At 37.1% G+C, this 144,179-nt stretch overlaps 1 protein-coding gene and 1 pseudogene across 2 annotated transcripts in view; both read right to left on the reverse strand.

Moving 5' to 3' along the window:
- Positions 1–25,520: 25,520 nt before the first annotated feature.
- Positions 25,521–91,907, reverse strand: NME8 (NME/NM23 family member 8; the record flags this gene model as incomplete). Its single annotated transcript, XM_081146827.1, has 15 exons — positions 91,813–91,907; positions 91,078–91,117; positions 90,942–90,999; positions 90,648–90,754; positions 87,339–87,410; positions 75,867–75,983; positions 60,247–60,313; positions 59,323–59,396; positions 52,071–52,255; positions 36,249–36,424; positions 31,062–31,206; positions 30,215–30,322; positions 27,199–27,350; positions 26,480–26,624; positions 25,521–25,758 (listed from the first exon to the last, which is right to left on the reverse strand). Exons 2-15 carry the CDS (start codon positions 91,108–91,110, stop codon positions 25,521–25,523), a joined length of 1,677 nt encoding a protein of 558 aa, XP_081002953.1. The 5' UTR covers positions 91,111–91,117; positions 91,813–91,907.
- Positions 91,908–140,870: 48,963 nt separating this feature from the next.
- Positions 140,871–144,179, reverse strand: part of LOC308561666 (putative G-protein coupled receptor 141 pseudogene) — a 3,748-nt pseudogene continuing 439 nt past the window's right edge. The window contains exon 2 of the transcript in view: positions 140,871–141,789. The product of the transcript in view is annotated as a putative G-protein coupled receptor 141 pseudogene (transcript). The remainder of the gene's footprint in view (positions 141,790–144,179) is intronic.

The raw sequence follows: 144,179 nt of genomic DNA on the forward strand, positions 1-144,179 counted from the left end.
GAGAGAGAAAAAGAGCATACTTTATTAATAATTAAACTTAGCTGACAACAGACTCAAAGCGAGAGGGCTGAACCCAAATCTCACAAAATTGTAATAACATGAATAATATAATAAGGTGTAAAGAACTGACATTATGCAAAAAATGGGATTATGAATAAAATTTCATGATGGCACTGAGAAACATCAAATACTGTTGTTGAATCAAATTGATGGATTTTTAAAATTCATTAACATTTTTTGTCCTCTAAAAACTTCAAATATTTATTGTTATTGAAATATTTTATCAGCTGAATAACATGTGGGAAATGGTCTACTAACTTTATTTCTTTATTAAAAGCACTTAAACAACTGGCTAGGAAGGTCATCCAAAGTAGCGTCCAAGGGTGAGCAAGTTTAGACAATTCAGGCAAGCATCAGTACCAGTGGATCATTCCAGTGAAAAGAGAGGGCACCAAAAGAGTTCAAGAAGAGGATCATAAAATAGAGCACAGCCTATTTTCCATTTTCTACAGAGCATCTGCTTACAGGGAACAGGATCCAAGGAGGGGATGTTGAAAAGTATTATGCTCAAATCAAGAATGCTTCAGGTCCTGTGTCTTGGAAAGATGCTAGAGAAGCTAAATAAGGCAATCAAAGAAGCTCTGATTTCAGAGTCAAGGTACATAACTGAGCCTGCACTAAATAATGAGGACTGTTCTGTATGGTGAAATTCATGAAGGCACAGGCCTCATCCCCAGCTCTGGCTGTTGAGATAGATACGCTTCCCTTACAGGCATACCATTGCCTACCTTCTGAACCAGTCTTTGTATTTAGACCCATATTTTCACTATCATGCTTACAAAACTCAGCTCAGAGCTCTAATGTGTGCCCACCAATATTGCAATCTTCAATTGCCTCAGCAACAATGGCCCAAAACATGTGGGGGTTTTCTGCTTAAAGCCCAGCTGAGACTCAAAACCAACCCCTTTAGCTGGAGTTTTAACAATGCCTTTTCTAACCTTTCTTCCAGGACCAAGAAGATATTCCCAGGTACTATTAATTCCAGTTCCCATATACCTGCTTTATGCAGTGGTGTCCCACCCACTAAATTCAATACCCTTAAGACCAACATCAACAAAAGCTGAAGTTTAATTGACTATATCTCTTTGGTCATTAATTATTAGATTTCTGACTAGTTACCTCAAGATTAATTCTATAATCTAAAAGAAATAGCCTTTCTCAATATCTTGCTTATAAAATGTTTGTACAGATATGCACAAACATATAGACAACTGAGTAAAGTTTGCCATCTGCTGGTGAAGTACATTATTAAATTTTAGAGAATTTGTTGTTTTAATGCTTTTGGAGTTCTGAATCATTTAATAACAATGCACCAATTAACACAATTATATTATGGATTCTCAAATACTCTCAGGCATGTGAAGCAGCATATAAGAGTATTTTATTTGAAGGAGTAAAGAATGCGAAGGAAGTGAGAAAGGTGAAGATTTTCACTATGTGTATGCCTCTGCACAATCCAAAGAAAGCTAATAATTAATTTACCCTAGTTTTTAAAAAAAAAATGCATTTTGAAGAAAAATTGAGAAACATTCTTACTGATAATTTACATGTGACTAGATTTTGTACATTTTTCAATACAGATGAATATCCACAGGTGAGTTTCTTATAGGATCAGAATACTACAGTTTTGAAGTGAGTAATGTGTTACTAACACTAAATAATTAAGAGATGACATCAGCAAAATGGCAGAGTAGAAAGCTTTGGACCATCATTCCCCTACAAACTCATCAACTCAGCAACAATTCACAGACAAATTACTTATGTGAAAAATTCAGAAACTAAGTAAAAAGCTTCTATACTCTAGGTGACCATGAAACCAGGCTCACTAAATTTCTTGTAGAGATTTGGCACACCCTCTGGCTGGAGTCCCTGTCCCCAGTGCAGAACCGTACGATCAGAAAGAGACCTCCTAACACTTGGCTTCTCCTAGGGGATTGAAAGGGTTCATTCACATGTCAAGTGCCCTAACTGTTCTGAAAGGGATCTCAGAGGACTAAACTCTGTTTGTCAATCTCAGAGCTGGATGGGCCCACCACAGTCTAAAAGCCTGGGGGGAGAACAGTGATGGCATCTTGGGATGGAAAACATAAATTCCCCTTTTTCCCAGTGCATAGAAAGCAGATGAAAAAGCAGAGATACCCAGAGAGCCCCCATATCTCATACAGGCAGCAGAGAATATACCATGTTCATGGATTGCTGGAATTACATCACTAAAATGTCCATACTACCCAAAGCAATCTATAAATTCAATGCAATTCCTATTAAAATACCAATGTCATATTTCAAATACTCCAAAAATTCATATGGAACCAAAAAAAAAAAAAAATCCAAATAGCACCATCGATCTTGAGAAAGAACAAAGTTGAAGGGATCACAATACCAAATATCAAGTTATACTACAAAGCCACTGTAATCAAAACAGCCTGGTACTGTTACAAGAACAGGGATATAGATCAATGGCACAGAACAGAGAACACAGAAATTGACCCAATCCATTATGCTCAATTAATATTTGACAAAGGAGTCAAGAGCATACAATGAGTGAAGACAGCTCTTCAACAAATGGTATTGGTTAAAATTGGTCAGGTACCTGCAAAAAAATGAAACTTACACCACACAAGGGAATAAACTCAAAATGAATAAAAGGCTTAAATGTAAGCTGCAAAACTATAAAATCCTAGAAGAACCATAGGCAACAAAACCTCAGACATCTCTTTTAGCAATATGCTTGCTCATACATCTCTTAGGGCAAAAGAAACAAAGGAGAAAAACAAATAGAACTACATCAAAACAAAAAGCTGCACAGCAAAAAAAAACCATCAACAAAATGAAAAAGGAGTCCAGTGTATGTGAGAACATATTTGCCAATGATACTTGTGGTAAAGGGTTAATATCCAAAGTATATAAAGAACTCATACAACTTAACAAAAGGAAGACAAACAATCCAATTAAACAATGGGCAAAAAACTTAAATAGACACTTCTCCAAAGTGGACATACAGATGGCCAAGAGATATGTGAAAAAATCTTCAAAGTCACTAACCATCAGAGAGATGCAAATCATACCAGTCAGAATGGCTACCACCAACAAATCAACAAATGACAAGTGCTGTTCAGGATGTGGAGAAAAGAGAACTCTAGTACATTCCTGGTGAGAATGGAGACTGGTGCAGCCACTATGGAAAACAGTATGGAGTTTTCTCAAAAAATTAAATATAAAACTGTCATTTGACCCAGTGATCCAACCTTTAAGAATATAGCCTAAGAATTCTGAAACACGAATCAGAAAGAATATATGCACGCCTATGTTCATAGCAGCACAATTTACAATAGCTAAGATCTGGAAACAGCCCAAGTGCCCATCAGTAGATGAGTGGATAAAAAAGCTGTGGTACATTTACACATGAAATGCTATGCAGCTGCAAAAATGAAGGCTCTCTTACCTTTTGAGACAGCATGAAGGGACCTGGAGAGTATTATGCTAAGTGAAATAAGCCAGTCAGAGAAAGACAAGTATCATATGGTCTCACTCATATGTGGAATATAAAGAACAAAATAAACTGGTGAACAAAATAGATCCAGAAGCATAGAAGCATGGAACAGACTGACAAATCTCAGAGGAAAAGCAGGGGTGGGTGGGTGGGAAGAGATTAACCAAAGAACATATGCATATATGCATAACCTAAGGACACAGATAATAGCGTAGTGAAGGCTTGGGATGTGGGGTGGGGCGTGGGGGTGAGGTAGAAGGGGTCAATGGAGGAAAAAAAGAGGACATTTGTAATACTTTCAAAGAAAACAAACTTTAAAAAAAAGAATATTACTCCTTTCATTTGCATTACAATATAGTTTCCTGAGTGAAATTAAAAGGGATGATGTCATAGCCAACATGCAGAAAATTCTATATAATCCTAGCTAAAAGTTTAAGGGTATATTATCATACTAAACATCACCCAAATTGCATCCTGAGAAAGAAAAACTTAAAAAAAAAAAAGTGAAAACTTTGGTTTATAACCATCTCCCATCCCCAGAGAAATTTGCGAGGTACACAGCCTGCTCTGTTCTGTAGTTGGATTGCAAGTTATATAAATTGATATGTCATTTTTTCTGGAATGCTTAGAGTCAAATTTTTGGCCAATTTCTAAATATATATTAGGGCCTTGCAGTATGCATTTTGTATATCACTTCACTCTGACATTATCGTATATATATTTTATACTCTTCTTCCCTGTATTCCATGTTCCTCTACAATTATTTTGTTTAATCTTATGTATATTTATATAAGCCATCTTCAACACTTTCTGAAATATGGGGTGAAAATTAAAGTTAAGATTTCTTGAGGGGTTTCACTTTTATTGCATAGCCACATGTTTTTATTTTGAGGTGAATTTTTTACTTGAAGTATCATTGAGTTTCCTTTCAAATAATAGCTTTATAATTATTTCTCCCAGGAAGTTGTGCCACATGGTTATATCTTGATATGAACTTATATGCATTACCTTCTCAAAGTTCTAAGAAAAGAGAGGCAGTCCAATATCGTGATGGAGTAGGTGGATATTATGCTCACCACCTCCCAGGTACAAAATGGAATCACAGCTAAAATATAGAATAATAAACCTGAATAACCAATTGAAGACTAAATAGAAGTCTTATAACCAAGGATTTATAGAATAAGCCACATTGAAACTTGTACAAATGATGGAGATGTGTAAAGGGCTGGCCCCTGCTCCCACAGGCAGTGGCTGAGACTCTGGAAGGACATTTCAGCTACAAAGGTTTCCCCTGAGGAGCATGGTGTCTCAACTGTAAGAGAGGGACCCCAGCCTAGAAAACCAGAGCCAGGAAGAGGTGCCCACATAACATCTGATTGTGAAAAATCAATGAAGATTCTGTCCACCACAGAGATGGAATCTGCTAGAGACATAGGTACCCTTTTAAAGGGCCAACACACAAAATCTTATTCATAACCACTCACCCTGAGCTCCTGTGGAGGGAGGACAGTGTAGAATAAAGTCATGTGAGGAGAAACATGGTAATGTGGCTCTGGGGAGAGAGCAGAAGAATAGCTACCAGGATACCTGTGCTGAGCCACACTCCCACACTGCAGATGCCATCTTTCTTGGGTAAAACACTCCCCTCCTTACCACATCAGCCTGGGGAAATGCAATAGCCCCACCCTCCAGATTCCCTGTATTGTAGCCTGTAAAGATTATGCCTTGCTGAGGAGTCAACAGTCTGGGCCAGGGTGTAGAGGTCTGGGCAGACTCAGGGGGTGTCAGTGGCTGAATTGTGTAGTTTTGGGATGGGAGCCATGCCCCTCACTTTCCCAAGAACCTGATTAGCACCTCCCCGTCACAAGAGACCCACTAGCATTGGGAAAACATCTGCATCACAGAATGCCAGAAGGAGAACAGAGAGAGTAAGAGATTGAAAAACTATTTGAAGAAATAATGACTGAAAGCTTCCTTAACCTAGTGAAGGAAAATGACACACAAGTCCAGAAAGCTCAGAGAGTCCTCAACAAGAGGGATCCAAAGAGGTTCACATCGAGACACATCATTATTAAAATGGCAAAGGTTAAAGACAAAGGAAAGATCTATAAAGTAACAAGTGAAAGAATCAGTTACCTATAAGGGAATTCCCCTAAGACAGTAGATTGATTTCTCAAGAGAAACATTCCAGGACAGAAGGGATTAGCATGAAATATTGAAAGTGATGAAAAGTAAAAACCTATAACCAAAACTAATTTATCCAGCAAGGTTATGTTAAAATTGAAGGAGAAATAAAGAGCTTCCCAGAAAAGAAAAAGCTAAAGAAGTTTGCTACCACCAAACGGTATTACAAGAAATGCTAAACTGTCTCTTTAAAAAGAAAAAAAAAAAGAGGAATATAGTTATAAAAAATATAATGGCAATAAATATGTACCTATCAGTAAGCTGAAAATCACACAAATATATAGAGGCTAAATACTATCTTAATCACTTTCAATGTAAGTGGCTTAAATCTTAAATCAAAAGATGTGTGGTAGCAGAACTGATAAAAAAACAATATACCCATCTATTTGCTATCTACAAGAGATCCACCTCAGAACAAAAGATAAACACAGACTGAAAGTAAAGAAATGGAAAAAAATATTACATGCAAATGGGGGGAAAAATTGAGGTAGCAATCCTTACATCTGGCAAAATAGACTTTTAAAAGGCTATATAAGAGACAAAGAAGGACACTACGTAGTGATAAAGGAAAGGATCCAAGAAGAGGACATAATCCTTGTAAACATGTATGCACCCAACATAGGAGCACCTAAATATATAAGGCAAATCTTGATAGACATAAAGGGAGAGATCAACAATAATACAGTCACAGTAGAAGATTTAAACACCTCAGTGACATTAATGGATAGATCTTCCAGACAGAAAATCAATATGGAGATGGTGGCCTTAAATGACAAACTAGATCAGATGTATTTAAGTGATATTTTCAGAAAATTTTACCCCAAAGAAGCAAAATATACATTTCTTTCAAGTGCACATAGAGCATTTTTTAGGGTAGACTTCATGTGAAGACACAAAACAAGTCTCAATAAATTTAAGAAGATTGAAATCATATCAAGCATCTTCTTTGATGATAATGGTATGAAACTACAAATAAATCCCAAGAAAAAACTGAAAAACACACAAATATATAGAGGCTAAATACTATCTTAATAAACAATAAATGGGTCAACAATAAGATCAAGGAAAAAATCAAAAGATACCTTGAAACAAATGAAAATGAGAACACAACCACCCAAAATCTATGGGATGCAGGGAAAGCAACCCTAAGAGAGGAATTCATAGCATTACAAGCCTATCTCAAGAAACAAAGAAATTCTCAAGTAAACAATTTAACTTTACACTTAAAGGAAATTAAAAATAAAAAAAAAGCCCAAAATGAGTAGAAAGAAAGAAATAATAAAGATCAAAGCAGAAATAAATGAAATAAAGTCTAAAACACAATGCAAAGGGTCGATGAAACCAAGAGCTGGTTCTTTGAAAAGATAAACTAGATTGACAAACCTTTAACCACACTCGTCAGGTCAAATAAGAGAAGACCCAAAGAAATAAAATCAGAAATAAAAGAGAAGTAACAACTGACACCAAAGAAATACAAAGGATTGTAAGAAAACATTACAAACAACTGTATGCCGACACATTGAGCAATCTGGACAAAATGAATATATTTCTAGAAATATACAATCTTCCAAAAATGACTCAAGAAGAATAAAAAAACCTAAATAGAATGATTACAACTAATGAAATTGAAGCAGTAATTAAAAACAGAAACACAACTCTAAGCAAACAAAAGTCCTGGACCAAATGTCTTCACATGTGAATTTTACCAAACATTCAAAGGACTAACAGCTTTCTTTCTCAAACTAATTCAAAAAATTCAAGAAAAAGGAAGACTCCCAATCTCTTTTTATAAGACCAGCATTATCCTAATTTTAAAACCAGATAAAGATACTACAAAGAGAATTATAGATTAATATTCCTGATGAACATAGATGCTAAAATTCTCAACAAATTTTAGCAAACTGGGTCAAGGAATACATTTAAAAGATCATACACCATGATCAAGTGGGATTTATTCCTTGGATGTAAGTCTGGACCAATATCTGCAAATCAATAAATGTGATACACCACATAAACAAAATGAAGAATAAAAATTACATGATCAAAAGAAGATAGTAGTGGAATAGGTGAAAGCAATACATCTGCTCCCGGCGCCAAACTGGAGATACAGCTAAAACTTAGAACAATTAACCTGAGTTAACAACAGAAGTACACCTGTACAGGTGTATTATATCCAAGGAGTGAAAACAAGAAGCTACACAGAGACTGGTAAGAGGGGTGGAGATGTGGAAAGGGCTGGTCCCTGCACCCAGTGGCAGCAGCTGTGAGGCCAGAGAAATATTGTGTCTGCAAAAGCCCCCAGAGGGGAAATAAGTGTCTCAATCCCATGCCAGGACCCCCAACCTAGAACACCAGGGCCTGAAAGAAGAACCTGCATAACATTTGGCAGCAAAAATAAGCAGGGAATTGGACCACTGGAAAAGGGAAGGAGTCTGCTTGAATCACAGGCATTCTCCATAAAGGCCACCACACAGGAACTCAGTCTCAGGCACTCAGTCAGGGTGCTGGTGTAGGAAAGGGACTCAGGGCATGCAGAAGCCATAAGAAGAAGATTGGAGTGGCATAGTGCTGGAGATTGGGAAGGCAGGCTTCTGAGGCCCCAGTCCTGAGCCAATAACCCACACTGTCCCCAGACTCCATCTCCCAGAGTCCAGCACTCCTATTCTTAAAACACCAGCTGGAGAAAATGCACTGTACCATCACCCAAATACTTGCAATACCACCCTGCCAAGCTTGAGTCAAGCATAAAGAACTTTAGGCTGTACCCAAAAAAGGACCTGAACAGTGCTTTTTTTCTTTTGGAAAAAAGACAGATGACATTGAACTGAATGGCTGGGAAAAAGAGCCAATCTTCATCCCCCACCCATGGGTTAGGCAGGAACACTCCCCAACAGAAGGCATCCTGGGCAGAGTCTCAGGCTGCAGGAAGCTGCAGAGTAAGGGGAAGGCCTACACTACACTTGCAAGCTTCCCTTCAGGATCTTTGGTCAGGTGCCACCAAGCTAGAAAGCCAACAGCTAACTAACCTGCTGAGGTCCTGTGCTACCCCCAATAAAGTCCACCTGAATTTGCATTCCCAAAGCCTAGATTTGTACTCCAAAACCTGCCTGCACTGCAATCCAAGCACAGATCGACAGCAGGAACAAAGTGCAAGCCAGAACTGGGACTTTGGAGCCCCCCTCAGAGGCCTTCACCATGGCCTCTGGCAGTGAACTGCAGTGATAGAGGGGGATGACAAGTTCTCTACTCCACCCACAAGAGCCAGTCCAACCCCAAGCAGAGGGGGCAGCCTTGATTTATCACTCCAAAAACCACTTGCACCATCCTGCAGGAGCAGACTCGCTGGGAAAAAGGGTCATAAATCAAAATTGTGAAAGCTGGTGTGACCCCCTAGGAGTCTCCCTTCAAGAGCTCTGATGGGGTGACCCTGAACTATATGGCAAGCTCCTAGCTACCTTCTTGAGGGCTGAGGACCTGCATTACCCACAAGGGGCCACTGGGATTTGCATTCCCATAACCAGTTGGCACCATCAGCCAAATGCAAACTAAAAGGGGGGAGGAATTGCAGGTCAGAACAGGCATCTGGAGCTACCCCCTTGGTGGTCAACATCAGAGCCTCTGACAGTGAGCTGCAAGGAGAGAGGAGTTGACAAGCTCTCCCACCCCCTACAAAAGCCAGTACTACCACAAGTGGAGGGGACAGCTTTGATCTATTACTCCAAGTCCCACCTGAACTGTCCTGCAGGTGCAGTCTCACAGGGAATAGGGGTCACAAATCAGAACTTTGAAATCTGGTGCATCTCCTAGGAGCCTCCCTTCCAGAGCTCTGGCATGGAGCTTAAAGGAGAGCACTTACCTCCCTTCTTGAAGGCTAAGGACCTCCACCACCTAAATAAAAGAGTGGATTAGAACAGCATTTCCAGTTTCTGCTGGCCACACCATGCTAATCTCATATCTACTTGGGGAAGAGGGCACAGCAGAGCTTAGACATTGGACCTGACTCACTCAGGTCATTCCAACAGGACTTCTGGCAGATCACTACAGAGAAAGAAGGAAGCAAGCAGCTCACTTTCTCCTCCCAAGGGCTGGTGACACCCCAAGTGGAGGGGGAAGTCTTGTTCTCTTCCTCCAAGCCCAGCTGGAACATCCCTGTTGGTGCAGCCTCACAGGAGGAAGAGGATATATCCCAGAGCAGGGTCATCTGGTGCAACCCCCTCTAAGCCTCTCCTCAAGGTTTCTTACAAGGCTCTGCTGAGCTAAAAGGCAAGCAGCTAGCTCGCCACAGGAGGTCTGAGGTTTTGTGTCACCCCAATCTAAAGGAGGAAGAACTCCCATCTCCAGCTGGCCCCATCCTGCTAAGTTCAATTCTGTGAAGTGAAAGTCGATCCCATCCATGAACAGGCCAACAACAATCAGCTCCCAGTTACAATAGGAGAGTCCACATAACTCACACAAGGGACATTACTGGAGCATTCAGCTCAGGAGTTCAAGGAGACTTTATACCACCATGTCCTATAGGATACATACTACATAAGGCCACACCATAAAAACAGGGAGTCATAGTAGTTCTAGCTTACACATAGAAACAAAAGCAAAGAGACAGCTAAAATGAGGCAACAAAGAAACAACCCCCAAATGAAAGAAAAGAAAATATCACCAAAAAAGAACTAGATGAAATGCAAACATGCAATTTCTTAGAGTTTAAAATAGTGGTTATAAGAATACTCAAACAACTTAATGAGAACTACAAAGAAATCAATGACAACTACATCAACATGCAGAAAGAGATAGAAACTCTAAATAAAAGCCAGTTGGAAATAAAGAATACCATATCTGACATCAGAAACACATTGAAAGGAATTAAATTAGTCTGGATGAAGTGGAGGATAGAATCAGTGATTTGAAAGACAAGGTAGACAAAAACACCCAAACAGAGCAACAAAAAGAAAAAAAGAATTAAAAAGAACGAGGATAGTTTAAGGGAACTCTGGGACAACATGAAACATAACAACATCCACATCATAGGGATATCAAAAGGAGAAGAAAGTAAGCAAGAGGTAGAGAAGCTGTTTGAGGAAATAATCACAGAATACTTCCCTCAACTGGTGAAAAAAAAAAAAGCTACACAAGTTCAGGAAGCACAGAGAATCCAGATCAAGATGAACCCAAAGAGACCCTAAACCAGGACACATCATAATTAAAATGGCAAATGTTAAGGACAAAGAGAGAATCCTAAGAGCCAAAGAAAGAGATAATCACTGCCCTACAAGAGAGCTGCCATAAGGCTGTCAGCAAATTTCTAAACAGAAACATTTCAGGCAACAAGGGATTGTCATGAGGTTCTCAAAGTAATAAAAAGCAAGAACCTGTAACCAAAACTGCTCTACCCAGCAAGGTTATCATTCAAAATTGAAGGTTAAATAAAGAGCATCCCAGGCACACAAAGAAAAGGCTAAAGGAATTCAGTACCACCAAACCAACATTGCAAGAAATGCTAAAAGGACTGCTTTAAGAAGAACAACTATAGAGAGTAAGGTACATAGGCATAAAGGGGGAAGAAAAAAAAAGGAGTTAAATAAGTACATATTAACAACAACCTTAAAGATAAACAGATTAAATGCTCCAATCAAAAGGGTAGCTGAATGGATAAAAAAATATCACCCATATATATGCTGTCTACAAGAGACCCACCTGAGAGCATAAGATTCACAAAGGCTGAAAGTGAAAAGATGAAGAAAAAAAAAAATCCCATACAAATGGAAATGAAAAAAAAGCTGAGGTAGCAATACTTATTCCAGAAAAAATAGACTTCAAAATAAAGACAATAACACGAGGCAAAGAAGGCCACTACATAATATTAAATAAATCAATCCAACAAGAGGATATAACCATAATAAATATATATGCACCCAATACAGGAGCACCTTAATATATAAAAAATTCTTGGTGGACTTTAAGGGTGAGATAGACAGCCACACGATCATAGTACAGGACTTTAACACCACACTGTCGTCGTTGGATAGATCATCCAGAAAAAAATCAACAAGAAAACAGAGATCTTAAATGACACACTAGATTAAGTGGATTTAATTGACATTTAAAGAACATTTTATCAGAATATACATTCTTCTCAAGTGCACATGGAACATTCTCAAAGATAGACCACCTGTTAGGGCACAAAGAAGCCTCTACAAGTTCAAGAAGATTGAAATCATATCAAGCATCTTCTTGGAACACATGCCATGAAACTAAAGGGAAAAATATATATTAAAAAAATCAAAAACATTCAAACACAAGGAGGCTAAATGGCATATTATTAAACAATGAATGGGTTACCAATGAGATCAAGGAAGAACTAAAAAACTTCCTGGAAAAAAATGAAACTGAACACAAAACAACCCCAAATCTATAGGACATGGCAAAAGCAGTCCTGAGAGGAAAGTTCATAGCATTATAGGCATACTTCAAAACAAGTAAAAGGCCTAATAAACTATCTAACACTACAACTAAAAGAATTATAAAGAGAATAACAATAAAAGCCCAGAGGAAGGAAAACAAAGAAAATAATAAAGATCAGAGCAGTAATTAATGACACAGAAACTAAAAAAAAAAAAAAAAATACAAAAGATCAATGAAACCAAGGGCTGGTTCTTTCTAAAGGTAAATAAGATTGATTGATGAACCTTTAGCCAGATGCATTAAGAAACAAAGGGAGAGAACCTGAATAAATAAAATCAGAAATAAAAGAGGCAATAAAACAACTGACACCACTGAAATGCAAAGGATTGTAAGAAAATACTAAGAGCAACTATATGTCAACAAACTGGACAACATGGGTAAAATGGATAATGCCTAGAAACATACAAACTTCCAAAATTGAATCAGAAAAATTCAAAAAACCTGAATAGGCTGATAACAGCTGATGAAATTGAAGCAGTAATAAAAATAAAAAAATTCCCAGCAAACAAAAGTCTGAGATCAGACAGATTTACAGATGAGTTTTACCAAATATTCAAAGAAGAATTAACACCTATTCTACTCAAACTATTCCAGAAAATTCAAGTGAAGGAAAAACTCCCAAACTCCTTTTATGAGGCCAGCATTATCCTAATCCCAAAACCAGTTAAAGACACTACAAAGAAAGAAAATCACAGGCCAATATCCCTGATGAACATAGATGCTAAAATCCTCAACAAAATTTTAGCAATTCAAATCCAACAATACATTGAAAAGGTTATAAACCATGATCAAGTGGAATTTATTCTGGGGATGCAAGGCTGGTATAATATTCACAAATTAATAAATATGCTACATCATATAAACAAAACGAAGGACAAAAATCATATGATCATGTCAATAGATGCAAAAAAAAGCATTCGACAAAATCTAGCACCTATTTTTGATAAAAACTCTCAGCAAAGTGGGAATAGAGGAAACATACCTCAATATAATAAAGGCCATATATGACAAACATACAGCCAGCATCATACTCAATGGGCAAAAACTAAGGTCATTTCCCTTAAACACAGGAACAAGACAGGAATGTCCACTTTCACCACTCTTATTCAACATAGTACTGGAAATCCTAGCCATAGTAATCAGACTACAAGAAAACATAAAAGGCATCCAAATTGGAAAGGAGGAAGTAGAACTGTCCTTAAGGCAGATGACACGATACTGTACATAGAAAGCCTTAAATACTCCACCAAGGTACTACTAGACTTGCTAAATGAGTTTGGCAATGTAGCAGGATACAAAATTAACATCCAGAAATCAATGGCATTTTTATATATCAATGATAAACACTCAGAAAGAGAAACTAAAAAAAAAAAAATCATTTACCATTGCAACAAAAAAAATAAGATATCTAGCAATAAACTTAACCAAGGACATAAAAGGCCTGTACTCAGAAAACTACAGAACACTGAGAAAAAAAAAAAAAATAGAGGAAGATACAAAGAAGTGGAAGACTACACCATGTTCATAAATTGGAAGAATTAATATCATTAAAATGGCCATACTACACAAAGCAATCTATAGATTCAACTCAATTCCTATTAAAATACCAACAGCATATTTCACAGATCTAGAAAAAATATTCCAAAAATCTATATGAAACAAAAAAAGACCCAAATAGCCACAGAAATCTTGAGAAAATGAACAGAGTTGGAGGGATCACTATACTAGATATCAAGCTATACTACAAAACCATTGTAATAAAAACAGACAGGTACTGGCACAAGAATCAGCATATAGGTCAATGAAACAAAACAGAAATCCACCCAAGCCATTATAGTCAATTAATATTTGACAAATAAGGCAAGAACATACAATGGAGTAAAGACAGTCTCTTCAATTAATGGTGTTGTTTAAATTGGTCAGGTATATGCAAAAAAATGAACCAACTTACACATTACAGGAGAATAAAGTAAAAACAGATAAAAGACTTATATGTAAGTTGGGAAACCATAAAAATCCTAGAAGAAAACATAGGCAGTAAAATCTCAGACATATAGGAATATGTTTGCTGGTACATCACCTAGAGCAAGAGAAACAAAGAAAAAATTTAAAAAATGGGACTACATCAAAATAAAAAGCTTCAGCACAGCAAAAGAAACCATCAAATAATGCAAAGGGAACCCACAGTTTAGGAGAACATATTTGCCAACGATACACCTGATAAGGGGTTAATTTCCAAAATATACCAACAACACATACAACTCAGTGAGAGGTAGACAAATAATCCAATTTTAAAATGGGCAAAAGACCTAAGGAGACACTTCTCCAAAGAAGACATACAGATGGCCAGTAAACATCTGAAGTGATATTCAATGTCACTAATCATCAGAAAGATGCAAATTAAAACCACAATGAGGTATCACTTCACACCTGTCAGAATGGCTACCATCAACAAATCATCAAATGACAAGTGCTGGCGAGGATGTGGAGAAAAGGGAACCCTAGTACACTGCTGGTGGGAATGCAGACTTGAGCAGCCACTATGGAAAACAGTATTGAAGTTCCATAAAAAATTAAAAATGGAACTTCCATTTGACACAGTAATTCCACTTCTAGGAATATACCCTAAGAATTCCAAAACACCAATCAGAAAAAATATATGCACCCCTATATTCATAGCAGCACTATTTATAATAGCTAAGATCTGGAAAAAGCCCAGGTGCCCATCAGTTGATGAGTGGATCAAGAATCTGTGGCACATTTACACCATAGAATACTATGCAGTTTTAAAAATGAAGGACCTCTTACAATTTGGGCCAGCATGGATGGACCTGGATTATATTATGCTAAGCAAAATAAGCCAGACAGAGAAAGATAAATATTATTTGATCTCACTTATATAGAGAATCTAAGGAACAAAATAAACTGATGAAGAAGATAGGACTTCAAACAAGAAAGCATGAAACAGATTTACAGATCTCAGAGGGAAGGTGGGAAGGAGAGTAGGAAGAGATTGACCAAAGAATTTATAAGCATATATGCACAGGCCATGGACACAGACAACAGACAATAGACAGGAGAAAAACTGGAGAGGGGTAGGAGATGGGGTTAAGGAGGTAAAGGGGAGAAAATCGAGGACACCTGTAATACTTTCAACAATGAAATAAATTTTTCAAAAATCACATGATCATATTAATAAATGCAGCAAAAGCATTTGATAAAATCCAGCGCACATTTATGAAAAAACTTACCATAAAGAGGGAATAGAGGGATCATAACTCAACATAATAAGAGTCATATATAACAAACATCATACACAATGGGAAAAAATACCAGCATTCCAATTAAGATCAGGAACAAGAGAGGCATGTCTGCTTTCACTACTCTCTCTATATATTTTAGCAACTTTTAAGGCTGCAATATTATTAAAACACATTATGTATATTTTTCCAAACTTCAGCAGAACCTTCATCAGTGATCTCAATTTTTAAAAATTTGATACAACATCAATATTGCTTATTTCATATTATTCAATATTTGCCACTCTAATGGGGATAAAATTACATCAGATTAAACCCCTAAATTGCCTGTTAATGGTACCCAATACAGGAGGTGAATCTTTTAAAATGTTTATTTACCATATGTGTTCTTCACTGGGAAATATCTATATCTTTTGCCCATTTTCTTTTTTAAAAAATTTATCTTTATGTCAAAAGTATTACAGATATCACCCCTTGTTTCCCCACTGATCCCCTCCACCCTGCATTCATCCTTCCCCAAGGCCTTCACCACACTATTGTCTGTATCCATGGGTTATGCTTATATGCATATAAGTTCTTTGATTAATGTCCCCCCACCCATTCCCAAACCCCCCACCTTCCCACTGAGATTCATCAGTCTGCTTCATTCTTTTATGTCTCTGGATCTATTTTGTTCCTCAGTCTGTTTTGTTTATTACATTCCATATATGAATGAAGTCATGTAAAACTGAATCAGGACGAATGAGAAAACTGAATAGGCTAATAACAACTGATGAAATTGTAGCAGCAGTAAAAAACTCCCAGCAAACAAAAGCACTGGTTCAGGCTGCTTCACAGGAGAGCTTTCTAACTCTTTAAGTTGCAGGGTTAGATAGTTTACTAAAAAATTTTCTTGCTTTTGAAGTAGAACGGTAGTGCTATGAACTTCCCTCTTAGTCCTGCTTTTGCTGTGTCCCATAGATTTGGGGTTGTTGTGTGTTCATTTTCATTTGTTTCCAGGAAGTTTTTGATTTCTTTCTTGATCTTATTGGTAACCCATTCATTGCTTAATAACATGCTATTTAGCCTCCATGTGTTTGAATGTTTTTGAGTGTTTTTACTGTAGATGATTTTTAATTTCATGCCATTGTGATCTGATACGCTTGATCTTATTTCAATCTTCTTGAACTTGTAGAGATTTATTTTGTGTCCTAACATATGGTCTATCTTTGAGTATGAGCCATGTGCACTTGAGAGGAATGTATATTCTGCAGCTTTGGGATGAAATGTTCTATAAATATCAATTAAATCCATATGATCTAGTGTTTCATTTACTCATTGTTTCTGTGTTGCCTTTTTGTCTGGAAGATCTATCCAGTGAAGTCAGTGAGGTGTTAAAGTCCATGACTATGACTGTATTACTGTTGATCTCTTCCTTAAAGTCCTTAAGGTTATTATTGATAGGTCCTTATTTATTGCCATTTTAATCCTTTTATATATATATATATATCTTTATTGATTTCAAAGAGAGGAAAGGAGAGAGATAGAGAGAGAGAGATAGAAACATCAATGATGAGAGAGTCATTGATTGGCTTCCTCCTGCACGTCCCCAACTAGGGATTGAGCCCTCAACCTGGGCATGTGCCCTGACTGGGAATCAAACCCCATTTGCCTGGATCCTAGGTCAATGCTCAACCACTGAGCCATGTCCAGCCGGACACCATTTTAATTCTTTATGCCTATGCTTCTCTGTCTATTTCCCATTATTACAGCAGTCTCTTTAACATTTCTTGCAGTGCTGCTATTTCTATTTCTAATGACAGCAGTCACTATAACATTTTCTTCAATGCTGGTTTGGTGGTGGTAAGTTCCCTCTCTCCCCCTTTTTTAAAGGAAGTTCTATTTTGAATGACAGCCTTGCTGGATAGATTAATCTTGGTTTCAGATCCTTGTTTTGCATTACCTTGAATACTTCATGCTATTCCCTTCTGGCATACAGAGTTTCTGATGAGAAGTCGGCTTACAGCCTGATGGGAGCTCCTTTGTAGGTAACACATTGCTTTTCTCTTGCTGCCTTTAATATTCTCTGTCTTGAGTTTTTTGCATTTTAATTATGATGTGTCTGGGCATGGGCCTCTTAGGATTCTTTTTCTTGCTTGGGACTCTCTGTGCCTCTTGAACTTATGTGACTTTTTCCTTGACCAGGTTCAGGAAGTTTTCTGCCATTATTTCTTCAAACAGGTTCTCTAACCCTTGCTTATTTTTGACCTCCTCTGGCATTCCTGTGATGTGAGTATAGTTACATTTCATGTTGTCCCACAGTCACTTAGACTGTCCTCCTGCTTTTTAATCGTTTTTTCTTTTTGGATCTCTGATTGAGTGATTTTTTTCTATCCTGTATTCTAATTTGCTGATCTAATCTTCAGCTTCCCCTAATCTGCTATTTATTCCCTCCAAAGTATTCTTTATTTCTGCTATGTCATTCTTCATATCTGACTGGTCATTTTTTCAGAGTTTCCATATTTTTTCATGCTGTTGAGCATCCTCACAATCAGTATTCTGAACTCTATATCGGATAGATTGTTTATCTCCATTTCATTTAGCACTTTTTCTAGAGACTTCTCTCGTTCTTTGATTTTGGTTGTTTTTTGTGTGTCCCTATTTTGGCTGCCTATTTGGATTTTTTTCTATGTATTAGGTAGGTCTGCTAGGACTCTGAGTCTTTTTGGAGGGCCTCTGATGCAGGCCAATGTCAGACACTATTTGTGACTGGCCTTGAGTACCTTATTTGGAGCTATCAACAACCCACAGCTTGAGGTTCCCTGTGTTTGGACTGGGTGATGTTAGACAAGTCCAAAGTCTGTTTTTCCAAGGCTGGGGTCCAGAAGCAGATCAGGCCAAGACTCAAAGCACTCTGAAGTCTGCCTCTGCCTACTGGTTGATTAATCTGCTTCTCTTAATGAGCCTCAGGCTGTAGAAACTCCACTGGGTGAGGTGGCTGATTGTTATCAGTCTCTTAATGAGCCTCAGGCTATAGAAACTCCATGGGGTAGGGCAGGGTAGGGTGAGAGGTTTTCCAGCAGGATGGGGCAATTGCTTTCCCCTCATGCAAAAGCTGCTTGGAAGGTAAATTTCTGCCTCTGCAGTATGGGGGAATGACTCAGCACTGGAATTTAGAAGGATGTCCTGAGCTCTATCTCTGGAGCCCACAACCCTAGATTTTCCTCACACAGCTCCACTCCACTGCCCTCCCTCTGCTGGGGCCCAAGGTGAGTGGCTGCACACAAAACTTAGTGTGTTGGCTCTTTGAGAGTGTCCCTGCATTTCCAGCCATTTCATCCTGGCAAACAGAAACCCCACTGCTTTTCACAAGCAGATGTTATGTGTTCACCTTTCTCAGTTCTGGTTCTCTTTGCTGGGAAGCCCAGTCTGAGGTTTAAGCCCCAGAATCCTTATCGGGAACCCCCCACTGCTGAGACATCCCTCTGGACACTCAGCTGCTGCCTGTAGGAACCCAGCCAGCCCTCTTGCTCCTCTGCACTTCCTACCAGTCTCTATGTGGTCTCCACTTTTCTTCCTTGGTTATGAAGGTGCTCTCCAGCTCATTTTCAGCTGCACTTGATTATTCAGGTTTTTTAAAAATATTTTTGTTGTAATTCCAGTTTGGTCCTAGGAGAGTGTCAGTGTAGCTTGCACTCAGCCTGCCACCATCTTTAATCTCCTCTCTTATATATATATTTTTATATATTTATTTTTTTATTTTAGAGATAGAGAGAAAGGGACCTGGAGAGAGAGAATCATCAATGTGAAAGGGAAACATTGATTGGTTGAATCCAGTATGCACCCCAAACCAGCAACCCTGGTATATGCCCTGACTGGGAATTGTACTGGTGACTTTTCTGGGCATAAGACTATGCTCAACAACTGAGCCACACCAGCCAGTGCTGATTTCACTAATGTTATTATGCATAGTACTGGAAGTCCTAGCCAGAGTAATCAAACAAGAAGAAGGAATAAAAGGCATACAAATAGGAAAGAAAGAAGTAAAATGTCATTATTTGCAGTTGACATGATGCTGTATATAGAGAATCCTAATAATTCTACATAAAAAACTACTAGAACTGATAAATGAATTCAGTAAAGTATCAGGATATAATATAAATATCCAGAAATCAGTTGCATTTCTATACCTCTTTAATGAACTATCAGAAAGGAAAACTTAGTAAACAATCCTATTTACAATTGCATCTAAAAAATACCTAGGAATAATTTTAACCAAAGATATAAATCACCTGTACTGAGGAAATTATAAGATGCTGGAGAAAGAAATTTAAGAAGATACAAATAAGTGGAAACATGTACTGTGTTCATGGATTGGAAGAATTAACATCATTAAAATGTCCATCCTACCAAAAGCAATATATCGATTCAGCACAATTTCTAACAAGATGCCAATGACATACTTCACAGAACTAGAAAAAATATTCCAAAAATAAATATAAAACCACAAACGATCCCAAATAACCATAGCAATCTTGAGAAGGAAGAGCAAAGTTGGAGGAATCACACTATACTGCAAGGCCATAGTAATAAAAACATCATGGTACTGGCATAACAGAGACATAGATAGGTGGAACAGAATAGAAAGCCTATAAATAAACCCCCATACCATTGTGACCAATTAATATTTGACAAAGAAAGCAAGAACATACAATGGGGTAAAGATAGTCTACTCAATAAATGTTGTTGGTGAAGGGGACAGATATGTGCAAAATTAATAATAGAAATAGACCACCTTCATTTACCCTACAAAGAATAAACAAAATGGATTAAAGACTTAATTAAATGTTAGACTCTAAACTATAAAACTCTTAGAAGAATACATAGGCAGTAAAATCTCAGACACCTCTCATAGCAATATTTTTTCTGATATATCTCTTCAGGCAATGGAAAAGAAAAAATAAACAAATAGGACTATATCAAATATTTTCTTTTTGTACAACAACAAAAAACCATCAACAAATGAAAAGACAACCCACTGAATGGAAGAACATATTCAGCAATGATACACCTATTAAGGGGTTAATATCCAAAATTTATAAAGAACTTATAAAATTCAACATCAAAACAACACACAATCCAATTAAAAAGTGGGCAAAAGCCTGGCTGGGCGTGGCTCAGCGGTTGAGCATCGACCTAGGATCCAGGTGATCGGGGTTCAATTCCCGGCCAGGGCACACGCCCCAGTTGTGGGCTTGATAAATGACTCTCTCATCATTGATGTTTCTATCTCTCTCTCCCTCACCTTTCCTCTCTCTGAAATCAATAAAGATATATTTAAAAAAAAAAAAAAAAGTGGGCAAAGGACCTGAATAGACACCTCTCCAAAGAAGACATACATATGGCCAATAGACATATGAAAAGATCCTCAATGTCCCTAATCATCAGAGAAATGCAAACTAAAACCATAAGGACAAAGCTGGAGGAATCACGTTTCCTGATATCAAACTATACTACAAGGCCATATTAATCAAAACAGCATGGTACTGGCATAACAGAGATATAGATCAGTGGAACAGAATACAAGATAACACCTCATACCTGTCAAAATGGCTATCATCAATACATCAACAAACAAGTGTTGATGAGGATGTGGCAAAGAGGGAAACTTTGTGCACTGTTGGTGGGAATGCATACTGGTGCAACCACTGTGGAAAGCAGTATGATGTTTCCTTGAAAAATTAAAAATGAATCTGCCTTATGACCCAGTGATTCCACTTCTAGGAATATATTCTAAGAAACCCAAAATGCTAATTAGAAAGAATATATTCACCCCTATGTTCATTGCAGTGTTATTTCCAAAAGCCTAGATTTATAAGCAGCTCAAGTGCCCATCAGTAGATGAGTGGATAAAAAAGCAGTGGTACATTTGAGCAGTGGATACTATTTGGCTATAAAAAATCTTACCTTTCATGACAGTATGAATGGACCCATAAATTATTATTTATGCTCAGTGAAATAAGCCAGTCAGAGAAAGACTAGTACCATATGATTTCACTTATATGTGGAATCTAATGAAAAGAGTAAACTGACAAAATAGTAACTGACTCATAGATACAGATAACAGACTGACAGCTGACAGAGAGGAAGCATTGGGCATGGTGTTGAATGAAAAAGGAGAAGGGATTAATCAAAAAACAACAACTCATAGATACAGACAACAGTATGTTATTATCAGAGGGAAGGGGGGGTGGGACAAGGTAGGAGAGAGTAAAGGGGGTATAAATGGTGGTAGGAGACTTGAGTTGAACACATAATACAATGAACAGATGATATATTGTAGAATTGCATACCTGAAATCTATATAATTTTATTAACCCATATCACCTTATTAAAAAATTCAATAAAAATAAAAACTTTCTAGGAAAATAAAGAATACACTTAAGATACATTACAAAGCTACATGCTAATTTTAAAGCAGTTATGAGTTTCCTTTTTTCATACAAATTCCTCACATGCAATATAATCATAGAACTTGGGAGGCTGTCTCTTTTCTTTACCTATATGTACTGCCTGATTGAGCAAACAAGCAATTAACAAGAATTTTACAACACAATAAGTTAATGAACAAACTCTTCTGATAGGGTTAAAACTATTTACTTGTAGCCACAACTTTTCATCAGATCCTTTCAAAGATTCAGAATTGCTGAAAGGAGCTGAGAAAGACAATAGGACTGACTGCGCAAATAATTACTGAAAGATAGAGAGTGGGAAGGGAGTAGGCAATGGCGTGGGGAAGGAGCTGCAGGGTCCAAGGGGACTCTGGGGACAGAGATGCCCAATGAGGAGTTTTAGGAATTTGTTGTTATTGTTGTTTTGTTTTGGAAAAATTTTCTTTATTTGGTATCTGTTCAAGAAACTATTAAAAGCTTACTTTTATTTAAGGATTTTGATGTCAGGATCATATTTTCTTTATGTCTCATAAGACTAGCTTAATTCTGTGTCATTTTAGGAGGAGTTTTGGAGAACTCTGTTGTGAAGGATTTTTATGTTTCCCTGAGGAACTGTTTTTCCTTATATGATTTTTAACCATTTTTAGTAGAAAAATATATATGGTAATAATAATAACATATAGTAAAACACATAAAAATATACAATTTATCATTTTAACCATTTAAAGTGTATAAATCAATGGTATTAATTACATTCACATTGTTTGCAACCATCAACACAATGTATTTCCAAAATGCTTCATCACCCTAAACAGAAACTCTTTACCCATTAAGCAATAACTCCCAATTTCTCCCTCCCTCCAGCCCCTAGTACCCTCTAGCCTACTTTCTGTCCCTATGAATTTGCCTATTCTAGGTACCTCTTATAAAGAGAATCATACAATATTTGTCTTTTTGTGTCTAGATTATTTCATTTAGCATGTTTTCAAGATTCATTTATTTTGTAGCTATACTTTATTACTTTTTATGGCTAAATAATAGTCCATTGTATTTATACACCGTATTTGTTCATTCTTCTGTTGATGAACACTTGAGTGTTCTATCTTTTAACTATTATGAATAATGTTGCTGTAAACATTGGTGTACAAGTATATGTTTTCATCCTTGTTTTCAATGTGCTTTGTGTCAACCTTCAGGTAGCCTCCAGACAGGTTAGAGCAGAAAAACACAATAACTATTTAGTAATATCTGCTCTGTTCTCTTTGGAACCAGACACCAGAGTCCTATGCTGAGAACACAGACTGCAGTCTTCAAGACTGTGACCAATTTGGGGAAGTGGTAGGACAAGGGCAAGTAAAAATGTCACAAAGCTTTCATATCATTTTTAAGTTGTCCTTTTATTGATTCGGAATTCATTTGGTTACTGTAAACCTTTGATTGTTTTCCAGAGCTCTGACACAGTTTGTTCTGACAGTTTCTGCTTATGTTTTCAATGTCCATTAGGAAGGATGGGAGCTTATAGCCACCTGCTCTACCATTTTGCTGATGACATTCAAATGAAGCCTTCTTAACTCTGCTACACTGAGGGCCTAACTTACTCTCAACTCAGATGTCTTCTTCCCAACATGAGAAACAGAACTCATTGTATTTCCTTCTGACCTCCTTCTCTCTTCTGAGTTCCCTGTCTGGGGATGATTAGATCATTTCTTCAGTTACTCAAGCCAGGAAGCATTATCTTTTCCCACTTATTTGGTAGAGTGGCAGTGAATCATCAGATTCTGTGGATGCAGTGCAGCCTCTTAAGGATTCTCTGATATTCTCCTTATCGCTAACTCACCATTTCTACAGAGTGCTGTCATCTTCCCACTTTGATTATTGTAGTGCCTCCAGCCTGGGTAGTTTGCATCTCATGCCCCCTCTCAATCTGCTACATGCATCTGCTCAAAGCACTCTGTGGTGACCCCTAATTCTTTATCTCCAGATTTTAGAATCCTAAGCTTCTTTAGGAAAAGAACTGTGTGTATTCAGCCCTGCAACAGTGTCCAGCATAAAGCATGAGCTGAACAAATGATTCTTGAATGTCTAAAACAGATCCACAATACTATCCCTCAAAATGATATGATATAGTATAGTAGGCACAGTAAAAAGCAACCAGCAAAATGTCCTTATATATGTATAAACATCAAGATATACCTATTTAGAAACTTTTAAAACTAAATTCACTTTCTTGTTTCCTTACTTCTGATTTTGAAAATCCTACCCTTTATTCAAGATTATTTCATTTCTTACCTTCTCAAGCTCCTACCCATTGAATACATGTCTGTTAATTCAGCACTGAGTTATACACTAATTTGAAGTCCTTGATACTATTCATAATGCTCCCCTCATTAAAAAGGGAGGGATATACAAATGTTAGCAAAGATCTACATCATGTTGCTATTAAATGCTATAAACAGAATGTAGTTGCACTAACCTCCCCAGCCCAAGTTAGTCATCACTGTTAAGCTTAATAACATACTGTCTTACAGTAGTTATGATTAGATACTGTTTTTGTGAGTTTTGTTTCCCCATTAGATTGCATCTCCCCGAAGGTAACAAATTCCATTCAACTAGTTTTCTATTAACCAAAAACCCACACTTCAATACATATTTTCCCAATGTAAATGTTTATAGGTTGTACAATCATGCTTTATCAATAATTGAATAAGACTTATAGGATGAACAGTACTATGCCAGAATTTAATTTTATTTTTGCATTTAATGTTTTGCTACAATGTTCTTATACCTGGAGAAATCATAGCCTAAATGACAATATTAAGGGAACAATGTACTGTTCTCTCCTGGGGGAACCTAGATGGGTGTGAAGGGATTTCACATTGTTTTCTCATTATGCTCAGGGGATGGATTCTCAATTTGGCTCATCAAGCTGGTGACAACACTCCACATGTGAGCATTTTGTATGATCATATTCAAGTCAGCATCCAGAGCCATACATGTGTACATTTGTGAGACTGCCCTTTGAAAATAAAGAAGAAAATTAGGTTTGATGGGAAGTCACCTATCTTACACTCCATTTCCCATGTTACCCAGGATAGAAAAGTTCTCAAGTTTTCCATCAACAACTAAGCAGACTCAATCCACGTATATATTATGTAGCTATCTCTCCCCAAATAAGGACCTCTTTGCCAAGGAATAGAAATGACTGACTTTTGCTTCATGATTTCTAGTATTCTGTTATATTATCATATATCACACACAGATAGTTTTTAGTTTCCAAGTTTCCATACACTTAGTGAATAGAATTGAGGCTGCTGAATGAGACCTTGGCAATTCAAATAGGAGAAATGGAGGGGAGTCAAGGAGAGGGACTTCATAAGAGATGGCAGAAACAGCTTGAGACCAAGGCTTGCAAACACAAGGGTATCTTGCTTGCCTCACTATCTCCCAGGTCCCTGGCATCTACAAGGCTTGGTTTTGACGCTTCAGGGCTGCTATGGAACAATGTAATACTTCTGGCAAGAAATAGTTTAATTTAGGAACATGGGGAATGTTCTGATCAGAACAACCTTGTCCTAGACCCAGTCACTGTAACAGCCAAAGAAAAAGAAATAACAGTTATGAAAGAGGTATTGTACTTTAGTTTTCCTCAGGATTCCCGGGAACAAAGTCTTCAAATATTCTATTAATTGTCTCCATTGCCTCAGAGGCATTAGATGATCCATGGACAATATTTCTCAAAACATTTATTCCAAACTTGGCTCTAATACAGTCTGGGGACAATAGCTTTGCTTCATTTGGGTCTGTGGGACCCATCAATCTTCTCCAGTCTGAAACAGCATTCCACTTGTTCAGAATCATGACCAAAGATGGACCCCTGCAAATAACAGTGCTTTCAGAAAACTTGGGCCATTTACAACTGTGAGGATTGCATACATGGTTAAAGACAGAATGCCACAGCTTCATTCAGAGAGCTTTTCTTTATTCTTTGTACTTATTAATGTGATTTAATGTTTTCTTTTTTGTTTATTTGTTTCATTTAACCCTCTCCCAAAAGGATGTTTTTGGTGCTAGAAAAATGCTGTAGTTTAATTTTAGGAATATATTCCTAGCACTGTTCCAAGTACTTCCAATGTATCAATTATTTAGCCCTCACCACAAACCTATGAGATAGGTACTATTCTTACCCCCATTTTACATATAAGAAAACATAGATAAAGGACATTGGTAAACAGGGATTTAAACCCAGACAACCTCTATATCTAATGTGAAGACCTACATTTTTAAAAAGGAAGGAAGGAAGGAAGGAAGAAGGAAGGAAGGAAGGAAGGAAGGAAGGAAGGAAGGAAGGAAGGAAGGAAGGAAGGAAGGAAGGGAGGAAGGAAGGAAGGAAACAAAGAATAAGGAGAAGAAGGGAGGAAGGAGAGAAAGACAGGAAGGAAAAGAAGGAAAAAAGAAAAAATGAACCCAAAACATTAATAAGGTGTCTTTTCATCAATGAGATTAGATGGAATGTTTCATTTAATTTTTACATTTTTTCTTTCTACAATGAACATGTACTACTTTATAATGCAAAGAACTATATATCAGAAACTTACTCAGACAACACTTCCAGTAGATCTTTATAAAAGTCTTTATGTGTTATTTTAAAATAAATTTTGTCAGCTTGTTCTTTGTTTAGCAGTATTTCCTTCATGTGTGTTATGTCAAATCCAGCCTCTTTAATAAGGTTGAAGATCTCCTCTAGAGAAAACAGATATTTGCTAATCATGCAGGTTGCCTCTACTTTTGCTCAATGTTCAAGTAGACTGAACTAAGGAAAGTAATAGTTTTACTTGCATGGTCTGATTTTAAAAACCAAAACTATGCTAAACTAAAATGAACTTAAAAAGCACCAGATTGGCATTCAGAAGAACTTTAATATGTATTGTAGGGGTTCAGTCTCTGAGATCCATTTTCCAGGAACCTCCTGAGACATCATATGGACTATAAAAGTGGGAGAGGAGGGGATCTGCTCCTGTGCTAAAAGTGAAGAGACGTTTTCATCTCCATGCTACAAATGCCAAGACATTTTTTGCTAGATATGAGTTGAAGGTGAGAGCCAATCTGAACTCTTCTTCCTTAAGTAGAAGGGAACCACTGAGGGAATTAAATAAAGTAAATCTTGTCAAAATCTCACCCATAGCCTAAACTTTGTTGGTTACATTCTGGGGATGAAGGTGTTCATTGCATTATTCTTTCAACTTTTCTGTAGTTTGAAAATTTTCACTAAATTTGGAGAAAATATATACATTGGCTTTTATTTTTAAATATTTACCTCTTTGTTCTTGTGTTGCATGAGGTTTAATCAGTGCTAAAGTGTTTTGAGGAGGAAAGAAATACTGTATTTCCCTTTCAGCAGCTTCTAACGAATCACTTCCATACAACTGGTTGACAGGCAAACTTCCCGTTGCAAATTGTATGCATAAACTTTGGAAAAGAAATCAAGTTAAAAACTGTTATAGCATAGCATAACATAACACAATGTAACACTATTTATAAACTGTTCAAATTATCAAGCATGCCTGGCTGGCACTCAGCGGTTGAGCGTCAACCCATGAACCAGGAATTCGCAGCTCGATTCCTGGTCAGGGCACATGGCCAGATCGCACGCTCGATCCCCAGTAGAGGGTGTGCAGAAGGCAGCCGATCAGTGATTTTCTTATCATTGATGTTTCTATCTCTGTTTCCCTCTCCCTTCCTCTCTCTGAAATCAATAAAAACAAACAAACATATTTTTTTTAAATGATCAAGCAATAGCAACTCATCCCTAATCTAAGCATTGTGGAAAAGGAATTAAATACAGAGTTGTCTAGGGCATGCTACTTCATTCTAAGGATGTAATAGTCTTTAGAAAGAAAGGACATGGGCATTTAAATAGCCCTGATAATGGAGATTGACAGATAACAGTGAATGGAGAAATGGCTGCCCTAGTGCAGTGACAAAAGCACAAACTATAGACTCCTGATAGCACTGCTTGCTAGCTATGAGATATTATTTAACTTCTCTGTGCTTTAGTTGTCTCAAATACAAATATGATAATAAAGCCTATTTTGAAAGGTAATTTTGAGGATGTAATCTGATGATGTGTTTGAAATATATGGTGCATATTAAGTTCTCAGTAAATATTCCTTTCCCTTCTTTCATCACTCAATAGTATATCAAGCACTAGAGATGGCATTTGACTCTATACCAAAGATACCAAATTATGAACTTTAAATCTAGGAGAAACTGCAATGGAACTTTCCTGGTAAGCAAGAGCAGCAACAAAAGAGGAGCCTACAGGACAGCTTCATGTATAAAGAAGCAGTAGTGATGTTGATGGTCTTGGAAAATTCACGTTGGGTTAAATAATTTATTGTGCTTCTGTACAATAGATAAATATATATATATCTTAAGTCAATTGTTGTTCCTTGATGTTGTTTTCCCTTTTTCTGTCTCTATTTATCCGTCTATCTATCTGTCTGTCTACATATATTTTAAGAGAGGAGATGCTCACTGGTCATTGTACTTTCTGCCTTTTACACACAGTCTTGAGCAGCCAACCCCGGAAATCCAGCAATGGTCAATAACGTCCCTTCCTGTTAATAGAGTGACATCACTGGAAACTTGGCTCTCTATCCTCAGCTTTAAGACTCTCTTCTTGCCTCTCTGGTTTCAGTGACCCATTTTTGCCTTATCCAACTTGACCTTCCCACTCAGGCCTTGACTATTCTCACACCTCTGATTTGTAGATACTTGCAGCCTAAGTCTCTAAGAGCCTGTGATTGCCAGGGATGGGAAATTTGCACAATGGCTGATAAAAACAGCTTAAACTATCACCAGCATTTATTTCATTCAGGGCAGAGGGCTACAACAAGCCACTCTGTTATGCTGTTAGACATGATTATTGAAAAAAGTATGTGTGTGTGTAAGAATAGCAAAGAGGGGTTACTATATTTATCTTTTATACAAGTGACCATATTTCAGACTGAGCAATGAAGAGTGCCAAATCTGATACCTGAGTACAGGAAAGGGTCAGAGCTCTGTTGAAAGTTATTTCCAAAACAACCTGAAAGATCTGAGCAGAGCCAAGAAAACTGGAAAAGGGGAACCAATCAAATATAATGGTCAGGATTAGTTGTGAGCTTGAGGCAACATAGGGGTCACAAGGGCTCTGGATGGGAATCTTCACAATAATAATGGGGTGGAAGAGTCAGTCAATCAGTGCTTTCACCTGGAAAAAATGTCTCCATGCTGTTGTACTACCTCCACACCTGGAACCACAATTGCTAAAAGAGTGTGCCTACAGGCATAGGCTTTGTTTCTAAAGTAGTTCCTCTCTCTAATGTTATGCATTGAGTTCTACGCTACATTTCATTAAGAGGATCTACAAGACTCTGCTCACACTGTTTACAGTGTTCAACCCACATTATCCTTGACATCTATTTTCTGGTACAGGAGCAAAGACATAAGTGATTAGGGCTAAATAAAGGGGTAAAATGTGCCCATTCAGGACAAGTCAGAGTGAAGATATCCTGCCCAAAAGAAAATATTTCAACTTTTATATAAGTGGTGTTTCATCGGTACTGTTATTTATTGTGTAAACATGTGTCTAGTTTGCTGTGCCCAACAGAGTATCTCTATTCTTGCTCACTTGAAGGGAGAGCCTTTCTTTCCCTGAATTGAATCCTACCCTGCAACTGGCACAAAGAATTCAAGTGAATTGCAAATCAGCTCATGTCCATCCCAAGAATGGAGATGCATGAGATACTATCCCCATCACCCAGGTATAGCAAACCTAATAATTAAGATAAAAAAATATTTACAGAGTGCATCCTGTGTGCCAAGTAATATATCATGTGTTAAATTGCTTACAAAGTTTAGTTGATATCTAAGATTCATCAGTACACTTAGTAATGGTTCCTGACAAATTACAGACTACATATTAAGTCATTATTGTCTTGAAATGTTATGATCAACTAAAGAACCTACAGCTGCCATCACACCCTTCTCAAAAGAATTTCTCCTAAGATAGGAATTTCTGCCAATAGTTGGCTTTTGCCTGGGTATCCACCACTTAATTCCAAGCTCCAAACCAAACACCCCACAGCCTTCTCTTGCAAAACCTTGGTAGTATTCAGGATGACACAGGGCTGGGCCTCCAGTTAATAGCAGTCCACTCCTGACCCAGGAAAAACAGCTATCCTGAGAACCTCCCTTGAACTAGAGCTGTGGTTCCTGTACCCTATGTCCAAAAGGAAATTATAATGGTTCCCTTGAAAGTAGTTTGGGGCTCATGATATGAATCCAACCTCTCAGGAAGACATTCTTTGGCTTCTTCAACAGTGCCTGGTCCAATTAACCCTTTCCAGTATTGTAAACAATTTTCTCTTAATAAAACAAGAGCTAGAGATGGACCACTGTTAGAAAAGGAAAAATAATGTTAATAAAAATATGACTCAGTAGCTAATTACACATAGGTAATACAGGTGTATTTGTTAAATAGACTACAAAAAGTAAAGACAATCTTTTTATCGAGTCTAAAATTAATGTTTATTGGTGTATTCTTTTTTTTTTTTTTTTTGGAGTGTGGTAAAGAAGAAAACTTTATTCTTAAAAGCACATTTATAAAAGGATGGATGAAAGCAGAGACATGAAAGGAAGGGCCTTGGTTCTAATATAGTCGTTCCTATATTGTTCCCATACTCCTTCTGATTTATATACCCTTGCTGGATTTCTACCTCAGCTGCTATTTCACTTACTCTTCTAGAAACCTGACAGATTTGTAGCATTTCATACCTATCCTAGAACTAGTGGTCTTTAGGATTACCAAAGCCCTTGAGAGTCAATCAGTTCTCTGCTTGGAATTGATGATGTTGCACACCCTGGATTTCTGACATTCAGCTCAACTGAACTCCAGCAACTTCACCTGGGATATTTCTATCACTCCAATAACATACCATGTTATTGGTATGGACTAAAGAAGACAGACAGTTGAACAGAGAATTGATGGGAGGGAGATTGGCAAAAAAGCAAACTCAGCGCTTGTTTATAGAATTGAGAGGTTTGGCAACTTGAGAAGAAAGAAAGATTAAAAAAAGATTTAAATATTTCAGAACTAAATCAGACTATGCTTTCTACATCTGAAATCTACTTTACCTTGTCATCTTTTCTATAAGATTTTGAAAATAATCTTCAGTTTCATATTCTTTGCACAGTGTTTGTGCCTCTTCTTCTGATAATACTATTTGTCTTTGCATTAGTATTTTAAATCCTTCATCTTGAATAATATTCAAAACATCCTCTAAATAAAAAGTCACATAATAAGTTTTAAATTGCTAGGTTATTGGTTATAGACACAATATAAAATATATTATCATGATGGCATATAATGCATTTTATTCTGTAATGAAATTTTTTTAATTGCAAAAATAGCTCATTAGATTTTAATTTAAGGTGAACAATATTCTCAACATATCAAATTATAATGCTACTTCCAATTTTTCATGACATAAGAATCATACAGATACACACACACACACACACACACACACTGAAGTATCTCATTAGCAAATATTTTCTATACTATATGCTTTCTCTCTAAGACCGGGTCCCCTCTAACCACTCCTATTTGGCCTAGCCAGTGAAATAATACAAGAAAAGGAAATAAAGGGTATAGAGATTGGGAAGGAGAAAATAAAACTGTCTTTGTTTATAGATGACATGATTTTCTATGTAGAAAATCCCAAAGAAACAACAACAAAATTCCTAGAAGTAATAAGAGACTGTTATAGCAAAGTTGCAGGTTACAATTAATATACAAAAGTTAATGACTTTCCTATATACTAACAATGAACATTGAAGTTTGAAATTTAAAACAATACCATTTACATTAGTACACAAAAAATGAAATACAGAAGAAAAAATCTAACAAAATATGTAGAAAACCTAAATGAGAAATACTACAAAACTGTGGTGAAAAGCATCAAAGATCTTAGGAAATGGGGACATATTCCTTGTTCATGAATAGGAAGACTCAATAATGTTAAGATGTCAATTCTTCCCTACTTGTTCTCTATGTTCTACACAATCCCAATCAAAAGCCTAGCAAGTTAATTTGTGGATATGGATATTGACAAACTGATTCTAAAATTTATGTGGAAAGGCAGAACCCCAGAATAGCCAACTCAGTATTGAAAGAGAAAAACAATTTTTGAGGACTGATATCACCCACTTCAGGAATGACTATAAAATGAACATAATCAGCACTTCCAGAGTGTCTCAGTTGGTTGATGGTCATTCTATGAACAAAAATGTCACCAGTTCAATTCCTGGTCAGGGTACATGCCTGGGTTGCAGGCTTAATCCCCAGCAGGGGGTGTGCAGGAAGCAGCAGATTTGGTGTTTCTCTCAAGAATTAATGTTTCTCTCTCTCTCCCTCTTCCTTCCTCTCTTTCTAAAAAAATAAATAGAAAAACATATTTAAAAAATACTACCATAATCAAGACAGTGAGGGAAAAGAATAGACACATAGATCAACAGAATGGAACAGAGAACCTAAAAATATATCCACATGAATAGAATATGTCAAATCTGTGGCAAATAAGTGAAGGTAATACAGTGGAGCAATGATAGCCTTTTCTACAAATGATGCTGGAACAATTGGGAATACACATACAAAAAAAATCTAGACATAGACCTTATACTTTTCACAAAAATTAACTCAAATGGATTATACTCCTAAATGTAAAGATGCCAAACTATAAACTTTCTGGAAGAAAACAAAGAAGAAAATTCTGGTAACCTTGGGTTTGGCAATGATTTTTTAATTTAAACACTAAAAGAACAATTTTTAAAAGCCTGATAAGTTGGACTATATTAAAAATAGAAACTTTTCAGTGAAAGACACTGTTAAAAACTACAGAGCCCAAAACCTAGAAAAATATTTGCAAATCACATATATATAAAAAACTTGTATTCACAATATGCAAAGAACTCATAATTCAACAATAAGTAAACAACTCAATTATGAAATGGGCAAAAAAATCTGGAGACATCTCACCATAGAAGATATACAAATAGAAGTTAACATATGAAAAGATGCCCAGTGTCATATGTTATTAGAGAATTATAAATTAAGACAACAATGAGATACCATTACATACTTATTAGAATAGAAAAAATTCTAAACCACCACCTATAGAGCAACAGGAACTCTCATTAATTACTGTTTAGAACTTAAAATGGCACAGCCACTTTGAAAGGCATTTGACAGTTTCTTACAAAGTTAAACATAATTTAACCATGTGATCCAGTATTCATGCTTCTAGGTATTTGCCCAACTGAGGTGAAAATTTATGTCTACATATGCAAAAATCATATATTAATGCCTATAGCAGCTTTATTCATAATTGCCAAAAACAGAAAGCAACAAAGATGTCCTTTGGTAGGTAACTTGGTAACATTGCTACCTCCATAAAATGGAATATTATTCAGCAATAAAAATAAATGAGCTATCAGGGTCACAGAAAGACAGAGGAATCTGAAATGCACATTAAGTAAAAGAAAATAGTCTGAAAAGGCTACATACTGTATGATTCCAACTATTTGGCTTTCTGGAAAAAGCAAAACTATAGAGACAGCAAAAAGATCAGTGGTTGCCTGGGGTTAGGAGGGAGGAAGGGAGGAATAAATAGGTGATTCCATTCTGTATGATACTGTAGAGAGGATACATGATATCATGCATTTGTCAAAACCCATAGAGTACACAAAATAAAGAACTTTAATGTAAACTATGGACTTTAGTCAATAACAATGTATCAATATTGGTTTATTAATTATAAAAATATATCACAATAATATGTTAAAAGGAGAAACTGTTAAGTAGACATAAGGGAATTCTGTACTATCTTAATTTTTCTATAAATCTACAACTGTTCTAATTTATAAAATCTATTGATTTAACTAGTCTGTAAATATTAAGAAAGATTTTAAAGGACAAACAAAACATTCCAAAGAAGAAAACTCTAGGCCCAGATAGTTCCGCCAGTAAATTCTGGTACATATTTAAGAAAGATGTAATACCAATTATATGCTGTCTCCTCCAGAAAATAAAGAGAAGTGACAATTTATCTCATTTTATGAGGCCTGAATTATGCTGACACCACCAGATAAAGACATTAGAACAAAACAACAAATAATCCTCATGAAAATAAGCATGAAAGTCCTCAACAAAATACAGTGGTACCTTGGTTTTCTAATGTAATTCCTTCCGGAAGACCGTTCGGGTTCTGAAATGTTTGAAAACTGAAGGATCAATAGCCGGCAGCTAGGCCTCAGGATCTTGCACTCAGCTGAAGCTGTTTGACTTCCGAAGTGTGTTCCAAAACAAGCATGTACAACCGGGTTTACGGTATTTGTAAACCAATGTTCATCAATGGAGATGTTGGAAAATCGAGGTACCACTGTATTTAAAAATCAGCCTGGCCAGCATGGCTCAGTGGTTGAGCACTGACCCATGAACCAGGAGATCACAGTTTGATTCCCGGTCAGGGCACATGCCCCAGTTGTGGGCTGGATCCCAAGTGGGTGGTGTGCAGGAGGCAGCCAATCAATGAAGTTTCTCTCTCATCACTGATGTTTCTGTCTCTCTCTCCCTCTCTTTTCCTCTCTGAAACCCATAAAAAACAATAAAAAATGACATCATGCAAAGATTTTTTTTTAAAAACTTAAAAATCAAATCCAGAAATATGTAAAAAAGACAATATACAACAGCCAAGTGTGGTTTATCTGGAGAATGAAAAGCTGCTTCAACATTCAAAAATCACAGTAATTGCCATAGTATCAAACTCAAGGAAAAAAATAATCATATTAATAGATACAGAAAAAAATTTTTGAGAAAATACATCCACTCATATTTTTTTTAAAATCCCCAAATTAGGAATAAGTGGGAATTTCATTAATTTGATAAAGGATATATAGCACTAACATTAAACTTAATGGTAAAAAACTGAATGCTTTCACTATAAGGTCAGGAACAAGGCAAACCTGTCTACTCTCACCTCTCCCAGTCGACATTGTACAGGAAGTTATAGCCAGTCAGTCCAATGAGGCAAGCAAAAGAAATAAAGGTATACAGATTGAAAAGGAAGAGGTATAATTGTCTTGATTTGCAATGACATTATTGTCTACATCAGTAGTTCTTGGCCAGAAATTTTGCTCACCAAAACTGCACTTGATAATGTCCGGAGAGATTTTTTTGTTGTCACAACAAGGCTTGACAGGGGCTTGGGGATACTACTGGCAATTAATGAATAGAGGCCAAGGGTGTTGTAAACATTTTACAATGCACACGATACAGCCTCCCTCAACCAAAAATAATCTAGCCCCAAGTGTAAGTAGGTCTGAGGTGGAAAAATCCTGGTCTACATAGAAATTCCCAAGGAGACTACATCACAGCTTCTAAAACTAAGTTCAGCAAGTCAGAGAATGCAAGGTCAATATACAAGCATAGTATTTTCATACACCAGGTATGAAAAAGAATTAATAGTGTGAATTTATGTTTATGTTCTTACTCTGCCATATTCACTCTGCTATGTGAATATGGGATTAGGTTAAAAATAACTATCACTTTTTGAGTGTAGGCACTGTATTTATATTTTCTCATTTTCATCTGATTTGTTCTTTTTTTTAAATTTAGCTTCCTACTTTTCAATTAGAGTTTGCATTCAATATTATTCTGTATTAGAAGAAAGAGACTTGATAAAGCATCTTTTTCAAATCACACTATTAATGAGGGTTTGACTCAAACTTTGAATTAAGGCATTTCAGAAATGGAAGCTTCCAATCTTTGTTATGTAATAATTCCTACCATGTTAAAATCACCTCTAACAAATTCATAAGCTAAAAATTACTTTGTAAACTCTTTGACTACAAAATATTTTATTATTATTGAAAAATTAGTAAATTAACATTAACTAAGTTTCTTACTTTAGGTGCTTTTTCTTCAAAGTTAAATCCTAAAATAATATATTTTAATGTAATTACACTAGGATTTATTCAAATCCATTTTTAAAATTAATTTTATTTTTTTTAAATATATCTTTATTGATTTCAGAGAGAAGAAAGGAGAGGGAGAGAGAGATAGAAACACTAATGATTAGAGTCATTGATCCGGTGCCTCCTGCACGCCCCCTGCTGGGGATCCAGCCCACAACCCAGGCATGTGCCTGGACCTGGAATCGAACCCTGGTTGCCTGGATCCTAGGTTGATGCTCAACCACTGAGCCAAGCCAGGCCAGGCCAAATCCATTTTTTTAAATAAACAATTTACGCCTTATTTCTTACCTTTCTTTTCTTGAAAGAGGTCTGGTCTGAGTAATGCCAGTATCCTTTCTAATTTTTTGAATGTCATACTTTTGAAATCAGGGAAGAATATATCAATAAACTTATTAACATTATCTATATTCTCTTCAACATCACAAAACTGAGATATATTTTGTCTTTCCAGATATTCTTGTAAACTGTTGAAATCCAAAATATAATTTAAGATTATAAACTGAATGAAGTTTAATAGCCATGACAGAAAATTAAAACTGATAATATGTTCACAAATAATTTGGGGTTTAGTAAGACAAATAAAAATTTAATTTCACATAAAGATAAGTTGTAAACAACTCTCTAACACATCAAAACATATTTGTTTATTGAAACAATCCAAAGATCAATTAAATGAAAACATGGATGTTTGACTTCATGAGAGAATAAAAAAGACCAAAATAAAATGTTTAAAATTTTTTTCTTTCCTTTGTGTAAAGATTTTTAGATAGTTTCTATTTTTTTCTTTTAATTTTGCCTTTGAATCAAAAGTTACTTAGAAGCATATTTCATATTTCCAAATAAATAAGACATTTTGGTCCTCTTTGTATTGTTTATTTCCAATTTTATTGGATTATAATCAGCAAATGTGTGTGGTGAAATCTTAATCTTAAAAAAAATTGACAGCTGTCAGAGGGGAGTGGAGTTGGGGGCTGGATGAAAGTCAGTGAAGGGATTAAGCAATATATATACCTATATATCTATATATCTATATCCATATCGTGTGTGTGTGTGTGTGTGTGTGTGTGTGCGTGTGTGTGTGTATAAACACATAGACACAGACAAGTGAGGAAAAGGGGGGGTAGGGGTAGGTGAAGGTGGGCAAAGTGGGGATAAAGGAGACTCTGCTTTGGACAATGGACAAATGATGCAGTGTGCAGATGATGTTTTATTGAGTTGTACACTTGAAACTTGTATGATTTTGTGAACCAATGTGACCCCAATAAATTCAATTTTTTAAAAAGAAGAAAATTGTTAAGGTTTTCTTTGTAAACAAAGGAAATTTCATTTATGGGATTTAAGATTAGGTATATTTATATTTCATATATTATACATTATTTATTGCATATAATTATTGAATATGCATTTTCCATTCCTATGTATCCTTTGTTTATTTTTGTCTGCTGTGTATTGAGATATTTTACCATAGGCATTTTCATCTAGTTCTTTTTCTAATATATTTATTTTTTATATTTTTAACTGTTATGTTGTTTGGGGCATTTTTGACTACTGTATCTTCTTTATAAATGTTGCCTTTTACATCATGTTCTTCTTTATCAAGTTTAACTCTTTTAATGCTCAATTCCAATACTTTATTTTTCCTGTCAAATTTTTTTTCATCCCTTTATTTTTGTTTTTATTTGTGTGTTTCTTCTAAATAATATGAGTTATTAAAAACTTTATTTAAAAATGATAGTTGCAAGGCTAGGATAATGAACTCTAAATTCACCAATTGTTAACATTTTGCCACATATGCTCTCTCTCATTCTCTCTCTGCCTCTCATACCCCAATGTGTGTGTTGTGTGTGTTGGCTGAACCACTTATGAGTAGGCTGTAGATATACTGAACCTCCTAAATACTTTAGGAAAGTTTACATTAGTATAAAACTATTACCTCATTCATAGTCCATATTAAAATTTCATCAATTTTATGCTATTTTACCTATAGTAATTTTTTCCTAATCCAGCATCACACACTGCATGTAGTTGTCTTATCTCCCTAACCTCCCTTAATCTCTAATAGTACCTCAGCCTTTCTTTTTTGTCTTTCATAATAGTGATTTTGAGTGTTAAAAAACATTACTTTAGTCATAATTTTTATTCAACATAAATCATAATTAACAACTATATTTAAAATATGAATCAAAAATCTATTTTAAAACTTGCAATTACACTGCCCTTTGCCATATCAGTTACTGTTGTAAAATAACAATCTTTTTCTTTATCAAACACATATAGAAACATCTATTTATAGAGAGCTTCAATGCTAGAGTTAAACAAAATAAAGCATAACTAAACTTTTTCACCAAAAGAAATTTAAATAGATATCTAAATTTAAATAGATATCTAAAATAGATATCTAAATTAAATAGATATCTAATATGTTAAATTTAAATAGAAATTTAGAAATAGATATCTGTGAGGACACTATTCAAAACTGTATATATTTTTTCACACAATGGCTTTAGTATCCATTAATGATTTTTTTCTACATCAATGATTACTATAACAATTTTTAATTTAGTTTTTTTTACTTTAACATAATAGTCTCTGTACTTAATGGGATAATTAACTTTTTCATAATTAGCAAAATAGCCAGATACTACACTATATTTCTTCCATCTTATTTTATATATACTACTTATTTTAAATTATACTTTCTTTTTTCTTTCCCTTGTTTTGCTGGTGTGAGAAAATTGCTATTAATTCCATGTTTTTCCCCTTGTTAATGTAGAAATTCTATTATACTCATCCACTGCACCAATGTTTGCTGTCCTTTACCTGATTCCATTAGCATACATGTTCCAATTATTTCTTGCATTCTGGCACACTGTTTCCCTAATTAACACTCCATTCATCCCCTTTCTGCAAACTCAAATAAGAACCTTAGAATACTTTCAGTTACCCTATTAATCTCATCTTTCATCTCTCCTCTTTGAAATTTTTGAAGCATTTTGCCACACATACTCAGTAACTCCTAGGTTTATTGAGATAATTAAGAATCTATCAGAATTTTCTTCTATTTAGAGTCCTTTGTTAGCTATTATAACCCAGAATTCTGCAGTGTGTGTGTGTGTCTGTGTGTGTGTAAGGGGAGGTGTGGTGTTCATACATTCTAACGTTCACTGGTAACAACTGCTTCCCTTTTATTCCCTCCATGTTGATGTGTTCCTTTTCATTTTTGGTCTTTTTTCATCTTTCCTCAAACATTCTCCATAGGAGGGTTAGATAGGTGATATATTGCTAAGTATATCCTTGAACATCTTTCTTTGCACCATCAGGAAATTATAATCTTGGGTTTGATAAGAATGCAGGGATTGCCCTAGTCAGTTTTGCTCAATGGTTAGAGCATTGACCTGTGGACAGAAGGGTCCCAGGGTTCAATTCTGGTCAAGGGTTCATACCCTGGTTGCAGGCTCCATCCCTGGCCTTGGTGGGGACACATGCAGGAGGCAACCAATCAATGTATTTCCCTCTCATCAATGTTTCTCCCCCTGTCTCTTTCCCCCCCTCTCCTGTCCACTCTCTCTGAAAAAGCAATGAAAAAAAATATCCTAGGGTGAGAATTAAAAGTAATAATAATAATAATAAAATAAAGAATGCAGGGTTTGGGGTCTTTTCCTCTTATTAATAGTCTGATAAGTCCCACAGCAATCAGAGATTTTTCCTTTGTAAGCAACTTGTTCTCAGTTGCTGCCAACCATGGAGTTGGTGGAAGTGGTAACCTAAAGTGCAATTCACTAGGGGGCTTGCTGTCTGGAGAGAAATTTAAGCTAATAGTAAAGCCAACTAAAAGTTGAGCTGCTTTTATTACCACAATGCACCAACAATTCTAAACAATGCTGGTGGTAAAATATTCCTCCTTGAAAAAAATCTGTTTGTGTACACTCTAAACAATTCATGTGGTAAGTGCTGAATTTTAAAAATATATCATTAGGGAGCTTCCATGATGGCAGTGGATTGAGTGGAAGCTACACTGACACTCTCCTGGGACCAAACTGGAATTACAATGAAAATGTAGAGAAAACATCCTGAATAATCAACTGAAGACTACCTGGAGAGAACCCTCATAACCAAGGATGAAAAGTGGAGACCACATAGAGACTGGTAGGAAGTGCAGAGGAGTGAGAGGGTTGGCTGGCCTCCACAGGCAGCAGCTGAAGGTCCAGAGGGATATCTCAGTTATGGGGGTTCCCATGGAGAACTCTGCAGCCTAAACCCCAAGCTGGGCTCTCCAGCCTAGAGCACCAGAACTGAGAAAGGTGCCACATAACACAGCAAGGTTTCTGTCTGCCAGGGAGAGATGACTATAAATGCAGGTACCCTCTTAAAGGGCCAATGCATAAAGTTTCATGTGTAGTCACTCACTTTGGGCTCCAGCAGAGGTAGGGCAGAGTGGACTACAGCCATGTGAGGAGAATCCAGGGATGATGAATTAGAGGAGAGCTCAGAGAGCAGCTATCTATATTCCTGTGCTGAGTCATTTCCCCATTCAGCAGAGGACAACTTTCTCAGGCAGATATTTACTCTCCAAACAGCTTTTGCCTGAGGGGGACAGGGGGGAGCAGAAGCAATTTCCCTATGCATTGAAAAACTCTCACCTCACCCTGTGGAGTTTCTACAGCCTGAGGCTCATAAAGGGACTGAAAAACACTCAGCCTCCACGTGATTTGGGTCTTTGCTTGATTTGTTTCTGAATTCAGGGCTTAGAAAAGCAAACCTTGATGCACATCTTGGTCCTTTCCAAACACACCCAGCCCAGACAGAGGAAATCACAAGCTGAGGATTGCCTATAGCTCCAAACAGGGTACTCAAGGCCAGTCACATAGAGCATCTGACATTGGCTGGCACCAGTGGCCATCCAAAAGTCTGGGAGTCATAGATCTACCTAATACATGGAAACAAACCCAAAAAGGCAGCCAAAATGAGGAGACAAAAAACAAGCCCCAAATGAAGGAACAAGTGAGTTCTCCAGAAACAGAGATAAATGAAAAGGAGATAAGTAATCTATCTGACGTAAAGTTCAGAATACTGATTGTAAGGATGCTCAACAGCATGAGAAAATATACGGAAACTATGAAGAAAATTAAGAATTACATAGTAGAAATAATAATAAAAAAAAAAAGGGAGGGGAAGGAATAAACAGCAGATTAGGGGAAGCTGAGGATCAGATCAGCAAATTAAAAGACAGGGTAGAAAAAAAAAATCACTCAATTAGAGAACCAAATAGAAAAAACAATTTAAAAACAATAGGACAGTTTCAGGGAGCTGTGGGACAATAGAAAATGTAACAATATTCACATCACAGGAGAACCAGAAGGTGAAGAAAGCCAGCAAGGGATAGAGAACCTGTTTGAAGAAATAATGCAGAAACCTCCCATAACCTGGTGAAGGAAAAAGTCACAAAAGTTCAGGAGGCACTGAAAGTCCCAAGAAGAACCCAAAGAGGCCAATGCCCAGACACATCATAATTAAAATGTCAAAAATTCAAGACAAGGAGAGAATATTAAAGGCAGCAAGAAAAAAGCAATCTGTTACTTACAAAGGAGCTCCCATAAGGCTGTCAGCTGACTTCTCATCAGAAACTCTACAGGCCAGAGGAAATGGCATGAAGTATTCAAGGTAATGAAAAGCAATGATCTGAAACCAAGAATAATCTATCCAGAAAGGTTATCATTCAAAATAGATGGTGAAATAAAGAGCACCTCAGACAAAAAAAAGGGGGGGGGGGATTTATCACCACCAAACCAGCATTGCAAGAAATGTTGAAAGAACTGCTGTAATAAGAAATTGGAATAGAGAGAATGAGAAACATAGGCATAAGTAAAATGACAATAGATAAGTAGCTATCAATAATAACCTTAAATATAAATTGATTAAATGCTCCAATCAAAAGAGAGAAGGTAGCTGAATGGGTAAGAAAACATGACCCAAATATATGCTATCTACAAGAGTCCCACCTCAGAACAAAAGACACAGGCTGGAAAAGGAGAGAAAAACCTTCTGGAGGACTTTAAAGGAGAGATCAACAGGAATACAGTCATAGTAGGGGACTTGAACTTTACTGGATAGATCCTCCAGGCAAAAAAATCAACAAGGAAACAGTGACTCTAAATGACACACTAGATCAGATGGATTTAATTGACATTTACAGAACATTTCACCCCAAAGCTGTAGGATATGCATTCTCCTCAAGTGCACATGGGATATTCTCAATGATAGACCACATGTTAGGACACAAAACAAGTCTCTACAAGTTCAAGAATATTGAAAACATATCAAGCATCTTCTCAGACATTTACACCATGGAATACTATGCAGCTGTAAAAAAGAAGGATCCCTTACCATTTGAGACAGCAGGCTGGGATCTGGAGAATATTATGCTAAGTGAAATAAGCCAGTCAGAGAAAGACATGTATCACATGATATTACTCATATGTGGAATCAAATGAACAAAATAAACTGATGAACAAAATAGATCCAGAGACATAGAAGCATGAAACAGACTGACGAGTCTCAGAGGGAAGGCAGAGGTGGGAAGATGGATGGGAAGATGGATGGGAAGAGATTATCCTAATAACTTATATGCATTTATGCATAACCCATGGACACAAACAATAGTGTGGTGAAGGCCTTGGGGGGAGGGTACAGGAGGGAGGGCATCAATGGGGGGAAAGCGGGACATTTGTAATACTTTCAACAATAAAGATAAATTAAAACATTAAATATATATAAATATCATTAGGCTTCAAATTAGCACATTTTTATTACTTATCTTTAATAAACAGTGTACTCTACACTGTACTATGATTGATTGATGAAAGAATCAATCCTAAAATAAAGTTATTGGCAGTATTTCAATTTTTGGAATTTATTGTGAAACAGAAATTTCATGTATCTCTGTTCATTAAATATCAATATACAGTGGAGATCAATTTTGAGACAATCACTGACAATTCTTCAAAATTTAGGGCTACAAACAAAAACTATACTTTTTTTAAAAAAAACACAACACATTAACATAATTAAACTGTAGTAACCTATTGTTTCAGTTTTGGTGTTATATTTTTCTTATATGTTCATATACACACAAAATTACATAAAAGACAATTTCACTGTTTCTTTTCTGTCCATTATTTGTCTTATTCAATAATTAGCATTTAGCATAATGCTGTCATGTAGAGGAGAGGGGTTTTAAGAAAATTATCTACTCTGTGTCTCCAACATATTAAGGACACCACTGCCTGTTTTTTTCTCTCTGGAAACAGAGTGTTTTTCCCAGGATATCCACTGTTTTTCCCAGGTATTTCTTCATTTCAGGTAAATTTTTCCCCTATTATTTTTTGAATTATAGCTTATCCATCTGTCCTTTCTTCTCTGTATAGGATGTTTATTAGAATATGATATCCCCACCATATTCTCCAGATTGCTTATGTAGGGTCTCAGGATATGTCTCATTTTTTCTGTATTTTGAGCTATTTCTTGTATCTGATTTTCCAAGTCCTTAATTCGAGTCTCAAATGATTATCACACCCTCTCATTCTTCAGTGAATTTATAACTCAAATCATGATTTTTATAGTTCAATTTTGAAAGTCTTTTTTTAGTTTATGTAGCACTTGAAAGTCAAGTACTGCTACTAGTACTACTACTACTACTACTAGTTTATTTAAGAATTTTTCTGTCCCTAGCAGTTCTTTTTCAGTGGGCTTATGTTTTGATTTTTGTGTAGATCTTCCTTTCTCTGGATGGTAGGCTCCCGTGGGTGGATAGTCATTTTTCTATGTTGGCTTCTTGAGGCTGTTGTATAGTGTGTTAGATGTTGGAGACCCTGAAGTTGGAAGATAAAAATGGCCTCTAGGCTATAAGCCAGCAGGCTGTCATTCTCCTACAGGAACAATTAGAAAAAGCTCTTAGAGAGCTGAACTTCAAATTCAGTGATCCTGGTCAGCTCTATCATGGACTTTCAGGAGTCAGGAGGCCCAGTGTACTCCAGGCCTCACCTACGGCCAGCTGCTTATTAGTACAGATTCCCTTTGATTCTGAAGAGGCAAGAAAGGTCTGGAAATGGGAATAAAGAGCAAAGTTATAGAATTCAGACTATTCTGATCCCAGAAACACTTTTAAAGATTATTTTAGAAATTGTACCTATTATCTTTCATTTAAATGAGAATTTCATAAAAGAAAAACTAGCTCTCTATAGCTATGACATGTACAGAGACAAATGGGTTACCAACAATAGGACAGATACGGTCTATGGAGAGAGAAATACAATATATTATAGTAGGTAGGAACTTTTATCTTCACTCTCACATAAAGATGTAAAGCTGAAAGAGTCCTTAGAGATCATTTAATTTATGCTCACATTTGTAACTTCAGGACTTGGCACATAGAACTTTAATATATATTAGATGAATGAAACAATGCATAACACATGAATAAATTGAATGAATGAATGAATGAATGAATGAATGAATGAATGAATGAATGAATGAATGAATAAAGACTGTCAGAAACTACTTATATGATTCTGAGCAGTGCAGCTGGGGAACCACACCTTTATCTTCTGAAGAATGACCAGAAAGCAAAGATAAACAACACTGTCCTTTGGGTGTGTTTTTTTTAATCCTTACAGAGGATATTTTTTCCATTGCTTTTTCAGAGAGAGTGTAAGGGAGAGAGAGAAAGAGAGGGAGAGATTGATTGGCTGCACCTGCCCTGACCCAGGGCCATGGATCAAGCCTGCAACCAAAGTAAGTGCCCTTGACCAGAATCGAACCTGAGACACTTCAGTCCAAGGGCTGACGCTCTAACCACTGAGTGAAACTGGCCAGGGCTGTCCTCTGGGTTTTTAATACACAGACTGATTAAGGAGACAAACATGTAAACAGATAATATAAATAATGTGATAAAATACCATCACAAATGAATTTGGAATCTGGGTGAAAAACTTAGGTTCCTGTGTCCTGTTTTCCTGGTTCTTCCTCACTCCTCCTATGCCAGCCATTGTTGGTATGGACAAAGTTTCCACACACCATGTGGGTTCACAAACTGTGCTTATCTCTGCAGAGATAACCAACTTGACAAAGGCCTAGGGCTCTACTGTCCTGTGACTAGTTCATGTTCACAAAAGGGGCTACCTATCACTCCCACTCTAACTGCTCTGCTTTTATCTTCTCCTCTGCCTCACCCCCCCATCAGCTACCCAGAGAAAAAGGTGAGGAGGCCTTGAGGTGGGGGAGGGTGGCAATAAAGAATGAAAGTGAACAAATGTGTAAATTACTCATGAGAGTTTTCATCCTTGATTCTTTAGGTTCCAGATCTACTTAAAGATGGGAAGTGGAAGCACACAGCACCTGTTAGGCACCACCTCCAGAACAAGAGCTGTGAAAACTTATTCCCAGACCAACATGCCTGAGACCACCCCTTGCTGCCTGCTTGTGGCCACTACTGAGGATAAACATGGGCCAAAAGCAAATGGAATCCCTAAGTTTAGAAAGAAAATATTGCAGACTTTGCCAAAACAAGATTAACACATCTCACTCCACCCTACCCTGCCAATCACCTAAATTGTTCATCCTATTATGTGGGTATTGAAAACTGGAGACAACTGCTTCTGAAAGTTGGAAGTAATGGAGACTTACACCAACAATAGCAACAATAAAATACTGACTTCTCTTATGTCAGTTGTATTAATGAATGTTTCACAGAATTCATCTTTTAATGGCCCCAAAATTCTGGTATCATTGAGCCAAACTCTGTCCACCAAAACCTTCCTTTTCCTCTTTTATTTTTTTTCCATCATCATTTATCCCCCTTATACCCTCTCCACCTCCATCCACACACCCTGCCCCCTGCAATCCCCACACTGTTGTCCATGTTCATGAATTCTTTCTTTTCTTCTTTTTTGATCAACCTCTCCACTCTCTGCCCCAATACCCTCTTATCTTCACCAGAGCTGTCAACCTGCTCTCTATCTATGTGTCTGTTTCTATTCTGGGTGTTAGTTCAGTTTGTTCATTAAATTCCACATGAGTGAAATCATATAGTACTTGTTCTCTGACTGGCTTTTTTCACTTAGCATAATGTTCTCCAAGTCCATCCATGCTGTCCCAAAGGGTAAAATTTCCTTCCTTTTTACAGCAGAGTACTATTCCATTGTGTAATGTACCACTCATCTACTGATGGACACTTGGGCTGCTTCCAAATCTTACCCACTGTAAATAATATTGCAATGAACATAGAGGTGACTATATTCTTTCAAATTAGTGTTGTGGGGTTTTTTCAGACAAATTCCCAGAAGTCAAATTACTGGGTCATAAGGCAGTTCCTTTCTTAAATTTTGAAGTAACTCCATACTGCTTTCCACAGTGACTGCACCAATTTGCATTCCCACCAACAGAGCACAAGGGTTCCCTTTCCTCCACATCCTCTCCAGTACTTGTTTGTTGATTTATTGATGATAGCCATTTTGGCAGGTGTGAGGTGATATCTCATTGTGGTTTTATTTTGCATTTCCCTGATTAGTGACAATGAGCATCTTTTCATATGTCTATTGACCATCTGTATGCTCTCTTTGGAGAAGTGGCTATTCAGGTCCTTTGCCCATTTTTTAATTGGATTGTTTTGGGGAGGTTGAGTTTTATAAGTTCTTTATAAATTTTGGATATCAACCCCTTATCAGATGTATTATTGGTGAATATGTTCTCCCATTCAGTTGGCTGTCTCTTCATTTTGTTGATGATTTTTTTTTGCTGTGCAAAACTCTTTAATTTGATGTAGTCCCATTTGCTTATCTTTTTTTTAGTTTTCCTTGGCAGAGGAGGTATATCAGAAAAAATATTGCTACAAGAAATGTTTGAGATTTTGCAGCTTATGTTTTCTTCTAGGATTTTTGTGGTTTTGTGACTTACATTTAAGTCTTTAATCCATTTTGAGTTTATTCTTGTGTGCAGTGTAAGAAGGTGGTCTAGTTTCACTTTTTTTGAGTATCTGCCCAATTTTCCCAACACTATTTATTAATAGGCTATTTTTAGCCCATTGTATGTTCTTGCTTCTTTGCCAATATAAATTGACTATAAAGATGTGGGTTTATTTCTGGGCTCTCAATTCTATTCCATTGAGCTATATGCCTGTTTTTATATCAGTACCATGCAGTTTTGGTTGTTATGGCCTTGTTTTAGAGTTTGATATCAGGTAGTGTGATTCCTCCAACTTTTTTCTTCTTTATCAAGATTGCTGTGGCAATTCAGGGTCTTTTTTGGTTCCACATAAATTTTTGGAATATGTGTTCTAGTTCTGTAAAATATGCCATTGGTATCTTGATAGCAATTGCATTGAATCTGTAGATTGCTTTGGGTAGTATAGATATTTTAATAATGTTAATTCTTCCTATCCTTGAACACGGTATATGCTTCCATTTAGTTTCCCTTTCTGATAGTTCATTATTTGTGTATAAACAAGCAACTGATTTATGGATATTTATTTTGTATCCTGCTACTTTACTGAATTTATTAATCAGTTCTTGAAGTTTTTCAGTCAAATCTTTAAGGTTCTCTATTTACAGTATCATGTCATAGACAAATAATGATAGTTTTACCTCTTCCTTTCCCATTTGGATGCCTTTTACTTATTCTTCTTGTCTGATTGCTGTGGCTAAAACTTCCAGTGCTATATTGAATAAGAGTGGTGAAAAGTGATGTCCACTTTTATTCCCCATTGACCCTTCTCTTTTTTTTCTTGATGAGTCTGTTTAAAGGTATGCCAATCTTGTTTATCTTTTCAAAGAACCAGCTTTTGGTTTCACTGATCTTTGTATTGTTTTTTAAACTCTATATTGTTTATTTCTGCTCTGATCTTTATCATTTCTTTCCTTCAACTCAATCTGGGCTTTTTTTATTGTTGTTTTTTCAAGTTACTTTAAGTGTAAAGTTAGATCGTTTATTTGAGCTTTTTCTTGCTTTTTGAGATAAGCTGTAATGCTATGAATTTCCCTCTTAGGACTTCTTTCCATGTCCCACAGATTTTGGGTTGCTGGTTCTCATTTTCATTTGTTTCAAGATATCTTTTAATTTCTTCATTGATCTCATTGTTAACCCATTCACTGTTTAGTACGTTATTTATCTTCCATGGCTTTGTGTGTTTTATAGTTTTCTTGTGATTGATTTCAAGTTTCATAGCATTATGATCAAAGATGTTTGTTAGGATTTCAATCTTCTTAAACTTATTGAGACTTGTTTTGTGTCCTAATATTTGGTCTCTCATACAAAACGTTCCAGGGGTACTTGAAAAGAATGCATATTCTGCTTCTTTGGGGTAAAATACTCTGATAATATCAATTAAATCCATTTGATCTAGTGTGTCATTTAAGGCCGCCATTTCCTTGTTGATTTTATGTTGGAAGGTCTAACCATTGATGTCAATGGGGTGTTAAAATCCCATACTATAACTGTAGTACTGTCAATTTCTCCCTTTATGTCCATCAAGATTTGCTTTACATATGTAGGTGCTCCTATGTCATGTGCATAAATGTTTACAAGGGTTATGTCATCTTGTTGGATTGCTCTCTTTATTATTATGTAATGTCCTTCTATAGCCTTGGTTTTAAAGTCTAATTTGTCAGATATAAGTACTGCTACCCGGCTTTTTTTTCCTTTTCATTTGCATGAAATATATTTTTCTACATCTTAACTTTTAGTCTGTGTGTATCTTTTCTTCTGAGGTGGGTCTCTTGAAAACAGCATAGACATGGGTCTCATTTTCTTATCCATTTAGCTACGTATGTCTTTTGATTGGAGCATTTAAGTCATTTATATTTAAAGTGATTATTCATAGGTACATATATATTGCTATTTTATTTTTTTAACTATGTTCCTATGTTTTGTTTCTCCTCCTCCTCCTTCTTCATCCTCATCTTCTTCATCTCCTCCTCCTCCTCCTCCTTCTTCTGGCAGGCCATTTAACATTTCTTGTAATATTACTTTGGTGGTAACAAACTCCTTTAGCTTTCTCTTGTCTGGGATGTTATTTATTTTTCCTTCAACTTTAAAAAATAGCCTTGCTGGGCAAAGTAGCCTTGGTTGTAGGTCCTTGCTTTTCATCACTTTCAGTATTTCATGCCAATCCTTTCTGGCCTGAAATGTTTCTGTTGAGCTTATAGTCTCATGGGAGCTCCCTTGTAGGTAACTGACTACTTTCACTTGTGGCTTTTAAGATTCTTTCTTTGTCTTTAATTTTTGTCATTTAAAATATGATGTGTCTTGGTGTGGGCCTCTTTGGGTTCATCTTTTTTGTGACTCTCTGTGCTTCCTGGACTTGTATGTCTTTTTCCTTCACGAGGTTAGGGAAGTTTTCAGTCATTATTTCTTCAAACAAATTCTCCTCTCCTTCTGGTATCCCTAATGATGTGGATGTTGTTACACTTCACGTTGTCCTAAAGGACCCTTAACTGTCCTCATTATTTTAAATTCTATTTTCTTTTTGCGGATCTGATTGAGTGTGTTTTTTTCTACCTTGTCTTCCAAATCACTAATATAATCCTCTGCTTCCTGGAGCCTACTGTTTATCCCTTCCAGTGTATTCTTCATTTCTGACTGGTCCTTTTTTATGATATTTATGTTCTTTTTCATGCTGTTGATCATCCTCATAATCATTAGTGTGAACTCTATATCTGATAAACTGCTTACCTACATTTTATTTAGCTCTTCTTCTGGAGAATTCTCTTGGTCCTTCCTTTGGGGCCTGTTTCTTTACCTCCCCATTTTGGCTTCCTCTTTTTGTTTCTATGTATTAGGTAGATCTGCTATGACTCCCAGTCTTGGTAAGGTGGCTTTATGTAGTAGGTGACTTGTGAAACCCAGTGGCATAGTCTCCCTAATCACCTGAGCTGGGTGCTCTAAGAATGTCTTTTGTGAGCATTATGTGTTCCCTCTATTATAATTGAGTCTTGATTGCTATTGGCATGTTTATGTATGGGATCAACCCCTAAGCTAGCTGACTGAAGCTCAGCCCCCAATAAAGCATGCAAGCTGCTGTAAGGTTGTGATCATACGAGGTGGAATTTGCTTCAGCAGTGATTGGTGACTGCTGAGATTTCCCTGTGGATATGCTGCTTATGAACCTCATTGGATCCTGATTTGTGGTTGTCTGGAGCTGGTGCCTGGGTATATTGGTTTTAGGCCTCTTTGGAGGGACTTTTGTTCAGGCCAATGTCAGACAATGTATGTGACTGGCTCTGGGCAACCTGTTTGAAGCTATCAGTGATCCACAACTTGTGGTTCCCTCTGCTGGACCTGGGTGCATATGGAAAGGACCAAGCTTCACACCAAGGTCTGTTTTTACTAGCACTATGCCCAGGAGCATGTCAGCAAAAAGTCTCAAAGCATCCAGAGATATGCCCCTGCCTGCAGGCTATCTCTTAAATAAATCACTTAAAGAGCCTCTGGCTGTACCCCCCAGGAGGGCTTAAGCTCCACAGGATGGGGCAAGAGGGATTCCAATGGGTGGAGCTATTGTTTCATCCCAGGCTGATGCTGCATTGAGGGGAATGCTCTGCCTGAGAAAGATGGTGTCTGAAGTATGAGGAAATGACTCAGCACAGGGATCCTGGTGGCTCACCTCTAAGCTCTATTCCCAGAGCCACCAACCCTAGACTCTTTTCATGCAGCTCTAGTTTGCTCTGCCCCTCCTCCAACGGAGCCCAGGGTGAGTGGCTACAAACAAAATTTTGTGTGTTAGCCCTTCAAGAGAGTGCCTGTGTTTCTAGCCATTTCTCCCTGGCAGACAGAAACCCTGTTGCTTTTCACAGCCAGATGTTATGTGCACAAGTTTCCCAGTTTTGGTGCTCTGAGCTAGGGAGCCCAGTTTGGGTTTTAGATTTTAGACTTCTCAGGGGGAATCCTCTATAGCTGAGATATCCCTCTAGAACTTGAGCTGCCATCTGTGGGAGCCTGGCCAGCCCTCTCATGTCTCCACACTTTTTACCAGTCTCAATGTGGCCTCCTCTGTATGTCCTTGGTTTTAAGGGTTCTCTCCAGCTAGTCTTCAGTTGGTTATTCAGGACAATTTTTCTATACTTTAGTTGTAATTCCAGTTTGGACCTGGAAGGTGGTGAGTATAGCTTCTACTTAATCCACCATTGTGTTGGATCTCTTCTCAAACCTTCCTTTTGACAACTGATTATCATTTTCCCTTAAAACTCTGAAAGTAAGTACCACTGTTTATAAAGCCCTTTGTCAGTAGTTGATTTACCTTAATGAGTCCTCCTATCCCACTTAAATCTTGAGATAAGTGATATTAGGGTCTACATGCTACCTAAAAACTTTGACATTGCTAGGAATCGGATGATGTTGGTATGTAAGAAAAGCTAATGCAATTCATTAATAACACAATAAGGAAAATTCTGGAGATTCTCAGCCAGAAAATGAAATGGAGGTGGTCTGCCCAGCATGGGGAGACACAAATCATGAAGTATCAAGACAGCTAATTTCAGTTTTTTTCTCACTCACCCACCTTTCCTTCAGGCACAACTCAGATAAAATTTGTATTAAATTCTGTATTTTCTGAGTCTTCAGAGAAATAAAAGGCACAAATAGTAGTGCATAAAAACCACCATTCTATAAGTTACTTACATATGGTTTCAAATATGTAAAAATCTGTTACAAAAATATACAACTACTTCATTCTTAGCAATGTAAAACCACTAACTGTCTTAAGCAAAAGGATAGAGTATGTTTGATGTCTTCAGCACACAGGGAAGGTAGAAGTGGAATGTGGGGAAATAGGAAATGAGACAAGGCTGTGAGGGATTATACATGGTCCTAGTCTACCCTGGAGAACCAGCCAATGAGGCAGGCTGGTATGCCCAGCTGTAGAAAGACAAATGGAAATTTATTTTCTTGCTCATAAATTTTTAGGACAATTCCAGCTTTGCTGACTATACAGTATTTTAGAGGGACTGAAATACTTGTGACTTCAACATAAGTATGTTTGTATTTAGATTTTAAGATATTTGGATACCTCTCTTTATTACCTACTAAGATATTGCAAATCATAAAGTCTTGGATTCAAACTACCTGTCCCACTTCTTCATTACTGTAGGTGTGGCCATTTCATGTTGATCTTCAGATGGTTCTTCAGTTTCGATCTGAGGATTAAATACAGTTTCTTCCCAGAGAAGTTCTTGTTCATTGCCTTGAGATACAACTAGAATATAGCTTAGGCTATTTGTCATTGAAGAAACAAAATCTTCAAAGTCAGGCTATAAAATAAAATGATAAACTGTTCAAGTTCCTGAAATGAATAGGCTAACATGGCAGCTACTACCCAAGTCAAGTTGCATCTTCCCCTTCATGATCACTGGGGAAGTGAATGGTATCCTTATAAAGCTCCTGTTAACAAACACATCTTTCAAGGATAAAAGTTCATGCCTAGCAGGGGTTGATCTTAAAGATAGTCTAATAACTATCCTCAAGCTTTAGGAAGTTTCCAAGTCATCTGAAGGGCTTGTTGTGTAAACACGGGTTTCTGGAGTCCAATCTCAGAATTTATGGTTGAGCAGGTTTAGGGTGGGGCCCAGGAATTAAATTTTCTCAAAAACTCCCAGGTGATGCTGATGTTGCTGGTCCAACACTTTCCTGGGGCTAATAGAGATGTTTTGAGTGATACAGCTAGTTTACAAAGTGCTATTCAGTAGAATTTTCTCTGTAATGACAAGCGTGTCTTGTGCTCTCCAACATATGTAACCACATGCAGCTACTGAGCACTTGAAATGTGGCCAGTGCAATTGAGAGTGAATTTTATATAATTTTAATGAATTTACATTCAAATGGACACATGTATCTAATGGCTACCATATTGGACAGGGAATTTGTAGAATTATGTCTCCTGAACCGAAGCCAGTGCACTTTCCAATACACAGCACTGCCTTTATTGTCATTCTTCAGGGAAGAGAGAATTTTAAAAATAGCTTGAGACAAAGGCTTTTGGATACAGAAAGAATTAAAGTTTTCCTGTAGGGCCCTGGCTGGGTAACTTAGTTGGTTAGAGCATTGTCCCCATATGCGAAAGTTGTGGGTTTGAACCCTGCTCCGGGCACATACAAGAATCAACCAATGAATGCATACATAAGTGGAGCAACAGATGGGAGCTTCTCTCCCTTTCTCCCTTCCTCTCTCTCTCTAAAGTCAATTAAAAAAAATTTTTTAAAGCTTTTCTGTAATGTAAATGACAAGAAGCCTTCAACCTGGGTTAAAAATCTCTAGATAATGCCTGGATATTTACTTCCAGGGCTCATGTAGGGAATCTTAGAGGACATAACATAATGAAGTTTTCACTCCAGAAGAACACAGCTAGACCAGCCACTTTTGCTCAACTTCTGGATATTTCTTCAGAGTCATCATTTTTGGCATTACCATGATATGGACACCAAAAAAGGCACCAGGAGCTTATTTGCTTGGTCACACTTATTCATTTGCTTTTCTATAATGAAGCTCTAAAACTTACAAGAATATATTCTATTTGAAAACACAGTGGTTTATTTTTTTTAACTTTCTTACCTGGTCTGCTAATTGGCTATAGAAGTTCCTCACTTGCTTTTCAGTGAGTACTCTCTTATCTTCTGCTTCTATGACAAATCCTTTATTGATGATCTTCAATGAGAGAGTAAGTCAGATTGAGAGATTGTGGGATCACATGCAAAACAAGTCAAGGACATTTGGATCCTAGGCTTAACACACCTCCCATATTTCAATGTATTTCATGTTAAGACCTCAGCACAATCCATGGGGCACTAGATGTAAAGTGGCTTAAAATTATATAGACAAGGAAGGCCTTCATCATGCCCCCTAGTATTTAAGTTTTCAAGGTTTAAACCAGAGAAACCACAATATTTATATTATTTAAGTGAATTGCCTCAAAATGTGAAAAAACTAACTGAATTCTGAAGAAAGATATCATAATCTTCTGAATCACTCATAAAGACATAAATTTATAAGCACTTCTTAACCATCTTTTTTCAAAATCATTTTAATTTTTTTAAGGCTTTACTTTGTTAAGGCTATAACTCATAATCTATTATATTTTACTCTTTTAGCAACAAAAATATGCAAGTTATTTGGAAGGACAGAATTTAAGGTTTAGCCATGCTTTACTTGTTTTAAAGAAAATTTAATGTAATAACAAATTCAGTCTGCATGTCACTCAAGTATAATAAAATGTAACAAAGGGAAGTTTTGATGCTAATCTAACAAGTCCAATGAGATAATAAACAACTAAATGTAAGTGCAACCTGGATTCAAAGCAACTTAGTAAATACATTAAATGATAGCAATAATTTGATCTCAATTTTATTTGGAAGTACTGAGTACCAAGTACCTCTGCTTCTATTATTAAAGCAAGCCCCAGTCTGGTCCCATGGGCTTCACCTATATTACAGAGCTGTACTTACATCTTAGTGACACCTCTCCTGACACTCCAATTTGAAAATTTTCTAAATACTCAAATCATGTCTGTTAAGTTACTAAGTCTCTGATAAAATAAAATAAGATCCAAGCAACATTTAAACTTGATAACTTCTCCTTTACTATAGTTGAAAAATTCAGTGTGTTTAATTTCTTTTTCATTCAAGACCTTTTTTAAACTTTTTATGTTCAGTTTGTTATGTAGCTTTTTACTGTATTCCAGAGAGGTAAAGTATTTAGTAGATATTTATAATTCACATTCCTGCAATGTTGTTTAGTACATCAAAACAACAAATTTCAGATGAATTGATGATAGTGTTGCCTCAACTAAAGGAACTATATAATTTGAAAATCTTCACTATTATATCTATTAAAACATATAGAATAAAAAACAGTAAACTGTGGGTATGGATATTATTTTTGATAACTTTATAAAATATACGCAATTTATGGGGGACTGGGATATAGTCTTGTGTCCACCTTCCCACATATACACCAGAATCTGTAATAAAAAAGGGAAACTATACTTAGAGAATGGTATTAATAAAATCAACTCATATTTGGAAGGGAGATTATATATACCATGACCCATGGACTATCATTTTCTTGTAGTTTAATCAGTGATAATGCTACTGTGGCTAAAAAAAGAATGCATGATGGAAGTTTATCAAGAGATACCCAACCCCTTCTGACATAGCTCCCTATGTGATCTCCTCTACTGTACATGCAATAGTCTTTCAAATTTCAATATAATTTTGTTGTTTTAACACAACGTCTTTGTTCAGGGATGAGCAAACTATAGCCTATAGTCAAAACCTGGCCAACTGCCAATTTTTGGAAATGAAGTTTATTGGAATATAGTCACAACCATTAGTTTACATAGTGCCTGCTGGTGCTTTCTCAATATGATCTCATAGCTGTGACAGAGATCATATATGCCACAAACTTGAAAATAGTTACTGAATGGTCCTTTATATAAAATGTCTGCTGACCTTTGGATTAAAATGCAATTTTCCTTTAAAAAATTTATCTTTTCAGGATTGCAAGATGGCAGCAGATTAAGTGGAAGCTACACTGACACTCTCCCAGGACCAAACTGGAATTACAACTAAAATATAGAAAAACCATCCTGAAAAATCAACTGAAGACTAGCTGGAGAGAATCCTCATAACCAAGGATGAAAAGTGGAGACAGCATAGAGACTGTTAGGAAGTTTGGAAATGCAAGAGGGCTGGCTGGGCTCCCACAGGCAGCAGCAGTAGTTACAGAGGGATATCTCAGTTGTGGGGAGTTCCAACTGAGAACTCTGGGGTCTAAACCCCAGGCTGGGCTTCCCAGCTCAGAGCACCAGAACTGAGAAAGGTGCCCACATAACAACTCACTGTGGAAAGCAGCAGTTTCTGTCTACCAGGGAGAGATGGCTGGAAATGCAGGCACCCTCTTAAAGTGCCAACATACAAAGTTTCATGTGCAGGCACTCACCTTGAGCTCCAGCAGAGGAAGGGCAGAGTGGACTAGAGATGTATGAGGAGATTGCAGGGTTACACATTCTGGAAATAGACCTCAGAGGGCACCTGTCTGAATTCTTGCTCTGAGTCACCCCCTGCCCTCCTACAACAAAGAACACTTTTTCAGGCAGACCTTTACCCTCCAAGCAGCTTTTGCCCTGGGTATGGGGGGAAGCAATTGCTCTATCCATTAAAAACCTCACATCCCACCCTATGGAGTTTACACCTTGCTATTGTCTATAGCCTAAGGCTCATTAAGAGACTTTGAATAACAATCAGCCTGCAGGCAAAGGCAATCTCTGGGTGCTTTGAGACTTTTCGAATCTGGTTCTGGACCAGGGTTTAGAAAAGTAGACCTTGATGTGCACCTTGCTCCTTTCCAAACACACCCAGACACAGCAGAGCAAACCACAAGCTGTGGATTGCTGAGAGCTCCAGACAGGGTATTCAAGGCCGGTCACAAACACCATCTGACATTGACCTGCACCAGAGATCCTCCAAAAGACTGGGAGTCATAGCAGATCTACCTAATACATAGAAATAAATCCAAACAGACAGCCACAATGGGGAGACAAAAAAAAGAAGCCCCACATGAAAGAATAAGAGAAATCTCCATAAAAAGAGCCAAATGAAATGGAGATCATCAATTTATTAGATATGGAGTTCAGATTACTGATTGTAAGGGTGCTCAGCAGCATGAGAAAAGATATGGAAACTATGAAGGAAATTAAGAATGACACAGCAGAAATTAAAAATACAGTGGAAGGAATAAATAACAGATTAGGGGAAGCTGAGGATTGCGTCAGTGAATTATAAGACAGGATAAAAAAAAATCACTCAATTAGAGAATCAAAAAGAAAAAACAATTAAAGCCCAGCATGGCTCAGCTGTTGAGCATCGACCTAGGGTCCAGGAGATCGGGGTTTGATTCCTGGTCAGGGCACATGCCCAGGTTGCGGGCTAGGCAGCTGATCAATGACTCTCTCATCATTGATGTTTCTATCTCTCTCTCTCCCCCTCTTTTCCTCTCACTGAAATCAATAAAGATATATTTAAAAAAAACAAAACAATTAAAAAACAGAAGGACAGGTTTAAGGGATCTGTGGGACAACATGAAACATAAAAATATTTGCATCATAGAAGAGCCAGAAGGTGAAGAAAGTCATCAAGGGATAGAGGACCTATTTGCAGAAAACTTCCTTAACCTGGTCAAGGAAAAAGTCACACAAGTTCAAGAGTCACAGAGAGTCCCAAGCAAGAAGAACCCAAAGATACCCAGGCCCAGACACATCATAATTAAAATGCCAAGAATTCCAGACAAAGAAAGACTCTTAAAGGCAGCAAAAGCAAAGCAAAAGCAATCTGTTACCTACAAAGGAGCTCCCCTAAGGCTGTCAGCTGATTTCTCATCAGAAACTCTACAGGCCAGAGGGAATGGCATGAAGTATTCAAAGTAATGCAAAATAAGGATCTGAAACCAAGACTACTCTATCCAGCAAGGCTATCATTCAAACTTGAAGGTGAAATAAAGAGCTTGCCAGACAAAAAAAGGCTAAAGGAGTTTATCACACCAAACCAACATTGCAAGATATGTTAAAGGGATTGCTGTAATAAGAAGTAGAAATAGAGAGAGAACATAGGCATAAAGAATTAAAATGGCAATAGATATGCACTTATCCACAATAACCTTAAACATAAATGGATTAAATGCTCCAATCAAAAGACAGAGTGTACCTGAATGGATTAAAAAAATGAGCCAAATATATGCTGTCTACAAGAGTCCCACCTAAGAATAAGACTCACATAGGTTGAGAGTGAAGGGATGGTAAAATTTTTTACATGTAAATGGAAATGGAAAAAAAAAAGATGGGGTAGCAATACTCATATCTGACAAAATAGACTTCAAAATGAAGGCCATAACAAGAGAAAAGTCAGGTCACTACATGATACTAAAGGGATTGATCCAGCAAGAGGGTATAACCCTGGCAAACATATATGTGCCCAATATAGGAGCACCTAAATATATTTTTAAATCTTCTGGAGGACTTTAAGGAGAGATAAACAGCAATATAGTCATAGTACAGGATTTCAACATCCCACTGACTATACTAGGAAGATCTTCCAGACAAAAAATCAACAAGGAAACAGTGACTCTAAAGGACACACTAGATTGGATGGATTTAATTAACATTTACAGAACATTTCACCCCAAAGCTGCAGGATATGCATTCTTCTCAAGTGAACATGAAACATTCACAGATAGACCACATGTTAGGATACAAAACAAGTCTCTACAAGTTCAAAAAGATGAAATCATATCAAGCATCTTCTCAGACATTTACACCATAGAATACTATGCAGCTGTAAAAGTGAAGGATCTCCTACCCTTTGAGACAGGATGGTGGGACCTGGAGAGTATTATGTTAAGTGAAATAAGCCAGAGAAAGACATGTATCATATGATCTTACTCATATGTGGAATCTCATGGACAAAATAAACTGATAAACAAAATAGATCCAGAGACATAGAAGCATGGAAGAGACTGACAAATCTCAGAGGGAATGCAGAGGTGGGGGAATGGATGGGGAGAGATTATCCTAAGAATGTATATGCATATATGCTTAACCCATGGACACAGACAATTGTGTGGTGATTGCCTGGTAAGGGCATCATGCAGAGTGGAGGGGATCAGTGGGGGGCAAAGGGGGGACATCTGTAATATTTTCAACAATAAAGATAAATTAAATTTAAAAATATTTTTCCTCTAAAGCAAAACATTAAATGCATCTTTAAGCTATCATGGATCTATATAGGACCATACATTTTTGACAACATACATAGAATAAAGCAAGCTAATGTGAGATTATAACAAGTATGGGTTGCTAATTACTCAACATGAAAAACATTTGCTAAAATCCAATATAAAAAGAGAGTTATTTAAATAAGGATGTCTGTGTGGGTCTAGCCTTTGTAAAGAGAAAACATTCAAAGCCGTTAGAGGCACCAGAAGTTCATTATATTCTATTTGACTCTAAGTGATAATCTGCTTATCTCTAAATTGACAATTAGCCCGGCTGAGCGTGGCTCAGCGGTTGAGCGTTGACCTAGGATCCAGGCAATCGGGGTTCGATTCCTGGTCAGGGCACATGCCCAGGCTGTGGGCTCCATCAGTGACTCATCATTGATGTTTCTGTCTCTCTCTCTCCCTCTCCTTTCCTCTCTCTGAAATCAATAAAGATATATTTAAAAAATAAATAAATAAATAAATAAATAAATAAATAAATACATAAATAAATAGACAATTAATAGGGTTGTTATTTTTCAATTAATTTAAACTATTATTGCAAAATATCACTTACTTTTTCTTTAATTTCTATAGTTTTTCCAGTAATCACAGCCTCGGGTTTGATAATAGCAATACTGTATAGTTTGTCTAGAAAAAAATAAATAAAGGAACTTCATTTTCTTGATATAAAGTCTAGATAATGAAGGTTTTGGTAATTAAAAATGTAAACTACTAATGTCCAGTAAATTTTTTCCACTGACAGCTTTCTTCTCATTATGGAATTTCAACTACTAAAGATTTTCTATTTGGAATCAAAGTGCACATCTTACATTTCCATACAAGGGAAACATTCACAACAGTTTGTAGTCAATAGGAACACACACAAAAAAATAAAAACCCACACACAAAACAGAGTAGGTGGGCACTGGTTATTTTTATAAAATTCACATAAATTAGAATCACACCCATGATTCATTCAACTCAGTATTATTAGTGAGTGGAGTTTCAAATGCAAGCAAACATCACAAACTAATGGAGTTATCATTATGGATTTATCCACATTTATCTACACAGTCTTAGATGTGTTTGCCCCTACTCCCTCCAGAGGGTGTATGCACTTTCATAGACCCACATAGACAACCCAGTGAAGGCAGGAAACTATTAACTGTAAAGTAAACTGGGACTGTAGATCATCAAGAAAGATTATTTTCACAACTTGAGGGATGAAATAAGAGGGTGCTGCTGTCCAAATTAGTTAGCTCTGGTTTTGCCTGAGTAACCTCTGAAAGGCTCCAGACATAGAGACCAGAGAGAAGGGAAAGAGAGCAAAAGAGGTTTCTTTTTAATATCTGAGTCTAGTATTGCACAAATAATCAATTATCCTACCAATTCCTTATCAACTAATACTGACGTCATTACCAGCTCTTTGCTGCTTTAAGTGATGCTGTAATGAGCATCCATGTATACAAATCCCTTACCATTCTTTAAGTTTTCTTACCAACATTTTTATTGAATACTTCCCCAGCATCTTCTGTATCTGGGTCTACAAATGCAATTTCATTATACTATGGAAGAAAAATGCAAATAAAACAGTTATATTTTAATGTGGTGGTGAGTTTTTTGAAATTTTATTTCTAATAAATATTTATAACCCAAAGGATAAAAGGTAAAGTGGAAATGTGCCTGCATTTATCTAGCACTACTTTTCTCAAGCTTTCCACTAAAATAGAATGAAAAATATTTAAAACAGTTGGAGTAGGGAAACTATCAGGAAAAAAAAAATGCATATACTGTATGCTGTATGGAAATGGTTAAAAACAAAACAAAAAAAACCTTTAAAACTTAAGAAGAGCATAAGGAATACAATAAGAAATATGGATTAACTAGAAAACAATAAATAGCCCAGCTGGTGTGCCTCAGCAGTTGAGTGTCAATCTATGATCCAGGAGATCCCTTCAATTCCAGGTCAGGGCATGTGTTTGTGGCTTGATCCTGTGGGGGTGAGCAGGAGGAAGCCAAATCAATGACTCTCTCATCATTGACATTTATCTCTCTCTCTCCCTCTCTCCCTTCCTCTCTCTGAAATCAATAAAGACATATTTTAAAAATAAAATAAAACAATAAATACGTAATTATCATGTTAAAACATAAAAAGAGTATTTGCTGTTTCAAGATCCATTTCTGACCATTACTATTAGTAAATTAGAAACCAAAAGATACCACCTTAACTTTAAAAAAAGTCTTGCTCAAAATAATAGCCCATTTCCTACTATAGAGTAAAATACTAGAAAGGATGGGAGGGATGGGGGTCTAAATTACCTGAGAAGCCCAAAAAGTGCTTCTATGATTCTTTATATATTTATATATTTATATATAAACATTGTTTTGGCAAGAGAATTAGTAACTTCAGATTCTCAATGGAATACTCAAAAATATTTGGATATAACTATACTGGAAGCATTCACCTTTATTAAAATCAGGAATAAGATAATTATGCCAGATATAACTTCAAAACTGATCTGACTTTGCATTTTGTTGAATTTTTGTTGGCCAATAGGGTAGCCACTAGCCACATAAGTTTATCTAAACACTTGAAATGAAATTAGTCCTAATTAAAATGTACCATAAGTGAAAAACACACAACATATCCCAAAGATTTAGTATAAAAAAGTGAAGGTAGTATACCTTATTTTTTATATTCAGTATATATTTAAATAGAATCTTTTGAATATACTGGATTAAATAAACAATTTTTTAAATTTAGTTTCACTGTTTCTTTTTTATTGTGTCTTTTGTGACTAGTAAAATATTTTAAAGTATGTATGTGGCTCATATTGTGCCTTATATTTTATTACTATCATACATTGCTGTGCTAGAAAAGGCAATTAAATAATAAAGGTAAATAACAGATGTGTCCAACAAAATTGAATATATAAAATAAATGTGATTTAATAAATTTCTTATATATCTGTTGTTATTAATTAAAACAGGATGTTGTTCTATAAGAGGGGCTGCAGCCTGAGAGTCAGGCTTAGTCTGACACACATGTAGCTCTAACTGAAATTTTCTCCATAAGCCAGGGAAGGTGGCAAGTGCCATCTTTGCACTCCCCCTCTTCTCTGTCCCAGGACTCTGATGTTCACATAAAGATAGATTGAGTGCCCGGCCAGCGTGGCTCAGTGGTTGAGCATCAGCCTTTGATCCTGGAGATCTCCATTGGATTCCCAGTCATGGAACATGCCCAGGTTGGGGGCTTGATCCCCAGTAGGGGATGTACAGGAGGCAGCTGATCAGTGACTCTCTCTCATCATTGATGTTTCTATTCTCTCTCCCTCTCCCTTCCTCTCTCTGAAATCAATAAAAATAAAAACAATAGATTGAGTGCACATCTGGTATGTCAGCTTTTGTGGCTGCCTCCCAGAGGACACATCCCTTGATAGCCTGGTTCTGGCAGCCAGCAGGGCTGGTGTTGGTTTGTTCAGAAGAACCAGCAATGGATAAACCATTCAGACAGAAAATCAATTAAATCATTGAATTTAAACTACATGTTAGACCAGATTGACTTAAGAGACATTTACAGAAGATTGCATCCAAAAGCAACAGAATACTCATTCTTCTCAAGTACACATGGTACATCCTTTAGGATAGATAATATGTTAGGCCACAAAACAAGTCCTAGTAGATTTAAGTAGATGAAAATTATATCAAGCATATTTCTGACCATAATGGTATAAAACTAAAAATTAACTAGAAAATACATAAATATATGAAGATCAAACAACATACTATTGAACAACCAATGGGTCAAAGAAAAAATCAAAACACAAATCTAAAAACTCTTTGAAGCCAATAAAAATGGAAATACAACATATCAAAACTTAAGGAATGTAACAAAAGAGTTCTAAGAGGGAAGTTTATAGCAATAAATGCTTACATTTAAAAAAAAATCTCAAATAAACAATCTAATTTTACACTTCAAGAAACTAGAAAATGAAGAATAAATGAAACCAAAGTTATCAGAGCAGGAATAAATAAAATAGAAACTAAAAATACAATAGAAAAAAATCAATGAAACTAAGTGCTTTTAAAAAAAAAACACAAACCATTTAGCTAGACTCTAAAGAAAAGAGAGAACTCAAATAAAATTAGCAATAAAACGGTAGACATTACAACTGATACCACAGAAATACAAAGGATCTTAAGAGACTGCTATTACTACCTATTAAGTCACTATCTTGAAAAGTTATCTGCACTCCCATGTTTATTGCAGCATTACAGTTGACCTTTAAACAACATGGGTTTGAACTGTGTGGGTACTTATAGACAGATTTTTTTCAATAAACATACAGTCAGCCACCCATATCCCTGGGTTTTGCATCTAAATGCAAATCAAAAGCAGTACTTTTGACCCATGGTTGGGAATCCATTGAAGTAGAGGGCTGACGGTACGCATTATTTTATTCCATTTTATATGAGGGACTTGAGCATTGGTGGATTTTGGTGTCTGCAGGTGTCTGCAGGTGTCCTAAAACCAATTCCACTTATACACTGAGGAAGGATTGAGTTTGAGAGGAGTCAAAAGTTATATAGTGATTTTATGACTGTGCAAGGGCTGGTTCTCCTAACCCCCGTGTTTTCAAGGCTCAAGAGTATTTACAATGGTCAGGATATGAAAACAAGCTAAGTGTCCATAACGGGTGAATAGATAAAGAAAACGAGGTATATATGTACAATAAAATATTATTCATCTATAAAGAAAGAAGGAAAATTTACCATTTTTGACAACATGGATAAATCTTGGGGGCATTATGCTAACTGAAATAGATCAGACAGAGAAAGACAAGTACTATATGATCTTACTTATATGTAGAATCTAAAAAAACTAAAGTCATAGATACAGAAAACAGAATGATAATTGCCAGAGGTGGAGGGTTGGGAGTTGGGAAATTCAGTGAAGTTGGTTAAAAGGTACAAACTTCCAGTTATAAGTAAGCTCTGGGGTATAATATACAGCATGGTGACTATAGTTAATACTATATTGTATATTTGAAAATTGTTAAGAGGGATCTTAAAAGTCCTTATCACACACACAAAAATGTAATCATGGGAGGTGACAGATGTTAACTAACTTTGGTGTGATAATCATTTTGCAATATATACATATATCAGTCATGTTGTACATCTTAAACTAACACAATGCTATCTCAATTATATCTCAACAAAACTGGAGGTGAAAAGATTTCTGTAAGAATTAAATCAGGAGATCTGCTTGTAAAGCTTAGCAAAACAGTAAGTCCTCAATAATTCCTAGTAATTGTAATTTTTAAAAAGAAGCGGGGGAAATGGGGAGAGACAGAGGAGATGATTCCCTGAAAAAGTCAAGAAAAATGTTCTTAGATAAGAAAAATTATTATAATAAATGTAAATTCTTTATATTTGTCATTTATCATTTTTCCATCAAAATGATCATTTTTTTCTTAATGTTCTTAACAAAGTACTTTGTAGATACTGTCAATATTAGCACAATAACACATAGTGCAAGCATTTTTCCCAGTTTACTGCCTTCCTTTTACATTTTAGAGTACACTTCAGTTTTAAATAATCAAATCTATCAACTTTTCCTTTCTGATATCTCTGTTCTGTATTATATTAATATGGACTTCCTCAACCTATGACAATATAAGAGCTTGCCAATATTTTTTTTAATATTTATACTTAGTTTCTTTGTTTTCAGCTCTTTAATTCATCTGTTGTTTATATATGTATGTATGTATGAGAAAATGATACAACTTTTTATGCAAATAGTAAACCCAGTATTCCTAAGCCCCTTTATTGAACTGTTTATCCTTTCTTGATTTAAACTGAAATTTCTATAGCAAGTACTTGCAAAAGTTTGGGCCTATACAGTCTCATCATTCTATTTTTCAATATTTCCTGGCTAGTCTCTACTTTCTGTTTCTTGAATTTATGCTTTCCCTTGTATTTTGCTGTTGTTGTTTGTTGTGTGTATGTTTGTGCTTGTGTATTACAATAACACCAGTTTCTCCTGTTTATTTTCCTATATTTCTGATCACTTTTTTGTGTGGCTTACTTTCTTGTGCTATTATGTTCATACCTCCACATGCTTTATGATTTGTTTCTTAAAATATTTATTTATTCTTACACAGTAATACACTTCAACACAGAAGGTCTCATACTAAATATCCAATGTAAGTGTACTATTTTTATTCATCTATCTTGGCCTCTTTCCACATCAATAATATAGAGCTAAAACACACCAAATAACATTCTACTGTGGATTTGAATAATTATGAAATAAATTAGAGATATTTTATGTATTGACTGTTGCTAGCATTTGTGTTGATTCAAAATGTTGTTTCTAATTTAACCTTTAAAAGATGACATTTAAATTCCCGTAGTGGGGTCTCCAGGCCGGAGCTTTTTTTGGCATTTAAATTCAGCTCTGCAGGCATTTACTTTTTTGCCTCTATCTTATCTATTTTTTGAGTTATTTATGAAAAGTAAAAACATTTATAAAGAAAATGTATTGTTTATTATTAAAGTTATCTTTTAATATATGTTACTGATGTTAAAAAATATAAAAATTACATTTACAATTTAAATTATATTTTGCTGGGAACTAAAGTTCCCTTTCGTCTGATAATTAAAATTTTATTGTTGATACTATTGCAGATGTCTCCCATTCTCCCCAGTATATGCCTGGCTCCAAACAGCGCCCTCCCCTCTTGGTCCTCACTACACTATTGTCTGTGTCCATCAGCTATGCATATATGTTCTTTAACTAATCTCTTTACATTCCTTTATTCAGGCCTCCCAGCCCCCTCCTCTCTGATATTTCTCAATCTGTTCCATGTATCCATGTCTCTGGCATTATTTTGTTCATCAGTTTATTTTGTTCATTAGATTCCACATAATAGTGAGAACATATATTTGTCTTTCTCTGACTGGCTTATTTTGCTTAGCATAATAATCTCCAGGTCCACACATGCTGTTGCAAAGGGGAAGAATTCCTTCCTTTTTTAGAGCTGCATAGTATCCCATTGTGCAAATGTACCACAGTTTTTTATCCATTCATCTATTGATGGGCACTTGGGGTGCTTCCAGATCATAGCTATTGTATTTAATACTGCTGTGAACATAGGAGGGTATATATTCTTTCTGATTGGTGCTTCAGGATTCTTAGGATATACACCCATAAGTGGGATTGCTTGGTCAAATGGCAGATCCATTTTTAATTTTTTGAGGAAACTCCATACTGTTTTCCAGTGGCTGCATCAATCTGCATTCCCATCGACAGTAAACTAGGGTTTCCTTTTCTCCGCATCCTTCTCTGCACTGTTGCTTGTTGATTTATTGATAGTAGCCATTCTGACAGCTGTGAGGGAATACCTATTGTAGTTTTAATTTACATCCTTCTGATTAATAACCTAAAGCATTTTTTCATATGTTGATTGGCCATCTGTATGACTTCTTTGGAGAAGTATCTGTTCAGGTTCTTTGCTCATTTTTTAATTCAATTATTTGTCTTCCTGATGTTGAGTTGAATTAAGTCCTTTATACATTTTGGAAATTAATGCCTTATCAGATGAATCATGGATAAATATGTTCCCAATACAGTGGGCTCCCTTTTCATTTTGTTAATGGTTTCTTTTGCTGTGCAGAAGCTTTTTAGTGTGGTGCAGTCCCATTTGTTTATATTTTTCTGTCTCCTTTGCCTCAGAGACTTATCAACAGAAATATTGCAGCTAAAGATGTCAGAGATTTAACCACCTATGTTTTCTTCTAGGATTTTATGGTTTCATGACTTACATTTAAGTCTTTTATCCATTTTGAGTTTATTCTTGTGAATGATGTATGTTGGTGGTCTAAGTTGCATTTTCTTGCATGTACCAGTCCAATTTTCCAAACATCATTTTTTGAAGAGATAGTTTTTACTCCATTGTATGCTCTTGCCTCATTTGTCAAATATTAATTGATCATAAAGGCATGGATTGATTTCTGGGCTCTCTGTTCTATTCCATTGATCCATATGCCAGTACCAGGCTGTTTTTATTACAGTGCCTTTGTAGTACAGTTTTATATCAGGTAGTGTGATACCTCCCACTTTGTTTTTCTTTCTCAAGATCCTTCTTTCTCAAGAATAGTTGAGGCTATTCAGGGTCATTTTTGGTTCCATATAAATTTTTGTAAGATTTAGATATGTAAAATAGGCCATTGGTATTTTAATAGGAATTGCATTCAATCTATAGATTGCTTTGGGTAGAATGGACATTTTAACGATAATTCTTTTAATCTATGAATATGATATATTCTTCCACTTGTTTGCATTTTCTTCCTTCAGTGTCATACAGTTCTCTGAGTACAGGTCTTTTACCTCTTTGGTTAAGTTTATTCCTAGGTATCTTATTTTTTTGTTGCAATAGTAAATGAGCTTTCTTAGTTTCTCCCTGTGAGAATTTATTATTGGTGTATAATAATGCCACTAATTTCTAGGTATTAATTTTGTACCCAGAAGTCCTGCTACTTTGTTGAATTTATTTATTTAGATTGAGTTGTTGTTTAGTGGAATCTTTAGGATTTTCATGTCATCTGTGAATAATGACAGTTTTACTTCCTCTTTCCAAATTTGGATGCCTTTTATTTCTTCTCTTTGTCTAATCACTATTGCTAGGACTTCCAGCACTATGTTGAATAAGAGTGCTGAAAGTGGACATACCTGTCTTGTTCCTGACCTTAAGTGAAACACTTTTAGTTTTTCCCCTTTGAATATAATGTTTGCTGTAGGTTTGTCATATATGGCCTTGATTATGTTGAGCTATGATCCTTCTATTCCCACCTTGTTGAGATTTTTTTATCATAAACGAGTGCTGGATTTTATTATATGCTTTTTCTTCATCTATTGATATGATCTGTGCTTTTTATTGTTCATTTTGTTTACGTGATGTATCACATTTACTGATTTGCAGATATTGTACCAGCCTTACATCCACAGAATAAATTCCACTTGGTCATGGTGTATGATCTTCTTAATATATTGCTGGATCCAGTTTGCTAATATTTTGTTGAGGATTTTAGCATATATGTTCATCAGGGATATTGGCCTATAATTTTGTTTTCTCACAGTGTCTTTAACTGGTTTTTGAATTAAGATAATGCTAGCTTCATAAAGAGTGTGGGAGATTAAAGATGGTGGCAGACTGAGGGGAAGCTACACTGACACTCTCTTGGGACAAAACTGGAATTACAACTGACATATACAAAAACCATCCTGAATAATCAACTGCAACTGAATACAAGCTAAAGAGCACCCTCATGATCAAAGAAGAAAAGTGGAAACCACATAGAGACTGATAGGCAGTGTACAGGAGCAAGAGGACCGGCTGGGCTCCCATGGGCAGCAGCTGAAGGTCTGAAGGGATATCTCAGCTGTGGGGGGCTCCCACTGAAGACTCTGGGGTTTAAACTCAAGAACGGGCTTCCCAGCCAAGAGCACCAGAACTGAGAAAGGTTCCCACATAACATCTGGCTGTGAAAAGCAGCTGGGTTTCTGTCTGCCAGGGAGAAACAGATGGAAATGCAGGCATCCTCTTAAAGAGCTAATGCACAAAATTTCATGTGCAGACATCCACCTTGAGCTCCAGCAGAAGAAAGGAAGAGTAGACTGGAGCTGTGTGAGGAAAACCTTGCATTGTGGGCTCTGGGGATAGAGATCAGAGGGAACTCTTCTGAATTCCTGTGCTGAGTCATTCCCCCATACATTTACCTTCCAAGCAGCTTTTGCCTGAGGGGGAGGCAATTGCCTCACCCTGTTGGAAAACCTCTTTTCCTACTCAGTGGTGTTTTGTACAGACTGAAGCTAATTAAGAGAATCAGGTTGATTCTCTGCAAGCAGAGGCAGATTTCAGAGTGCTTTGACCCTTTGCCTGATCTGCTTCTGGACACGGGCCTTGAAAAAGCACACTTTGGTGTGCATTTTGGTCCTGAACAAATGCACGCAGCCACAGTAGAGGAAACCACAAGCTGTGGAGTGCAGAAAACTTCAAACAGTGTACTCAAGGTCAGTCACAAATAGCATCTGACATTAGCCTACACCAGAGACCATCCAAAAGACTGGGAGTCCTAGAAAATACAACTAATTCATAGAAACACATCCAAACAGGCAGACAAAATGGGGAGACAAAAAAACAAACCCCAAATAAAAGAATAAGAGAAGTCTCCAGAAAAAGAGCTAAATGAAATGGAGGTAAGCAATCTATCATATATAGAGTTCAGAATACTGATTGTGAGGATGCTTAAAGGCATAAAAAAAGATATGGAAATTATGAAAACTGACCAGTCAGAAATGAAGAATAACATAGCAGAAATAAAGAATATATTGGAAGGAATAAACAACAGATTAAGGGAAGCTGAGGGTCAGATTAGTGAACTTAAAAACAGGGTAAAAAAAATCACTCAATCAGAAATCCAAAAAGAAAAAATGATTAAAAAACAGGAGGATAGTCTAAGTGACTGTGGGACAACATGAAATGTAACTATACTCACATCATAGGAGTGCCAGAGGAGGTCAAAAGTAAGCAAGGGTTAGAGAACATGTTTGAAGAAATAATGACAGAAAACTTCCTTAACCTGGTCAAGGAAAAAGTCACACAAGTTCAGGAGGCACAGAGAGTCCCAAGCAGGAAGAATCCAAAGAGGTTCACACCCAGACACATCATAATTAAAATGCCAAAATTTCATGACAAAGAGAGGATATTAAAGGAAGCAAGAGAAAGGCAATCTGTTATCTACAAAGAAGCTCCCATAAGACTGTCAGCTAAATTCTCATCAGAAACTCTACAGGCCAGAACAGAATGGCATGAAGTATTCAAGGTAATGCAAAACAAAGATCTGAAACCTAGAATACTCTCTCCAGCAAGGCTGTCATTCAAAATAGATGGTGAAATAAAGAGCTTCCCAGAAAAGAAAAGAAAAATAGGCTAAAGTAGTGTATCACCACCAAACCAGCATTACAGAAAATGTTAATGGGACTGTTATAATAAGAAGAAGAAGAAAGAGAGAGAGAGAGAGAGAAACACAGGCATAAAGAATCAAAATGACAGTAAGTAACAACCTATCAATAACCCTAAGGACTTTAAGAGAGAAATCAACAGCAATACAGTCATAGTCATTGACTTTAACATCCCACTGACTTCACCGGATAGATCTTCCAGACAAAAAGTCAACACAGAAACAGTGACTCTAAATGGCACATTAGATTAGATGGATTTAATTGATATTTATAGAACATTTCACACCAAAGCTTCAGAATATAGATTTCTCTCAAGTGCACATGGGTCATGCTCATAGATATACCACATGTTAGGATGAAAAACCAGTCTCTACAAGTTCAAGAAGATCAAAATCAGATAAAGCATCTCAGATCACAATGGCATGAAATTAGAAATCAACTAGAGTGAAAACATTTAAAAACATTCAAACACATGGAGGCTAAATAGCATGTTATTAAGCAATGAATGGGTTACCAATAAGATCAAGAAAGAAATCAAGACAGTGAAAGCAGTCCTAAGAGAGAAGTTCATAGCACTACAGGCCTACCTCAAAAAGCAAAAAAAGTTTTTGTAAACTATCTAACCTTATAACTTAAAGAATTAGAAAGCTCCCCTGTGAAGCAGTCTGGACCAGGGGTTTTGTTTACTGGGAATTTTCTTATTACTGCTTTGAAATATTCAAGGTAATGCAAAACAGCCTATTATTATTAGTCTATTCAGGTTTTCTGATTCTTCCTGATTCAGCTTTACATGACCTCACTCATATATGGAATCTAATAAACAAAACAGACTGAGTGGCAAAATTGATCCAGAGATATAGAAGCATGCAACAGACTGATGAATCTCAGTGGAAAACCAGGGGTGGGGGAGTGGGTAGGGAGAGACTAATCAAAGAACTTATATGCATATATGCATAACCCATGGACACAGACAATAGTGTGGTGAAGGCCTGAGAGGGAGTGGTGGATGCACGACGGAAGGGATCAATGGGAGAAAAAGGGGAGATATCTGTAGTACTTTGGACAATAAAGGTAAACTTAAAATAAAAAAAGAATTTGCATTCTCTCCTCTTGAATTTTTGGAATAGTTTAAGGAGGATAGGTGTTAGTTCTTTGAATGTTTGGTAAAATTTGCCTGTGAATCCATTTGGTCCTCAAGTTATATCCCCTGGGAATTTTTTTTATTACTGATCCAATTTCATTAGGTGTTATTGATATATTTTGATTTTCTGAATCATCCTGAGTTTTGAAATATTGTTTCTTGGAATTTGTCTGTTTCGCACAGTTTGTCCAGTTTGTTGGCACATAGTTGCTCATAGTATTTTCTAACAACCCTTCTTAATTCTGTGTTATCAGTTGTTATTTCACCTCTTTCATTTCTGATTTTACTTTTATAGGTCCTCTGTGTTTTATTCTTGTTGAGTCTGGCTAAAGGTCCATTAATCTTGTTTATCTTTTCAAAGAACCAACTCTTTGTTTCATTGATCTTTTGTATATATTTTTTTAGTCTCTATGTCATTTACTTCCACTCTGATCTTTATTATTTCCTTCCTTCTGTTTATTCTGAACTTTTATTGTTGTTGTTTTTCTAGTTCTTTTAGCTGTAGGGTTAGATTGTTCATTTAAGATTTTTTCTTGCTTCTTGGGGTAGGCCTGCAATGCTATGAACTTCCCTCTCAGGACTGCTTTCATAGTGTCCCATAGATTTGGGGATGTTTTGTGTTCATTTTCATTTATTTCCAGGAATTTTTATAGTTCTTCCTTGATCTCCTTGGTAATCCATTCATTGTTTAATAATGGCTCTTTAGCCTCCATAAACACCGTTTGAGTGTTTTAGAGGTTTTTATTGTAGTTGATTTCTAGTTTCATGCCATTGAGATCCAAAAACATGGTTGATATTATTTGAATCTTAAATTTGTTAAGACTAATTTTGTGTCTTGACATGTGGTCTATGTTTGGGAATGTTCCATGTGCACTTGAGAAGAATGTATGTTCTGCTGCTTTGGGAAGAAATATTCTGTAAATACCAGTTAAATCCATCTGATCTAGTGTGTCATTTAAGATCACTTTTTCCTTGTTGATTTTTTCTCTGAAATATCTATCCAGTGATGATAGTGGAGTGTAAAAGTCCTCTACTATGATTGTATTTCTGCTGATCTCACCTTAAAGTCCACCAAGAGTTTTTTGTTGTTTTTCAATCCTCACCTAAGGCTAGTTTTTCCATTGCTTTTCAGAGAGAACTGAAGGGACAGAGACACACATCGACTGGCTGCATCATGCATTTGCACCCACAGGGGCCAGGGATCAAGCCTGCAACCAAGGTACATGCCCTTAGCCGGAATCAAACCCAGGACCATTCAACCCTCAGCCTGACCACTAACCACTAAGCCAAACTTGTCAGGGCCACCATGAGCTTTTTTATATATTTAGTGTTCCTGTATTGGGTGCATAAATGTTTACAAGGGTTATGAATTCTTGTTGGATTGATCCCATTAGTATTATGTAGTCACCTCTTTGTTCCTTTTTGTGGCCTTTGCTTTGAAGTCTATTTTGTCAGATATGAGTACTGTTACCTCAGCTTTTCCTTTTCCATTTCAATGAAATATTTTCTTCCATCTCTTCAACTTCCATTTCTGTTCTATTTCTTTTGTTCTGAGGTGAGTCTCTTGTAGATAGCATATATATGGGTCATGTTTTTGTATCTATTCAGGCACCCTCAGTGTTTTGATTGGGGCATTAATTCCATTTACACTTAAGATTATTATTGACAGGTACTTATTTATTGCCATTTTTTTCTTTAAACCTATGTTCCTTGTTCTGGGTATGTCTTCCTCTTAAAGCAGTCCCTTTAACATTTCTTACAATTCTGGTTTGTTGGTAAAGAACTCCTTTAGCCTTTTTTTTTTTTTTCTGGAAAGCTCTTTATTTCCCCTTCAATTTTAAAAGATAGCCTTGTTGGATAAAGTTAGTTTTGGTTTCAGGTCCTTGCTTTTCATTACCTTGAATACTTCATGCCATTCTCTTCTGGCCTGTAGAGTTTCTGAGAAATCAGCTGACAGTCTGATGGGAGCTCCTTTGTAGCTAACAAATTGCTTTTCTCCTTCTGTCTTTAAGATTCCCTCTTTGTCTTTAATCTTTGCCATTTTAATTATGATGTATCTTGGTGTTGGTCTCTTTGAGTTCATCTTGACTGGGACTCTGTGCATTCTGAACTTGTGTGACCTTTTCCTTCACCAGGTTAGAAAAATTTTCTGTCATCATTTCTTCAAACAGGTTTTCTATCCCTTGCTCACTTTCTTCTCCTGTCACACATATGATGTGGATAGTATTATGTTTCATATTGTACCAAAGTTTCCTTAAACTATACTCATTTTTTAAAATCCTTTCTCTCTTAGTTCCTCTGATTGGGTTTTTTTCTATCTTGCCTTCCAACTCGCTGATTCAATCCTCTTTTTCATCCAGCTTACTTTAAATTCCTTCCCTTGTATTCTTGATATCAGATATGGTATCTTCATTTTTACTGGCTCTTATTGATGCTTTCGATTTCTTTTTCATGCTGCTGTATTTCCCACTGAGTTTCTTGCAGTTCTCACTAATTTCTTTGAGCAACCTTAAAACCATTACTTCAAACTCTCTCTCTGATAAATTATTTGCCTCCATTTCATTTAGCTCTTTTTCTGGAAATTCCTCTTTTTCTTTCATTTGAGGGTGGTTTTTTGTTTCTCCATTTTAGTTGTCTCTTTGTTTTGTTCCTGTGTATTAGATAGAACTGCTATGACTCCCAGTCTTTATGGAATGTCCTTATGTATTAAGTTTCTTGTGAGACCCAATTGTGCAGTCTCCTTGATCTCCTTAGCTGGATGCTCTAGGAATGTCCTTTGTGTGAGTTATTCAGACCCTCTTATTATAATTTGGCCTTGATTGTTTTTGTCCCATTCATGGGTGGAATATCCCCTCAGGTTGTCTGCCTGTGAAGCTCAATCTCAATCATGTCATGGGAGCTGTTGTACAGGTGCTGACACAACAGAACAAAACAAAACAGAACAGAAACATACTAAAGAACCCAACACCTACAACAAAAACAACCACAAAAAAGAAAAAAGATTTAGGAAATAGAAAAAAGAACAAAAATAATAAAAGAGAAAAAAATAATATAAGAAGAAAAAAGGGGAGAGAGAAAAGAATATGAAAGGAAGGAAGGGAGAGAAAAAAATAAATAATAGGAAAAAACAGTAAAAAAGAGAAAAGAAAGAGAAAAAATTAAGAAAAGAGAAAGAGAAAATAGGATAAGAAAATAAAAGAGAAAAATAAGAAATATGATATAAGAGAAAAAAATAATAAAGCAATAAAAAGAAAAAATAAAGAAAATAATGAAAAAGAGCAAAGTGGATTTTGTCTCAGCAGAGTTTAGTGCTTGCTGGGTTCTCCCTTTGGATCTTGCTCTTACGTTATTTGAGGTTGTTTTGTGTGTCAGTTCCAGGCTACCTGAGTAGTACTTCAGTGCTAGCCAATTTGCTCTCAGTAATCTGATGGAAGCTTCAAGAAATCCACAGTTTGTGACTTCCTCTGGTGGGTTTGGCTGTGCACCAGAGGGGCCAAACTGAACTCCACAGCTAGCTTTTAGCATCATAGGGCTCAGGAGTAAGTCAACAAGTGTCCCAAGGCACCTTGGGAGCTGCTTCTGCCCACCTCCATCTGCAGGCAGGCTGTCAGACTTAGTCACTGAAAAGGTTGTTTCTGATAGGACTTCAAGTGGAATCCTGATGATGGGACCTCTGAATCTCCTGTGAAAGATATCTTCAAAACTTCAGGGAAGATAGATGTCCCAGAGCCACACATCTGAGTCTGTCCTGAAATATTTCCCTGACAGGGCAGACCACCTCATAGGCAGGCCAGTTGGGTCTGCTGGAAGCTGGGAGTTTTTATCAGCTCTCCCATGAGTGGGAAGGACCAGCCAGGTTCCCAGGAAAGTGTGGACCCCACCCTAAAGCCAGTCACTGATGCCCCCTAAGTCTGCCCAGACCCACAGGCTGGGTCTCTGCTGCTGCTTCCTCAGCAAGGGCCCAGATGTAGGATGGAGCAAGCAAGATTCCAGAGAGTGGAGCAAGCCTTAACTCAGGTAATTGCCTCTTTCCAGGCTGCTGCTATTGGGAGGGGTGTGTGCCTCTCAAGAAGACTGGCTGCTGTGGTATCATTGGGGATGACCAAGAACATGGATCTCAGCATCTGCTCTCCCACATCTCTCCCTAATGCCTCCCACCCCAGACTCTCCTCCAGTTACTCCAGTCCACACCTCCTTCCATCTGCTGAAGCCCAGGGTGAATGGCTGTGAACAAAAATTCTGTGACTGGCCCTTAAAAAACATAAAAAGGTGAATTTGTTCTCAGCAGGCTCCATCTCTCCATGGCAGATAGAAGCCCTGCCACCTTTCACCACTGGATGCTACCTAGGGGTGCTGAGTTTGTGGCCAGGCCTCAGTCCTCTCAGGAGAACCTTCCCCACCCCACCCCCACCTGGCTGCAACCCAGGTATTCCTCCCCACCATAGGCCTGCTGCCCTTGGTAGCAGGGCCAGCCCCTCTCTCAACCCCGCCCTTCCTACCAGTCTCCATGTAGTTTTTGCCCTTCATTGTTTAAAAATCTCCTCTTCAGGTAGTTTTCAGTTGATAATTCAGAGTAGGTGTTCCCCAATTTAATTTTATTTCCAGTTTGGTTCTGGGAGAAGGGGTGCACAAGATCCACCTGCTCCACTGCAATCTTCTCCAGTGCCTAATTCCAAATTTTTAATAACAGACAACACTGCAATAAACACTTTTTAAATATATTTGTCTCATTATCTTTTTAGGAAAAATTATTGGGAGTGTAATTGCTCAAAGGATACATGGTTTTTTTAAGTCCTTTGATTCATATTTCCAAAATACTTCCCAGAAAGTTTGCAACATTTAGACACCTAGACAGCTATAAAATTAGGAAAAATGCTTTAGAAAAACAACAAAAAACATTTAATGCATTTTTAAAAAAAACAAAGTAGTCAGTAGTACAAAGTATTACCTGAGGGCGAACCATTTCACCTGCTGCAATTTTCTTCTCCTCATTGATCAAACTAATAATTTTTTTACTAACAAGAGGTGCATTTGCACCCTCAATCTTTGCAACAATTTTGCCATTCTATAAAGAAAAAGAAAGCATAAAGAAAATTTTCATTTTCAAGGTAGGTAAAAATTAACACTGCAACTAAACTAAGTAACCTACACCTCCACCAACCCTCTCTTAGCAACTGTATTAGCCATTTTAATATAAGGTATCAGAAGTATGTCTTGATTTGGTAAACCCAGTTCTTTGAGTTCTATCTCCAGTTTTTCCTTCCCCCTACAACCAAAGATAGGCCATCCTTGCATTGCATTTCAACGGTTCTATGTAGGCCTACCAATATTACCCTTTGATTATATTTGATATTATGTAGCCTTTTCCTGTATTTCAGCACATAATTATTAAATACCTTTTTACTAGCACTGTACCAGGCATTATAGTATGACACAATAGTCTGGTCTATTATTACCTAACCTATTAATACCTAATACCTGACCTAGTTAAATTACCAAAAACCAAACAGACAGACAGCAACAACAATGAAAAATAACATAAATACATGTGAAATAACAACCATGACAGGTATCATCAAGAGAGGAACAAAAAACTGGTGCATCTATAAGAATTGGATCCTAGGATTAAAGATGGTGGCAGACTGAGTGGAAGAAACACTGATACTCTGTCATGGCAAAACTGGAATTACAACTAAAATATAAAAAAAACATCCTGAATAATCAACTACAACTGAAGACGAGCTGGGGAGAACCTTTATAACCAAAAAGGAAAATTAGGGACCCCATAGAAACTGGTAGGAAATGCGGAGGCACAAGAGCTGGCTGTGCTCCCACAGGCAACAGCTGAAGTTCTGGAGGGATACCTCAGCTGTGGGGGGTTCCCACTGAAGCCTCTGGGGCCTAAACCCCAGGCCGGGCTTCCCAGCCAAGAGCACCAGAACTGAGAAAGTTACCCACATGACATCTGGCTGTGTAAAGCAGCCAGGTTTCTGTCCGCCAGGGAGAGATGGATAGAAATGCAGGCACCCTCTTAAAGAGCCAATGCACAGTTACATGTCTAGCCACTCACCTTGGGCTCCAGCAGAGGGAGGGCAGAGTGGACTGGAGCTGTGTGAGGAGAACCTAGGGTTGTGGGCTCTGGAGATTGAGATCAGAGGGCACCCCTCTGGATTACTGTACTGAGTCATTCCCCCATACTGCAGAGGACATCTTTTTTAGGCAGACATATTTGCTGCTTTTGCCTGGAGGGGGAAGCAATTGCCCTGCTCTGCTAGAACCTCTCTCCCTATCCAGAGGAGTTTCTATAGCCTGAGGCTACTTAAGAGACTGCTAACAACCAGCTACCCTGCCCTATGGAGTTATACAGCCTGAGGCTCATTAAGAGAATCAAAATAACCAGGCTGCAAGCAGAGGCAGACTTCTGAGTGCTTTGACCCTTTGCCTGATCTGCTTCTGGATTTGGTGTGCATCTTGGTGCTGTCCAACCTCACTCAGGTCTAGCAGAGGAGATCTCAAGCCAAGGGTTGTTGATAGCTCCAAACAGGGCACTCAGGGCCACTCACAAACTGCATCTAACATTGACCTGCACCAGACAGAGACCCAACAAAAAGACTAAGAGTCCTAGCAGATCTACCTAATACAGAGAAATAAACCCAAACAAGAAGCCAAAATGGGGAGACCAAAAAAACAAGCCCAAAATGAAAGAACAATTGAAGTCCAGAAAAAGCTAAATGAAATGGAGATAAGCACTCTATCAGATACAGAGTTCAGAATACTGATTGTAAGGATGCTCAAGAGCATGAAAAAGATATAGAAACTATGATGAAAATGAAGAATGACATAGCAGAAATAAAGAATACATTGGAAGGAATAAACAGCAGATTAGGTGAAGCTGAGGATTGGATCAGCAAATTAGAAGACAGGGTAGAAAAAAATTACTCAATCGGAGAACCAAAAAGAAAAAATGATTAAAAAACAGGAGGCAGTCTAAGGGAGCTGCGGGAAAACATGAGATGTAACAATATGCACATCATAGGAGTGCCAGAGAAGGTCAAAAGTAAACAAGGATTAGGGAACCTATTTGATAAAATAATGGCAGAAAACTTCCCTAACCTGGTCAAGGAAAAAGTCACACAAGTTCAGGAGGCACAGAGAGTCCCAAGCAGGAAGAATCCAAAGAGGCTCATGCCCAGACACATCATAATTAAAATGCCAAGAATTCAAGACAAAGAGAGGATATTAAAGGCAGCTAGAGAAAAGCAATCTATTATCTACAAAGAAGCTCCCATAAGGCTGTCAGCTGACTTCTCATCAGAAACTCTACAGGCCAGAAGGGAATGGCATGAAGTATTCAAGGTATGCAAAACAAGGATCTGAAATCAAGACTACTCTATCCAGCAAGACTATCATTCAAGATAGATGGTGAAATAGCTTCCCAGACAAAAAAAGGCTAAAGCAGTACATCATCATCAAACCATCATTGCAGGAAATGTTAAAGGAACTGCTGTAATTAGAAGTAGCAATAGAAAGAGAAACATAGGCATAAAGAATTAAAATAGCAATAAATAAGTATCTATCAATAATAACCTTAAATGTAAATGGATTAAATGCTCCAATAAAAACACATAGGGTAGCTGAATGGATAAGAAAAATGACCCAAATATATGCTGTCTACAAGAGACCCATCTCAAAGCAAAAGACTCATACAGGATGAGAGTGTAGGAATGGGAAAAAGAATTTCATACAAATGGAAATGAAAAAAAAAGCTGGAGTGGCAATACTCATATCAGAATAGACTTCAAAATGAAGACCATAATGAAAGACAAAAAAGTCACTACATCATACTAAAGGGATCGATCCAACAAGAGCATATAACCCTGATAAACATATATGCACCCAAAAAAGAAGCACCTAAATTTATTAAAAAAAAAAACACACAAAAAAAAACTTCTAGAGGACTTTAAGGGAGAGATGGACAGCAAGACAGTCATAGTAGAGCATTTTATCACTCCACTGATTTCACTGGATAGGTCTTCCAAACAAAAAATCAACAAGGAGTGACCCTAAATGACACACTAGATCAGATGGATTTAATTTATATTTACTGAACATTCCACCCCAAAGCTGCAGAATATGCATTCTTCTCAAGAGCACATTAGTAGATGAATGGATAAAAAAACTGTGGTACATTTATACCATGGAATACTATGCAGCTGTAAAAAGAAGGGTCACTGATTCTTTTGGCAGCATGGAGGGAACTAGGGAGTATTATGCTTAGGGAAATAAGCCAGTCAGAGAAAGGCAAGTACCAAAGTTTACTGCTTTTCTCTATAGTTTCTCCCAAACCTCTTACTGGACTCCCTCCCTGCCTAGGCTTTATCTCTCTCTCTCTCTCTTCTCAATTCATTTGCATAACTTTTTTCTTTCTTTCTTTCTTTTTTTTCTTTCTTTCTTTCTTTCTTTCTTTCTTTCTTTCTTTCTTTCTTTCTTTCTTTCTTTCTTCTTTCTTTCTCTTTCTTTCTCTTTCTTTCTTCTTTCTTTTTCTTTCTTCTTTCTTTTTCTTTCTTCTTTCTTTCTTTCTTTCTTTCTTTCTTTCTTTCTTTCTTTCTTTCTTTCTTTCTTTCTCCTCCCTTCTGTCTTCCTGTGTTTTTGTTTAATTGTTAGTTTCCCTTATTCTCTTTATTGTATTTTTATTTTCTCATTTTCAACTATTACCTTATTCCTATTCTGTCCCTTAATTTTTTGCTGGCCCTTCTTTCAGAATCTTTTCTCTGCCTCTTTACCTCGCAGTAGCTTCTTTAGTTTTTACATTTTAGTTTACTTTATTACTACTATTTTTTAAATTTTCATCACTATTAACAACAATATACTTTTCTCTCTCTAAGCTTTACTTTTCTTTCTCTTATTTTTACTTTTTTTTTTTTTACTCTAGAATTTGTGCTCTCTCTTCACTCTCACAATTCTATTTTCACTTGGGTTGTTTTCATTGTGATTGTAAAGATATTTTGTAAGATACCTCTTGTTCCCTGGAAGTTTAGTTGTGTATTGTCCTGCCTTGACAGCACCCGTACAACAGCTTGCACAACAAGGTTGGGGCTGAGACACACAGCCAACCTGAGAGGAGAGTCCTCGCAAGGACTGGTCAACAACAATCTAGACCCAACCACAGCAGGAGAGCCCAAAGAACCCACAAAAGGGACACGCCTAGAGCAAAGAGCTCAGAAGTATAAGGAAAACACACCTCTGGGTTCCACTGGTCTCATAATACAAAATTCCCATAAGACTAGGAGACAACAAATATATTTAACATATAGGTACAAACACTAAGAGCCACCAAAATGGGTAGACAAAAAAACAACCCCCAAATTAAAGAAAAGATCACCAGAAAAAGACTTTGATGAGATGGAGTTAAGCAAATTATCAGAAACAGAGTTCAGAGTAATGATTATAAAGATGCTCAAGGAAATTAATGAGAAAAGTCACTAGATGGTGAGATCAAGGATCTTCATGAAAACATGAGAAAAGAGATACATAACATAAACAAAAATCCTACAGAAATAAAGATTGCTGTATCTGATATCAAGAATACACTGGAAGGAATTAAAAGCAGGCTCAATGAAGCAGAGGATAGAATAAGTGACTTAGAAGACAAGGCAGAAAAAAATCACTTAATCAGAGCAGCAAAAAGAAAAAAACACTTAAAAAGCATGAGGACAGTTTAAGGGAGCTTTGGGACAACATGAGGTGAAACAACATTTGCATTATAGGAGTGGCAGAGGGAAAGGAAAGAGAGCAAGGGATAGAGAACTTGGTGGAAGAAATAATAACAGAAAACCTCCCTATGCTGGTAAGGAAGAAAGCCACACAAGTTCAGGAAGCATAGAGGATTCCAAACAAGAGGGACCCAAAGAGACCCACTCCAAGATACATCATAATTAAAATGGCAAATGTCAAGGACAGAGATAGAATATTAAGGGCTGCAAGAGACAGACAAGCAGTGACCTACAAGGGAACCCCCATAAAGCTGACATCAGATCTTTCAAAAGAAACTCTTCAGGTCAGAAGTGAGTGGAATGAAATTCTCAAAGTAATGAAAAGCAAGAACATGCAATCAAGATTGCTTTATCCAGCAAGGCTATCATTTAAAATTGAAGGTGAAATAAAGAGCTTCCCAGACAGACAAAAAAAAAAAAAGCTACAGGAGTTCAGTACCACCAAACCAGCATTGCAAGAAATGCTAAAAGGACTGCTTTAAGAAAAAGAAGGAATAGTGAGAGAAAGGTACAACAGCATAAAGGGGAAAATGACATTAAATAAGTTGATATCAATAGTAACCTTAAATGTAAATGAAATAAATAAGTTGATATCAATAGTAACCTTAAATGTAAATGAAATAAATAAGTTGATATCAATAGTAACCTTAAATGTAAATGAAATAAATAAGTTGATATCAATAGTAACCTTAAATGTAAATGAAATAAATGGTCCAATGAAAAGACAAAAGGTAGCTGAATGGATAAGAAAACAGGACCCAAATATATGCTATCTACAAGAGACCCACCTGAGAGCAAAAGATTCACACAGGCTAAAAGTGAAGGGATGGAATAAAATATTCCATGCAAATGGAAAGGCAAAAAAAGCTGAAGTAGCAATACTTATTTATGACAAAATAGGCTTCAAAATAAAGACCATAACAAGAGACAAAGATGGTCACTACATAGTACTAAAGGGATCAATCCAACAGGAGGAAATAACCCTTATAAACATTTACACACCCAATATAGGAGCACCTAAATATATAAAAAATGCCTTGGTGGACTTTAAGGGGGACATTGACAGCCACACAATTATAGTGGGGGACTTTAACACCCCACTGTCAGCATTGGACAGATCATCAAGACAAAAAATCAGCAAGGAAACAGAGATCTTAAATGACTCACCAGACCTAATGGATTTAAATGACATATAAAGAACATTTTATCCCAAAGCAAAAGAATACACATTCTTCTCAAGTGCACATGAAACATTCTCAAAAATAGACCACATGGCCCAGCTGGGTATGGCTCAGCAGTTAAGCATCGACCTAGGATCCAGGAGGTCGCTGGTTCGATTCCCAGTCAGGGCACATGTCCAGGTTGCAAGCTCGATCCCCAGTTGGGGGCATGCAGGAGACAGTAAATCAATGACTCTCTCATCATTGATGTTTCTATCTCGTTCTCCCTCTCTCTTCCTCTCTCTGAAATCAATAAAGATTTTTTTTTTTTTAAATAGACCATATGTTAGGGCACAGGGCAAGCCTCTACAAATTCAAGAAGATGGAAATCATATCAAGCATCTTCTCACATCACAAGGCCATGGAACTAGAAATCAACCACTATAAAAAAAAACTCGAAAATATTCAAACACATGGAAGCTAAATATCATGCTATTAAACAATGAATAGGTTACCAATGAGATCAAGGAAGAAATCAAACACTTCATGGATAAAAAAAGGAAAATGAACAGACAACAACCCAAAATCTATGGAACACAGCTAAAGCAGTCCTAAGAGGGAAGGTCATAGCTTTACAGGCCTATATCAAGAAACAAGAAAAAGCTCTAATGAACCATCTAACACAATAACTAAAAGAACTAGAACGAGAACAGCAAGAAAAGCCCCAAGGAAGTAGAAGGAAGGAATTAATAAAGATCAGAACAGCAATTAATGACATAGGGACTAAATAAACAGTACAAAAAAATCAATGAAACCAAGAGCTGGTTCTTTGAAAAGGTAAATAAGATTGATGCACCTTTAGCCAGACTCACTAAGAAACAAAGAGAGAGGACACAAATAAATAAAATCAGAAACTAAAGAGGCGATATAACAACCGACCCAACAGAAATACAAAGGATTATAAGAAAATACTATGAGCAATTATATGCCAACAAACTGGACAACATGAGTGAAATGAACAATGCCTAGAAACATACAACCTTCCAAAGCTGAATCAACAAGAGGCAGAAAACTAAATAGGCTGATAAAACTAATGAAATTGAAGCAGTAATCAAAAAACTCCCAGCAAACAAAAGTCCTGGACCAGATGGATTGACAGGCCAGTTTTACCAAACATTCAAAGAAGAATTAACATCTATTCTATTCAAAATATTCCATAAAATTCAAGAGGAGGGAAAACTCCCAAACTTTTTTTATGAGATCAGCATTATCTTAATCCCAAAACCAGCTAAAGACACTGCAAAGAAAGAAAATTATAGGCCAATATCCCTGATGAACATAGATGCTAAAATCCTCAACAAAATATTAGCAAATCAGATCCGGCAATACATTAAAGAGATTATACACCATGACCAAGTGGGATTTATTCCGGGAATGCAAGGTTGGTATAACATCCTCAAATCAATAAATGTAGTACATCACATAAACAAAATGAAGAACAAAAATCATATGATCATATCAATAGATGCAGAAAAAGCATTTGACAAAATCCAGCACCCATTTCTGATTAAAATTCTCAGCAAAGTGGGAACAGAGGGATCATACCTCAACATAATAAAGGCCATAAATGACAAACCTACAGCCAACATCATACTGAATGGGCAAAAACTAAAAACCATTTCCCTTAAAAACAGGAACAAGACAGGGATGTCCACTTTCACCACTCTTATTGAACATAGTACTGGAAGTCCTTGCCATAGTCATCAGACAGGAAGAAAACATAAAAGGTATCCAAATTGGAAAGGAGAAAGTAAAACTGTCATTATTTGCAGATGACATGATACTGTACATAGAAAACCCTAAAGACTCCATCAAAGTAGTTCTAGATTTGATAAACAAATTTGGCAAGGTAGTTGGATACAAAATTAACATCCAGAAATCAGTACCATTCTTATACACCAACAATAAACTTTCAGAAAGAGAAACTAAAAAAAAAATACTGTTTACCATTGCAACTAAAAAATAAGATACCTAGGAATAAACTTAACCAAGGATGTGAAAGACCTATACTTGGAAAACTACAGGACACTGAAAAAAGAAATAGAGGAAGATATAAACAAGTGGAAGAATATACCATGCTCATGGATTAGAAGAATCAATATCATTAAAATGTCCATACTATCCAAAGCAATTTATAAATTCAATGCAATTCCTATTAAAATACCAACAGCATATTTCACAGATCTAGAACAAACATTTCGAAATTTATATGGAACCAAAAAAGACCCCGAATAGCTGCAGCCATATTGAGAAAGAAGAACAGCGTGGGAGGGATCGCTTTACCAGATATCAAACTGTACTACAAGGCCATTGTAATCAAGACAGCCTGGTATTGGTACAACAACAGGCATATAGACCAGTGGAACAGAACAGAGACCCCAGAAATACACCCACACAATTATGGTCAGTTAATAATTGACAAAGGAGGCAAGAACATACAATGGAGAATAGATAGCCTCATCAATAAATGGTGCTGGGAAAAAGGGACAGTTACATGCAAAAAAATGAAACTAGACCACAAACTTTCACCATACACAAAAATAAACTTAAAATGGATAAAAGACTTAAATATAAGTCACAAAACTGTAAAAATCCTGGAATAAAACATAGGCAGTAAAGTCACAGACATCCCATATAGTGCAATTTTCACTGATACATCTCCTAGGTCAAGGGAAACAAAAGAAAAAATAAACATATGAGACTATATCAAACTAAAAAGCTTCTGCACAGCAAAAGAAAACAGCCACAAAATACAAAGGAACCCCACAGTCTGGGAAAACATATTTGCCAATGATACATCTGATAAAGGGCTAATTTCCAAAGTGTACAAAGAACTCATATTACTCAGCAAGAGAAAGATAAACAATATAGTTTAAAAATGGGCAAAGGACCTGAATAGACACTTCTCCAAAGAGGACATACGGATGGCCAAGAGACATAAGAGAAAATGGTCAACATCGCTAATCATCAGAGAGATGCAAATTGAAACCACAATGAGGTATCACTTCACACCTGTCAGAATGGCCACCATCAACAAATCAACAAATGACATGTGCTGGCGAGGATGTGGAGAGAGAGAAACCCTGGTACACTCTTGGTGGGAATGCAGACTGGTGCAACCACTATGGAAAACAGTATGGATGTTCCTCAAAAAATTAAAAATGGAGCTGCTGTTTGACCCAGTGATCCCACTTCTAGGAATATACGGTAAGAATCCTGAAACACTAATCAGAAGGAATATAAGCACCCGTATGTTCATAGCAGCACAATTTACAATAGCTAAGAACTGGAAACAGCCCGAATGCCCATCAATAGATGAGTGTATAAAAAAGCTGTGGGACATTTACACCATGGAATACTACACAGCTGTAAAGAAGAAGGACTCGTACCCTTTGGGACAGTATGGATGGACCTGGAGAATATTATGCTAAGCAAAATAAGCGAGGCAGAGAAAGACAAACATCACATGATCTCACTTATACGTTGAATCTAAAGAACTTAATAAACTGATGAACAGAATAGATTCAATGACATGGAAGCATAGATGAGACTGACGAATATCAGGGGATGGAGGAGGGTGGGTGAGTGGAGGGGGAGAGAGTAACCAAAGAAATTATATGCATATATGCACAACCCAAGGACACGGACAATGGTGGGGAGAGGGACTGTGGAGGGGGGTGGGAAGGGGTGAAATGGGTCATTGGGGAGAAAAAGGGACATCTGTAATATTTTAAACAAAAATAAACACACACACACAGACAAAAAGTAATCTACACAGCTGATCTGAAGGCCAGTAAATGACAGGAGTAAGGTGGGGGAGAAGAAATCAAATAGAGTGGACCTCCAACAAACAAGGAAAGGAAAGTTATAATAGTAAGAATTAAGGAAACATCAATTCGACTCTGGTCTCAAGAAACAATCTGAGAAAACAGTTCTGGGCAGCAGAGAAAATGTCCTAAGTAAGGAACCTGACTTAAAGTTACTCAAGGAAGTGGAACTTAAAGAGCCAAGGGTAAAGATCTTAAAAGCCTGACAGTTGTTTACATCAATTCCAAATGTCACACAGTGAAAGGACCTGAGAGATAGGGGAGAACTAGAGAAATGGATCCAAAAAAAAAAAAATTCTGAGTATTAGAAGGATGGAGCATGGATGGCTGGGAGGAGGGGAGGACTGATGCTTTGAGCATTGGTTGCAGATAAGATAAAAATAACTGGATGGTCCATTAAAGGAGGATAGGAACGGGTCTACTGATGAGAACTGACTATCTTGGCAGGGTGATGTTCATCCCAAAGCTCCAGGCTCTACAAGGTGGTCCGCCTACCCAGTCTTTCTTCCTCAGTCCCATGTTCCTAACTGCTACTGCTGCTAGAGCCTCCTCATTGTCCCATTAGCTTAAGCCCATTTCTACTTCATGCAATTACTCATTCTGGTTCCCTAAACTACCTCCAGGCCAGGGGTCAGCAAACTATGACCCAACACAGAGCCAGTATTTTGGCAAAGCTGAAAATACTTAGTATGTGGCCCTTTACAGAAAAGGCTGGCTGACCCCTCATCTAAATCATAAAATCCTACATATCCAGATCTACAATGAAAGTTTTAATTCAGTAATTCAGTTCCTTGAAATAGTTGCAAGAGTATTATTTAACAGAAGGAAACAGTTATATCTAAGAAGTGTTTTTAAATCATTATTTTTAATATAAAAAATGACAATTGAATATCCAGCAGCAGAGGAAATCCATGCCCTCTGCGAGAAGCCTTTCCTTACTACCCCAGTTCTCTAGCTCTCTAGAAGCTACACAAATGTCACACAAGTTAGCACTTAATTGTATACTCTCCTTTTAGAAAAGAACACTTATTATAGTTTTCTGATTATTAAAGTTGTATTTTCATCACAGAATATTGGGAAAATATAGAAAAGTATAAAGAAGAAAACTGAAATTACGCATCTTTCCCCCATACATAGAAAACTTGACATTTTGGTGAATTCCTTTTCTTTCTTCATTAGTAAGTATAGAGATAAAAGTAATATATATTACAAAGTAGTGATCATACAGATATTTCCTTGGATTGGTATACATGAATATTTATAGCAAATTCTCTCCTACTGGGTAACTAAGAAATTTTCAGTTTTTCACTACTGTAAATAATAATTCATCATACAAGTGTCTGATTATTTCCTTGAAAAAGGTAAATACATCTTGTTTTTCTTTTCTCTGATCAGCTCAGTGTGTGGTAGTCTAATCTCTCAATCCAGTATTAGCTCCTAGAAGTCAGGTTATAAAATATATTACTAGATAAGCAAAGATGAAGTTAAAAAAATCTATTAGTATCATCAAAAAGAGTTCTGTGGTAATTTTACAATGCTACTTGCTCTTTAACTGTAAATTGGAATCTGATAATACATTTGAGACAATAAATATACTTACAACACTAAAAAGAAAAATAGGTTCACAATTATCTCTAAATGGCTGCAAAGTCACAATGCTGTCAGCTTCAGCCTGGAAAAAATATATTAATACTTCACATGATAATATAAGAAACTATATCCAAGTCATTAGATACACTATGTATAAAAAACACAAATACATATATAATTTTTATTTTTATATTTACTCAACATTCTCTTAGTATGTTATAGTTGTTTTAAGGATCAAGTTGCAAACACCAGAAAGTCAGGCCCTGCATCATTTGACCTCAACCTGACTTCCTGCTGTTCACCTGTATGTACCCCTGTCCAAAAAAAAAGACTGAAAGAGGCTGAAAGAAAGCAATCTATAATGATAAAGATGATATTAAAAGTAATTAGGTATCATCATTACAATGTTTATATCATAATAAAGCACTAACAAGTAAAGCATTTAATATTATAAAAGAACTACAATAAATAATATTTACTGAATTTTTATATGTATAGGTACAATGCTAGTACAAGTCTTCAAGTCTTTTAAAAGGGAACATAACAGAAAAAAAATTATACTGACCATTCAGCTTAGGGTGATTTCAATAGGCAATCAATTTCATAGGTCGTAATTTTGTATTTAAATTTACAAGTTCAGAAAGGTTCCCTTTCCTTGGCTAACTGCAGAAAGCAAAATATCCGGCAGAGGGCGCCCTTCCATTGCTTACAATGGGGGTTTGGAAGCTATGAATTCATTTTTTTACCCTTTAGGAGGAGGACAGATATTAAAAATAGCATCAATCTATATGAATATACAACTGTTAAGTGCTCTCAAACATAACAGAAGAGAAACTACTTAAGGACAACGCACTGATTTTTTTCGTTAAGCTATTATTGTAAATAGGACATATTTTGGAAAGACTACTAGCACTTCCCAGTAGGATAGACAGTCACGGAACTGATGCGTCGTGGAGTAGGCTGGGGAGTACCCCTGGGAGGACGGTCATAAACCCCAGCCCTGTATCCTCACACAGCTCTGAGCTGTGCTGAGATAGGAGTCTAACAACATATATGGTCTAATTTTCCTTCCACATCCACTCAGCTGCCTCCATCAAAATCCCCACCCCACACACATCCCAGGTTTGGTCCTACTCATACTCAACTACTCAACAAACAAGGAGGGATGTAATGACTCTGGACCACCTGGAAACACAGCATCAAGTTACACTATCTCATTGCCTAAGGACTTCTCTTGCTGTCCTCTGCTCAAGTTTCCTTCCAGCTAGCCTGGGTGAGCAGCGGGGGCTGCCTTGTCAGCCTCTCCCCATTGACCCCCAATTTCCTTTTTAACGCTGGAATTTCCTGATTGTCTCTAGCCCATGAACTTGCACTCCGACCACAAACACAACTGCCAGGATTCATAAGAATTTTCTGATGATGCTTGATTGTCTGTGATCCATTTGCCAGCTGTTAGATTTTTCTGATACTGTTTTTTAACTTATATATACCAACCCATTGTCTATTGCATGTGGCAATCCCCTTTAGGCTCCATCATTCTCTGTCCTCTGAAATTAGGTTTTCCTCCTTGCCAAGGATCAAATATAGAATCACATTCCAACCTCGTTCAGGTGGTTCTGACCCTTCACAGTAAAGCAGGTTGTTATGGAATGCTGCCTTTTAAAACACTACAGGCCTACCTTGGCCAGTGTGGCTCAGTGGGTTGGAGCATCATCCTGTGCACTGAAGGGTCATGGGTTCGATTCCCAGTCAGGGCACATATCCAGGTTGCTGGTTCCATCCCTGGTTAGGGTGCGTGCGGGAGGAAATCAATCGATATTTCTCTCTCTCCCCCCTTTCTCTCTCTAAAATCAATTTTTTTAAAAAAGAATATTATCCTTAAAAAACAAAATACTACAGGGCTCTTATTTAAGAAAGCAATGTCAAGTTCTAGATAAAATATTTAACAATTGTGTATAGCCACCTACTCTATCTCAATTTTTTTTACTCTTTTTTTCTTTTTCTTTGTTGGTTCTTTGCAGCCTACTATCTTGAAGATAAAAAAATGAGGTGAGTTTCTAAGCTTTAGACTGCTTATTTATAACATTGAACTAAGAAAAGAAAATCCTATAAACAATGTGTTTGCAAAAGTGGATGGACAAACACAAGTTAAGATCAGTAATCAATCTCATCCAAAGGTGTGGGTTGGGAGGGGTCATGGAAGGCCTGAAAACATGCAATGTGTTAAGGTTTCATGTTTGCATCAGGGATTATGCATTTTAGGAATAAGGGGTAAAGCTATGTAATTAGTTGTCTGCTTCTGCATCTTAGGTCTGGCAGGTTTGGACATGTGTCTGTCCAATAGAAACAGAATGTGAGCCACACTTATACTTTTAAATTTTCTAGTAGCCACTTAAAAAGTAAAAAGAAACAGGTAAAACTAATGTTAGAATATATTTAATGATACAACTTTCTTATACAATAATATATCCAAAAAATTATCATTTTAACATGTGATCAATGTAAACATTATTGAGATATTTCAAATTCTTTTCTTCATACTAAGTCTTCAAAATCTATTGTGTATTTTAAATTTAGGGTACACCTCAACTTATGGGCTAAATTTTAAATCATAAATAATTGGTTTCTAATTTGATTTCATAAAATTTACAGTTAAAAAAATAGAATCACACACCCAAGTTTTTCCAAACAACTTTAAAAGTTTTACAATAACTGAATTGAGTATAGTTTTCAAACTTAAATAAGTTAATTAAAAATAAAAATTCAGTTCCTCAGTCACGCTAGCCACATTTCAGTGCTCAAAAGATACCATATTAGATAACAACACTCTAAGTAGCTAATAACTTAATGTGGATAGATTAAATAATACAATAAGCTCTAATGAGTTTGGCTGTAATATTTTAATCCCTTGTCACCTTTGGGTGGCAAATAAATGAGGGAAATCACTACCATTGGAAAATTGCTACCTGGTAAATGTCCAGCGTCCTTCCCAAAGCTACCCAGTAAACTGTACTAGTAGCCCTTAGTCTAAAAGACACACTGCATAAGTTCATGTGAAAAGAAACAGATCAATAGACAAATATCCATTTTTATACTTTTCTAAAGTTCATAACCATGGTCAATAACCTCATGGTTATAGGAATGGTATAAAAATCATGTTTGTTCTCAGATCAGGTAGAACTAAACATATGATAAAACTACCAAGTAAACACTGCCCATTTTGACAAGTTGCCAGGTGGTTTAAATTAAGACAATACTTAAAGAGAGTAACACTTGCAGTAACAAGAAAACAATAGTTTAATGGAAATTAAATCCTTACTACAACAAAATGCAGAATTTCATCTTCGTTCAGCTCATTTTTCAATTTTCTGAATAAAGTTTGCATTGCTTTGCAAGGTCCACACCAGGCTTGGTAAACATCAATCACTAGAAGATGATGATATTTATGAAAGAACAGAGTCAAAGATTCTGAAGCAGCAGCTTACCCCTGTGCTGGGGCAGGGGCAAGGGCAAAGACATAGCAGGACTTTATGCTGGAAGTAGGGATCCCCTGGGTGCCATGAGATGCCCTGGGCCAAACTCCAGGTGACTGCACACGAGGAAGCCCCAGTACCTGTTAGGCCTTTGTTCTGCAGCATCTCATCCCATAGGCTTTGATTATTGATGACTGCCTGCAAAAAGGAAGGTACTGTAAAAGGTCTTCAAGTGCCAATGAACCGAGTAAGGAATTGTTCATACATCATGCCCACCTGTAACTGGATTTCTCGCTTTTTGCCTGCCATTTATCCACTGTCACATGAAAAATGGGGGGAAAATAGAAAACACGTCAGAGAAATTTAAATAATGTCCTGTTTATACATTCAAGCAGCATCTTAATGTACCGTACAAATTTTCCCTCAGTACTGGCCTATGTACTTTCCCCCTTCTCTACAGAGAGAGGCTCCAATGTCCCTGAAGGACTCTTGGTACTGGGCTCTGCTAAATGCTTACTTACAGCAACCAAACTTCTTACTCTCCCAAGAATCCTGAAGCAAGGTAAGAATGATAGGAGTTAGTTTCTTAAAAATAGTTGTTTGTTTTCCTGAAGTATTATGGAGTGTTCTCTATTTTCATTCCCACATGTTATCTGTGAACATGCTGGAGGATCTTTCTTGAGTCCCTCTCCAAGGAGATTTAATTTTTAGAACAAGGCCACGAGTTGTATGGGACACAACATAGACTTTCTACAGGGATTGAATCAGTGAGGCAAAAATACCCTATTCAGTGGCGTTAGGGACCTCGTGAGTGTGGTCAGACACTCGTGTGAAACAAAGGAGTGACCTCGAACAGACTACATCCTAGCAAATCGTGTTGCACTCTCCAACAAGCCTTATGCAAACAGAGTCTCCTTTAAGCTATACTGGGACATTTAAAGAACAAAAAGGAACAAACCCCGGGGTCTAAATTGTGGCCTTTGTGGAATGAGCTCCACCAAGTCCTAGTACCTGGCGCGGACGGCGCGGGGCCCGCTGCTGCTGTGCTTCCGGAGGGCGCCCATCAGGAGAGCCCGGGAAGGGTTAGGGCCGCAACGTTCACTACCAGCCTTTGCGCCGCCCACGAGCCCTGGCACCCCCCCCCAGCCTTCCCGCGCGCATGCTCAGGCCTGGGCCACGGTCATGTGCGTTTGGCCAGGAAAACTGTCCCGCTCCTGTGCCCCTACCCTGAAGGGACGACAAAGGCCTGTCCTCCGCTCCTCCCTCAGCTACCTCCTCCCTGTCTCAGTCCCCCCATGCAAAGCAATAGGTGGAATTAGGTTTTTAAACATCACTTTTATGGATTGCAAAAAGCTTAAGTGTTGAGGCTTTGAAACATAAACTTGATAGATTCTTATTTGGGTCTTCCTAGAATTGACTTCAAGGGTAAATCTGAAAATGATATAAGAAAATGTATTTATATTTTATTAGAGCAGAATGTACATTATAAATGCCAAGTAACCTAGAAGAGATGTTACTCTAGAAGGGGTCTAATAGTTTTGCTCCTTGCATATATATATTTGACATTGTCTTTCAAGATTTGTGATTTGTTAAAAGTGTTCTTTCCTACATTGACTTGCCATTTTCTTCCCGCCCCCACCCCCCACCCCCCAGCACAGCACTATCTAAAGTATTTATTTTCTTGGGTCATAGATTTATTACCACCTGTTTCATTTCTGTATTCACTGGACCTCTCAATATATATGAAGACCCAGAGAAGAGGAACTGATCTTTTTCCAGATTTACTGAATTGTTTTTTGTGTTTTTTTTGTTTTGCCATTTCTCATGTGTTGAGTCCATCTAATTTATTTCAGTTATTTTATCTTCTAACTTTAGAATGCCCTTTTTTAATTGTTTGCATTTTTCTGTCGAGATTTCCTATCTGATACATTCATTGATGTCATATTTTCATTAATTTTAAAATGTTCTTTCCTTTCTTTGAACATATCTTTTATACAGCTACTTTGAAATCTTTGCTAAATATAACATTCGGGACCACTCAGGGTTAATTTATATTAATTGCCCTTTTCCTTCCTGAGCAAAGGCTATGCATTTCTGTTTCTTTGCAAATCTGGTAAGTTTTCGTCAAAAACTGAGCGTTATTGATAATAATGTCAGCCTTGTAAAGACTCTGACTGCATTTCACTGTATTATTTTAAACACTGCTGTTTAATTGTTCTAGTAGGCCCCATCATGTGCAGCATTTAATAAAAATATAAGCTTTATCATATAAAGGTACAGGTGAGTTGAAAGTCAATGGTGGAAAAGATATATTGTAAACATTAAGCACAGAAAGTTGACATGATTATATCAATATCAGACAAAGTGACCTCAATACAAGAATATTTTCCCAGATAGACATTTCCTGATGATAAAAAGTTTCATCAGGAGAACAAATATTTTTAAATGTTTATACTTAACAAAGAGCTTCAAATACATGGAGCAAAAAGATTGCTTGAATTAAATGAAAGAATAGACACATCCACAATCATAATTAGAGATTCCAATGTCCCTTTGCTGATAACTGATAGGATAAGTATACACAAATCATTTAGATTATTGAAGATCTGAACAACCCTATCAATCATGTTGACCTAATTGATATGTACTGACAACTGCAGATTACAGCATCTCTCAAGTGCACTTGGAATATTTTCTACAATGAACCATAAGGTATGTAATTTTAAAAATCAAAACATTTCAAAAATTGGAATCTTTCAGCATATTTTCTCTAATCATAATAGGAATAAACTATTATGTAGGCTTTTTCACCATTAAAATCATGTTGATTATGGAAATATTTCTAAATATAAATTTTCATATAGTTCTGCCTTCTTACCATGAATTGTTTTTAAAAGTAGTAATTTTCTCACTATTTTAAAATATCATTCTAATCTTGGAGGGATGGATAATGATGATTTTTTCCCCAAAAAATATCTGTTAGATAGCAAAATGCTGATAAGTACATGTCCACAAATTTAAAACTTTTTTTTCCAAAATAAAAATGAACTTTCCCAGAAATAACCAGTAAAAGTCTGTGTGGAACAAAGTATTCTCATAGTTACTCTCCATTCCACAAGAAACATTGCCAAGATTCTGTGCTAAGATCATAGTGTTTTGAGGTTTTGTTTTGTGTGGGTTTTTTGTTTTTCCCTCCATGAAATTAACAGCTTGGATGTAATATGGCATATGAATAGAATCGGTTAATCTCAGCTGAACTGGATTGATGACATATTTATTTCCCAAGCTACTTGGAGCACCACAGTGACTCTTGGCTGACACTATGGAATATATTAAGTAATATAAATGATAATCTGTAGCCATTGGTCCATGAGTTGTTTTTGAATAGACATATGAGCCTATAGTCAGCATTGTTTAAAAATAATAATTAGATTTATAATTTGTACCACCTGATTTTGCTGGAGCTGGAGGGTGAAAGGTAAAGGTCCACACACAGCTGGGATGTGCCTATGTGTGACTACCTTCCTATAAGAAACAACCAACAGCCCTAGAGTTTCTTGGTACCTTTGCATGTATGTGGTGGTTGGAGACCTAGAGACACAGCATGTCCTGTGTGACCCTGAAATGAGAGAAAAAATAAGTAATTGAGGACACTACTGCTGATGAATGCATAAGCATTAAAAAAGCATAGTACCTTTCTAATTTTTCAGATAAGAAACATAATTAGAAATATCTGCCCTCTCCCCCCAAAAAAGAAATACTTTTTTTCCCTGTAACCTCACAGATTATTTTGCACACCTCAGGGCAGGTGTGCATAACTCGTTGGAGACTACTGGATATAAGCTGGAGGTATCCAGAAAATATCTAAATAGGAAATAGAGATTTGCATACAATCGGCATACTAAGGACACAGCAATAAGAGGAGATGACCAAGGGAAGTGTGTCATTTGAGAAAGTGAACACTGTAAGGACAGGAAAAAGGCTTCTCTTTTTCTTTGCTGTGGCCTTCCACAATTTATGAGAAGCACCTGGTAAATAAACTCCAACATTGTTGGCTTATCTGTTGTTCAGACTGCAAGATAAGCTACTCTCAACGCTATAATCTTGCATCCCCCTCCTCCCTGCTGTTTTCACAACCCAGGGATAATTCACACCAAGGAGTCTCTAGTTAGTAGAAAGGTCCCTCTCCCTCTCCCCTTCAAACAAGCCTCTTTTGCACTCTTCTTAACTTTTGCTCTGAGCTTGTTTTACAGGCTTGGGGAAAATACTGATAAGACACCTCCCTAGGACATCTGACCAACTGTCTCCTGGAAAGCAAACAAACTGTAACTTTTCAAGACAGCCCTTGGCTTTTGCTCAAATTCAACCCCTAAACCCCCTCCCTTCCTTGTCCCTTAGCAACAGCCACAGCTTAAAAAGGGAAGCTGCTGTTTGTTTCTTGCCCTGTATTGACTAGCCATACTTGGCCCTTTCCCCTTGTGGAAAATAAAATAAACTTCCTCTCCGCATCTCTTCTTTTAGTTGTGAATTCTTTCATAATCCACATCACTGGCCAAACCCTAACAAGCACCCAAGAGAGTACAGGAGAAACATCAACATTTCAGAACAGATAAAGAGAAGCTCATGAAGGAAAATGAGAAGGAATAAGCCAACTAGCTAAGAGAGAAACCAAGAGAGGGTGATATCATAAAAGTCAAAGGAGCAGTAATCAATATTGCCAGTGCTATGAAGTGGTCAAATAAACAAGAAATGGTCAAATAAATGCTGCTCATGTGGCCTGAACAACGAAATATCAGTGTTGAGGTCATGAGAGTATTTTCAGTGGAGTGGTCTAGAGAAAGTCACTTGAGGAAAGAATCTTAAATCAAGAAGTGAAAGCAAAGAGAATCTGGAAACTATAGGGTAAAGAAATGTAGAAAGAGAAGGGACAGCTGCCAAGGGAATTTGGGTGGTGGAGAGCTGGTCTTACTTTTTTCAATAAGGTGGAAGATGTTTGACTATAAAAATGCTGATTGTTACAAATCAAGAGATCAGATGTTGAAGAAATAGTAGCCCTAGAGGAGATGGGAGGGCACAGGTGGAGGGAACAGCCTCAGATAAGAGTAGAGGTGTCCTCCAGCATGACTGGAGGAAAAATTACAATGTCTTTCTCTATCCTATTTTCCTCCATTTTTTTTATTTAAACATATTATGCTTCCCAGCCAGCATGGCTCAGTGGTTGAGTATCAATCTGTGAACCAGGAGGTCATGGTTCGATTCCGAGTCAGGGTACATGACTGGGTTGCAGGCTTGATCCCCAGTAGGGGGCTTGCAGGAGACAGCTCAATGACTCATCACTGGTGTTTCTATTTCTCTCCCTCTCCCTTCCTCTCTTTCTGAAATTAACAAAAACATATTTTAATATATATATATTATGCTTTCAGTGACTTTACTAACATCTTTATGCAAATTATTTCTATTACAAGTATCTTAGAGGTTCCATGTAATCCAAAAATATTACCATTTAAAAATCTACATCCATAAATGATGTTTTAATCCAGTCTATCCATAATCACAACTATTTAAAAATGTATATAAAATGCAAGAAAAAATGAAAAAAGATTAAAGCATTCAGTCTGGAGATAGGGAAGGGCCATCATGAAATTCTGACACATGAGCCTTTTTAAAAGACAAATAGTAGTAAGTAATTGCTCCTCCTGCTCTCCATAAAGGATCAGAGGCAAGAGCAAAAGCTAAGGTAGAACTGAGCATGGAGCATAGAGAAAGGCAGTTGAGGATAAAAGGAGGACAAGGGAGAAAGGTGATTCCAAGTTGGAGAAAACTGTATGCGCAAAGTCATAGAGGGATGAAAGAGCCTGACATATAGAGTAAACTGCAAATGTGATGCTCTCCTGAAATAAAGGATCTGTGTGGGGGTCACAATGAGTTTGGCAATGCCAGGTGGGCCTGGAGCACAGAAGTTCCCATAAGTGTGCTAATAGATTGGGCTTTATATGACAACAGTGTGAAGCATCTCAAAGTTCAAAGTGGGAAGATTTACAACAGATGGGTGACACATAAAGGACTCAGTTTTAGAAAAACCACAGTGACATCAGTGTGGCAATTGAAGAAAATATGGTTGGGGATGTGAAATAAGGGATATTGAGACAGTTAGAGGCCTGTCGCAGCAACTTAGGAGAGCTAGCCTAAGGAGCTAAGTGAAGGCAAACACCATAGGTAAAGAGCGAAGGAGACAACTTTTGAGATATTTGGGGGTTGGTATCAATAGGACTTGGGGAGTGACATTTTGTAGGGGTGAGGAAGAAGAAACCACAGAAAACTCCTAAGTTTCAGGTGTAGGTGAGTGAATGATGCCTTTCACATGAATGAGGGATGTGAACGGAGGATCAGACATGGAGGGAAGCTCATGGTTCAGGTTCATAGAATAATGTGGAAGGAGGAGACTCATTATCACTACTGACAAATTAGGATTATTATGATACACAGCATTGATGAATCCCCAGGGAACAAGAGTAGGGCAAAAGTCCATCTGAACAATAGCATTAGGCTTAAGTAATAGCATGTTTAAGATCAACCTTGTGCGTGTGATCAGTATTTAGTGAATAACAAAGATTATTACATTATAGCCTTTTTTATCTATCTTTCCCCCTGCTCCAACACATTCACATATGTTCTGTGAAATCTCCATGAGACAATTCTGTGTGTAGTGGTGGCCTTTGTGACCTTGGACAAGTTATTTTACCTCTCTGTACTCCAGTGTCTTTACTGGAGATAATAATGGAACTACTTAATCTCTTCTGTGAGGATTCAATGATTTAAACTATAGTGGAGGGGAAGCAGCAAAGTGGACCCGCTCCCAGCCACGGACTCAATTTCCTCCTAAAATCCTATGTAACCAGCTTGGAAAAACCAGAGAAACATACCTGAGTGGACGGAGTGCGAGTGGGGAACACTGAAGAAACATCATGAAGCCCGGTAAGAGAAGGGGGTGTCGGAAGGCGGAGTCCCCTCTGAAGCCTGTGCTGGGCTCCAAGCCCGGAGGCTTGGAGGCTGCAAAGCTCCCTCCCCTTGGGAGTGCGGACCAGCCTCCAAAAGTGGGGATCCCACACCCGGAGAGGACGAGAGGGTAAGGAGCGCCCCACACACAGGGCAGAGGGAACCACAGGAGCGGTGAGTCCGGAGGGATCAGCGCCTTCCTAGAAAACAAAGCTTCTAGTGGCGGCTGCGACAAGCGTCTAGTGCTCAGAGTGCCGGCCATAGGAAGGGCTGCCTCAAAGTGTGTGGCACCGGAGTGGTAAGGGACCAGAGGACTGTGCTGAGCAGCCGCACACGGGGACCCTCTGCCTCCCTGTGGGGCATCATGTTGAACCCCAGAAAGCACTGAATCTGTGTGGTGTGGGAGAGGGGAGGAGCCCTCCTGCCCTGAGCTCCTGGTTTGGAGAGTCTGGGATCCGTGACCAGCCCTGAGAGGCGCTGTGGTGGCGCATGAAGCCGCTCCAGCTTTGCTGAGACCAGCGGTGCAGGGAGCTGTGTGGAGCTGACTTTGGGTCCCCTCCCGCTGGGGGCCTTGGTGCATGGGTGGCAGGATCTTGCAGGGCGGACTTTCTGCCTGTGTGTTGCTCTGTGCATTTGTGAGTTTGATCACGGAACTGGCTCCCACCTTCTCGGCATGCACTGCACGGACAGACCAGTGGAGGCTGGGATTGGCATCTGCACTGTAGACAGTCTGAGGGGCGGGCCTGGTGCAACCAGCCAACCAGAGCTGAGCAGGGAGGGGCAGAGCCTGCCGGCCTCTCCTGCAGCCAGGAGCACTGCCCCCGACAAGAAAGGGGCGGGTCCAGCTCACTGAAGCCCCAGTCACACCCGCAGGGCACAGTCCTGAGGAGGAAGGGAGAGCAGCTCACAGGAGGATATTATAAGAATAAGACTCTCAGGGACTAATGTTTGGGAATTGGAGGAAAAGCTGAAAACACCTGCGGGGGGCTGGGCAGGCAAAGGGCTCACCAGAATGTGTTTTTAATCGAACCCATTGAGCCCAGGCTGCTGAAATGACCCATAAGAAAAAGCAACAGGCTGAAATCAATCTGAAGCTGCAGCAGGACAGAGCATGGGGAACTAGAATCAGAGGACAATGTAGGGACTGAGGAAATGGTGGTGGAGCAGAGACTGACTTCCACAGAGTGAGTGCCTGAAAGTGAAACCTCTAAGGGGAGTGATACCCTGAGCTACACTAGCCACCCTGCACCCTAAAGACTCTACAGAAGACTCTGGAGTAACACCAGGCAACTACAAGGTTGAAAAATAGTTGACAAGAGGAGGTGGTCCACGGAGAGCCTCAAATCAACCATCTACCTGAGGACTCCAGAGCCAAACCTAGATGGTTCCTCACATTGGGTGATACACAAGTACCTCCCAGGAGAACTAAATCAGCACACAAAACAATGACCCTCAGACAACATAACTTGCCCAGAAGAAACTCACCTGATTGACTATCTTTTTTTCTTCTGTTTTTTTATTTTGTTTTGGTTTGGTTGTGTGTGTTTTTGTTTTTGTTTTTTTGTTGTTTTTTGTTTGTGTGTTTGTTTGTTTTTTCTCTTTTTTCCTTAGGAAGAAGAGAAAGGGGAGAAAATTTGTTTTTCTTCTTTTTTAAATTTTATAATAATTAAAAAAAATTGTTTTAAACATTTTTTAACTAAATTTTTTTCTCTTTTTTATAAAAGAACTGTCTTGCTTAGCTTGTTTTTAGTTTTGTTTTGGTTATTTGCTTTGTTTTGTTTTATCCTTGCTTCTACTATCAAGACTTTCTTGATATCCCAGCTTAATGACTGGGACTTTATCATTATAACCAAGTTTACTGTTTTCCTCTGTAGTTTCCACCAGGGAAACGAAGACCTTAAATGACTCACTAGACCTAATGGATTTAATTCACATTTACACAACATTTCACCCCAAAGAAGCAGAATACACATTCTTCTCAAGTGTATATGGCACATTCTCAAAAATAGACCACATGTTAGGGCACAAGGCAAGTCTCTGCAAATATAAGAAAACTGAAGTTATATCAAGCATCATCTTGGATCACAATGCCATGAAACTAGAAATCAACCACTATAAAAAAACTCAAAAATATTCAAACACATGGAAGCTAAATAGCATGTTATTAAACAATGAGTGGGTTACCAATGATATCAAGGAAGAAATCAAACACTTCATGGACAAAAAAAGAAAATGAACAGACAACAACCCAAAATCTATGGGACATGGCGAAAGCAGTCCTGAGAGGAAAATTCATAGTATTACAGGCCTATCTCAAAGAACAAGAAAAAGATCTAATGAACCATCTAACACAACAACTAAAAGAACTAGAATGAGAACAACAAGAAAAGCCCCAAGGCAGTAGAAGGAAGGAAATAATAAAAATCAGAGCAGAGCTTAATGGCAGAGAGACTAAAAGAACAATACCAAAAATCAATGAAACCAAGAGCTGGTTCTTTGAAAAGGTAAATAAGATTGATGCACCTTTAGCCAGACTCACTAAGAAACAAAGAGAGAGGACCCAAATAAATAAAATCAGAAATGAAAGAGATGATATAACAACCGACCCAACAGAAATACAAAGGACTTTAAGAAAATATTATGAGCAACTGTATGCCAACAAACTGGACAATGTGGGGGAAATGGACAAATTCCTAGAAGCATACAACCTTCCAAAGCTGAATCAACAAGAGGCAGAAAACCTGAATAGGCCGATAACAACTAATGAAATTGAAGCAGTAATAAACAAAACTCCCCGCAAACAAAAATCCTGGACCAGATGGATTTACAGGCAAGTTTTACCAAACATTCAAAGAAGATTTAACAACTCTTCTATTCAAACTATTCCAGAAAACTCAAGAAGAGGGAAAACTCCCAAACTCTTTTTATGAGGCCAGCATCATCCTAATCCCCAAACCAGATAAAGATACTAAAAAGAAAGAAAATTACAGGCCAATATCCCTGATGAGCATAGATGCTAAAATCCCCACTAAAATACTAGCAAACTGGATCCAGCAAGACATTAAAAGATCATACATCATGACCAAGTGGGATTTATTCCGGGGATGCCAGGGTGGTATAACATCCTCAAATCAATAAATGTAGTACATCACATAAACAAAATGAAGAACAAAAATGATTATCATATCAATAGACTCAGAAAAAGCATTCAACAAAATCCAGCAACAATTTCTGATAAAAACTCTCAGCAAAGTGGGAACAGAGGGATCATACCTCAACATAATAAAGGCCATATATGACAGACTTACAGCCAACATCATACTCAATGGGCAAAAACTAAAACCATTTCCCTTAGAAACAGGAACAAGACAGGGATGTCCACTTTCACCACTCTTCAACATTGTATTGGAAGTCCTTCCCACAGCCATCAGACAGGAAGAAAACATAAAAGGTATCCAAATTGGAAAGGAGAAAGTAAAACTGTCATTATTTGCAGATGACATGATACTGTACATAGAAAACCCTAAAGACTCCATCAAAGTACTACTAGATTTGATAAATGAATTTGGCAAGGTAGCTGGATACAAAATCAACATCCAGAAATCAATGGCATTCTTATACACCAACAATGAACTTTCAGAGAGAGAAATTAAAAAAGCAATACCATTTACCATTGCAACTAAAAAAGCAAGATGCCTAGGAATAAACTTAACTAAGGATGTGAAAGACCTATACTCGGAAAACTATGTCACACTGAAGAAAGAAATAGAGGAAGATATAAACAGGTGGAAGAATATACCATGCTCATGGATTGGAAGAATTAATATCATTAAAATGTCCATACTACCCAAAGCAATTTATAAATTCAATGCAATTCCCATTAAAATACCAACAGCATATTTCACAGATCTAGAACAAACATTTTGAAAATTTATATGGAACCAACAAAGACCCCCAATAGCTGCAGCCATCTTGAGAAAAAAGAGCAGAGTGTGAGGGGTCACATTACCAGACTTCAAACTGTATTACAAAGCCATTGTAATCAAAACGGCCTGACATTGGTACAACAGGCATATAGATCAATGGAACAGAACAGAGACCCCAGAAATAGACCCACACATTATGGTCAGTTAATATTTGACAAAGGAGGCAAGAGTATCCAATGGATTAAAGACAGTTTCTTCAATAAGTGATGCTGGGAAAATTGGACAGGTACATGTAAAAAAATGAAACTAGACCACCAACTTTCACCATACACAAAAATAAACTCAAAATGGATAAAAGACTTAAATGTAAGTCACGAAACCATAAAAATCCTGGAAGAAAACAGGCAGTAAAGTCGCAGACATCCCACGTAGTGGAATTTTCACTGATACATCTCCTAGGGCAAGAGAAACAAAAGAAAAAATAAATATATGAGACTACATCAAACTAAAAAGCTTCTGCACAGCAAAAGAAAACAGCCTCAAAATACAAAGAAATCCCATGGTTTGGGAAAACATATTTGCCAAGGATGTATCAAAGAGGGGTTAATTTCCAAAGTGTACAAAGAACTCATATTACTCAGCAAGAGGAAGACAAACAACCCAATTAAGAAATGGGCAAAGGACTTGAATAGACACTTCTCCAAAGAGGACATACAGATGGCCAAGAGACACATGAGAAAATGCTCAACGTCGCTCATCATCAGAGAGATGCAAATTAAAACCACAATGAGGTACCACTTCATACCTGTCAGAATGGCTACCATCAACAAATTAACAAACAACTCCTGCTGGTGTGGATGTGGAGAAAGGGGAACCCTAGTACACTGCTGGTGGGAATGCAAACTGGTGCAACCACTATGGAAAACAGTATGGAGGTTCCTCAAAAAATTAGAAATGGAGCTGCCTTTTGACCCAGTGATTCCACTCCTAGGAATGTATCCTAAGAATCCTGAAACATTCATCAGAAAGAATATATGCACCCCGATGTTCACAGCAGCACAGTTTACAATAGCTAAGATCTGGAAACAGCCCAAGTGCCCATCAGTAGATAAGTGGATAAAAAAGCTGTGGGACATTTACACCATGGAATACTACACAGCTGTAAAGAAGAAGAATCTCGTACCCTTTGGGACAGTATGGATGGACCTGGAGAAAATTGTGCTAAGTGAAATAAGCCAGACAGAGAAAGACAAATATTACATGATTTCACTTATATGTGGAATCTAAAGAACTTAATAAACTGATGAACAGAATAGATTCAATGACATGGAAACATAGATGAGACTGACAAATGTCAGAGGGATGGAGGAGGGCGGATGGGTGGAGGGGGAGAGAGTAACCAAAGAATTTATATGCATATATGTACAACTCAAGGACACGGACAGTGGTGGGAAGAGGGACTGGGGAGGGGGATGGGACTCGGTGGAACAGGTCATTGGGGAGAAAAGGGGACATCTATAATATTATAAACAAAAATTAAATAAATAAATAAATAAACTATATCAATGTCTTGCCCTAGCCAGCTTTACTCAGTGGTTAGAGCATCGGCCCATGGACTGAAGGATCCTGGGTTCAATTCTGACCTCTGTTGCAGGCTCAATCCCTGGCCCTGCTCTTGGTGCTTGTGGGAGGCAACCAATGGATGTGTCTCTCTCACATCGATGTTTCTCTTTCTCTCTCTCTCTTACACTCTCCCTGAAAAGCAATGGAAAAAATACCCTAGTGTGAGGATTAAAAAAAACAACAACAATAATAATAAAACAACAGCCATGTATTAAGAATGAAGCCTTGGTTTAAAAAAAATTAAAAATAAAAATAAAATAAAATAGTCTCCAGCTTAAGATGAGCATTAATAATAGTGATCTATTGTCATGCCGAAATATAACTCTAAAATACTTTTATTAGTAATCCTGTATGGAAATCCAGTTTATCTAAAACTTGCAAAAGTATCTTTTCACAAAAATTTCTATCACCATTAAATAAGAATTGAATGAAGATGGAGGAGAAAGAATTCTAGGGAGAAAGAGTGGGCATGGGAAGGGAGAAGAATTACATGACTAAAATGTTTTTAGATAATAGCTACTGATATCCTTTTATGCCCATGATTCTGTGATTGATTACTAAATGAGAACAAAATTTGACTATAGTATCTCTATGTAGGTCACCTTAGCGTTATTATAACATCTCAGACAAATTGCACAACCCACAGAATAAGGTCATAAATATATATGACTTGTTATTATGTTTTGTTACATATTATATTTGTGTGGTTCATACCCAGATGGAGTAACAGGGACCAGATTTAACCTACTACTTGAAACAATAAAGAACTGACAAAATATATGTAATGGTGGTTTTAAAGACATTGGATGGACATCAGGCAAAAAAGGAGAGTTATCAATGAAAGATGGGAAACAAATGAGATGAGCCCTATAATTGCCCCATCTTACTGCCTTATAAAAGTTTCCAGTTTGCAATATCAAAAAAGGGAATCCAGACAGAATCCCTGGGTGAGAAGGCTGATCTGAGAATACAGGGAGCTATAATTTGCAGGGCAGGGTAACAGAAAGTAGACAGCAAAAAAGAGAAAGAATTCCAGGCATTTACGGAGAAACCACCCTACCCCCAACCAAGGTATTCAGATGAATACTGATCAATCTGGGGGAAGGGTACATATAAGAAGATTAGTAGAAATTATACTTAGTGCTCACACAGGATTGGGAATAGTACATGTTCCCACCAGACAGGTTGAAGAATATAATAATAACTTATGGGACACTAGCTTAATAGTACTCAAGAAGTTCTTGCCTGAATAGTAGGGAATAAGTAGCTCTAGATTGAACACTGCTCTGGATCTGCCTAACAAATCATAAAAACAACACCTAAAGGGATCAAACTGTACCCCAGAAGGTAGCTGAAGAATATTTATAAGAATACAAAAATATTAAACATCTAACCAGATAAAACTTACAATGAATGGCATCCATTAAAATTGTCAGACACATAAAGAAGGAAGAAGATATAACCCTAATGGGGGGGGAGGGGGGGAAATCAATCCAAATTGATCCAGAAGTACCAGATAAGGACATTAAAACAGTAATTATAATTTTGTTCCATATATTACCACAAAGTAAAGAGGTATAAAAGATATAAAAAGGACCCAAATCAAATTTATAGAGATGAACAAACACCGTCTCGTGAAAAATACTCTATATGGGATTAATGGCAAGTTAGACATTGCAGAAATAATGATCAGTGACCTTGAAGACAAAACAAACTATCCAAATAAAACACACAAAGAAAAAAGTAACTTAAAAAAAAGCCCATCAATGCAGTGAAGGAAATTTATAGCTATAACACAGTTAAAAAGAAGAAAAATCTACAACCTAACTTTACCCCTTAATGAACTTGGGGGGGAAGCAAACTCAATTTAATGCTAGTAGAGGGGAGGAAATAATACAGTTTATACTAAACATAAATAAAATAGAGAATAAAATAGAAAAACAATAGAGAGAATTGACAAAACCAAAAGGTGATTCTTAGAAAACATAAAATTTGACAAACCATTAGCTAGACTCACAAAGAAAATAAGAAAGATGGCAAAATTAGAAATCAAAGTGGGGAAATTACTACCAACCTTACAGAAATAAAAAGGATTTTAAGAGCATACTGTGAACAATTGTTTGCTAACAAAGTGGATAACCTAGATAAAATGCACAAATTCCTATCAACATACAAGTTACGTGAAATGACTCAAAAAGAAAAATTCTCAACAGACCTGTAACAAGTAAAGAAATGAACTCAGTAACCAAAAACCCCACAAGAGCCCCAGCAGGTTTAGCTCAGTGGTTATAACATTGGCCAGCAGACTAAAGGGTCTCAGGTCTGATTCCAATCAAGGGCACCTACCTCTGTTGCAGGTTCTATCCCATCAGGGAACACATGTGGGAGGCAACCAATTGATGTATCTCTCTCACATTGACATTTCTCTCTCTCTCTCTCTCTCTCTTCCGCTCTCTCTGAAAAGCAATGGAAAAATATCCACAGGTAAGGATTAAAAAAAAACAAAAAACAATAAAAACCCCACAACAAGAGTCCAAGACCAGATGACTTCAAAAGTGAATTCTAACATTTAAAAACTTAATACCAAGCTTTCTCAAATGCTTCCAGAAAATGCAAGAGGAACACTTTCAAACTTATTTTATTAGGCCAGAATTACCCTGAACTCAAAGCTCTAAATGATAACATAGTCGGGGGGGGGAGGGCTGTCAACCTAGAATTCTATACCCAGTGAAAATATATTTCAAAAAAAGACATAAAATAACATCTTCTTAGAGGATAACATTGTGTATGTTAGATCTCTTTTTCTGTGTTCATAACTTATTTTCTTGCTGATTGTTCTTAATTTTTAAAAATGTTTTATATAATTATTTTTGCTTTTATCAATCTTTATTTCCAGGTCTTTTTTCATGTTTTAAGCAATCTCAATGGTCTTTTATGAGATTTTCAATATGGTCTTCATTACTGAATGTTTTTGGTTTCTTATTCTTTGAAATGTGCACACTTATATTTTATCACCTATTTTCTTACCATATTTAACTGATAAATTTTATCTCTTTTTGCTTTTGTTTTAGAATGAATTACTTCAATAAGGAAAACTTCTTAACATGGGCATTTGTCAACATTTTTCTCCATATTTCTCTACCCTGCTCTCTGCTCAGAGAAGCTGCCCTGTATGAACAACCTCAACAGGCTCTCTTGCCTTCTGGGCTTCTGGGGAATTCAACCAATAAAAAATACCAAAAGTTTGGGGAGATGGAAAATAATAAGACTGTGGTATTTATTCCACTGACTTATTTTCTGCAGTGTTGCTCTAAGATGATTGCATTCCTCAACCAAAGGTCATAGTTTCTTTCAAAGCAGCTCACTCCACATTACTCCTCTTTTCAGTTTTTGGTAACCACTCCCCTCCCTTTGCCATTTTAGGTCTAGGAGTAGTAATAGTGCTGCTGTTACTAGACCTAGAATATTATTATTTTTGTTTTCCCTACATTAGTCTCTCATCATTGAATTTTCCTTGTATTATCTTGGTTTGCGTGATATCCATTTCCTGATGGTACCTTGACTGGATATAAGCTGAACTACTTGATCCAGCTGACATCCCCTTTCTAAGCCTGAAACATTGACAATTCTGGGTTTAGTATCAGTAAAGTAGGAAGACAGTTTATCTTCCTTGTAGTTCCTCATAAATGGAGAATTTGATAGTAGCCTTTAGTGTGCTGAATTTTATTAAAGATTTATCTAGTAAGTGACAGAATTACTGGCTGAGAGGAAGACAAAATAATCAGTAAATCAGTAAGTCAGAAGATTTTTTCTGATAATGTCTGAGGTCTATTCTGCTCTGCAACTGGATAACTTTCACTCTGAGTATCCCCCATGTGTTCATCATCTTCCAGACTGATAAATATTTGCACAAACCCCTACCTGCCCAGGTTTATGAGGTCACTGGCTGCTTCTCTGTTATGTGAAAAGCTTGCATTTTGGGCAGATGGCTTATATGAATAGATGACTGCTGTCTGAGGACATATTCACAATATCAAGCCCCCTGTGTCTGATTTCACCCTTTGCTAGCTTAAAGAATGGTTTGATTTGCAAGTTGGGGTTAAAATATACAATCAGATAAGACCCATTCCTTTCTTGCTCTCAGTTATCTCATGGTATGAAGAATAGGAAGTATAATAGGGAATTACATATAGAAAAATAATTATAAGACAAGTTACAAGAACAGTATAGATGGTCTGTACAGATGTGTTTGTCACATATCTGTTAGTAATGTCTAATATGTTATCATATATTATCTTGATGGTTATTTTGCTTTTAACTCATTGCCTCTTAAAAGTTTTGGAATGAAAAGAGTTCAAAGGTAAATACTGAAAGGATTCCTACAAGGATGGTATGGAGCTAGACAGTATACAGGAATGGTAACGAAGGTTCTGAGAAATGAAGATGAAAAAAGTTAAATGAGCCAAGGAAGTCTGCACATAACCAAGAACTAAAAATTAATGAATATTCAAGATCTAAAGAAATTTCTGTTTTTAACCTGGTTTGAACTTATAAGATATAACCAAATGGAGTGCCAGCTATTTGAACTTCAGCACCCTTAGTAGCACGTCCTTCATGTACATTCATCCATTGCTCTAGGCTGTCCTTTCAGAGGTAGCTGCCCTAAATCTGAGCTTTAAGTGTAGCTCCTAAAGTCAGCTTTTAATATGCTAGAGCTTGAATAGGGAGACTAAGGAAAAGAAGAGGAGGAAAAATATTGGTCTTGAGAGAACCTTTGCCAAACAAGGAATTAGTAAAGGAAATTTCTAAGATGCAGTGAAGCCCAGATACAGGAGCCTCAATCTAAACAATATATGTCAGCTAACATAAAAAGGAAAAGTCATTAAATAAATTATTATAACATACCAAGCCAATATTTTTTCTTTTGGGGTATTATTATCACTGTTGTTATCATCACTGTCATCATTGTGTGTTTAATGTGTAACCTGGTATGTTCAATGGCTCTGGCTTTCTGAGGTCATGTGTTGTTTTGTACAGCCTAATAAAATGGCTCAAATACCTTTTCTATATATGTCTTGTAGTGATTCAGTGCCTTCTCATATATTTACAAAAATTCTCCAAAATTGGTGCCTTCCTGGAGACCTTCAGGCTAAATTCTCATGGTGTCCCATGGCCCCAGTTGCCTCAACATCCCACCATGCCCATTCCATCCATTTCCCCAAAGCACTAATAATCTAAGGCTGATAGTTGTGTGTAAAATGTTGTGCAAAAGTTTTAATATAGAGGCACAAAATAAAACAGAAAACAACTAAAAATAAAATAGATAACATCAGCCCTGGCTGGTGTGGCTCCATTGGTCGGGCTTTGTCCAGTGCACCAAAGGGTTGCTGGTTTGATTCCCAGTTGTGGCACATGCCCTGGTTACAGGCTAGATCCCCAGTAGAGGGCATGCAGGAGGCAGCCAATCGATGTTTCACTTCCACATGGATGTTTCTTTCTCTCTCCCTCTTCCTTTCTCTCTCTTTAAAAATCAATAAAAATGTATTTAAAAACAAACAAACAAAAAATAATAAAATAGATAAATATTTAACATCTTCAGTGTCCTTGATCATTTCTTCCTTAGAGTCATCATTCGTCCTCGGTCTGTCCTTTAAAATATTGAAGTTGCCATATCTCCCAACTGAAACACTACTCCAGGTAGTCTCACTGAGTCCCTAAGTTTCTTTTTAAACATCTAGGAAATACCCAAATTCTGGCTACTTCCCATTTTTCCAACTAGACTAGCTGGAAGAATTCACTCAGTTTTTTTCAATCACTACATTTCATCAAGCTACTTCCCTTAAACAAAGACACATTTTATTTCTATAAAAAAACCTTTTATTTATATCAAAAAAACTTTTTGAGAAAGAATATTGTCATTGTTTGAATGGTCTTCTGGAACTGTGGATTTCAGATTACTTTAAGCTTACATTTTTATCAGTAAAAAATATGTATACATCCCCATTAAATATATATTTATTCATACTTTATACCCATGCACTCCTGATAGTTCATTTATGAAATGTAATTACTTTACATAAGTAGTTACAAGTACGATATGTAATTATATATTTTATGTAAAAACAAAGTAATTATATTGTACTTATAATGTGTATAATTACTTTGTTTTTATATAAAATAAATAGAAATAAATTTATACTATTCTTTTGCATCCCACAAAATCATTCTGCCCACTCTCTGAAGACTACTGCTCTAAAACAAATGACTCAACATAAAAGAGGGGTAGAAAAGTGTCCCCTGCTACAGGTGTATGATGTTGACTTCATTGTATGGTGTACTTTAGGTTCTGCATCATTTCTCCTTAAGGGGGTACCATTTCTTTCTCCTTTTCAAGTAATCTACTTGACATTTCTGCCTGATAAGCCCAGTAGAAAGTCATGTGGAAATAAAAACTTGAAAGCCAACTTCAAGGTACATACATTTGTAATTATTGGTGGATTTTTTTTCAGTTCTTTCCAAAATCTAGAATGAGTTGGATTTTTCATAAGAGGGTGATGGGGCCAAGTCAGAGCCTCCTGCTAGGTTCTTCAGTGCTCTGGCACAAAGTTGTCTCTTCTGAAATTAAAGCCTCTGGCCTTTTTCACTGGGGGTAGGGAAGAGGGAGTGAGCTCTCTTTATGGATGCATAAAAGGTCTTGTTTACCTCTTGATCAAACACCCTGATTATATATTATTTTTAACAACTCCACCTCCACTCCCGCCACCCCATTATTTGTTTCAATAGTTTGCAAATAGTGAATTTTTTTCTTTTATGAGAAGGGGAAGAGGAAGTTTGAGTTAGGATAGCCCAAGAAAATGGAGAGTATGGGACTGTTTATCTTTCTACTCTGTCTTAAGAAATGAATTTGAGGTTTTAAGGAATATCAGTCAGCTTCTTCATAGGAAATAGAATGCAACTCAAATGGAGAAACTGAAGAGGCATTAATGAAGGTGCTCTTTCCAGAAGCATTAGCAGAAATGAGAAAGCCAATAAGGGGTACTGATATAAGCAGAGACTAGTAACAGCACATCCAGACCTGAAGTCACAAAGGGAGAAAAGAGACTCAATGGAACCCAGAGGCCACCTTGCAGGAGCTGTAGCCTGGAACGGCTGCAGGCCATGCTGGAACTGTGGTGATGCAGAAGGGAGGCAGCAGAGAATAAATACTGCAACCTCACTCCTCCCTCAGGATGAAATCTCCAGCCTGTCAAATCCAACCAGTAGCTCATTAGCATAAAACACCCATAGCCTTCTGGTGCTCAGAGCAGGGTAGGGTATAGAAAAGCAGCAAATAGAAAAGTACATAGGGTTGGAAAAGGGATAGTTAGAAACATACAGAAGTGTTTATTAAAAGAGAGAGAGAAAGACTTAGATTCCAGACCAGAACGAAGGCCAAAGCTAACAAAACTGAAAGACAGAGCTTGTGAAACTGGACCCAAGCAAATTATTTTGCAGGTCAGGCAAGTAAGTGTGGCTTGAATTTAGAGAGGGGACTATTCATTTTGTCTGTCCTTGGAACCCAGCAGAGCTCTGGTATTCCATGGACTGCAAGCACTGGAAGAATCAGAGAATCTGGAGTATGAACATTAGAGATCATGCACCATCTTGTGGGGAGAAGATTTTGCCAACCAGCAGCATGAGGAGGAGAGGAAGGACAGGGCAGATCTATGTGTTGGCTGCAGCTGATGATCTAGTCTGTGGACTTGCAGGAGGAAGGCTTCCTGGCCTTTAGATCTGTGGGTCTGCAGCAACCATAAGTTGTTTAATAAAAACATACTTGACATTTTTCTATAACCAAAAGCTAGTGATGCCTGGGATATTTTATGTCACACATTATGTCAGGTTTCTCTAGAGAAACAAACCACACACACACACACACACACACACACACACAAAAGATTGCTTGTGGGGAATTATGGAGGCTGAGAAGTCCTACCATCTTTTCTCTGCAAGCTGGAGACCCAGGAAAAGCAGTGGTTAATTCAGTCCAGGTCCAAAGGCCTGAGAAGTGGGAGCTGAGGTGTAAATCCCAGTCTGAGAGCAGGAGAAAATGAGATGAGATGTCCCAGATCAAGTAGTGAGGCATAAAAACTGGGGGCTAATTCCTTCTTTCTTCCTCCACCTTTTGTTCCATAGGTTGAGTGATGGTCCCCCATACTGGAGGTCAGTTGACTCACCAAATCCACTGATACAAATTCTAATCTCATCTAGAAATACCCTCACAAGCAAACCCAAGAAATAATGTTTAATCTGAACACTCCAACATCAGTCACTTCGACACATTAACCATCACACACGTGCTTAATGTATTTGTTTAGTTTAATTGAGTAACTTATGTGGATACTTAGAACCAAATACACATTAGGTGAGAGAGAACACCTGGTGGGAAAGTAACATAGACTGGCTCAAAGGAGATAGGGTCAAAGGAGAGCACTTTCCCAACAAAGGACTACCCTTTAATCCAGGGGTGGGGAACTTCCGGCCCTCAAAATCATTTGTTCTGGCCCCTGCCAAGTCAACTGCAGGCGGACTCAAAATTCAATAAATCTAGCAGGCTAATTTTTAAGCTGATAATTTTGTATGGCCTGTGAATGATGTTATAAATATCCAAATGGCCCTTGGCAGAAAAAAGGTTCCTCACTCCTGCAATCGAATGCTTATTTGTAACACTAAAGCCATTGACAGCTGAGATCTGAGATGGTACAGGGATGGAGGAACAAGCAGGGGAGTGTCAGCAAAAGGAAGAATGGGACTCTGTTGGGAATGTCCAAGCTAAATCATCCCAGAAACATTGCACAGCATCTGATCACACAGTTGTCTGTCATGTTTCCTTTTCCTCCCAATACATATAAGGATGGTAAAAATAATAATACTCCACTTATTGAAAATTTGCTACATACTAGGCACTGTTATTTGCACCTTATACAATACCATTTAATTTTCATAACTCTCTGAAGTAAGTTCTATTATTCCCATTCTACATAGAAGGAAACTGAATGTCACAGAGATACAGGGCCAGTCTCCTGTAAGGAAAGGTTCCTCAGGTGCATCCTTTGGAGGACTGCTAGATGATCTGTACCTGTGCTGTTCAATATATTAACCATGAGTCATGTGTGGCTACTGAAATGTGGCTACCCAGAATTAGGATGTGCTATAAGCACTGAATGCAAACCAAATTTTAAAGAACTTAGTATGAATAAAAGAATGCAAAATACCCCATAATTTGTATATTGATTACTTCTTAAAATAATAATATTGTGAATAGAATGAGTTAAATAAAGTATATTATTAAATTTAATTTTACCTCTTTCATTTTAATTTTTAATATGGCAACTAGAAAATCTTAAATTACATATGTGGCTCACATTTGTGACTTACATTATATTTCTATTGAGCAGCACTAAACTAGAATTTTATCTGTAGTGAATCATTATTGTTGTAATTATCTATTGGTGCATAACAAATTACCCCCAAAATCTAGTGACTTAAAACAATCATTTCATTATACCTTTTAACTGTATGGGCAAGAGTTAAGGCAAAATTGTGTGAGCAATTTCTCTATACAAGGTGGAATGGCATCCATGTGTCAGCTGGTCTGGTTTAGAGAATGCTCAAGCAGTTTCTTTTACACACCTGGTGCTTTGGGTGAAAGGCTGGGCTTATCTAGGTTTATCTTTCCTTCCTCTCTATGTAGTCCTAGGCATCTCCAGGCTTTCTCTCCAGCAGAGAAGTCAGACTTCTTGACAATTCGGGCTCTAAGAGTGAGTGTTTGGGGGACAGGAAATGAAGGTTACCAGTCTCTTAAGGCCTGCTCCTGGAAATTGGCAGTGTCATCTCTGTGTCCTGTTGGTTGGAGCTATCACAAATTCCGCCAATAGTGAAGGGTAGGGGTATAGATTCCACCTCTCAATGGAGCCGCATTAAAGAATTTGTGTCCTATTTAAAACCTATCTACTAAATCTAGAGCAGTGTTTCTCAGATGTTAGCTCACATCAGGATCACCTGGGAGGCTTGTTAAAATACATTGTCATAAGGTGTTGCTGTTGGTGGTGGTCTGGGAACTACACTTGGAGAACCAGCATTCATACATCAATATGACTAACAAAAAGCATTTGCTACCCACTCCCCAACTGGCCCCCTTGCAATCTTTACCCTAAACCACCCCAGTGTATTTCCATGTACTATCATATATTCCTACTTGTACTCTTTAGGGATAGACATAAAGCTTCTATAATACCAGACAATTCTTATTGACTCAGAGAACAGTCAAGGATGTGTTTGTTATTGTGGGCAACTGGAGCAGACAATAATAACAAGTGGACTGTAAATGTCAGACACGAGTACCTATGTGGCAGCATTTCACAGGTGTAAATAATTTGCTTACTGTACTTATTATCTATTGCTGCATAACACATTATTCTAAAATTTACTGGCTTATAACAACAAATATTTCTTATATCTTAGTTTTATGTCAGGAATCTAGGAGCAGATCAGCCAAGTGGTTCTTGCTCTTTCATGAGGCTATTGTCAGTGTCAGCCAGGGTCGCAATTATCTCAAGACTGAACTGGGAGAGTAGCTGCTTCTGAGATCACTCTATGTCTACTTTCAGGTCTCAGAAAATCCACTTCCAAGCTCATTCACATGGCTGTTGTAGTGTTTCACTTCTATACCATGTGTGCTGCCTCATGACATGACAGATGATTTCCTCCTGAGTGAAGCAATCTAAGAGAGAACAAGAAAGAAAGAGTGCCCAACATGCAAGCCACAGTCTTTTTGTAACATAACATTGGCAGTGATATCCCATTGTTTTGCTCTATTCTATTCATAATAAGTAGATTAAATGAAGGAGCTTACACAGGGGTAGGAATATTAGTAGACTTTTGATTCCTGATACCCACCATAAAAGCAGACTTTTGATCCCTGATGCACACTATATTAAAAGAAACTCAAAGAACCCAACACATTTGTAAGTTGAGTAATGACTATATAGTTAGTAATGACTAACTATAACTAATCACAATTAATCGTGACATGACTATTACATACATATAACATGTCCCTGTTGGGGTGAAAAATAATTTTCCTCCCACCTTTCTAAGTTCTTCTGACAGGGTTAATAATCAAATTAACATGAGGCAGCTTACCAGGAGAAAAACAAATTAAAGTTTAATAACACGTATACCTCCTGTATACATGGGAAAGATCCAGGAAAACTGAGTAATTCACCAAAATGGCAGAAGCCATCACCTTAAATAGCACCTTCAGCTAAAAACAAAGAAACTTCAAGTAAGTTTTACATTTCAGAAGCTAAGTTGATAGACTGCACCATATCTCATTAAACAAGTCTGTCTTGAGAATCGGTCAGTTCAGTTAAGCAGTTGTGTCTCATTTTAGGAGGTAGTCTTGCACGTGGGTTCCCAAAGTTAGGCCTATATTGTGAAAGAATTAGGTAACTAATCAGGGTCATTTCTATGGAAATAAAAACCAAAGGTTACTGATTGGGAAAAAATTTAATCCAAGTTTCTGAGTTCTGAAGGCAGGCAGTTGAGAAGATTAATAGATGTCAGGGTCAAACAACTTTTGTAGTTCGAAAGTCCCTGATGATCTTTCTTCAACGGGCACAAAGACCATCCAAATATGAGCTGTTGTGGTGATTTCTCAGAAGTTTATATCAAGTTGTCTAGAGGTAGTTTGCAGGACTTTGGAGGAAAAAGGAAGTTTTAGTTCTCAATCATTCCAAATCAAAGGATGGAGAAAACTGGAAAAATTAGTTTGGAGAGTGAAACCAAATATTGGGGGAATCTAGAAGAATTCAAAATTTCATCCAGTCCACAGGTAGAAAACAAACCCTCAAAGAGAATTAGCTGAACAAGAATCTAATATTCACAAATATGTATTATAGTTTCTATTAAAACATAACTTTTTATCTCTAAAATCACCCTTATTTTTACCAAAGGTAACCAAATTAAGACTAGTTTATTTGCAAAATAAACTTGACCTGATTATTTGTATAAGTACAAGAGCTATTAATCATATAGGGTCTTTAAATCTGCTTTGATGGGCTTTTCTCTTTTTTCCCCTCCATTGAGGCCCTGTACCCTGCATCCACCCAACCCCCAGGCCTTCCCCATACCAATGTCTATGTTCATGGGCTATGCTTATAAACACATAAGTTCTTTGATTAATCTCTCCCCACCCACTCCACCACCCCAACCTTCCCTCTGAGATTCCTCAGTCTGTTCCATGCTTCTGTGTCTCTGGATCAATTTTGTTCATGTTTATTTTGTTTATTACATTGCACATATGAGTGAGATCATGTGGTCCTTGTTTTTCTCTCACTGGCTTATTTCACTTAGCATAACACTCTCCAGTTCCCTCCATGCTGTCCCAAAGGATAAGATTTCCTTCTTTTTTACAGCTGCATAGTATTCCATGGTGTAAATGTACCACAGGTTTTTTATCCACTCATCTACTGATGGGCACTTGGGCTGTTTCAGATCTTAGCTATTGCAAATTGCACTGCTATGAACATAGAAGTGCATAAGTTCTTTCTAATTGGTGTTTTGGGTTTCTTAGGATACATTCCTAGAAGTGGGATCACTGGGTCAAATGGCAGTTCCATATTTAATTTTTTGAGGAAACTCCATACTGCTTTCCTTAGGGGCTGCACCAGTTCGCATTTCCACCAGCAGTGTACCAGAGTTCCCTTTTCTCCACACCCTCGCCAGCACTTGTCATTCACTGATTTGTTGATGGTAGCCATTCTGACAGGTGTGAAGTGATACCTCACTGTGGTTTTAATTTGCATGTCTCTGATGATTAGCAACGTTGAGCATTTTCTCATATGTCTCTTTGCCATCTGTATGTCCTCTTGGAGAAAGTTGTATGAGTTCCTTATATATTTTGGATATTAACCCTTTACCAGATGTGTCATTGGCAAATGTGTTCTCCCATACAGTGGGCACCCTTTTCATTTTGTTGATTTCTTTTGCTGTGCAGAAGTTTTCTATTTTGAAGTAGTCCCATTTGTTTATTTTCTCTTTTGTTTCTCTTGCCCTAGGTGATGTACCGGCAAACGTATTCCTACAAGAGATGTCTGAGATTTTGCTGCCTATGTTTTCTTCTAGGATTTTTATGGTTTTACATCTTACTTTAAGTCTCTTGAGTCAGAACTTCATTCTGAGTTTATTTTTGTGTATGGTGTAAGTTGGTGGTCTAGTTTCATTTTTTTGCATGTACCTGTCCAATTTTCCCAACACCATTTATTGAAGAGACTTTCTTTTCTCCATTGTATGCTCTTGTCTCCTTTGTTAAATATTAATTGTCCATAATGGTGTGGGTTGATTTCTGTGTTCTCTGTTCTGTTCCACTGATCTATATGTCTATTCTTGTGCCAGCACCAGGATGTTTTGATTACCGTGGCTTTGTCGTATAACTTGATATCAGGTATTGTAATCCCTCCAACTTTGTTCTTCTTTCTCAAGATTGCTGTGGCTATAAAGGATCTTTTTGGTTCCATATAAATTTTCAAAGTGTTTGTTCTACATCTGTGAAATATGCTGTTGGTATTTTAATAAGGATTTTATTGAATTTATAGATTGCTTTGGGTAGTATGGAAATTTTAGTAATGTTAATTCTTCCAATCCATGAACATGATATATTCTCCCACTTGTTTATATCTTCCTCGATCTCTTTTTGCAATGTCCTACCTATAGTTTTCTGAGTACAGGTTTTTTACCTTCTTAGTTAAGTTTATTCCTAAATATATAAATTTTTTTGTTACAATGGCAAATGGGATTGGTTCTTTAGTTTCTCTTTCTGGGAGTACATTACTGGTGTATTAAAATGCCATCATTTTCTGGGTGTTAATTTTGTATCCTGCTACCTTGCAGAATTCATTTATTAAATCTAGCAGTTTTTTGGTGGAGTATTTAGGGTTTCTATGTACAATATCATGTCACTTGTAAATAATGACAGTTTTACTCCCTCCTTTCCAATTTGGATACATTTTATGTTTTCTTCTTGTCTGATTGCTGTAGCTAAGACTTCCAGTACAATATTGAATAAGAGTGGTGAAAGTGGACACCACTGTCTTGTTCCTATTCTTAGGGGAAAGGGTTTTAGTTTTTGCCCATTGAGTATGATGTTGGCTGTAGGTTTGTCATTAATGGCCTTTATTATGTTGAGGTATGATCCCTCTGTTCCCACATTGCTGAGAGTTTTTAATCAAAAATTGTTGTTGGATTTTATCAAATGCTTATTCTGCATCTATGATATGGTCATGTGATTTTTGTCTTTCAATTTGTTTATGTGATGTTTCATGTTTATTGATTTATGAATATTGTACCAGCCTTGTATCCCTGGAATAAATTCTACTTACTCTTGGTGTATGATCTTTTTAATATATTGTTGTATTGGATTTGCTAATATTTTGTTGAGGATTTTAGCATCTATGTTCATCAGGGATATTGGCCAGTAATTCTCTTTCTTTGTAGTGTCTTTATCTGGGTTTGGAATTAGGCTAATGCTGGCCTCATAAAAGGAGCTTGGAATTGTTCTTTCCTCTTGAATTTTTTGGAATTCTTTTTGAGGAAGGTAGGTATTAGTTGAAAGTAGGTGTTAGGTTAATGTTAGGTAAAAGTCCCTTCTTGTGAAGCCATCGAGTCCAGTGCTTTTGTGTGATGGGAGCCCTTTGATTACTGCTTCAACTACATCAGTGGTTCTTGGCTTATTCAGGTTTTATGACTCTTCCTGACTGAGTTTTGGAAGGTTGTATTTTTCTACAAATTTTTCCGTTTCATCCAGGTTGTCCACCTTAGTGGCATATAGTTTCCCATAGTATTTTCTTACAATCCTTTGTATTTCTGCTGGGTCAGTTGTTATTCCACCTCTTTTGTTTATGATTTTATTTGGGCCCCTTCTCTTTGTTTTTTGATGAGCCTGCCTAAAGATTCATCAATCTTTTCAAAGAATCAGCTCTTGGTTTCATTGATCTTTCGTATTGTTTCTTTAGTCTCTATGTCATTTATTTATTCTATGATCTTAATTATTTCCTTCATCCTTCTTACTCTGTGCTTTTCTTGTTGTTCTCGTTCTAAGTTTTTAGTTGTAGGGTTAGAGAGTCTATTAGAAGTTTTTCTTGTTTTTTGAGGTAAGCTTATAGTGTTATGAACTTCCCTCTCAGGACTGCTTTCATTGTGCCCCATAGATTTGGAATTGTTTTGTGTTCATTTTCATTTGTTGCCAGGAAGTTTTTTATTTCTTTCTAGATCTCTTTGGTAACCCATTCATTTTTTAATTACATGCTAATTAACCTCCATGTGTTTGAATGTTTTTTAGTGTTTTTATTATAGTTGATTTCTAATTTTATGCCATTGTGGTCCAAGAAGATGTTTGATATGATTTAAATCTTCTTGAACTTGTAGAGACTTATTTTGTGTCCTAACAAGTGGTCTATCTTTGAGAATGTCCCATGTGCACTTGAGAAGAATGTATATTCTGCAGCTTTGGGGTGGAATGTTCTGTAAATGTCAATCAAATCCACCTGATCTAGTGTGTCATTTAAGGTCACTGTTTCCTTGTTAATTTTTTGTGTGGAAGACCTATCCAGTGAAGTCAATGGGTGTTATAGTCCCCTAGTATGACCGCACTGCTGTCGATCTCTCCCTTAAAGTCCTCTAGAAGTTTTTTTTATAAATTTAGGTGCTCCTATGTTTGGTGCATATATGTTTATCAGGGTTATATCCTCATGTTGGATTGATACCTTTAGTATTATGTAATAACTTTTCTTGTCTCTCATTATGGTCTTTATTTTGAAGGCTATTTTGTCAAATATAAGTATCGCTACCCCAGCATTTTTTTTCGTTTCCATTTGTTTGGAAAATTTTTTCCATCCCTTCACTCTCATTTTATATGAGTCTTTTGTTCTGAGGTGGGTTTTTTGTAGACAGCATATATTCATGTCATGCTTCCTTATCCATTCAGCCACCCTATGTCTTTTTGTTGGGGTATTTAATCTGTTTACATTTAAGGTTATTATTGATACTTATCTATTGCCATTTTAGTTCTTTATGCCTATGGTTCTCTCTCTATATTTCTACTTCTAATTATAGTAGTTCTTAACATTTCCTGCAATGTTGGTTTGGTGGTGATAAACTCCTTTAACCTTTTTTGTTGTGGAATCTTTTTATTTCACTATCTATCTTGAATGATAGTCTTGCTGGATAGAGTGGTCTTGGTTTCAGATCCTTGTTTTGCATTACCTTTATACTTCATGCCATTCCCTTCTGGCCTGTAGAGTTTCTGATGAGAAGTAAGCTGACCAACTTATAAGAGCTTCTTTGTAGGTAACAGATTGCTTTTATCTAGCTTCCTTTAAGATTCTTTCTTTGTCTTGAATTCTTGACATTTTAATTATGATGTGTCTAGACATGGGTCTCTTTGGATTCTTCTTACTTGGGACTCTCTGTACCTCCTGAACTTGTGTGATTTTTTCCTTGACCAGGTTAGGGAAGTTTTCTGCCATTAATTCTTCAAAAAGGTTCTCTAATCCTTGCTTATTTTCTACCTCCTCTGGCATTCCTATAATGCAGATATTGTTACATTTCATGTTGTCCCACAGTTCCTTAGACTGTCCTCCTGTTTTTTTAATTTTTTTTTTTCTTTTTGTATCTCTGAGTTCTTTTTTCTACCCTGTCTTCTAATTCGCTGATCAGATCTCTGGCTTGCTCTAATCGGCTGTTTATTTCTTTCAGTGTATTCTTTATTTTTGCTATGTCATTCTTAATTTCCTTCATAGCTTCCATATCTTTTTTCATGCTGCTGAGCATCCTTACAATCAGTATTCTGAACTCTGTATCTGACAGATTGCTTATCTCCATTTCATTTCTCTTTTTCAGGAGACTTCTCTTGTTCTTTCATTCAGGGCTTTTTTTTTTTTTTTTTGGTCTCTCCATTTTGGCTGTCTATTTGAGTTTGTTTCTCTGTATTAGGTAGATCTGCTAGGACTCTCCATCTTTTTGTTGGGTCTTTGGTGCAGGCCAAAGACAGACACTGTGACTGGCCTTGAGTACACTGTTTGAAGGTTTCTGCACTCCACAGCTTGTGGTTTCCACTGTGGTGGCTGGGTGCATTTGCGCAGGATGAAGATGCACACCGTAGTCTGTTTTTCAAAGGCCCGGGTCCAGAAGCAGAACAGGCAAAGAGTCAAAGCACTCTGAAATCTGCCTCTGCTTACAGCCTGATTAATCTGATTCTCTTAATGAGCCTCAAGCTATAGAAACTCCTCTGGGTAGGGAGAGAGATTTTCCAGCAGGGTGGAGAAAGCAAAAGCAGCAAATTGTCTACCTGAGAAAGACGTTCACAGTATGGGGGAATGACTCAGCACAGGAATCAAGATGGGTGCCTTCTGATCTCTATCTCAAGAGCCCACAACCTCAGATTCTCTTCACACAGCTCCAGTCCACTCTGCCCTCCTTCTGCTGGAGCCCAAGGTGAGTGGCTATACACAAAACTTTGTGCACTGCCTCCTCAAGAAGGTGCCTACATTTCCAGTTGCCTCTCCCTGGCAGACAGAAACCCAGCTGCTTTTCACAGCCATTTGTTATGTGGGCACCTTTCTAAGTTCTGGTGCTGTAGGCTGGGAAGCCCAGCCTTGGGTTTAGGCCCCAGAGTCCTCAGTGGGAACCCCCACAGCTGAGATATCCCTCCAGACCTTTAGCTGCTGCCTGTGGGTGCCCAGCCAGCACTCTTGCTGGGTGTCTCCTACCAGGGTCTATGCAGTCTCCAATTTTCCTCCTTGGTTATGAGGATGCTCTCTTGCTCATTTTCAGTTGATTATTCAGGATGGTTTTTCTATATTTTAATTGTAATTCCAGTTTGGTTCCAGGAGAGTGTCAGTGTAACATCCACTCAGTCTGTCATCATCTTGAAGCTCCTGATGGGATTTTTCATAAGGAATCTCCTGATTGAACTTCCTTTTTTAAGACTTTTAATTCATTTTTAGAGAGAAAGGAAGGGAAAGAAAGAGAGAAACATCAATGAGAGAGAGAGAAATATTGATGTCATAGCAAAACATTGATTGGCTGTCACCTTCAAGCCCCCACCAAGGACTGAGCCCACAACCAGCCATGTGCCCTGACAGGGAATCAAACCAGCAATCTTTTGATGCATAGAATAGTGCCCAACCAACTGAGCCATACTCTCTAGGGCTCTAGATTGAACTTTTAACAGCCTCTCGAGGCTGAGGCCAAGCCAAGAACTTGCCATCAGACTGTACCTGCAATACCTATAGATTTAGGTTACTTCCTTTCTTCTGAGGTCTTCAAAATGTCCTGAGGTTCCTAAACCTTCCAGGAAGTAATCTTTCTTACTCACCTGGTAAGGTGCTGGGAACCCTGTAAGAAATATATCAGGCTGATTTTTTTAAGGGGGCTTTTTATTGGCTTACAGAGTCAATCTAGTTCCTTAAATCTATCTGGGCATAACTGAATCTATGCAAGTCTCTTTCAAACATTACATTCTAGTCAAAGCTTTGGTAATATAACCAATTTCCATTTGTGTCTTGTTATAAGAAGAACAGAATCCTATTGAACTTATGCAAATAACAATCTTGCCATGAAAATAAGAAGATTCACTGACAGTGTCCAAATTCTGGAGAGATAAGTAGAGAGAAAAAGATAAATGTTCTTCATTTCTTTCTGTCCTACATTATTAAGACTTGTGGGTTTTTTTTTAATCTAATATTTTCATTAGTCCTAGTGACCAAGCATGATTATTGAGAGTGATAGGGCAATGTTAATTCCAAGAGGTCTGCAAGGCCTTTATGAGAGCTTGTATGATTTGCTCAATGAAGCGGGTTCCTCAGTCGCTAGAGATTGTACAAGATATACCCCAAGTAGGAAGCACAGTTTCTAACAATTTTTTTGCCACTGTAAAGGTATCAGCTTTGCAGCAGGGGAAGACTTGAACCCATCTTGAAAATATACATGCAACAACAGTGACATGTTGATAACCCAAACTAAGTGGCAATTGAATTAAGTCCAGTTTAAATGCACTATGTTGAATGAAGAAATGCAAAACTGAAAATAGAGTTTGCAAGGGAGCTGGAAATAAAACAAGCAGCCATCTTTGTTTTCTCATAATACCAACCATTTATTTAATTTACAACTATTGTTTAATCATACAATATACCCTAGAAATTTACCATCACTTATTTGAAAATGATTCCCATGCAACTTAACACACCAAATAGTCCTAATTAGTTTAATGTCTCTTATAAGGAGATAAAAAGAGAGTCTGAAATGTTCTAAGGGCAGTTTTTGAAAATTGTTAATTTCAGGTTAAAAAATACTATTTAAAATTTGATTTTTGGAAAGTTTGTCAAACAAATCAAAAAGTTTAGGTATCTGACAAAAAAGATCACAGATTATTATAAAACAGTACTTATCTATTTAACTAAAGTGATGATAGAAGATTTCAAAGATCAATACAGAAGGTTACACAATTGTTAGCAAAACTTTAGCTCTTACTATTGAGAAGATTCAGTTTTCTTAAGTAATCATGGACTTGATTAAGGCAACATAAAACATACAAAATTATTTTTTATAAAACACAAAATCTTTGCTTTCTAGGCAGGAAACTTTTCACAATATCTTATCAGAAACAGACTACCAGTACAAGAAAACTTTATCCTTTTCCCAGTTGATTTTAGAGGGAGAGAGAAAGAAAAATATCGAAAAATATCGATGTGAAAGAGAAACATCTATTAGTTGCCTCCTATATCCCCCCCCACACACACACCTGGGACTGAACCTGAAACCTAGGTATGTGTCCTGACCAGGAATCACTGAATGACTCTCCAACCAATTAGCCACACCTGCTGTTCTGGTGTGACCCGAGACAGACGACCACCAGAGTTTGTGTTTGAATTTTTGGAGCCTTTATTAGCTGGCCAGCAGCTACAGTTACAGCGTCTCACCCATGTAAGAGCCAAACTGCAGCCCCGACCCTCAGCTCTTCCCACATTTTATACTCAGTAGCTACAAAGGCAACTATGGTCAAGTGTCTTCTAATAATTTGATAATTTGTTAGGTTGTCAGCTTTTGTAACATGAAACAAGGTGGGGGGGGACCCTTAGTAACATAAAAGGGATGATTGAAACACAATGTCTTACAATGAGTAATGGGGTTATGCTTGACCGGAGTGTGACTGGTTTGTTTTGTTTTTCTAAAGGACTTCAGGGGGAGAGGTAATTATTGGGTTAGCTTGTCAGGCCTTGTCCTGTACAATAGGGATATTTTTCTACTTTTACTGTTAGTTCCTTAGGTGTTCTTTTGGCCATGGTGGCCAGAACAATGATGGCCAGAACACTGCCAGGGCAAAAACCAAACTCTTAATTTCAAATCAATTTACATATGATATTTTAATTTACTTAATCAAATGTATTTAAATCTTACTCAGCTTAAGAACACATACAATTTTCTTTGTCAAGCTTCCTTTTCATCAACGGTCTAGCACCTTATTTTTCAGAATTCAGATTTTGTTCTATTTTTTTCTTTTTTAAATTTTGCATCTCTTTAAGACAAAATTGTGTCTTTTTTTCAATAAAATATATTTTTGTTTCTTATACATTTTTTACTGAAAATATCTTAATTCTATACACATTAATCTGAATTCTTTTTTTTAAATCCCCACCCAAGGATATGTTTATAGATTTTAGAGAGAAGGGTGATAGGAGAGAGGGAGAGAGAGAGAGAGAGAGAGAGAGAGAGAGAGAGAGAGAGAGAGAGAGAGAGGGAGAGAGAGAGGAAGGAAGAGAGAGAAACATCAATTGGTTGCCTTCCATATGTGCCCCCACTGCAGATCAAACTTAAAACCTAGGTATAGCCTTGACTGGGAATCAAAATAACAACCTTTTGGTATATGATCTAATCAACTGAACCACACCAGACAGGGCAATCATAATTCTTAATCCTAAGAGTGAAAACTAAAAAATAAGCAATTAGTTTTCTTTAGCTGACCATTTATGAAAACATTTATTAAAACCTAGAAACATATGTTCTTTTACTTCATAATTTTTGGGAAAATGCTTCCTCAACAAAGTACAAGCAATATTCATTTACAGATCCAAATTTATCTTTTAGTTTCTCTGCAATAAGGAACCAAAAGTTGATAAATTTAGGCTTATTAAGCAATTAATGTTTCAATATTTTATTTGAAAATGATCTAAATATTCAATAATTTTCATCATTTAATTTATCTTAGGAAAAGTAATGTTTCAAGTTACAAAAGAATTTAGGGATACTATTTTTAAGCACATATAACATAATTACTGCTAAAAAGTTTTATATAAACACTTTCTATTTTACTTATATCTATTTAGTTCATTAATATTTAACAATTATGTTTCCATTACCCATGAAAACTTCATGAGACATTGAAATCAATTATTCTCCCAAGCTATTTTTCCTTCTGACAAATTTTGTGACCAAGATAACATGAACTTATTTTTCTAAACCAAACTAAAGGAAAGTATTATATTTAATGCCAGTAACCCTAAAGACATGTCTTTTTAAATTAAATCAACAAACTTAAACTAGCTTTAATTCTGAATATTTTTCCCAAATCACATGAACCTGAACAGCATTTGGGTTAGTTTTCTGTTGTTGTTTTCTGGCTGAACACATGAAAGTTTTTATGAGAGCTGTTACTACATGTTTATGTCTTGAAACAAGTAAATCTAGTTAGAGCCCAAAATTAAGTGGTTTTAGATGGAAGTTTGTTTATTATTCTTCTCACACAACAATGCAACCTGCATTGTGATCCAGTGACTAGGAGGTTTCTTCCTGAATAAATACACTGATGTTAAAATGTTTGAGGGTACACCAAATGTTGGCAAAGTTCATGACCTCTTAGTTGTCTGATCAACTGGGAATTCAAAATTATAGAGTTCTGAGTCTGTCTGGTTATGTTAACAGCAAAAGGACATCAGAGGTTAGACCTCAGTTCAGCAACTTTGGTACTTGAATTCTGATTAAGATTCCAATTATAAAAGGCAGTTAATTTAGAAAGTTACAGAGATAGAAAAGGTGAGCCAGCTGAGCTGCAGGGGCTCAGAAAGTAAGTTACAGAGGCAAAAAAGGAGCGGGGCTTTGAAGCTTAGGAGAGAGAAAGGCAAAGGTAACAGCCTGGGGGGAAGAAGAGGGGAAAAGGAAAGACAGGGGCACACTCCAGAGTGAGTGTGCGCTGGGCCCTTGTCTTAAGGTTCTTATCTATTTTCTGAAGGTGGGAATTCTAGGGGAGGTCTTTAAGGAGCATCACAATAAAATATTCATCAGCTTTATGCGATGGGCCTGACTTTAACCATCCTTGGGTGTGGCTGGCACAAAAGGCGCTAACTGGATTTCTGTTATCTATCTCCCATAGTAGGGTGATTTAAACTCTGGTTGGGGAGGAGAAGTGTAAACCATTTACTCTTAAGTGTCCTGGGTTAGGGAAGATAGGATTTTGCAAAGATCAGATTTTTTGATTTACTAGCTGGCTATAAACTGCTTGACTGTTTAACTATCTGCCTGGGTTTTCCTATTTTACTTGTCCTGTCTTACTAACCTGTCTCATTTAAAAGTATTTGAGCCCAGCTGGGTGTGGCTCAGTGGTTGAGCTTCGACCTAGGATCCAGGCGATCAGGGTTTGATTACCGGTCAGGGCACAAACCCGGGTTGCTGACTTAATCCTCGGTTGGGGCGTGCAGGAGGCAGCCGATCAATGACTCTCTCATCATTGATGTTTCTATTTTTCTCTCTCCCTCTCCTTTCCTCTCTCTGAAATCAATAAAGATATATATTTTTTTAAAAAGTATTTGATCTTTCAGTGAAAATCTTTATTGAGAAGAAGTATATTGAAAAAAAAACCAGCATATCTCACAAAGCAGCAAGACTTCCCATATTTTTTCTTCATGATTCCACCTTGCCCCCTCAATGAATAAACCAAAAATGTGAACCCTAATATGTGGAATCTGTGCCCTTGTAGAAATGGGTTAGTTTTTATATTTCTGAGAATTTTAGAATACTCAACCCTTAATTTACCAGGTGGGGCAAAAGTCAGTTTACAGTTGTGAGTAGACAAAACAGAGAGTTTATTCTTGTATTATAATTTATTAATTATTGTATTATTTTCCATAAGAACTATAAACCTACTTTTGCCTTACCCTGTATATAGTGCTTGTTTGTTCTTAAGTCAATTAAATGGAACTCTTCTACAAATTAACAATATCATCCAGATGTAGAAAAACACCGCATATATAACCCATCTATATACACACATGAACATACAAACAAATACAGAGACCTCATGGCTTCCATAAATAAAGTCAGATCTATTCAAATGAGCTTTCTCTGCCACCTGTTCTTTCTCTTGACAAGAATTGTCTTTCTGAAATTTTTATTTTAAAACAATAGCCTAGATAAAAGTTCCTGGAAAAGAACAAGTATCACCTCACAAAGTCACAAGGGAAAAGGCCTCTTTGTGCAATGGTAACTCATCTGACTTTGGATCAAAGTCACAGGGAAAAACATGCAAGCTCCTCCTAGAAGGACTTTCACTTCCTAAAGCCAATATTTACAAGCCTTTTGAGATGAATAGGTGAGTTTCAGGGATGATAAAAAGGATTAGTAGCCTTTGAATGGTTTCTGCATCCAAGCCCCTGTAAAAGATATAATCTGTAAAAGATTATATTTGTAAAACTAAAAAAACTTTTAAATTCCTAACATAATTTAGTTGCTGTCAAAATGACATCATAGGTTAATCCACTCATCTAACTTCAAAACCGGACACTATGGATCTGGGCACCTGTCACCATTTGAGCCAATTAAGCAGAGACAGAGTTGAATCATATACAGAGTTTATTCCAATAATGTCAGCAGTTTGGGAGAGAAAAGCAGGATTTGTCTACATAAAATCTGCCCTCCCCTCCCTTTACTAGCTCACTGATTATATAGCAATAAGAAATAAAGGCTGCATTTGAAAGAGAAGTGGGAGTCTCCTTCAAGGATCTTAAAGTCTGATAACAAGGCAGATACATTTTAATGGTGTTAAAACCCAGCTCCATCCATTCCTAGGACCTGAGAATGGTCAGAATTCTTGAGGCAAACTCCCAGAGGGGGTCAGGATCCAGGTACAACAACCAAATCAAAGCGCATCCTGTCCTTTGTCTGTTCTCAAAATGCATTGTCTTTTCTGAGCAATGGACCCATCCAGGCCCCAAGGTGTCTCATCCTTTTACAGCTCTGTTTTTCTTCTTGCAGCACATCACCCAGTTGCCTTAGGTCTGTTAGAAAACCTCTTATCTATAGTTAGTAAGGTGACTAATCATTAAACAACTATGCTCCTATTTCTATTAGGTGCTCTCCCTCCTTTCACAATCATGGTCAACAGAGCACAATTAACCACTTTGCCCCCAACACTGTTGGCAGTGATATATTAATAAACAATTACCCTACATATCAGAAACCAACCAGCCGGCAGCTTAGTATGTCCATTACTATAGGGAAGGGTCATAACAATTTATATTGTAGCTATTAGATACTGAAAGACAGTAACCAGAACACTTGATAAAAGTCAGATGTTTGCCACAGGAAGCAACCTTTATAGAAGCAAACTTCTGCAACCTTTATAGAAAACATCCCTGTATCTTTTTCCCAGACAATGGGTCCCATCTACTTTCCTCCAGTTGATCTCTGGCCATCTGGTTTTGTATGTTTTCAGTAGAATTATCTCTCCTGCTTGGAAGGAATGTAGCAGATGTGTAACAGAAAATAATCCCTGGGGGCAAGGTTCCACACTACCCTATGATTGTCCCTTCTTAGGCACCTGGTGCTTTTCCACCCTGGTAACCTTCTGTACCTGGCCCACCATTCTTGCTCTGCTCCTGTCTGTCTAACTGCCTACTACATCTACTCATCAATGATCTTGACTCTAAACTGTTTCAGAGTAAAATGGAACAGTGTCTTTTCTGTAGCTGCTTCACGCTGAGGGGGGACAAATGTTTTCTTCAGAGCCAAGAAATCCTTGCTTTTTGTCAGAGGAATGATGAGGCCTGGGCACAGAGGGAGACGGTGATGGTATCTAGATATGGTTTTCCCTGAGTACAAGTAGGGTTTGTAACTTGATGGAGGCAAACTGTGTTATAAATTTTACTATTTTTGGAGCAAAGCTAGAACAACAAGAATTATGACAAATGGTTTGGTGGAAGGAAAAAGCATTTCAGTTCTAATAATTCCTTTTTAAAACACAATTTTCCCCCCTCAAATCACCCTCATTTTTTGTTTAAGAGCCAAATTAAGACCAACTTGTTTACTGTATTATTTAGTTTTAGTTTAGCCTGATTGTTTGTATGAACACAATAAGAATAGCAATTGATCATATAGGCTTTTTAAAATCTACTTTGCTGGAATCTCATGACTGAGCTTTAATCAGCCCCTCTGGGCAAAGAAGCTGAGCTACCTGATTGCCATCAGGCTTGCCTGTAATACCTTTAGACTTGGGTGAATTCAAGTTCTTGAGGTCCCCAATGATGTCTTGAGGTTCTTTCCTTGCCCTCTCTCAGGAAAGCAACCCTCATTCCTTACCTAGAAACACTGTCATGAACCACATGATCAAGCAAAGTACCAGGCTTTCTACAGGATGTTCTTTTTGGCTTCAAAGTCATTCTTCATTTCTTAAGGCTTTCTGGTGGCATCCAGAGCCAGGCATGTCTCTCACTTAGACATGATATTCCAGTCAAAGTCTTGGTTAATAAAATCACAATTGGAAACTGGTCTTATTGATTCATGCAAAGAAACATATTGCCATGACTCACTCATTAAGAAATGCCAAATTCTGGAGAGAACAGGTAGGGAGACAAATATATAATTTATTACATTGCTTTAAAAATGTTTATTTTTATCTGAAAAACAAAAAGAGTAAAAATCAGCAATACTTTTAACAAAAGATTACAAAAATTATAATTAATTTCAGTTCATTCAGTTCCATTATCAATTTTTGTTTCCCTTGGTTTTTCTTGCTGGTACTTCTATAAATCCAGATACTTTATAAGTTCTAATCATTTTCATCTAGTTTGAAGGGGGTGATCTGAAATTTATTCTTAGAGATATGTAATTTAAAATAAGTCATAGTTTTCCCATGGATCGCTCAGAAGATGTAACATTTTTGCAAATAAATTAAAACAAAACAGTGACTATCTCTATATGACAAGAAGAAATTTAAAATGACATAGTTATGGATTTGATTACAATGCAATTGACATGGAATCCTGTCCTTTCTGTGAAACACAATATTCTAGAATAACAATTAGAGTTATAAATGAGAGCATATCAGAATTTATAGACTCCTGGAGATTTTTACATCTATTTTATTAATATGCATATATAAATAGAATATAGTTATTTCTTTACTTGACAAAGCTTCCCATGTACCTTAAGTATAAGCTTTTCCTTGAGGCATTCCATGGTCTTTTGGGTTGACCTAAATTAAATTCTATGTCAAGAAAAAGTTTCTTAAAACTCAAACACTGGGAAGGTTGTCAAACTTATTCGATCAAAAGATCGTATATCATTATTATTATGAAACAGCATTAGCCTATTTATTCATTCAAAGTGACAACAAAAGTTATTAAACACAAACATAGGTTAGCAAAACCATTTCCCATGATTAAGAAGGTGACTTTTTTTTTTAAGTAATCAAGTACCTGATTAATATAACATAATATATAACTATTTCAATAATTCATAGAACTTTTGCTTCCTAGGCAAACACAGGAAAGACTTTTTCCCTTTTAACATACTTGTAAAAGACCAAACAAATTCTGTATTAGTTTACTTTAGATTCATGTATCTAATTAAATTTATTATTCAGATTACCTATAATTTTTTTTAAGATTTCTCTTCAATCCATATATATATATTTTTTTCAATTAGCACACACCCTCTGCAATTTTCCCTTTCAGTTTTTTCTAACTACTTCTGAAATAACCAACTTTAGAACAATCTGTTTTCAATTTTACATTACCAGAACAATATAATTTCTTTCCAGTTTAATTAGAATTCTTAGTTCTTAGAAACCTTGACCCTTTCAGTGACAGGTAATTAATTAGCATTCCTCAGATTAGCAATACATTCACATTTTTAAGAGTCATATTTCAAATAATATACAAGACATATTCATTAACAGATTCAAATCCATCCTCTAGATTCTCTGTAATAAGAAGCCAAAGTAGGCAAGTTCAGATTAATATTTAAGCATTTTGTCATCCGAAAATACCTACATATTCAATAATTTTTTTACTATTTAACCAAGAAAAACTCCAAAGTCTTAAGTTATATATCTAATTATTACTGAAAAGCCTTATCAAAAATGCTTCACTTTAGTTATATCTGTTTATTATGTCTTAACAACTTTATGAGACTTTAAAGCCAATTACTATTTCCCAAGGCATTTTCTTGACAGATTTTGTAACTCTCAGGCCTCGAGCGGCCTTACTGTGAAAGTACCTTTTTTTTCTTTACCTAATGGGCATGACTCCCCACTGCTGCTTCCTGCCTGAAGGCATTTATCCAGCTCTGACCTTTCTGGGAGAAAAACTTGGGGTGCTTAAAAGATTTACTTCCCATATTGTTCTTTCTGAGTAGAATGTAACAACATGAAATCTTGCACAGGAGAAGAGATCTTATCCTATTTCAAAACAAAAACAAAAGCCAACCCCTAAAGTAAATAAATGAGTACTCTCAAAAGGAGGGATAGGGACATTAGCCTTATAATCTTTTATCACACTAACTCAGCATAAAAATGACCTTCAGTCTAAGCTGTGCAAAGCCCAAACAGCAGACAGAGGATTCCCCTGTGTTCATAAAAAGACAAGAAAGCAGCAAAGAACATCTGTAACCAAAGTCACACTACAGATAGACAAATCTCTCACTAATTAAGCATTTAGGGCTGCTGATGCTTTGAGAGGGAGAGCCTGCCCCAAGCAGCTGGGACCTCCAGCAAATTGTGATATGCACCTATCTTTAAAAAAATTAAACCAAACAACAAAGAAACACAAAACTATAATCAACAGAGACACTCTTATGTACAATATTTACAGGCATGCACAACCCACAGACAAGAGCTTCATACCATGCTTCTTATCTCTCCAGCCACAGTCAAATGCCTTGCATTAAAACACAAAACAAAACACTGAAGCAGAGCACTGTCTCTCATCCCAGAGTGGATCAGACTAAGGGCTCAGAGACCAGGCAAAGATAGCTGGAGGTCTCTTTCCATCCAGACCTGAAGAGGTATACAAGACCCATGCCAAATGAGAGGGAGTAAATGCTCCTCGTGTCCTATAAAAAAAACCCAAAAACTCTCGATTCAACTTAAATCTTAGGTGAGGAGATGGAGATTGCTGAGGTTGGGAGTCAAAACAGGAAAATTCCTGGCAGTTCATCAAATAAAATTCCAGGCCTCAGCTCCAGGAACCCCCAGTCCAGGCAACAAGTGGGATCCTCAGTACTCATCCCAGAAGGGTCCCCCACTCATGTCCCTTTGTGGTTTGCCAGAATATGAAACCAGACACGATGGGTCCAGGCAGCCTGTCATCACTTGAGTCAATTAAGCAGAGACAGGTTGAATCATATATGAGCTTTTATTCCAACAATGCTTGAAGTGTGGGAGAGAGAAGCAGGATTTGTTCACATAAAACCTGATCTCCTCACCTTCTATTAGCTGGCTGATTATATAGGGGTAAGGAAGAAAGTCTGCATGCAAGGGGGAAGGAGGGAGAGGGAGGGGGAGGATGGTTTCAGGGTCTATGGTCCCCATGTCTCCTTCCAGGATCTTGAAGTCCAATAACAAGGTAGTTAATTTTTAATGGTGTTAAAACCCAGCTCCTCCAGTTCCTAGGACCTGAGAATGGTCAGATTTCCTGAGGCAAACTTCCAGAGGGGGCCAGGATCCAGGGACAACAACCAAATCAAAGTGCATCCTGTCCTTTGTCTGTTCTCAAAATGCATCCTTTTCTGAGCAATGGACCCATCCAGGCCCCAAGGTATCTCATCCTTTTACAACTTTTTTCTTCTTGCAGCACATCATCCAGTTTCCCAGGGTCTGTAAGAAAACTTCTTATCTATAGTTAGTAAGGTGATTAATCATTAAACAACTATGCTCCTATTCCTATTAGGTGCTCTCCCCTCTTTCACAATCATGGTCAATAGAGCATGATCAACATCTCTGGCCCCAACCACAAAGGTCATGGATAGAGACCCCACATGACAAATTCCTCTGAGAGCTGGCATGGTAAGACAAAAAGGCAAAGGATGTCCATCAATTGGCTACAGCTTCCCAGTGGCAAACCCCAGGTATTCCTGTGCTTCTGTACAGCTGGATATATCTGCCTGGAATCCCCATTTTATTTGACTGGCTACCAAAGGTATGCTGATATGTGCAACTTCCAGATGACAGAGAACAAAGGGGAGGTCAAAACCAAGTTTATAAAACATAGAACAAGACAAAGACAAATGACATAAATGAATAAAATAATGACCATCTCTTGGAGGAAAGGATCAGTTATTTTTTAAAAACCAAGATCAATTATAAAAACAAAAACAAGGCCCAAGAAGCTAGTGTCAACGTAAGAAACACCCAAACCTGTAGATAATTTTTATGAATTTATTTGAGCCAAACTGATGACATACACTGAGGAGCAAAATATCAAATGGTCCTGAGAATAACAGTTTTGTAACTTCTTTTATGCATTTTAAATTAAGGAGAGAATGTAAGGAAGATTACATAGAGGTGGGAGGAAGCAATGCAGGGATTAGTTACAGGACAGTTAACAAGATTATGTGTTCTCTTGAGATTGGTTACAGCGTATTTCAAAGGTTATTAACCTAGATGCACAAAAACAAAGGACAGGGCTTGCTTAAAAAAGAGATAAATCTTTCACTAAAAAGTTATATGCCTGTGGGGGTGACTATCCACCATGACCTGCCCAGTTATGAACTTTGTGAGGTTGTAATAGATGGAAAGGCTCAGTGTCTAACTCCATTTTGTTCAAGCCTGCTCTGTCCCTATGGCTTCAAGCTAATATTTTCTGTTTAGTCTTGCATATAGATATGCTAATCATTAAAAGACTTGGACTTGCAGCTTGAGTTTTACAAAAACAGCCACTCCCTTTCCCCTTTCTTTGACATAAAAGAAGCCTGAACTCTGTACTTTCTTAAGTTGAATTTGAGGTACCACTGATAAAGGAAAACTTGGTCTAAAATGGCCAACAATTTCACCCTGGGGCTTCCCTTATTGCCATCCTGCTATGTTCCTGAGCACGCCAAACCGGAAAGGGCTTTTCCCCACCGTAAGCAAGGTATAGCTGCCACGTAGGAGGAAGAATGTACAGTATATAACTCCTTGCCCAATTGTTCTCTGGGCTCAGACTTTGGAGTTGGACTCCTCTGGGCCTGCTGGCATAGAATAAACCTCCTGAACCCCGAGCCACCGAGTGCCGCTTGGTCTTTCCATAAGGTGAACGTCTTTGGTTCCACAACACCACTATGGCTCCCATCTTCTCAGTTGGTGCCTTCTTGATCAATACACCTTTCCCTACTCAAAAGTCTGATATTTTGAGTTTTGGCCCTCTAACCATCAGATATATGGACTTTGGACCCTGAACAAGGTTACTTTTCCAAAGAACCCCCTTTTTTCATCCACACTAGCTTCACAAATATTTTCTCCTGTTAATCTAAATTTTGCTCACCAATTCTAACTTCCATTGAATCCAAAAAAACAGAGATCAAGGATGCTGACAAGGTAAGAATGTTTACCTCTTGCTAGCTCTTTTTCAGACATCACAAATCTCTCAGGTATAGCTGTAACCTGGGAGCAAGCAATGTACCAGCCAGTCAATTATTCTGGCTGGCTTGCCAAAACTGTCAGAGTTGAAAAATAATTTTTCTTCCATATTTCTATTATTTTTGTGGTTTGACTAAAAATCAAATTACATGAGACACATTAGGAGGAGAAAAATAAACTGAAGTTTAATAACATGTATATCTCCTTTATAAATGGGAATAACCCGGGAAAACTGAGTAACTCACCAAAATGGTAGAAGCCATTTAAATAAACACCTTCAGCTAAAAACAAAAGAAGATGTTGGGTGTGGAGAGTCAGTTATGGGAGGTTAGCAAGAAAAGCACAATAAATTTGGTAAGGTTGTTATGCAGATTTAAGTTGTGCCTTTTCCATTGATAGTGAAAGCAGACCTGGTACAGTGAGGGAAATTTCCCTTGCAAATGTAAATATCCTTTTACACAAGATAATTTCTACTTGGCTTTCAGAGTTTCTCCCATGTCTGTCTATTGTTTCTTAAAATTAGCCAGCCTAAAATAATCAGTGTCCCAAAAAGGCATATTTTAAGGTGGCAAACTCTGTTCCCCTTAGTCCCCTAAAAAACTGATTACATGCAATTTAAGCATATTGCTACATATCTTTTTCTGTGACACCAGGATTATAAAATGGTTCTATTATATTATTTTAAAGTATAATTAATAATTATAGTAATGACAATAACAGTTCTCTTTAATTTATCTTTATTGTTGAAAGTATTACAAATGTCCCCCTTTTTCCCCCCTTTGATCTCTTCCTCCTTGTACCCCTCCCCCCCAGGACTTCACCACACTATTGTCTGTGTAAATGGGTTATGCATACATGCATATAAGTTTTTAGGTTATTCTCTCCCCACCCACCCACCCACCCCTGCCTTCCCTCAGATTCATCAATCTGTTCCCTGCTTCTATGTCTCTGGATCCATTTTGTTCATTATTTTATTTTGTTAATTAGATTCCACATATGAGTAAGATTATGTGATACATGTTTTTCTCTGACTGGCTTATTTCACTTACCATAATACTCTCCAGTTCCCACCATGCTGTCTCAAAGGGTAAGGGATCCTTCATTTTTATGGCTGCATAGTATCCCATGGTGTAAATGCCTGAGATGATGCTTGATATGATTTCAATCTTCTTGAACTTATAGAGTCTTGTTTTGTTTCCTAACATGAGGTCTATCTTTGAGAATGTCCCACATGCACTTGAGGAGAATGTGTATTCTGCAGCTTTGGGGTGAAATGTTCTGTAAATGTCAATTAAATCCATCTGATCTAGTGTGTCATTTAGAATCACTGCTCCCTTGTTTATTTTTTGACTGGAAGATATATCCAGTAAAGTCAGTGGGGTGTTAAGTCCCCTACTGTGACTGTATTGCTGTACATCTCTCCTTTAAAGTCCTCACTCAGGTTTTGGTTTGTTTTTTCTTGTTGTTTTTTTTTCTTTTGGTCTTTTTTTGTCTATTTGTCTTTTGTTCTGAGGTGGGTCTCTTGTAGACAGCATATATTTGGTTTCAGCTACTCTATGTCCTTTGATTGGAGTGTATAATCCATTTATATTTAAAGTAATTATTGATAGGTACTTATCTATTGCCATTTCACTTCTTTAGGCCTATGTTTCTCATCTCTCTATTTCAACTTCTAATTATAGCAGTTCCTTTAACATTTCCTGCAATGCTGGTTTGGTGGTGATAAGCTCCTTTAGCCTTTTTTTGTCTGGGAAGCTCTTTATTTCACCATCTATTTTGAATGATAGCCTTGCTGGAGAGAGTAGTCTTGGTTTCAGATCCTTGCTTTTCATTACCTTGAATACTTCATGCCATTCTCTTTTGGCCTATAGAGTTTCTGATGAGAAATCAACTGCCAGTCTTATGGGAGCTCCTTTGTAGGTAACAGATTGCTTTTCTCTAGCTTCCTTTAAGATTCTCTCTGTCTTGAATTCTTGGCATTTTAATTATGAAGAGTCTGGGCATGGGTCTCTTTGGATTCTTCTTGCTTGGGACTCTCTGTGCCTCCTGAACTTGTGTTACATTTTCCTTCACCAGACTAGGGAAGTTTTCAGCCATTATTTCTTCAAACAGTTTCTCTAACCCTTGCTTATTTTCTACCTCTTCTGGCACTCCTATGATGGCAATATTGTTACATTTTATGTTTTCCCACAGCTCCCTTAAACTGTCCTGTTTTTTATTTGTTTTTTTTTTTTTGTATCTCTGATTGAGTGATTTTTTTCTACCTTGTCCTCTAATTCGCTGATCTGATCCTCAGCTTCTGCTAATCTTCTGTTTATTCCTTCCAATGTTTATTTTGTTTTGTTTTTATTTCTATTATTTAATTCCTCATAGTTTCCATATCTTTTCTTATGATGTTGATTATCTTTATGATCAGTATTCTGAACTCTATATCTGATAGATTTCTTGTCTCCATTTCCTTTAGTTCTTCTGGAGAATTCTTTTGTTCTTTCCTTTGGACCTTGTTTTTTGTTTTTTGGGGTTTTTTTCTTTTTCTTTTCTTTTTTTGTCTCCACATTTTGGCTGTCTGTTTGAATTTGTTCCTATACAGTAGGTAGATTTGCTAGGACTCCCAGTCTTTTGGATGGTCTCTGGTGCAGGCCAACATCAGATGTTGTTTGTGACTGTCCTTGAGTATCCTGCTTGAAATTTTCTGTACCCCAGAGCTGTGGTTCACTTTGCTGGGGCTGGGTGTGTATGGACAGGACCAAGATGCACACCAAGGTCTGCTTTTCCAAACCCTGCGTCCAGAAGTAAATAAGGCAAAGATTCAAAGCACTCAGGGCCAGTTATTCAGTCTTATTGAGCCTCAGACCCTCAGGCTGTAGAAACTCCACATGACGGGGAGGAGATGTTTTCCAGCAGAGTGGGGCGATTTCTCCCCTGCCCCCTCCAGGTAAAAGCTCATTGGAAATTAAATGTCTGCCTAAGAAAGATGTCTTCTGCAATAATGGGGAATGACTTAGTACAGGGATCCAAATGGCTGCCCTCTGAGCTCTATTTCCCCTGCCAGCACCCCTGGTTCTCCTCACATAGCTCTAGTCCACTCTGCCTTCCTTCTGCTTTAGCCCAAGGTGAGTGGCTGCACACAAAACTTTGTGCATTGGCCTTTTAAGAGGGTGCCTGCATTTCCAGTCATCTCTCCCTGCAGACAGAAACCCCACTGCATTTCAGAGTCAGATGTTTTGTGGACACCTTTCTCAGTTTTGGTGCTCTAGACTGGGGAGCCCAGCTTGTGGTTTAGACCCCAGCATTCTCAGTGGGAACCCCCCCCACAGCTGAGATATCCCTCTGAACCTTCAGCTGCTGCCTGTGGGAGCCCTCTTGCACCTCCACTCTTCCTACCAATTTCTATTCAGTCTCTACTTTAGGTTCTTGATTATGAGGGTTCTCCCCAGCTAGTCTTCAGTTGCAGTTGATTATTCATGATAGTTTTTCTATAGTTTAGCTGTAATTCCAGTTTGGTCCTGGGAGAGTGTCAGTGTAGCTTCTACTAAATCCACTGCCATCTTGCAATAATGACAGCTCTTATAGACAAAAACAGGAATAATCATCCATTTATTAATTGATTAAATGAAGTCATAAAAGACGAGATCAACACTGATAAATAGCATCTGAGCCTCTAAAATATATTTCTATATGGAGAAACATTTTGGGCCTATATATTACAATTTTCTTGCAAAAAGGTGTCACTGTATTAGGAGAAAAAGTACAGTTGATTCTTGAGCAATGTGGAGGTTAGGGATGCTGATTCCCTATATAGTTGAAAATCTATATAGTTATTGTCTATATTTCATATAGTTATTGTCCTCCAAAAAACTAAACTACTAATCTTCTTTTGACCAGAAGCCTTACCAATAACAGTAGATTAACACATATTTTATATGTTCTATGTATTATATACTGTATTCTTATAATATAATAAGCTAGAGAAAAAATGTTATTAAGAACATCATACAGAAAAGAAAATACATTTATAGTACTGTAAATATTCATTGAAAAAAATCTTCCTTTAAGTGGAACCACACAGTTGAAACCTATATTTTTCAAGAGTCAACTATAATATTATTCTGAATGCCATATGTGATGTACTATGCCACTATTTAACACATATTGTTATCTTGTTTCAGCTCTACCAAAACCCTATAATATAGAAAACTGGGGCTCAAAGAATATAAATATAGTAGGCAGTTAGACAGACATGAATAGTGTAGGAAAAATAGGCCAGGTATAGAAGGTCACCAGGGTGGAAAGCCCTGAGTGCCTAGTAATGGACAATTGTAGGGTGGGACTTGCCTCCAGGATGACCTTTCCTCCCCTAGCATATAACTGTTTATGTGGTTTAGACCTCCTGGCCTTTTATATCACTGGTCATCTTGTTTGTGTCCTCCCTTCACCTTTCCTCCCCTAGCATGTTGCTAGTCATGTTTAGTAGGAGGAACAAGGGGAGCAGAGAATAACCTCAAACAACTCCCATACAAGCCCTTGCATGACCATGCCCTTAAGCATTAAGCCCTCAAGACAGTGTGGTTCTGATCCAAATCAAATGATTTTAGGAATAAAGCCTTGGGTCTATTAACTAAAGAGATAGAGATATCTCTTTTTTTGATCAAAAAAAGAGATAACATCTAGGCCTCAGTTGTGTTTTAGCTCCAGGCCCAGAAAAGGAGGCAAACCAGACAGAATGACACTATGGCTGACATTAGGACCAAGTGCAATGACTAATGAACCCTTCTCCTGAAAGGACACACCTGAAAAAGTTGATGAATATTCTATTGAGATAGTCCCCTGGGAACCTCCCCTAAGATTCTCACCTTTAGAGAGGGAATAAAAACACTGAGGAGAGAGGACCCAGTGCTATCTCCCTCTTTCTCCCCCTTTCCCTCTCTCTCTCTCTCTTTCTTTCTCTCTCTCTCCCTCACCCCCCCCCACACATGCCCATGTCTGTCCCCACACCCTTATTTCCCCAAGTCATGCACTCTCTCTAGAGTATAGTTCTCCTTCTTCTTCCCCCAGGTGTATTATGTCTGCCTTTCTTTCCCCTAAGCTCCAAGGGCCCTTCTTTTGCTTCTGTAATTCATTTCCTGAGCCCAAACAGCCCAGCTGACTGATTTCTTCCATGGCTCACTTTTTCTACTTCTGTGACTTTCTGAATAAACTTTTGTATTTGAGTCTTGACTCTGAATTCTTTCTTAGTTAGAACTAAAGTACTGAGGTTGCTTAACCAAGGTCTGATTGCCAGTAATATTCTGGTGCCACTTTGCCACTAACATAAATACCTCACCCAAGATTTGATAGTTATCAAACAGTTTTGAATCAAAGATACCCAGATGACTCCAAAACTCTTTTATATAACTGTACTGCCTTGTAAACTACTAAGGGCATTGTTTGGTTATATGATTCTTGAAGGTAGCATTATTACAAGAAAAGAATAAGAATATGTCATTTTCTATATCAGATAAGTAGAATCCAAGTTGGTTGTCTTGGTTGTTTTTATTTAATTTAACTGATTCCATTGTTGATTTTTTCAGAGAGAGGAAGGGAGAGAGAGAAACATTGATGTAAAAGAGAAACTTTGGTTGCCTCCCATTCACATCCCACCTGGGGGTTGAATCCACAACCCAGCTATGCTCCCTAACCAGGAATCAAACCTGCAAACTTTTAGTGTGTGGCAGGACACTACAACCAACTGAGCCACCCTGCCAGTGCACCACTGTTGATTTTAATTATGTAACACTACTTGGTCATATAGGGTGACTTGTACAAGCTTAAGAATAGTCCCATGATCTCAAAGGTTTGAGCTCTAATAGTCTTCTAGTATGCTTAGACTATGTCCAGATGCCTTCCACTTTTTAAAATTTATTTTCTTACTTAATGGGTCCATGCCTGGGAGGCATTCTTAGCTTTCTGAATAACTACTATGTCTTAGTAAGAATTACACCACATCAATTCCCCTTCAATTCTGAAGGGTTTCCTCTAAGTTCCTTGACTATCTGAGCTATTCTTTTCCTCCAGATACCACAGCTGGCAGCCATAAATTTACTAGGTATCAGTCATTTTCAAGTGGCAGCTACTTCAAGTTAAGCATAAATTGAATAAGTTGAGGTTTCTATAGAGTAACTATCTTGAGGTTCTATGAATCTACAAGAATAGATAGTTTGGAGATGGAGACAAAGAACATTCTAATATTAAAGCTCAGTGAGAGTAAGTGCAAAAAGAATAGCCTGGATGGTGTATAGAGAAAGCCTGTGCAATAGCTGTGCTTAGCAGAAATAAATATTATATGAAAAAAAAGGTAGGGGTTAAGTCTGAAAGGGATGTTTGGGGTCAACTTGTATAGAGCTAAGGAAATTGAACTATATTATACAGTTAATAGAAAACAGATAACACTTTTCTTGAGAAAAAGGGGACAATCAATCCTCACACTTTTTCATGGAAAAATAATTTGATGATTAAGAGCAGAAAAATTGAAAAACTTTGAAATTGTAGTAGAACCCATTTAATTGAAACTATTTTGTTACAATGGTGGAAAAATGATTACAAAGCAAGTGACATAGGAGTATTTAATGGATAACTCCACCTATGAAACATAGCATATCCAAGCAACAGACAGTAGTTAAAGCAACAAAAATTTCATTATAAAGAACTAGCTCAGAATTTTCTATCCCTGAATAATTTTGAATAAAATATACCCGGAATGCATGGTGGGGTACAAAACAGACAGCTATTACTATGAGGAAAAAGAAGCTCTTGATTTGAGCTCTATACTCTTGATGGGTCCACATGTCAGGCCAAAGAGCCTTTGTCAGTTGAACAATGACACCTATCTGTATCAGAAAGAGGATCATGACCACTGTGATCATAATGACAATCATAGAATAGTTCAAGATAAGGAATTTCCCATGGTTGATATCTTTGTAGAACTCAAAGCATCGGTATTCTGAGTAACTTGGATCTATGCCATATTGTAAAAAAAATATTGGCAAAAAAATTAGGCTACCCACCATCCAAATAATAATGCTTAAAACTACTGCATGGTACTTTTGTAACTCTTGCATTTGGACTTTGTTAAAATACATGAGCAATCGGAATATGACAATGGCCACATAGAAAACAAAGGTGAAGTACATATGAAAGTAGATTATGCTGCTAACCAATCGGCACGTAAAGGATCCAAGCTCCCAGACATCTAATACATAAAACCTGAGGCGAAATGGAAGGCTGATCAGGAGGATCAAGTGCAGCACTATGATATTAAGAACAATTGTGGCAATCATTGATTGGCTCTTCCTTCTGAACATCAAACGTGACATCAGTACTGTTCCAGTAGTACCTCCAAGCAAAACCATTCCATAGACTGTTATCAGAATCATCCTGCAGCGTGCGTTGCAGTAGCTTAGGTCTGTGTTTGAGATGTTTGATGGGGTGGTTGTATTGATTGACTCCATGTTTCATCACAAAATGCTTAGAAGGCCATAAACCCTTAAATAAAAAGTTTTTAAAAATTATAATGAATATATTGAAACTTTACAGCAACTGCACATTAATACTATTGTTTTGAAATCCTAGCCAATTACTCACAAACCTAAAAGTTTGTATCCAATAAATATTGTCAGAGACTCCACTTGATTACCCAAACATATTGAAGAAACAGAGTTGAGTGAAACAAAATTACAAAGATAAGTTTTTTTTTAAATATAAAATCAGTAACTGTACACTTAGGCATTCTATTAATCTATATCTCTAAGCTCAGGTACCAAGGGTGAAATCAGGGTGAGACATGTTAGCCTCTAGCATCAAATTTAAGGAAGGGCCAAAAACTCAGTAATCAAGTACTATTTTAATGTAATATCTTTTAGAAATCAAAATCAATGTAAAAATTTTATGATGGACAAAATAAAAAAAATTAATAAAGGCCAGGTCAGGATACACACAGTGCATATTCATGTCAGATCTATAAAAATCCTCCCCCTATTGTGAGAAAACCCAATTTGAGATAGTGCAGAGAAGGCAGTATAAATCATGTGTAATTCTTGTAAGGTGTATCAGACAACATTTAAAAATATTTTCTGTGACCAGTTTTTGAGCAAGGAGCAGCATACAGGGTAGGGCAAAAGTAGGTCTACAGTTGTGAGAATGTGAAACACAGAGTTTATTCTTGACTATTTATTAATTATTGTATTATTTTCCATATGAACAACTGTAAACCTACTTTTGTCCCACTCTGTATAATATATATTATCTGCATTCTTTTTTTCTTCCTAACCCTGAATCTTTTCCTAGACTGATATGTTACCTTTTTGATAAAAAGTTTGGGTTTGAGAGTAAGTTTTATTGAGTTTTGTTATTTGGGTGTGAATGCCTAAGGGGCAGTGGTTGTGTAGCAGAAAGAGCTCTGCCAATCTACCATCCTGCAAGTGTCAATCCTGCCATTTAGCCACTGTGGAAATGTGCATGGAGCTCTAGCTTTGAAATGGGAAAGGTCTTACTGCCTACTTTAAAGGGTTACTGGAAAATTAAGTGAGTTGGTGTGTTTAAGACAGCATTATAACTGAAATAAAAGCCATATAAAAGTTATGTACAAGAGTAGGGGCAGGTGTGGAGTGGATGGGGTCAATGAGGAGAAAACGGGAACATCTGTAATACTTTCAACAATAAATATAAATTTTTTTTAAAGTTATGATTGTTAAGGTGAAACAATAAAAACAAAAAGGCATTATTTACCTCCTTCTCTTTAGGCTACATAGGGGTAGATACACAGTTATGTTACATAAAATTGTTGTTGTATCAATAAGTATTTAATAAATGTCTGACAATTTAAAAAAAATTTTTCAGACCTTTGATTAGACAGTATGAGACTCAGACATCAGACTTTTCCCTCAGAAAATGCCTGTGTCCATTTTACTCATGTATCTCCTGCCCACTTGACCAGAAGCAGCATTTGAGCATTTGTATCTGAGGGAGAAGTTATTCCACAGTAAACGTCTAAATATTTTAGTATTTTTCTTCTGCTACTACAGAATCTTCTTAGAATAACTCAGCCTTGTTAGTGAAAAATTATGTTGAAACCTGCATATTTAATACCCTCAAATAAGATTTTATTGTAACTTAAAAACATAATTATAAACTTGCATAACAACCTAAATTTTATGTGCTGAAATATGCATTTTTACAAAGTACATATATAAAATATATAACACTTATATGCTTTTTGTGTAAAACTAAATAGTTTTATATGACTTACAAGTAACAAGATACTAACCTAGTTTTAAAATTTTGGCAGTACTCAAGTCCAAGCAGACAAGAGTTAAGTCTGAAATTATTTTAAAGCATTGAAAACCTAATTTATCAGTTCCACAATTTGAAAGGACACATTGAAAAACAGGTTGCACTGCCACTTACTGACTAATCATGGGACAAATACTTAACTGGAAGGTTCCCTATTCAGCTGTAAATATGAAAATGGGAAGATCTATTTTGCAGGAATGTTGTGAGAAATATGTTAAATTGCATCTATAAGAACGTAACATATTCAGTGACATAGAATAGGTCAGCAAAGTGTCAATGCTACTTCTCCCCCGTAATGTGCACAAATATCTTTCATAAACACAAGGTCCCATTCTTTTTTAGTTGCTTCTCAGAATCATCCTATGGATATTTAAATGCATAGTAGTAAATTCATAGGAAAGGGTGCAGTTGAATCTTGCCCTTATCACCACCACAGCTTAAACATTATCCTTCAATAGCCTGTAATTTCTTTACTCATTAAAACCAAGTACTGCCCGGCCGGGCGTGGCTCAGCGGTTGAGCATTGACCTAGGATCCAGGCGATCAGGGTTTGATTCCCGGTCAGGGCACATGCCCGGGTTGTG

Source organism: Miniopterus schreibersii (assembly GCF_964146895.1).
Source record: "Miniopterus schreibersii genome assembly, chromosome: 9".
In the NCBI taxonomy this organism is placed as follows: Eukaryota; Metazoa; Chordata; class Mammalia; order Chiroptera; family Miniopteridae; genus Miniopterus; species Miniopterus schreibersii.